The following is a 119,695-nucleotide window of genomic DNA, read 5'->3' on the forward strand; positions in this document are numbered from 1 at the left end:
AATATATATATATATATATATATATATATAACAATTCGTCTGACGCGTAGCTACAGTAACTTCCTGACGTTATGCTGACGTCAGATATTATGTCTTTTTCTACTTTTTTATTTTATTTTATTTTATTTTTTTTGTACTTTTAAAGTTTCTTATTTTTACCACTTAACTTTTAGGTTTTTTAACTTTAGCCTAACATTTTTATACAAACATAACTAACAAAGTTTTTAATTTTTACCAAGTGACTTTTGGTGTAACTCGGTACTGTAGCATCTCGGTACTGTAGCTTTTTTTTTTTTAATTTTCTTATTTTTACTAACTTAACTTTTAAATTTTTTAACTTTAGGCTAACATTTTTATACAAATTTAACTAACAAAATTTTTACTTTTTACCAAGTGACTTTTGGGTTTTAAATTTAATAATCAAATCTTTATTTTTTACTTTTGATCTCTTATTATAAGGTGTGTCCAAACTTTAGGTAATGCTAGATTTATGTTTGCATGATGCGGCGACGATATGTCTCTCGTGGCAACGAATTCTTGTTTTGCATATTGCATATGAAAATAACCGTCTACTATTCAGATTTGGATTGAGATAAAAAGCATGATATATTTAAAACTAGTGCTTAGACCCCGTGCGATGCACGGACAACCCTAAATAATTTTTCTACAACCCTAAATAATTTTTCTTAAACTTTATTTTAAGATTGTATCAATGAATAAATATAACTGAGTTGGACATAATAAAAATATTCTTATGAGTTGATTAATTTAAAAAAGAAAAAATGCTAGATATACCTTGGGATTTATTAATGATACACGAGGGCTTAAAACGCGTACATTACACGCCGGAGAGAATTATAAAATTGATTGCCCATAGTAGGCGCATATAAGAAAGATTATGTTGGTTACCTGGATGTGATAGGTATTATGAATTTTCTCCCACTTTGATATATAGACCTACGTGGATGTACTATAACCTTAAATAATTTCTTTAACACCAGTTCAAGCATGCATGTAGCGAAGTAAATGTACTCCTATTACAACTAATGACCATTTTAAAAAAAATTAATGACTTAAAATGCATAGAAAAGTCTTATTTAGCACTAAAATAAACCAAACATACCTCATAATTTTTATCACAAATTTGATAAGCTGTTCTTTGTATAAGATTTGAAATTTATTGATCATTCATTTTAACGCCAATAGCACTAGTGACATCTACAATCCTAACTTGCACATTAAACCTACAAAAAAAAAACAAAAAAACAGAGATACAATTTTACCACACAACTTAATGATTATAGAGTTTTAATATGAAATATAAACATATACCTAGGATTGATGAGAACTCCTTCCTTGTTACATGAACAACAAATCCACATTTTGTTGTCCCTTAAAGCATCAATAATGTCGACTGCATCCATGTAGAGATCAGTCAACTTAACTTCTTAAGAACAGTTCACACATTCCATTGAATACCATAACTGGTCGGTTGGAATAAAACCGATTGTTGCAACAACAACCACTTTATCAAACTGTCAAAATGAAAATGTTTATACATTAGAATGTTAAAAAGCTAGTTATAAATTCAAAAGAAAGTTATGTTAAAAAGTAATCTAATCAAAAAAGAAAAATTCACAAACAATGAATACTTACATGTTCGTCCATCAGGATCATCTCAATACTACCTATGTTATTAACATCTCCATATAGAGGTTGCTTCCATAGTCGCAAATTCTAACCGTTATCGTACATGGCTTATTATTTGGACGCAAGTTTCTAATTGAAACATGGTTTAGTGAAGCCATGCTAAAATTGATCTGTTATGTGTTTACGTTTTGAAATGCCTTAAAACTGAATGGAAGTGGCCTTATATAGACATAGACATGCAAGGAAGTAACCGCCACAAGCAATAATACACGAACGGTTACATATTCAAATTTTCGAAAATTTGAACTTCTTGAAAGCATAACTAATCCGTTTTCGAAAATTTGAACTTCTTATAAAAGTAACTAATCCGTAGACCTTCCAAGGAGCAATATTGTAATGATTTTTGGGCTTTCTTGTATTTTTAAGCATACCACATAGGCAATAACTAACAAATTTTGAAGTGAGATTTATATAATGTAGGGATAAGTACCACTCGCCGTTAAAAAAAAAAAATAGCATTGAGTGCCGAATTGAATATGCGTGCCAATAATTACAAACATGCATGTTTGAAAAATAACTCTAATTAAACCAATATAAACTATACATTCCACGCAAACGGGATAGAAATTATGTGTATGATCAATACAATCTACTTATATGATCTCAACATCCACATTCCAAATTTCAACATCCTGACCGCTCGTCCCACTTCTATATATTTTTTACAATTCTCACACATCTCTTCTTCTTCTTCATCTTCGGCTGCTTCTTCGCCTTCACAATATCTACAATGCTTAATAGAACGTGACGCAATTTTTGGCTTTTTAGAGTTGCTAGAATCCTCATAATCTGTTACAAGTTTTGCGATCTTCATAGAAGTTTCATGATCCAACACTAGAGATCCATCCAAGAATCTCGGAATAGCTAATAATGACCCTTGGTTATTATTATTTGGGTTGAATTCCATCCAAGTAGTTGTATAAGACGGCCCACCATCATCAAACAACACGGATATTATGTCTTCTTCTAGCCAATGGATCCTTGCTACTTGATCCGGTGACGCGCCAATGATTAGTTCTTTATGCGTAGGCTCACCTGGTACCGCGTTCACAAAGACAATGTCTCGGGTTTCTGGGAGTATAAACTTGTAGGACGACACTGGTTTAGATGTAAAGGAAGCCATATGGATTATAAACTTGTTGACGACGCTCTAGAGAATATATTTAGTTTGAAATTTTTGTATGAATCGATCTTATTATGTAATGAATTTATTATTATCTATAATTCTATATGTTTCCTTATGTAAATAGAACACGTTTGCATAAGTTTGAGTGCGCAAGATTTTAGGAAGGTCACAAAAATTATCATCTAAGTTGCTACTCCATATCGGTTGATTCTTTTTATTTTTTTTATATTTTTTTTCAATTCTCTTTAATATTCAACTTTTTTTTTTTAAAGGTGAATTTCGCTGAAAATTTCATGTCGCGATTCGACAGTGAGATGTCTAGCATACGTTGTATTAATTGGGTTCGCGTTAAAGAGCTCCCTCGAAGTAGAAATGCCTATTTCAAATACCCGATGGGAAGAAAACTCCCTACTAATTTGCCCGAAGGCACGGCGATATTAATAGGGGTAAATCTTGTTCCCTCGGACTTAAACCTAAGTATACTCAAGTCAGGGGCTTAATATTCAACTTTTTAAGGCTAAAAAAAACATATTAGACCTGTAGGTTGTAATTAATTAAACCTTGGGTCTTTCTAAATATAATCCTATGGGCTATAGTAAAGATATATAAATTAATTATACATTTATTATAAAATTTGATGGTAAATTTTTAATATAAAAAGTATAATTTTTTTATGTACTTTAACTATACCTTCTACAAATGTATTTCATATTTTTCTTAAAAAATTTTATACTTTATTTTAAATGTGATTTATCTCTAAAAAATAACATAAATAGTTAATATTCATATTATTATTGGATATATGACTTTCGTCAAAATGTATAACTTTCCAACAACGATGAGTGACGTGAAAAATTTGGAGGAAATGTATGTAAAAAGCTTGCTAAATCCTTTAAATTTGTTCCGTTGGACGATATTTAAAAAAGGAGAAAGGCTCTGTTTTTTTCACATATGAAAAATACTTTCCATAATGAGAAGATATTTTTCTTAAAAAGTTCAAAGAATCTTAGATACTTTTATTTAAGAAACTATATATCCAAATGGGGTTTGTTAAATACAGCCCTTAGGGCTGTGTTTAAGGTGCATAAATTGTTTGTACATTTACCATGAAAATCAGGGGACGGGTTTTTAATATGGAAGGTACAAGTTTTTTTATGCATGTTTTTAACATTTCCCTATCCAAACTATATATAATTTTTTTTTTATAATGAGAGGTTTAAATTGTCGTCAAAATCATGAAGTAGAAATGCTCTCAATCCTTTATAATCTAAGGGCCTGACCCATTTATTATTTTACTTAAAAATAAATAAGAACTTAATACATTTTGTCAAATTTTATGTTTTTTTCTTTTACTTTACAATTAAAAAATTTGTCAATAATCTATTTTTTATTTAATACATACAGACATACTTTAATTTATACATACAACAACTACATTTAACACTTAATGTCTAAAAAAACGAGTCATAAATTGATGTAAAATTGTATAGTACACTTAAGGCGCGTTTGGTTGACGGAATTTGTTGGAATTGGAATTAAATTCCATTTCATAGTTTGTTTGGTTGGTAAATATTGAAGGAATGTCATTACTATGGAATGCAAAGATTACCCCATTTGAAGGAATGTACAATCCTTGGGGATAAGTGATGGAATTTGATTCCATTATTTAGTTGAATGTCCAAAAGACAACAATACCCAAAAATAATACCCTTTTAACCTAAACATAATATAAGCCTCCATATCTTTTTTGTGACTTCATTCCAGATCTATCTTCTCCATCCTCTATCCATCTCATTTTCTATCTATCTCTTCATCAGGTATTCTTTAAATAAAAAAGAATTTTTATAAAGTATATATATAATACACACACATATATATAAATATATATATATATATATTATCTTAAATCAAATAACAATGATATTACATAAACCCATTTCATATCAACTTCATAAAGGAATTGTATTCCATTCAGTTTCCTGACAGCCAAACATGTCACATAATTAAATTTCATTCCATCAGATTCCATTTCATTCCATCAAATTCCATTCATTGCAAAAACATTCCGCAAACCAAACGCGCCCTAATTTTGGAGAGATAACTTTTATAAAATTTAAAAGAAAAAGATTTTTACACATTGGATAAAATTAGTTTCCTATTACAAATCAAATAAACTTACAAATCCCAAAATCGTAAATATGGAAAGAAAATAAAATTTGATAAAATTTGAATTTACCGCTAAGGGGAAGTATCTGTTTGATTGTTATTAGCAAAGAAAACTTGCCTTTTTAAAATTCTTGCACACAAGTAAGCAAATTAAATAAGTAAACTTTCTTCATATATATATATATATATATATATATATATACACGAGTTATTGTGAGAACTAAAAATTTGTCGAGAACTACGAGAATTATTTTTGGCCATTAACTAGATCAAAGGTTACCAAAATTAATGACATTTATATAATTATTGTAAATTAATGACTTTTAATATACTATTAATTGTGTAATTATTATACATATTTGCTACCTTTCAACATAATTTTGTGTTTAAATTATCTTTAGGTCATACCAAATATTGTTGGGAATGTGTTGCCAAAACAAGGTCATTTTATCATGAAATTGATTGATAATAGAGGGAAGAAACATAAAGTTAATGTTGCCCGTTTAAACAATGGTAGTTGTTTTCTATCTGGTGATTTGTGGATGAATTATGTGAAGTCTGATCCATATCAACAATTTGGTATTTTGTGCTTTAGTTAAAAAAAAAAGTATACCTTTGTTGTTCAAGTTTACCGTAGTGGTGGTTATGAGTATACTAGAATGATGCAAGCGGGTGATTCGGCGATTAAAAGTCAATTAATTTATGCTAGCATGGATATTTTTTGAGAAAGTGGTACGCAATTCTGGATAAATCACACACTTTTTATATATATTCACATATATTTTTTTAGAAATTCAGTTTTCGGAGTTTTACATTTTTTTTGGTTTTACAGCTACTTTCTGGATGCTTTTTATCCACTTTGAACAAAAATAGGGATCATGGCTGGCAACATACTGCAGTTGTGTTTGGTAGAAAGCATAATGCAAGAGTTATTGTTACCTATCACTACTATCAATTGGATGGTCGTCATGGAAAGAAGGCTTGTGGTTTTGAGGGTGTAGGATGGAAGAATTTCTGTTCCATCAATAACATTTGTCTAGGTCAAATTCTTAAGTTTAGCAAGAATTTGGATTTCACTTTCAAGGTTGAAGTTTTTGAAAATGATGGAAGTTTTAAAGGCGTTCATATTGAAGGTAACATTCCTTACATGCACTTATGTTATCCAATTTTCAGAAATTCATATTTTTTAACAATATTGCATATTCATTTGTGTATCATATAGTGATTAATCATAGCAAGGAGATCAACTTTTGTTCATCTTCTTCAGATGATGAGGAGATTCTTGAAACCAAATATCACAAATGTAGGTATACTCACGCTGCCCATTCAACTGATGCCTCACACTGCTTTCAGACTATTCGCCATCGTAATATTCAAATGAATCAAATGGTAAAAAAAAATTATGTTTTCTGCAATCATTATATAAATTTATTGTTTAATTCATTGTATTCATTAAATTTGAGTCATATTGAACAGCTTTTGTATGTACAAAGCTTATTAAGATTAGCTTTCATTTCGTGTAGACTTTGCCAAATACCTTTGTTCGTAAGCACAAGTTGTTCAACTACATTTCAGGAATCCTTCATTTCGATCAAATGATCTTCCCATTTCATTTTACTGGAGATGTTGCTAACTTGCATATGATCATGGATTGGAGCTATTTCATGCTGCAGACTGGAATCGAGGAAGATGATAGCTTGAGGTTTCAATACCACCCTGATGACAATGTGGAAATTCAAACACTCCATCTTGATGTTTGTTAATTATGTTAACATGGAAGTTATTGTGATTTTATGTTTGGACAATTAGTACTCTATGGGTTTAGTAATATGGCAATTTAGAAAAATGACAATTAGTAAGTATGAATGCTAGTTTTGAATTTTATTTTGCAGCAACATACTTTTATGTATGAACTATATTATGTATCAAGTATGAAGTATAATATTACTTTTATGTATGAACTATATTTTGTTTTGAATTACAACTTTATATATAAATCAAATCTGGGCTAAACCAATTCTGATAATTGGACTACATTAAAATTTAGATTTCTATTTGTGGGCCCAATATAATTCCTATAATTGGGCTAAAGCAATTATCATAATGGGCCACATAATAAATATGTATATTTTTTAATAATAAAAAAAACCTTTACAATCTTAAATTTTTATATAGTTTGATGATCAAATTCAACCATTATTTCAATTTCAAAGACGAATTATCACTTATTTTATTAATCCACCCGTGTTTTACACGGGATTAAATCTAGTTTGGAATATAGATGAAATACTCGTTCAACCGAAACTGACGTCCATGTATATCGTGGACATAATATTTGAAATTTGTCACCTTATTCTTATTATTAATTAATAATAATAGATTTATTTTATAATTGTTTAAATAATCTTTTATTGCAAAAATAATTATTTTACTTGGTAAACATACGAATGATTGTAAGTGTTTAAATAATTTTTTTATTATAAAAATATATCTTTTACTTGGTATCCATGTAAATGATCATGTTCACAAGTGTTTAAATAACTCTTTTTTTTTATTATAAATATATATCTTTTTTTACTAGGTACACATGAATGATCTTGTTCACAAGTATTTAAATAAATTTTTTATTATCAAAAAATATATTAAATATATTTTTTATATTGTATATATGTGTTTGTATATATGTGTAGCTGATACATATAACCCTATATAAGCATTTTTTTATTACAATATGACCAGCTATATTTTTTAGCCAATACACATGTGAGTAAGTGTATTAATAAATTATTATTATTATAACAAAGTAAAAATTAATGGCACACATGTAGGGGATATAGTAAAGTATCCCTTACACTCAGAATTAGGACATCTTTAATTCATTATGATTATAGAAATGAGTAGACATGTTTTTTTTAGTAAAACTATTCGGACACATGTTTATGTTTTGTGTTGGACACATGTGTTTGTAGCTATCATAATTGGTAACGGGATATAATCATATGTGTGTTTTGGTGTATATGTATATTTGTAAAAAAAATGTCATGTGTTTCAGTGACATACAAATGGTGTTACGACTTTACATATGGAGATCAGAAGTAATTGCGGATTTGGTATACTTGTATGGACACGTGTGTGTATTGGTGTATTATTATGGAACCTCTATGTCTAATTGATGTACACTATGAAGAATGGAAAACTATATAACTATAAATGAAACTAAGAATAAAGGGAATAAAGACTTGAGGTACTTATAAGTATTCATGTGTACTCTTTAAATGGATAGTAACATAAATAGTATTTAGTTTGATTAGAAATAGGCAAGTTCGTTTGATTCCATTTTCCGATAATGTGGAATGTGTGTAGCTCTTTCAGGGGCTTCATATAAAAATGTGTATGTTCTACATATATTGGGATTTTACATTTTTGTATTGTACTTGTAAATATCTGAAAAAATCAATAAGTCGGATCATCATAAACTAGTTAATTAATAGGTAGAACTATGGTATATTATTCTTTTTTATTCACTAAATATAAAACAATTAGTTTGCATGGTGATGTTTAATTTCATTCTGTTTAAATAAATATGTAGATTTAGAAATGTAAAGTCATTTTGTAAAGACTCTTAGATGAAATCTATTAATTAATTTTTATATACAAGTTTTAGCCTAACTATAAAAAAAAAAGTGTTAGAAGTAATATTTGTAAATGTAATTGTTAAATATAATATGATAATTTGAAAGTAAATCATGTTGATCTACCGTGGACTTCATCATCATGGAAATAAAAAAGAATACTTTTCATTAACAATTATTTTGTTGATAGTCGGAGTGGTTCGTGGGAAGCGATTTAAGGGGGGTTTTAGTATTCTTTTAATAATTTAGATAATTGCATTTATAAATTCACTATACTATCCTTATACCTTTTAACTAAAAATTAGTTTTCGCAGTTCTCGATATTTTGTGGGTTCTTATTTTATCTTTTTACTATATATATGGGAAATGCTAAATGCAGCCCTAAGGGCTATATTTAACGTGTATAAAAAAACTTATACTTGACATATTAAAAGCTCAACCCCGGAATTTTATGGTAAATGTACAAATAATTTATGTACCTTAAATACAACCCTAGCAAAAATGGTGCACATCACACGATTATACAATATATCAAAAACCAATTAAACTGTCTTTGCATCGATCAGAAATTTTTAACTGCATCTTACGTATGGGTATGTCGACTACCATTATGAATTCTTATGGAATTATCATCCCTGATAAACGACACTATGTCATCGTGAATGCACACCCTTATGATGATTGTGTTGATCATCTAATGTTTCTACACCCCACTCGAACGCAGATAGCAATGGCACAATGTTACGAATTAGTAGATGCCGCATCCATGATGTTGTGTGATAACGGGTCGGCTCCTTATCATACGATTTACTTGGATTATGGTTATGAAGAGTATGAAAAAAAGTCTATGATGGTAACGAGGAATCTAATGCAGTCTGTCCAAGAAGGAGTAGTAGAGAAAGACGTTATATGTTTATCTATATTTATACTATATTATAAAGCAATACTATCAATACTATATTATAAAGCAAATAGGGTTTCAACTTTCAATTCAACATTTACTTTCCCAAAATGCCCTTCTATCAATTATATATTACCAAACACCATTTCTCTCTCATTAAATCTCAACTAATCATTTTTTTCTCTCTCATCCATAAATCATTTATTCCTCCAATTCGTTCAAAATCTTTTATCTCACAAACCGTACATCGATAAATTATAAAAATTATATGGGTGTTTCGTGGTCTAATTCAAAGAAACGAGTGAGATATCGGCATTTTAAGTTTTCCGGCGAAAGTCAGCCGGAGAAGATGAAGATGATGAAAAAATTTTAGTTTTCGTCCCTGAACTTGTCATTTTTTGCAGTTTCAGTCCCTCACGTGTGTTGCACGTGTCTGACTTAACGGCTGAAACTTAACGACGTTCGGCGATGGACGATGATTGAAAAAATCTGCCAACTTTAAGGTCAAAACTGTAATTTTTTCACTTAAGGGATGAAAAGTGAAAAAACGTGTCAACTTCAGGGACGAAAAGTGTAATTTACTCTATATTCTTTTGATTAATCTTGTTATATTCAAACATTAATCGGTGAATTTAAAGAACGGACTTTTAATTTTTGGTTATATGTATCCAGTGAAAGTTTCTTTTATGTTTATCGCTAAATTTTATTATAAATATATAAGTATTTAATATACTTTAACAAAAGTCTTTAAATCTTCGTTTAGTAAATAAAAACGTTTATTTAAAAATACATACGGTTTCATATATCTCACAGCACAAAGTAAGTAATACATGGAGATGAAAGGTTCCAAATTTTCATTAAGCATCAAAGCTATAGGCGCAACGCGCATGCCTGGTATCCTATGTGTGAGAACGAGTAGAGGGATGCAAAGGGTAAGTTTTAATTACCGCGTTCTTTTTTCTTTTTTAATCGAATTACCGTATTCTTCTGTAATCCCTTATAAAACAAACTAGCTTTAAGTCATTAAGAACCTGATAAGTTTAAAATGCCCCTCATACATCTTTCTATACCCACCTCTACAATTGGACTAAACTACCCCGAATCTATCTCATTCTTAAAACAAAATTCCGCCGCAACGCACCGGTATTATGCTCGTTTTCATAATCCACCGACCTTCGAAACCAATATATATCCCTTCCCTCTCTAAAACATTCTATCATCTTCTTTCCTCCCTATTAATAATCATCAGTTTTTCTTGTCGAAAAATAATTTTTTATTTTTATTTTTCCTAATTTTGTTTTTCGAAAAACAAGTTATTTAGGTTTATTATTAAAATCATCAGATATTTCTTCATTCTTGTTATGTTACTGTATTTTTTAATTGATTTTACGTTCTTATGAGAACCAATAGCTTCATTATATACATAATATATACGCATATATATATTTTATATTTATATTCTTCTTAATGTGAAAAATTAGGGTTTTTTTTTTTTTTTATATTAGTGCATCTTGACAGATATCATTGAAGAAACAAAGTTTGATGATACCATAAAAGATTCCAAATTTGAGATTCTATTACTCGTATCTTAGTGGTTAGTAGTTAAGTTACTTGTTTTCTTTAATGAATTATGTTAAGATTAATTAGGGTTCACTTATGAAGTCAAGGTTTTATCTTTCTAGTAATGCACACGACAAGACTAATATTACTTAAAAAGTAGAGTAATTCATGCTAGTTATTAATTCTACACTCATAGTTATTGGTTTTACTGTTTTGGTTTCTGCAGTAGCTGTGGTCTAAGTTGGAGTTTGCAAGTCTTTGTTGCTTCACTTTCTTTTCTTATTTGGTCAATCTGTTGGCTTTAATGCGACGTTCCTATTTTGTATGTTAAGCTACTTTGTTTTCTGCAGTTTATTATCTGGGAAGGCTGCCCTGCAGCATGATCTGATATCATGGTCTGAATTACATAGTCCAGTCAAATATTTAGGGTTCATTATCATTATATCTGTTTTGAGCATTTTACTTGTTTCCTGGAAAACACTTGATGTCTCTAAGTTTTTATAGAGAGTGCAAGATGAAGTAATTGATGATGATCTGATGATATCATATGGCTAAGGACATACCAGATTATTTGCTTAAACAAAATTCTGCGAAATCCCATCATGATAGTAAATTGCAGCCACGTGGGTTGGTCTTTCCTAATCTAGTCCATGATTCCGAAAATGTCCACGCGCATATATTGTTTCATGTTAACAGTTTTCTACTTGTCACTGGGAGGTGACTTGGTCTTCCGGAGTTCTTAGAGGGAATGGGATCATGAAGTACTTGATGTTCTGATTATCATGGCAAGATATGGATAGTGTTTTTCCATATCTTTGGTTTTGTTATTCACATGACTTTCGGATAGCTAAATCTTCATTTTCAACTGCTCCATTAAGTGTTTGTGGTCTATACACTAACTTGGCAGAATAAATTTCTATTTATACGATTGCCATTCTTGTTAGGCCAGGCATGCTGGTATAATGGAATTTAGTTGATTTTCCTATTTATGTTCATATTTTTCTTTGCTTTTAGTATATATTTATTTGTAATTCAGAATCCCATGACTGTTGGTGGTTTTTAAGTGATTATTTTGTATAATTTAAGGGTCATCATATAATGTGTTTCTTAATTTCTACGTCATCATCACTGTTTTTTCATCAAGGCGTCCTTTTATTCTGATTATAGTTTCTTCGTCATTGGCACACATATACAAAACCCTGAAAAAGATTGTAAACCCTAATGATGAACATTATGGGGTAGTTTTCTTGGTCAACTGTCTTGTGCTCGATTGTTGCTAAGGTTACCTGCTCTTTTGAATGAAACATGATCCTATTCTTTGAAAATCTAAAGGTTTGTTATGGTTCTCCTAATTTTTTCAACTCATCTTTTTCTCTTCTCTGAATTTGTCCTGTTTTGATTTTTGTTAGGTTACTTGTTCTATTGATTGAGTCTTTGCTGTTATCTTTAGCAATCAAATATTGGTCATGTGGTTTTCCCTTTATTAGTTTTTCTTCATCAACTCTGCTTTTTATCAAGGAATCTGTCTTGCTCTTGTTTCGTATTCTATTGATAGCTTTTTGTCAAGAAATGACCAAGGAAGTACAACCTGACTCTGTATCTGTGTGTGCCGTCCAGGGACTGATTATTGTCTATATAATAATCTGATATGGATGGTCTGGTCACTACTTTCTTTTTCCCCTGATTTTTTTCATTCTGTATATGAGATGTGCACTGTGCAATCCCATTTATGCTTTTATAGACGCTAGAGGTGCCATGTTGTGCAGGTTTGGTAACGAATAATATGGAGCCGGGTCGAACTGATCATTCTTAGTATGGGTTGTGTTGATCCTCAAATAGATTATTGTCCACTTCTTGTTTAAAGATATAATTACAGTAATAATCTGAAATTCTGTATTTTGAATTCTTGAATAAAATGATTAAGGAGGTTATATGCATTTAAAAATAGACACTGGGTTTCTTTGAATCTGGTTGCTCCGTTCAAACCGTTTAAATAAGGTTACTGAATTAGCCCCTAAGATAGAACTGGACCCAAATCAACCAATTCATTAGTATGTGCCGATGTGGGCTGACTTTTCCAGGTCTGTATACTTGGCCTTCTATGTACGGTTTCCTAGATCAAATACATCTATCTAAATGGTTACCAGTTTGTTGATGTTGCAGCTAATACGAAAGCTGTGTGAACCATAGACAATGGATCTCATGATCTCCTCATCTTTGAGAATTTTACTCTCTGCATCAATTACAGGAAACCGTATGGCTGACTTAATGGTACCGATGCTCAAGTTTTCGTATCTCTTTGTGATCCATACAGTCTTTATAGGGTAGTGTTGATTATTGTCTTTTCTCTTCCTTTTGATCTTTGGGGAAGATTGTCTTGTAATGTGTTGATCGAGGTCCTTTAGAGTTATATTTATTCTATTTTGTGTCTGTCATTTAAAGTCTCTATTTTTTGGTTTTTTAAGCTTGTGGTGTAGAAACTTCAATATGTTCATTTTCTGAATTTGATTTGTAGGTAGTCATTTAGATTTGATGGTAAGGCTGGCTAAAGGTCAATTCTTAAATTAGGTTTTTATCTTGCTAGTTCTACATACCATGTGATTGCTATTCCTTGAAAGCAGAGTATTTTTTGTCCCAATTCTTAACTCATGTAGTTTTACTCTGGTTGTGGTTTCTGCGATAGCCATGGCTGCAAAATGCATGTATGATTACCAAAATGGAGTTATGTTTATAAACTTAATTTTACTTTGCCTTTTTTTTTTCTTATTCGGAATATATTGACTTTTATGTCATTTTTTTCATTTTACAGTCTTCACTTGTTTTTATTAATTAATCTTGTCTTCTGCAGTTCTCTTGGGAGTGCCTAATTACCTTCAGCCCTTCAGGATGATCCAATCTGCTTAATCTGGTTAGAATTTTGTTTTTCCTTTTTTTGAGTACTTCTTATATAGAAGTAGAAGTTGTTGTTCTCTTACTGTTCAGAAACTATACTTTCTTGGAACTCTTTTTCCAATTTTGTTTATCCATAATAACTAAGTAGTCCTGGCGTTGATGTTAAGTTAAATTTGTGGTGTTAGTTTTCATAATTAGAGTTGATCGTGTAGTTTTTTGTTTTTTTCTTAATTTGATCGTAGTGGAAATGGCATTTTTGACCCTATTATTTATCATAAGATTATGTTTATTATGAGTGAGCCATAGGAAATATTTTTGGTGTCTTAGTAATGCATTGTTTCTATTTTTTGGTATATTACTTATTTTGTGTTAAATGACTTTTCCTTATAGAGTTCTGTTCAGGGAATAAATTTTTGTGAAACCTAGATGTGATAGAAAATTGCCATGAAGTTGGGCTGTCCTTTTTGATTTCATTTTTTTGTGAAAGGCTTTTGCCCTGTAAATATCTTTTTAATTTGGCTCCCTTGTTCATATACATGTGCGTTCTTTATATTTATACTTTTTTTTATATGTTTTATGCGAAGTGACTTGGTCTTTTTGAGTTTTAAGAGGTAATGAGATGATGAAGTAATTGAGGCCAAACACTTACTGAATGGCTTGCTCAAATAAACTTTCTGCAAAGCCCATTCATGTTAGGTGCGGTGGTGGTTTCTTCTTTCGTGTCCATCGTATCTATATTATGGTTTTCTAGGAAGTGACTTGGTCTTACAGAGTTCTTAGAGGGAATGGGACGATCAAGTACCTGATAATCTCATTACCATAGACAGAGTTGGGTTAAATTTTTGTGTTTCAGTTGGCTTTGACTTTATGATAATCAGATTATCAAGGACTTTATGTGGCGGTGTTGTTTAGTTATCTTCTCATCATTTTGATCATTGATAGTAGATTGACTGTGATTTGTTGATCAAGGTCCTTTTATTGTTGACGTTTATGCTGTTTTCTGTCTGTTAGTATTTAGTAATGCATCTAGCTTTTGAAGCTTGTGGTGCAGAAAATTCTGTCCATTGCTTTTGTGAGTTTGACTATTGGTAAAGCAGGTGCCTTCATGTAGGTGGGTAGTTATATTTGATGATGTGATTGGTTCAGGTCGTATTTGTTTTTGAATTATTTTTGTAAAATGACCTTGTTTTGTACAATTTTGTTTTCGGGATTCCCTTCAACCTGCATAATGATCATATTTTATTACAGTCCGGTTAGAAATTTCCCTCTTTTTGTTTTGAATACCTGAGTTGTGTTGTAGTATATTCAGACTTCTGTACACTGGCTTCTTGTTTGGAGGTAGAAGTTGTTCCGTTTTCTTGCTGTCCACAAGCATTACTTTCTTGAAACTCTTTTTTCTCTTTTGGTTTATATATCGTAATTAACAGATCCATTACTGTTCATGATTTTTAAGTGGATTGATTTTGTATAAAATAAGGTTGATCATATAATTTGTTTCTTAATTTTAAACTTTTGAGATCTAATTTATCATCACTGTTTTTTCGTCAGGGCGTCTTTCTGTTTTGATCTTAGTTTCTTCATCAATGGTAAACACATCCAAAACCTGAAAAAAGAGTATAAAAAACCTAATGATGAATAGTTTGAGGTGGTTTTCATGGTAAACTATCTTGTGCTCGACTGTTGTTAACTCATTAGGTATCTCTTCTCTGAATTTGTCCTGTTTGGTTTCTTGTTAGGTTACTTGTTCTCTTGATTGAGTTTTTGCTGTTATTTTCTGCAATCAAAGATTGATCATATGGTCTTCCCTTTATTAGTTTTTTTTCATCAACTCTGTTTTTTTATCAACGAATCTGTCTTGTTCTTGTTATGTCTTCTATTTATTGCATTTTGTCAGGGAATGGGCCGAGGTATAATCTGACTTTTTTTTAAGTGTGCTGTCCAGGGACTGCTGACTGCTCTATATGATAATTTGATTTAGATGGTCTGGTCATTAGTTTCTTTTCCCCCTTTTTTTTTCCTTCCTGCATATTAGATGTGGATTCCCACTCATGCTTTTATAGTCACTAGAGGTGGCATATTGCCAGGATTCGGTAACATGTGAAAGGGAGCTAGGTCGAACTGATCATTGTTAGTATGGGTTGGGTTGATCCTCAAATAGTTTCTTGTCCATTTCTGATTTATATATAAATACTGTATGTATCAGTTATGATTACAAACAATATAGTTACAGTAATAATCTGAAATTCTGAATTCTTGAATAAAAGGATTAAGGAGGTCATATGCATTAAAAGGTAGAGTCTGGGTTTCGTTGAATTTGATTGCCGCTTTCAACCCTTTTAACTAAGTTTACTGAATTGTCCCTTAATAGAGAAGTGGACCCAAATTAACCAATTCATTAATATGTGCCTATGTGGCCTGAATTTTCCAGGTTTGTATACTTAGCCTTCTATATAGGATACATATACATATTTTACTTCTAGAATTATATTTTGTAGGACGATGGTGAGTATAGCCTAGGAAATTATTTTATCACTATTAAAACTTATAAGCATTGAGCTCGTCTTTTATGGGTCTTCTATTCTATCTCAAGTTTATCTTGTTTGTTCAAAGGGATGGAAGTGTAATAAACTTTACGCGTTTTGCTATAGTGTGTATTCCACCTCTATTGTATGTTCTCAGCTCTTATATTTTTCATGATTGAAGTACCAAGTCATACGGGTTAAAAAAGGTGACACGCAATAGCAAAAATCGGCAAACCTGGATACATACAATAGCAATATGGTCAAAGTTGAATACATACAATAGCAAAACGAACAATAGAATTAGTACACATAGTGGAGGTTGCAAGTTGGATACATCAATCAAGAAAATTTAAGAGTTTAATATACACAGTAGAGGTTTTTAGAGTGAATACACACAATAGCAAACTGAGCAAAGTTTAGTACACTTTCATGTGCTAATCTTTTGTTCAAAAACCAATATAAACCAGGCTAATGGCCGAAGTCGATTTGTTTGGACTTTGGAGCCCCATCTCCATTGACCCACCTGATTTTCACAACTTTACCTTTGATCTTTAATTCACACTGATGCAGAGTTTAAAACATACTAACCTGGGCAGCTAGGCATCTGTAGATTTACTCAGCTGTAATTATCTGCAGCAAGGACTTTTAATAAACAGTTTCCTTCATTCTCTTGCTCTTCCTGGATGTCTAAAGCAGAGACCTGTGCAGACTTCCTACATCCTTGCACATCAATTTCTTCGAGCGTATAAATCCTCCCTAGGTCGGAGGGGATACTTTTAAGATTTGAGCAATGAAGAACCACTAAACGCTGTAGACGTGGGAAGTCATCTCTAGAGCATATCCATTCTCCCAAGTTCAAGACATGCAGCTTCAATATCCTGAGTCGCTGAAACCCTCCATTGCTCGTCTCCCAAATTTCTCCAATGCAAGCATGGAATTTCAATTTAAGAACTTCAAGGTTAGGTAGCAAGGACAATGACTGCATATCTTCCCAATCCATGCCAGTGTTTGACAAGGTCAGATTCCTAAGCTTGTCAGGGAACATTGAAGCATTGAGCAACCTTGTTGGCTGAGAATTGTAAAGTGTATTGGATAACTTTAGCTTATGAAGGTGCTCCAAAGAGCGTATATTTGGAAAATGAATATCACCTTGGGTTGATATTAAGGGTCCGCAAAAACCAAGTTTTCTAAGATTCGGATTCCTTAAAGATAAATTCTGGCAAGATCGAGGACATATGTGGGATAAGGTCTGCAGGCTAGCCAAACCACTGTGACAATCTTTCTTGTCTGTTACTTGTACAAAATAAGGCTCCTGGATAAAATTTTCCCCTGCTTTTGATTTCATATACAGGTGCCTTACATTTACCATATTCCAGATGGTTGCTGGTAAAACAATACTCTTCTCTGACAAGATTATCAACGTTTGTAGGTTGACAAGTCTCGAGATTGACGCTTGGGGACTTCCATCATGAGTTTGAATGGCCAAGTATCTTAAATTAACAAGGCCGTGTACAGTAGGAAGTTCTGGAATATGGACAGATTCTGCATCTAGAATCCGAAGGAAATGGTAATTTATACTCGAAACATGTCCATCAAGACTAAGTTGGGGGTTGCGTTTGAATGGATGGCACAAGCTAGAGTTTGGGGAAAATGCAGCCCAATTGAATGACAGTCCGGGTTGTACATAAATTGTAATGTCTGGGTAGGATGATTCAGCATCAGGTTCGTGCCCTTTGGTTATCGTATCATTAATCTCTTCCTCACCTTTCTTTAAGCATAACTCCCGCAATAAATCATGGATGCGGCATGCTTTGATTAGGCCTTCAGCTCTCTTTTTAGAACTTTTCAGCAGACCTCTCTTGATTAATTCCATCAAGAAATCCTCTGCAACATCCTCTAAGATTTTGCTTCCTGTTTCACGTATGAATCCTTGAGCAACCCATAGCCAAATCAATTTTGTCACTGGGATGTCATAGTCTTCGGGAAATAGTCCAAGAAAGAGAAAACACCGTTGCAGTTCACGAGACAAATGATTGTAGCTTAAAGCCAATGAGTCGATGTATTGGCTTCGATCTCGAACCATATACGAACGTGTGTCCTGCGCTATTTTTTCCCACCAATTATCTGATGTTTTATTTTTCAAGAGACCTGCTGTTAATTCGATTGCAAGAGGCAACCCCTCACAGTTTCTTGTTATCACCCTTCCAAATTCCCACAACCGGTGAGGGCATATTCCGGTTCTAAATACCTTTGTCTGAAATATGACCCAACTTTCATCTTCGGTACGTGGACGCAAAACAAGAGCAGGTCTGGCTGACCCTACATTCAAACTCACATCAGTATCACGGCTAGTAAAAAGAACCCGGCTTCCGGTTTTGTCATCTGGAAAATAGATTCTGAGGTCATTCCAGGCTACAGAATCCCAGATGTCATCTAAGACCACCAAATACTGACGACCCTTTAAAAGCCTGTATAGCTTTTCCCCCAACTGTTCATCAGTCATTTTATAGCTCTCTTCTGTGTGATAATTGAGAAAGGACTTCAGAATACCGAGTAGCACATCTCTCTTCACATATGCTTGAGAAACACAAGTCCATGCTCGAATGTGAAAAACATACTCAATTAATGGATCTGTGTATAGTTTTCGAGCCAAAGTTGACTTGCCAATCCCAGGCATTCCTGTGATTGAGATAACCTGCAACTGCTTTGTAGAGTCGGTAAGTTGATCAAGAAGTGTTTGCACTTCATCATCAAGGCCCACAACAATATCTTCTCCCACTATGTTTAAGCCATATCGGATGTTACAGAGTTCTTCACAAGTCTCTAGTATTCTATCACATTGGTTGTTACAAAGTTCTTCACAAGTCTGTATTATTCCATCACTCAGTGATAGTCTAGCGAAATTCTGAGCATGTATCTGAGCCACCTCTTGTTCCAATATGGTAAATATTACCTGCACTTGCTCATTATCATATCCCAGCATCATCTTCTTGAGATGACCCATAAGAGCATCAAACTGTTTGGTTACTTCTCTCTCTTGATCTTGTAATTCGGCAGATGACAACAGACTTTCATGAGATGACTTGTAAAGTTCATGGATGTCGCTGAACAACTTCTTAAGAAAAGTGGCAACGGCATCAGCCATGATGTTCGGTTTGCTGACATATGACAAGTGTACCAAATTTTGTCAGATATAAGAACGGGTAAGTAACTCGTTTAGCAACAAATCTCTCTGTTTCTGATTTTATTATGGATTGCAAAACAATCATTCTAAGTTGATTGATCTAATTAATGACGATATAAACTACTTATAGATGCAAAACAGTTCCGTCCTTATTACTATAATAAAATCACTAGAAAACTAATGGTTATTTCTTTTTCTGTTTGCAACTAAAAGTAATAAAAGGTGATGTCACTCGAGCCAAATATAAAAGCATTTATGGTCTTTTACAGAAAGATTGAATATGTAGTAGAGTAGCCCTGCTGTGATCTAGTACAATATTAAAAGATTAGATTGAGGGCTAAAGTACTCACCCCAGATGATGATGATGATGATTTGGGGAAGGACTCACATTGATTCCGGCTTTCAAAGTCAACTGAGATGGAGGATCTATTTCTTATCTGAATTCAAACATCAAAGTCAACAAAAGTGACTTAAGTTACATTTCAAACTACATTTCATTTTCCAATTCCATTTGTGAGTCTTAGACCTGTTTCAAAAAAAATTTAAAATAAAAAATTTGTGACTCCTAAACTCTAGAGTGCCAATAACCTTGAATTCTATTATGATAAAGATACAATAATGTGTGTTATTTTTTACGACCCTTAGGCTGGACGGAGTGCCCCGGGGAGGGGATAGGTACAGGTCTGGTACCTAATTAAACACTACCCCGTGATATTGGTACCTAATAGACGAGAAGGAGGGTGGGGAGGGCGGTCACCGGGTCTGTCTTCACCCATACTTTTGTTTTTCTTTTTTCTTTTAATTTTTTGTTGTCTTTTGTCATTATTTGAGTGGGGAGGGGCAGGGAAGGGACGGGAGGTTTCCTTGCACTTAAGAAGCGGACGGGGAAGATGAGAAAAGGCGTGGAGGGGCGGGAGGTACTCCCCACCCTTATGTTACGCTGAAATAATGGTCAAACCAATTTTATGAGGCTCACAAACAATAAAAATCTGCATTACTTTATATGGATAACATCTTTTGACAAGATATATAGGATCTTTCAACAAGTATTGATGTCGCATTGACTGATTAGTAGTTGTCATGCCAAAATTTTTCATTCTAACAACCACACCGTTTAAGGTTTGCGTTTTGAGTTTGCTTTTGATAATTATGTTTAAAATTCTGAAATATTTAAGTATTAAAAAATCAACTTAATTTATATGTCTAAAAAATCATTAGTTAGTCGAATCAGGTTTCGGGTTGATTTTTAGGCATGAGTTATTTATTTGATCTAAAAATCATTAGTTATTTATTTCGAATAGATTGAATTGCATCCCCGTTTGTGATCTGATGTCGTTACTTGACTGGTCGCTAAAAAAACATAAACATTAAATATGATTAAATAAGGAGACAATGTAAATTTATAAGTTAAGCACTTTCATTTTATTTATATTAAAAAATTGTTACATATACCCTACTTGGAACGAGCCACCCGGACGAGTGAGGCGGACGAGTCCCACCCAACGGTGTGGACTCGTCCTTGTATGTCGAACGAGGCAATGGACGAACCATTGGCTACTCTCTTATCGCCCATCCTAGTTATGATCCATTTCCATCAAGATACAATCCCATCCCATCCAATCCAATATCTATATTATTACTAGTCCTAATACCCGTACGATGTATGGTAAATATATAGATTGTATTATAAATTTTTTTGAATATGTCTCGTACATGATTTGTGAGTATGAAATAAATTATGGTTAAAGTAAACCGTTGATCGAAGCTAAGTTATAATAAACAATAATGATAAATATAATATATGTTTAGTTAAAGTTTTGGATTTACCTTAAATTTTTAATTTCACATTAGAATTGAAACTTGAAAGCATATTTCAATCCTGTTTTAGTTTATTGGTATATATAAAGTAACAACCGTGCTCTTTTCTCAAATTACAATTTTGAATTATACAAAATACCTCAATTTATTTATTAGTTTAAACATCTCTATCTAATATACTTATAATACCTTAATGAAATAAGATTGAATTGGATCACAAGTTGAGTCAAATCACCTCATTACCACCTCATACTTGCATATTACACAAGTTATGAGTTTGACTCTTTGAATTGACATCGTATAAAGTTCTCTATTGATTTATGGACGCTCCCTGAGTTCATGCTTAGGAAAGATATTTCTAAAGTAACCAATCCCGATACATTTTTGACGAAATTAAGAAGTTTTTACATATCTTATATTAGAGTTCTCGATCCATTGATGAAATTTTAAATGAACAAACAAATATAACTTGAGAGTTACACCTCCCGAATACAAACAACATATACTTTTAGATCAATTATATATGTTATGGATAATATCATTTAAAAAAGTAAAACATAGTCCATGTCAGGATAGGCATTGGTCCATATTTTAATAATAGTTAATCAATTTGGCATATCTAGCCTAAATACTTTGAATGTAAAAATAACTAGTGTTGTCTTTTATCATGTGTATGTACATGAAATACCCTTATTTTATTTGTGAAAATCGCCTATACAAGATTTTCTAGTCTTCAAATTAAACTTATATTATTTGGTTTGATATGTTAACCCCAGAACATAAACTAAAGAAAAGGCTCTTTGTTTGAGCATGAGATGTTGAGCTCAATCACTAATGGGGTTTTAACCGTGTTATCCTTTTAATCTCCTCAATTATGAGATGTTGAGCTCAATCACTAAGTTTTTCACGAACCTAAGGTGATAAAATGATAACCTAGAGTGAGAAAGCTCTTGGTTTCTCTCTCTAGATGGATGTGTGTGTTTTTTGAATGATTGATTGATTGTGTGAATTGAATGAATGAATGTTGTATTATGAAAATTGTCATTGACAATCAATGATGATTGAGTATTTATAAGCCTCATGTTAGGGTAACATCGTGATTTAGGCCTTGACAGTTATGGGCCCTGTCCCCCAATCCAAAAAGTCGGTACGAGGAATTGAACATTCGAGAATAATGACAATATACTTTTATACTCGGTCTATATCCTTGTTGACTAATTCTTGCTCCCTTGCCAAGGGAATGAAAAGAAGTTATGTCAGAGGCTTATTCCCAAGGGTAAGGGATGGAAGCTTAAGGGCAAGGGAATGAAGCTTTCCCAAAGGCAAGGGAAGCAAGTCTTATTCCCCACTTGCAAAGGCTTTCCGAAGGGAAGGGAAGAAAGTCTTATTCCCCACCTAGCTTTTCCTAGAGGCAAGGGAAGGAAGTATTATTCCCCACCTTATATTACTTTTTCCATCCTTCACGATAGCACCATGGAAGAAAAGACTTGATAAACTTTGCCAAAGCATTTTCCTTTTCTTTGCTAGGCCTCGATTATTTGTATATTTTAATTATTTATTATATCCGAGACATAAAAGTTAAGTGTGGGTGTAAATCCGACCACACCTCATCACTCTTCAAGCATAAAACAAAGCCATTGCTTATAAAGGAAATGCATGTATCTGTGATAAGCTAAGATAGTCATTTTATATACAATTAGAAACTAGTCGTTCGATGTGATTTTTTTTTTGTCAGATTTGATGTACTTATATAGCTGGAACCCGTTTATTTAATTAGGTTTTATACATATTTTAATTTGAAAATTAAAAGTAACGTGCCATGTGGGTCAATTAGTATGCACTTAGTATGCTATAGCCATTATGGTCTTGGTCTAATGGTAAAGATATCTTTGTTTTAAAGGTTTATTTTGAAAGACGAGAGTTCAAATCTTACTAAATACATTTGGTGATGAGATATTTGTGACATTATATTTATTCAAGACATGGAAGAGTAGACCTTGTAAAACGTTACCTTGATTTGAACTCAGGTATTGTTCGGTTTCAAATTTTAAAGGTATTGTCAGTTTTCAATTTTAAAGGTATCACCAATTTTAAGTCATTAAAAAAATATATGTATTTAGTATGCAATTAAGGGGGTGTTTGGTATTGCGATTATATAACAAAATCTGCATTTTCAAAATAGATTATGCGTTTTCAAAATTGCGTTTTGAAAAAGCATGTAGATACATGCTTCCCAAAATCTGCGTTTTCATAGCCAATAATCACTTTTTTATACAAACACTTTTTCAGATTATTTGCGTTTTATAAACGCAATAATCAGATAATCACTTTATAACGCAATCCCAAATACACTCTAAGTGATATTTAAATTAAATTTTTAAACATGCCAGCAAAACAGGATTGAGCCAATTATATATAGATACTAATTTTGAAGGTCGGTTTGTGAGGGGGAGTACTGTAGCTAAAAATACCCCCCTTAATGCATAAAGTACAATTAGCTATTGCACATCCAAGTTAACCATCGGTCTTAACGGCTGTTAATAACTAACAGTAATTACAAAAAGGTATTTCACGGAGTTTGTTTTCAACTTTGAGTTTTTCAACTTTTGTCACCAAAGTTTTGCTTTATTTATTTTTTGGCCAAATAACTTTTGGTTTTTAAGTTTTTTCAATCAAAAATTTATTTCTTTCTTATTTTTACCACATAATTTTTACTTATTAAACTTTCGCCATAGAAACTTTCTTAACTTTTGTAATTTTTTTCCACATATCTTTTTTTTTAAGTGTCGCTCTGAAAATTTTCTTTTACTTGCTTTTACCACATAAGTTTTGGTTTCCAAATTTTGTCATCAAAATTTCATTTGCTTTACTTTTGACCACAACTTTTGTTTTTTGTTAATTTTTGTCACGCAAATTTCGTTTTTCGGTTTAATGTTTGTTAAATTTTGTTGCGAGAGTTTTGTTTTTCTCTCGGGGCAACGCCCGGTTAGAAATACTAGTTACAATATACATGACACATTCCTTAATTGACTAACAAATATATAACAAGTTTTTCTATTTTAATATTAAACACAACGTATCACATATATTTGTGTGAGAAAATACACTATACTTAATTAAGTTAATCTAAATGGTAAAAGGCAATTTTTTCGAATATTATAAGATGAACTTATTTTGGTATATACGTAGGACGAGTAATAATTGCACATCGCCAACAAACAATATTTTATTTCGTTGCAGGGTACGTATTATGGTAGTTCACTGCACATATATATGTAATCCTATCGATGAATACATCGTACGGATACCATATATAAATTTATCCTAGTCACATAAATTTATAGTTTCTTTTTTGAGAAAAATCCATAAAAAGGTAATATATTTACTCAAAATTCCTAATAAGGGGAACCTATTTAGTTTTCGTCTATTAAAAGGATTTCATTTATAAAAATTTCTCAATAAAGGGAATATCGTTAATTTTTAACATCAAACCTCCGTTAAATATAATGTCTGCTTGCCACATCATTAAAAAACCTGACTTGGACATTTGACTGGATATACCTCTTTATTTCTATTTCGCTACCTCAAAATACAAAGGTTGGAGGACCTTTTCTACCATTTAAGTAGAAACTGGAAGCAGCCTCTCTGCTTAGGTAGAGGTAAGGTCTGTCTACATCTTAACCTCCTCCATACACCGTCGAGATATTGAGGCTCAAAACCCGCAAAAGGCGGCACTGAGGAGTTACTTACTTACCACAAAATACAAACAAACAACACACATATCACAACTCTCTCTCTCTCTCTCTCTCCCTTTGAAGAATCTGGCCACCACCACCGGCCGCCGCCAGAGCATCGACGGAAATCTCCAGCAGCCACCACTTTATCACCATCTCCACCTTATTCCACTCTATTACCTTTGCTCTCTTTAGAAAGCAACAACTAATTATCATAGCCGCCACCTACCACCACCGTTGTCGGCGACCCACCACCACAGTCACAACCACCGTCCAGACACCATTAAACATTTAAACATCAAGATCTATAACCCTAGATAAGATTTTCGGACCTAAATGAACCAAGATATATAACCCGTGAAGGGGCTGGAGGTGGTGGCGGGGTTTCCCGACGGCGATGGCTTTTTTTGCCGGTGCGTTTTTTTAGTGAAGAAAGGATGAAGATATGTACATAAATACACTGAAAATGAGCATTCATATTGTCTCTGATGATAAATAGATAGATTTTACGACTTGGTTTCCGTTTACAATATTAGTTTTATTAGGGATTGATGTAGGGATCGGGACAGATAGATTACTTTTTAAAAATTAGATTTTATCTCATAGTTACTTTTGATGAAAAAATATTCAGATTTTCTATGAATGATGGCTGTAAAGCAAAATTAGGTTTGTAGTTGGAATTTTGTGATTTTTTCCCCATTTTAATTTGGTTTGTATCTAATTCTTTCCATTCTGATATATAAATATTATATATTTTTTCTAATATATCATCTAGTCAGATTTCCATGGAAGCATTTTTAATGACTGTGGCATGATAAACGGATGTTGGATGTTAAAATCTAACGATATTTCCTTTATTGAGAATTTTTTTGAAATGAAATCCTTTTAATAGACGAAAACTAAATAAGTTCTCATTATTAAGAATTTTGAGTAAATATATTATCTTTTTATGAATTTTTCCCTTCTTTTTTCTCTCAATAAGATATGTGGATCGTTTTTGGAGTCCAACAAGTTGCATTTTCCACACATTCCTTGAAAATTTATCCTTGTTTTCATCTCGACGTCGAAGGTGGCTTGAATCATATCCGAAAGATTGAATCAAGATCAATTCATTGTCATACGCTCTTCGTGAATTTGGATCCGAAAGAACTTGATAGGCTTCCTGTATCTCCACAAACTGCTTAGTGCATTCCTCTCTGATGGAGGGTGGACAAACATCAGGGTGGAGTTGCAATGCTTTAGCACGGTACGCCTTCTTGAGATCTTCGGAAGTAATGTCTTGGGATTCTAATGAAAGAAGTTGATAAAAATTCTTTCTTTGTATTATGGGCGACTCTTTGATCCTGCATGATATAATTTTGTTGTTCTTGATGTGGTAATTCATGTTTCCATCTTTATAATTAAACATACCCTTTTTATGTGACACAATGTTCATCTTTAAAGAGGCCATGCGTGTAATTTGCACTTGAGTTTGCGTTTATTGGCTTGAGAAAAAGAGAGTTATATATATATATATCTATGATGGTCAAGTGTGTGAAGAACAGAATGAATTATGGGATAGAAGAGGTCATGACTCTTCTGTATATATAATCAAATTTTGGATGACAGATGTGACTATGCGACAATATGACTAACGAGTTAGAATTTGTTTTTTACACCATTGCCTAAATTTGAACCTCTTAGGTGGATTCATGATTTTTGCTTGTAGGAATTGATAACCAGAGATAAAAGTACATCGGTGTATGTTCATGTTTTAAGATAATAACAAAATGGTGTATTCAGAAAATATATTTATTTACAAATAAACCTCTACGGTGATTTTTTGTTCAAACATCAAAGTAAATACAAAACCAAACATACCATAGATGAGATCATAAATAATGATTAGCATACAAGAATTTAAAGACTCTAGAATTTAAATATGGATCAAATCCCATAAATGTAATGCAATGTAGATATATATGATATGATGATAAACTTAGGCAACTTTTGATTTCAATGAGGTCTTCCATGACAAACGTTGCAAAATATTCCACATCCCACTTGCAGTCGTCTGCTGTGCCTGTATAGCAAAACAAAAAGAATGGCAAGTAGTGATTAATAGAATGATATTAATCAAGGAAACCAAAACCAATAACGTTGTAGAGCTTAAAAAATATTTACCTCAACTCCCTTGTTGGATTTTTCTCCACCTTTGGCTGTGATCTCGGAGACTTGTTCTCCTCCATCCATCAGACCACCGTATTGTATGGGTATATACTCAGGCTTTATGTACCTGAATAATCATGACCCCCAAGCAATCAATTAATGTTTAGGAATGTGTAGGAGATTTCAATAAAGGAAAATAATTAAGAATGTGTATATACTTACTTGCAGAGTGTTTCAAAAACTTGTCCTCGCTTGCCCAATTTCAACAAACTATCTCCTCCGAATAAAAAAAACACGTGAACAATATTCTCCGAATAAAGAAAAGCACGAGAATATACCAAGGTTCATTAATGGCTATCTACATATTGAAAGGTAATGTATACATAGTTAGAGGCTAAGTGTCGAAGATATACCTAGTAATTAGTAGTAGTAAAAAATATTGTAGGCATGTATGGTACAGTACCGTATAAGAAACCATTCCTGGGTAATAATTATTTATTAAAATTTTGTAGAGATCATAATCAGCATCCATAAGCTCCTCTGTCGGGATAGTTGAATAATCGTAAGCGGCTACAACAGAGTTAATCCGTCCAGGGTGCATCCTGATTCCCCTCTCAAGTACTTGCAATCTCCATTTATTAAACTTGTCAATCTTTTTATCAGTTTCAAGTAGTTTACGGCTCAAGTGTTGGTAAGTATTCAAGGGGGTATAATCGTTGTAGTAAACCGGGTGGCCTTGTCTGTCAAACCCGTGAATGTAAGTCGTGACATTTTCAAGTTGTTTGAACTCGGGAAATTGCTATTCAAGGATGTCAACATCTCCAAAGAAGTCTTTGCGCCAAGAAAGACAATCGATGAGCATGTCGTAAGAATCTTGGACCCTAAACTCTGTTGCTTCGAGGAACTTGAAGAGGATTACATCTGCTGCTTGTGATGGGTTGGCAATTAGCGGGATTCCCCCACAAAGACACCGGTTCTTCTTCGTCGTTCTTGAACCTGCAACCGAGCATGTCTTTGAGTTCTTCGACGGCTTTCTTTTCCGAGATATTCATCACCAAGTCTTTCGCGTCTTCCATTGATAACCTAAACTTATACAGAGAGGGTACGTACATATAAATTAATACAAAAAACAATAAAAACTATTTACGTATATATATATATATATATTTATATATGAATTTGACGTTCCTACGTACATACAAATCATTGTCAGTTTTATTAAGTCTAAGAGTAACCGTTTAAGATTAAAGACAGAATTTGTACCTGGAAAGCACAGCCCAAACTTCAAAAACCAAATTGATCGAACTTTTATTATATTATTGTAGGGTTAGTTTACCAGTATGGTTTACCTTTATAGGCAAACAAAGAAGCAATTTGAATTTGAATCAAATAAGGTTTCATTTTCATACGTATACATGGAATATATATGGAATGTTATGTTATACGAGTAGCTTCACTTGGTAGAAAGTTTTATAGTAATAATAATCGAGAAGTAATTCTAGTTTTAAATAGTTACAATATCTTTATCTACCAATTTTTATTAAAAACAGGATTGATATTTTTTCTACGTACCAATTTACTATTGTAAAACAAGATGGATGTTTTTGTGGGTGACACATTGACACATGAGGTAATCTCTAATCGACATGTCTTTTTGTCTCTGTTTAATACAACTATTTTTTATGAGAAAATCTTTGTAATATCACAATGTCCATATATAACATATTAAATTTATTAAATCTTTGTATATCGACATCTATGAAAATGGATAAGTTTTACTTTGATGGAGACAACGGCAAAATATGTTCTTGGTCTGTCCGTTATTTATAAAAGTTCTATTATATCAATAATTAATATTTACCAATGTATTTAATTATGACATTTAAATAAATTAACTTATATGTATAGATGGAAGGTATGACATACTATTATTCATAGAAACAATAACTCCCGTAACAAAATTATTACCGACCATTTATCTTCTTTGTATGGATAAATCTTAGATACAATAAGCAAAACAAGCTTCATATATTAATATTAATAATTTAAATTAAATAAGACAATTTGTGATACCGCTTTAAATCTTTAATAGTTAATCTACCGCTATAATATAACTTATCGATCAATCACAAAGTATTAACATTAATATAACGTTTCACATAATGTAAACATTAACATGGGCTTTTTATTTTTAGTACACAATATATATACATAGCATAATTCATCTAAACAAGTTAATTTAATTCAATAGATAATCACAGAAACAAGAAACAAGCAGAAACAGTGTAGTTTTCAAGAATTAATATATGGCTCTTTATTATATTATTCAGATATCTTATACTTTAAAGAATTAAATAGATGTAAATTTAATCATGAACACCATATTTGATTAGACAAAAAATATCGGTCACATTAACTTTTAATTGGATCTAGCTTCGAAACAATTTTGTTCTCTTGGATTCAATTCACAAAACAATACACGCAATCGTGACATGAACCCGAATTGTCTAATATCTAACACCTAATATATATAACCTTGTTATACAAATCAATGCATATACTAGCTAGATATCCCTAGACTACATTGTATCATACTATCATGAGCATACAAAAGGACATATACGATCATGCATGTGCAGACGAGTTTATTAATCAAATATTTGTTCGACTAATTTTCGTATGAAATCTACGAATAGATCATAAAAATTTTCCACAATTTTAATTTTATTTTCAACGACAAACTATAAAGGTTTTAAATAGTTGATATTAAATCTAAAAAATTATAATTATTTCGTTTTTATGAGAAAGTTGATGTTGATATATAATTAGGCTTTTCGGAGTAAGACGTTTTTTTTTACCTTTTTTCCTACAAGAAGCCCTATAAAGCCTCAAGAAGCCATGCACATTGCCCAAGGGGCTTTATTGATTAAAAAAAAAACCTCCAGACACGGATTCCAAGACGCTTTAAAAAAAAGAGACGTTGTGCGACAGTGCAGATTCCAAATGACTGTCTAAGTTTTTTAATTTTTTTTTTCTTTCACTTTAACCCCTCGTATTTCCTATATATATATATATATATATATATACACACATTTAATATTTCTCAACCATTTTTTCACAACTATTTATCTATCTATCTATCTTTCTTACAAATTTTTATACAATTTACACACAATTATTCACCTTACCTTTCATCAATGGCTATCCAATATGTTTTCTATGTAACTTGATATGGTCTTTTTACAACATTGTAGCCACTTATGAATATATTTTTCTTCTCCCAAAGTAGTCTTAAGTAGCTTTACAACTTTTCTTGTTAATTTATTTTGGCATTTCGGATATATGCTCTAAAGTTTTGCACTAAATTATATAACATCTCCAATCTAAAATTTTGATGATTCTTTTTTGCAAACATAAAAACTCAAGGGTAAAGAATTGTAAAAAACAAAATTTTATTAAACAACATATAAAAAAATACAAGTTTGGCCTACAAGAAGGGCTTTCTTTGTGAAGCCTTGTTCCAAAATAAAATGAGAGGAAGCCTTTTGATGAGTGGATTGTCACTTGTCAAAAGATGCCTCTTCATAAAGCCTTGCTCCTATTAGTGAGATCAACAAACAACTAAACTTATAGTTGAGAATTTTACCTCTGTCATCAACAAGTTGTACAAATCCAAAAATCTGCTTGTTCTTGTAATACCGTGATTGGCGATCTTCAATCTAAGCCTCATATGAGGTGTCAGACAACTCCATGTATTTGAAGAAAAATAAAATTACCAAATAAACTCGAATATGTCTTCCACGTATTCGTTCATAATATGAAAATTAGTCATCAAAATTAAATAAAAGTATATAAAACAAGTTTGAAGTTTCTAAAAAAATTTAATTTAGTCTTCTATCAAGAAAAGAAAATCAATAAACTTATCAAATATATTATATATTTTATTTAGATCTACAAAAATTTTCTTCCTTTAGTTTTGTTATACGACGGTGATGTAATCAATAAATAGATTTTTATGCCTTCAATTTTAAAAGAAAAATATAAAAAAAATTAAGCAATTCATGCCGGAAAAAAAAAACGATAAATATGTGTAACGATAAACAATAATTTATGATCACTTCTTAAATTTCGTTCAAAAAAAATTCATACTCTCTGCCTTTTGTATTTGCTAACCAAAACACCCATATTGAAGAAAACAAAGTCCGTGTTTACGAAGCAAAAGAAGAAAGCAAAAGAAGAAAGCAAAAAATTATCTTTGTTTTTATGGAAAAAAAAATTTATTTAGGGTTAGAGGTATTGTGAAACTGTAAAACAAAGAACAATAAAGGAGATAAGAATATAGAGTGAATAGAGTTCAATATCATTAATCTCGTCAATACATTTGTTTATATATATATAAGATGAAGGCTTTTCCAAGAAATAAATCTATCTAACATAATACAAATATATTGTTACCATATATGAACATTCATATAATATTTATTCATAATAGGTATATATATACCATACTTGATTGAATTGGATCACAACTCTCAAGTTGAGTCAAATCACCTCATACCCCCTCATACATGCATATTACACAGTTATGAGTTTGACTCTTTGAATTGACATCGTGTAAAGTTCTCTATTGATGTATAGTTCTAAGGTAACCAATCCCGATACATTTTTAAAAAATTTAAAAGTTTTTACATATCTGATATTAGAGTTCTCGGTCCTTGGATGAAATTTTAAATGAACAAACAAATATAGCTTGAGAGTTACACCTCCCGAATACAAACAACATATACTTTTAGATCAATTATATATGTTATGGATACAATCATTTAAAAAAGTAAAACATGATCCATGCCAGGATAGGAATTGGTCCATATTTTAATAATAATTAACCAATTTGGCATATCTAGCCTAAATACTTTGAATGTAAAAATAACAACTAGTGTTGTCTTTTATCATGTGTATGTTAACAGTATGTACATGAAAAACCCTTATTTTATTTGTGAAAATCGTCTATACAAGATTTTCTAGTCTTTACATAAACCTTATTTTATTTGGTTTGACATGTTGACCCCAAAACAGAGACTAAAGAAAAGACTCTTCAAGCATAAGACAAAGTCGTTGCTTATAAAGTAAATGCATGTATTTGTGATAAACTAAGATAGTCATTTTATATACATTTAGAAACTAGTCGTTCGATGTGATTTTTTTTGTCGGATTTGATGTACTTGTATAGCTGGAACCCGTTTATTTAATTAGGTTTTATACATGTTTTAATTTGAAAATTAAAAGTAACGTGCCATGTGGGTCAATTAATATGCACTTAGTATATGCTATAGCCATTTGGGGTCTTGGTCTAATAGTAAAGATATCTTTCTTTTGAAGGTTTATTTTAAAGGATGAGAGTTCAAATCTTACGAAATACATTTGAAGATGAGATATTTGTGACATTATATTTATTTAAAGATATGGAAGAGTAGACCTTATAGAACCTTACCTTGATTTGAACTCAAGTTTTCAATTTTAAAGGTATTGTCAGTTTTCAATTTTAAAGGTATTGTCAATTTTAAGTCATTAAAAAAATATGTATTTTGTATGCAATTAAGTGATATTTAAATTAAAATTTAAACAGGCCAGCAAAACAGGATTGAGCCAATTACAGTATAAATGACACATTCCTTAATTGACTAACAAATACTAACAAGTTTTTCTATTTTAATATTAAACACAACGTATCACATATATTGTGTGAGAAAATACACTATACTTAATTAAGTTAATCTAAATGATATAAGGCAATTTTTTCGAATATTAACTAAACAAGTTTCTTTGATCTCTCTCAATACGATATGTGGATCGTTTTTGGAGTCCGACAAGTTGCATTTTCCACACATTCCTTGAAAATTTATCCTTGTTTTCATCTCGACGTCGAAGGTGGCTTGAATCATATCCGAAAGATTGAATCAAGATCAATTCATTGTCATACGCTCTTCGTGAATCTGGATCCGAAAGAACTTGATAGGCTTCCTGTATCTCCACAAACTGCTTAGTGCATTCCTCTCTGATGGAGGGTGGACAAACATCAGGGTGGAGTTGCAATGCTTTAGCACGGTACGCCTTCTTGAGATCTTCGGAAGTAATGTCTTGGGATTCTAATGAAAGAAGTTGATAAAAATTCTTTCTTTGTATTATGGGCGACTCTTTGATCCTGCATGATATAATTTTGTTGTTCTTGATGTGGTAATTCATGTTTCCATCTTTATAATTAAACATACCCTTTTTATGTGACACAATGTTCATCTTTAAAGAGGCCATGCGTGTAATTTGCACTTGAGTTTGCGTTTATTGGATTGAGAAAAAGAGAGTTATATATATATATCTATGATGGTCAAGTGTGTGAAGAACAGAATGAATTATGGGATAGAAGAGGTCATGACTCTTCTGTATATATAATCAAATTTTGGATGACAGATGTGACTATGCGACAATATGACTAACGAGTTAGAATTTGTTTTTTACACCATTGCCTAAATTTGAACTTGGTCTTTTCACTACAACAACGTCTTCATATTTTAACAATTTTTAAAGCATATATAAACACTTTTAAATATGAAGAATCATAAAGTTCGCATTTGATTGATATGCGAGGAAAATAGGTGTTACAAAATTAGAAAAAAGAGTTCACAATTTAAAATGTGATTAACTTGAAATAATCCTCACACTTTTAAATGTGAAGATTTTAAAGTAATTCCTCACACTTTTAAGTGTGATAATTTTGTTTCATTCCTCACACCTTAAAATGTAGGATTTTGAAGTAATTCCTCACACTTCTAAGTGTGATAATTTGTGTGATTTCCTCACACCTTAAAATGTAGGATTTTGAAGTAATTCCTCACATTTTTAAGTGTGATATTTTTGTGTGATTCCTCACACCTCAAAGTGTTAAGATTTTGAATTAATTCTTCACACCTTCAAATGTGAGGATTTTTTTGATGATTTTTCACACTTGTAAATGTGAGGTTTTATAAATAATTATTCACATTTCTAAATGTTAAGATTATGTCTATATAAATACAAAATTATATATATACTACATAATGACAATTTGATAAAACATCTTATAAACAACCTGTACAAAATGAAAGTAATAACTGGAAAACTTTATGACCCCAAATTGCTTACTTATTGAAAACTAACAAGCCATTTTAGACAAACTATTTAGGAAATGAAAATCAGTAACCCATAAAAACTAATTAACAAGCCATTCAAGACATAAAAATCCGTAACCCATAAAAATATTAACAAGATGTGTAAGGTTCATAATTTGCAATTCTTGAAATCTAACAAGCCATCCAAGTCATATCCTCTAGCCTGGAATAAACAAGCCATCCAAGTCATATCCTCTAGCCTGAAATAAATTGAAATCAAACAAAGGAAACAATGGTCGTTATCCAAATAAATATAGCAAATAAAAAAAAACAATGATAAGATCAAACAAATGAAATTTAAGAGTACATATTAATATTATCCCAATTAAATAACATCCCAAATAAATATAGAGTAACATTCCTAACCAAGACAACTAGTTTTTGTATGTTAAAATACCCACACTTACATCCACCAATTATATGCAGCAAACGTGCTTTCTGCATCTACTACACAAATGCCCACATTAATAAAAACATATTCAGGTTAAATCTTCTAAGGCTGACATAGAGCTAAAGAGACGCAAACAGTAATGTAAAAACAGAAGAAACAGCTTCTTCAACAAGAATAGATCTTAGAGATTTAAAAAAAATAGATGCAGTGATGATCCTATGAAAACTAACTCAAATAGAACATGTATCCCATCCTACCACTGTACCACGCAACCAATCAAGAAAAACCCAGCACTTATAAGCATTGGCCGCTAAATATAGCATACTTGTCAACTAAAAAGAATGCAGAAGCGACTAAAGAAAAAAGTCAACAGCTTACTTATCTGACTTTGGTACAAAAAAGAAAGGATAATATGACCCAGTTTTTCTGAAATTCCAAACAGAGGTACATTCATCTGAATGCAAGATATAGTTACCTTATGTAGTACTCATTCTTAGTTGGGAACCCTTTCATATATCAATTGAGAATCTTCACGGTATCTTCTTGAAGGGGGCTGAAAAGAAATAATATAATACTTGCATTAATCAATACATAGATTATGCAACTAAAAATCAAGGCAGAACCAATACATAAGATACTTGTTATTCTAACCTGTATATCATACATGTCATTATGTGAGAAACCAGAACCTGCACATAAATTTCCCATAGGCATAGAAGCACTATATGAGTTTTGAACCACTTAGAAATTTCTAAGTGGCCAAATTTAACAACTAATTTTAATATTACCCTTTATCAACGGAAATGGGCATGAACAGTGAAGTTTTGTCCTTTTATGTGACTATCGGGTTATGTATATGTATATTTGTTACAGTATTGTCCTTTTTTTTTGCAACTATCGGGTTATGTATATATACGAGTATTTGTTACAGCAATTACAAAACAAAAGTTGTGGTGGAAGTATTGGTCAGCAGTCCACTGATGTAAATATGTGCTATGGGTTCGAATCCTAGACTCTATCAAATATTTTGGTATTAATTAAACAGTTTTGTACTATATATATATTAAGAGAAGTAATCTGTATACCACCTGATTTTAACCTGTACCAGGTGGTGATTATCTCCCATATATTAAACACCAAAACAAAGGCCCAATCAATAACTTTTGCATGTATACATCATACATGTCGTAGTTAAGGATTCACCGCATAGGAGAAAAATCTTTTTATCATCTTTAACAAATTAAAGCAAATGATTGATTTCTACAATATAATGAATTTGAAACAGAGTCTTAATCACTACAGATCTTTCTCAATCAAGTGTATGGATTTGTGGTTGTGTTTTTGAACCGACAAATCTTGACAAACTGTCTTTGATCGTTTCCGTTACTGGTGTGGTAGGTGAGTTACAGATGACACAAATAGTTGCGAAATTATGTAAAGGTTTAATTTATTGGCTTCGATCAACAATATAAGAGATATATTCAAGTATACGAGACCAACTACAAAAGAGTATCACACGAGTCAATATAACATAGGTAAAATATAAACACCTCTAATAAAAATTAAAAGATGATATATGCAGCTCTAAAGTCTGCTTTTTAACGTGTATAATTGTATTTTTCATATAAAAATTCATTATATAATTCAACTTTTAACTAAAATAATTATGAGAAGGTCTTCTGGTTAATTAGTAAAGCTATTAAAAAGCACAGTACGTAGAACTAAAAACAGATAAAGATTCTGATAATCTTATCAATGTTTATCGGCTTTAAATTAATGATATCAGGCGGCAATAATCGAGCAGCATTATCTTGCATTGATGTCAGTATTATGAGCCGCAAAGTAAGACAAAGACAAATGACATCCAATTGAGCCATGGGATTTATCTGTGAGAAATTATATGAGCTGAGTTTGATTATTTATAGTTTTTTTTTTTTTTTTCTTCCGAAATAACATTATATGATAAACCGAATTATATATAGTTGATAGAAAAGGTTTAAAAAGTAACATTCAATGTGACATTCCAAAAAGAAAAGTAAAGTCCACATATATATTCAACGTTTTGCTAGTGTAAAAATAAAACACATCAGCAATTAACATCCCTCATTAAGTCGAATTATATATGCCATTCGGAAAAAGAAAAGAAAAAGAAATTGGAATTAATTAATTAGTTAATATATACGGTCCAAATAAGTATATAACGTACTGCACTACTGTATCGAATTGAAACTAACTGGTGCCGAAAAAAACCATCAATAGCAAATTACCTGATCGAGCATGAACGTTGCATGCAAGGCTATTTACTTTATTAGTTCGAAGTTAGCTAGAAAACTAATATGCAGAGGCGGTACCAGGAAAAAATTTCAAAGGGGGCAAAATTAAAAATTTCATGAAAAGTAAATGTAAAAAGGGACAAAATATTAAAAACCTATAAAAAAATTTTAAAAACTCATTAAAAAATTAAAATACATGACAAAATTTAAATTTTGAGAAGGGGCATTTGCCCCCTTTACCACCCCTCTAGTACCGCCCTTGCTAATATGCATAATTAATTTTTTGGACGTTTGTATGATGTTTTGCCCATATATCCCCATCTATATGTCCTTTTGATTTTGGAGTTATTACGCCCGTGTGCACGTTCTTATTGATAGAGATCTAGAAAAAGAGTACGTCTTTAAAGGGCTACGAAAGTACGAAGAATGTCATTACTTTGACTTTTCAAGTATTTTGTCTCATGTATATAGAGGCTGGTTTTTTAAAATTGTTTTACATAATTAATTAATGCATATATATGTTACTTAAATAATCAGACATATATAATATCCGTTATAAAAGATAAAATAAAGCATATTTATCTATCTAACCTAAGTATATATAATAACACAGTATCCGCACAATGTGACAGTGGTCATGACGACGACGATGTGGTGGTGGAGGCAACTATTGATGGTAGAGGCGACCTCGAGTGATGTAGATAAATGATGTAAAAGTAATTAATTTAAAAGGTTAATTGAAATATTTTAAAGATAAAAGACTATAATGTAATTTAATCATTAGAAACATATATTTTAGACAATTATACTGTGTAACTTTTAACAAGGATGATATTTAGAAGAGAAAATAAATGAAGTTATAAAATTTGAAAATAAGTTGTATTCTTTAGATTTTTTTTCTTAAGAAAGTATATGATATAATATAAAAGAATTATCTAGTTATATTTTGTCATACTTCTTTCCGAAAACTGGGAAGAAATGATGGTTATTATTTTCATCTATTCTTTTTTTTTTAAACAAGTGATTGGAAGGGAAGCATCAATAATGTATACGAAGTTTATACTCTAGCAAGCTAATTGCATTAATCGTTAAACTTTTTTTAAAGTTAAAAAGGCTAATTTTTATAGTTTAAATCGGATAAAATTAATCATGTCATTTATATAGCTTAAATGAAATTTCCAATCGCACAACGAGGCGTATGAGGCTATGACAATCAAAGATTCTAGAGAAGACTTGAACAAAATATACAATAGTGGCTAAAGGTGATTATAATAATTAAAATTGTCTATAAACTTTATATTTTAATATATTTATTTTATCTATTTATTTATATAAAATCATATAATTAGTTAATTAAAAAACAAAAGTAAAACATAATAAAAAATTGATGGTTAATTTATAAAGTACGAAAAAGCAATAAGGGTTGGAAATAAACACAATGTTTGTAAAACTATAAATAGTAAAAGGTTGTAATTGTAAATGATCAAAGTTATAAATAGTAAAAAAGTTGGTTGGTATATTTTAGAGTGAAATGTTTATTTAAAAACTAAATTTTTTATGAAAATTAAAAAATTTATCAAAACACATTGTGATCCGAATACAACACAATGTGTTTTAATTATGTTTTTGTTTTATAATCTAAAAACACATTGTGTTAAGTATTAACTCAAAAAGTGTTTTTGATAGTGCGTGAAAATCAGAAAATTGTTAAAACATACTTTGATATGAACTTAACACAATGTATTTTACAAACAAAAAATCAAAAACAAATTGTGTTTGATTCAAATCATAATGTGTTTTTGCCAGTTTTCACAAAAATTTTAATTTTTAAATGATTACAACCCATATTATAAAAGCCAAAGCTTGGTAACAAATTATAACATAAGTTTAGAATTAAAATCTAAACCTTTGTGTCTAAAGTATAAAATGCTAAAAGAATAAAATTTGGAATTACAAAAAACCCAAATATTTGTGACTAAAATAAAAAATATTAGGCATGTTTAGTTATGAGATATATAATCTAGTTCTTCATTTTTAGTTTTCTAGAAATGAAAAGGTTTTTCTTCTCTTGGAAAACAAAATAAGAAATTTGAAAAAACGCGCTTAAGACCTAGAAATATTATTTTCATTCTTCATATTTGAAAATATGTTTTAATATACTTGACGAAGTGGGGGTACGTAGAGTGACGGCGGTGGCGAGGAATGACAAGGGCAGAGGTGGTGACGTAGGGAGTGAGTTAATATAATTTCAATTTTTTAAAATTTGAAAAATGAATAAAATATAGAGAACAATTATAAAAAAATAGTGTTTCTAATTTCTCATTGAAAATTTAACAAAAAAAACAAAATTTTATGTATTTTTAATTAGAAAACTATTATTTGATCGGGTTTTCTCATTTCTATGTTTTTTTATAAAAACAAAAAGGAAAAACGATATGTTTTTCTCAAACTAAATGCTTAACAAAAGTTTACTATTAACCAAAATATACAAGGAGAGATACAATTGGCATCTCCCATGACATGAACGAAAACAACTTTCGAGCTTTGCCTATACGTTCCAGTTAAGACTTTCCACTTTGGTGGATCTATCTATAACCCAATATATATCTTCAATAAGGTTGTAATATCGTACAATCATATTGGTTAATTATCACTTATCAGAAATACATTAGTGAAAGTTTGTAAAATAGTTGCTAAAATAAATTCAAAGAATTTTTAAAAGGAAATAACGAATCAAACAATGTTATGAGCATTATATACTCGTATACAAACAAACAATCCTACATGAACTGAATGGATCTCCTCTTAGGACGCTTGGCTGCTCGATTCTTTAAACCTTCGAGTTGTGCTTCCCACACCGTTGTTGAGAAATGCACGTTTTGTTCACGATGAGTATGGCCTCCAACTAAGCTCAAGTCGTACATTCGTCTAGTGTTTGGGTCAGAAAGAACTTCATACGCCTCTCTTAACTCCACAAATCGTTTGGTGCTTTCCTCCTTTTTGGAAGATGGGTAAACATCGGGATGGAGTTGAAGAGCTTTGGCTCGGTACGCCTTCTTGAGGTCATGAAAACTAACATTTTGCGACTCTAGCGAAAGAACTTGGTAAAAGTTCTTTTTATTATCAATATTGTGCAACTCTTTAGCTCTACAAGATATGTTTGTAGTCTTCTTAATACCATTAAACACTCTTTCATTCCTAATTAGCATCAAATCACTTTTTTGCAACACAAAGTTCATCTTTAAAGCCATTGTTGTTGTTTTGGTGTGTGGGGTATCTAATAGTGTATTTGTTTGAGAGAAAAAAAAAGGATAGTAAAGTGTGTATGAAGAAATGGAAAAATGTTGAGTGCATATAAAGAAAAGAATGTCGAGGTATAAGGTAATATTATATTGACACCTTCACACGCATTTGACTATAAAGTTGGAAACTAGCGACCGATTTCCATGTGGAAGTTTCCATACCTTTAAATGATTATTGTTTGCATCGAGTATGATTTTTGAAAGAGTCTTCCAATTGGGTACATATATCGTTAATTTATTACAGATATATTGTGTTTAACAACGGTAGTCTATTGTCTATAATATATGGTGAAAATTTTAAACACTTTCATCAGTTACTCCATAAACGTCGTTTTTTTGCCTTGTGAAATGTGAATTACTAGGCACGGGTAATGACTTTTTCTATTCAAATGTGATTATAGGTTTGCCGGTATATGTATGTCGTTTAGTATATTATCAATCAATGAGTGTTATTTAACAACGGTAGTCATGTGGTTCACACAACATATATGACACAACATATAATTCCCATTCAATTTTATTTTATACATAGTGCATTTTAAATAAATAATGTGTATAAGAAATTTACACTATGCGGACAGATAAAGATCATGTGGTTCGAGTCTACCTTGGACACCTTTGGATTCGCCCATAAATATGACACTTTTTTATTAATAATATTTATTTTTCTATCACAGTAACTTCTTTAATAAGAAAGATATCACATCACTTCTTTTCTAGACCACTATTCCATAAAAAACGTTAGTCGTCGATTGTGGCCAAATTCTATTTCTTTTTAAGAATATACAACAAAGTATATTTCTCCTAGTAACATATATTAGCACATCAGTGAATAACTAAATACCCATAGATACATGTAAAAGTGTAAAACCGTGTGCATCTATAATAATAGAGGTCATTGTTCGTTTTATTATACCTATAGTCTATAGACTGTATAAATCTACAATAATAGAGGTCGTTGTTCGTTTTAATATGTGAAATATGTTAGAATCTCGAATCATCTCACTTTACCTCATGTATTTTTACCAACCCATCTTTTTAGTTTTAATCATTTCTATTTTTAAATTCTATTTTTAAAGTGTGTAAAACCCCGTGCAACACGAACAAAATTTGATCGTAAAAAAATAAAATAAAAATCTCACAATTTTGTCACTCCAAAACTTAACATCTATGAGTAAATCCACACTACTAGACCTTAATAAAAAATATTGTACTTTTCATATTAAAAGTCTACTCCTTAAATTTTATGATAAGTGTAGAACTATTTAATACACTTAAATTGAAATCTTTAGAGCTACATTTATCAAATTAACAATTTACTCGTTTATTGTACATTTGTACTTGTATAACATGAATAACACTTTATGGGCCAAAACGTAGTCCATATATACAGCCCAAATATATGTACACATATATTCTTTCCTTTTTTTTTTCTCTCTCTCTTAATTCAATAGCGGTGCTTTTCGATTTTTGTTCCAAACCCAACTCGTGCACCAATCGTCTCAGGTCAAAAAACTCTAAAGTCTTTTTGGTCTTTCTTTAAAAAAATCTCCAACAAAATTGCGATTATACAATACCAAAAAGAAAAAAATCGATAAAATCGATTAAAAATCCCAAAAAAGAAAAATGGTGAAGCAATCGAAGGGCGGTTCGATCGCTCCGTTTTTATTAAAGTGTTATGAGATGGTGAATGATCCAACAACAGATGATTTAATATCATGGGGTCAAAATAATGATAGTTTTATTGTTTGGAATGAAGTTGATTTTACTAACAATTTGCTTCCTAAATATTTTAAACATAGTAATTATTCCAGCTTTCAACGCCAACTCAATATCTATGTAAGTTTTTCTTTTTGGTCAATTATTTTGAATTTTCGTTATATGTTTTAATTTGTTATTATAGATTTGAATAATGTTATAGTTTCGCTATCTTGTATTGGTTGGACTGTATTACTTGAATTAAACATTATATAACCTAAAATTGGAAGAATCTTGTCGACCAAGATATGATGTCACGTGCTAAACTCGTGATCCTTAGTTGCATAGAGTTTGGATTTTGGACAATATAAATAAAAGTCTAGGGCCCGTTTCTCAACCGGCTGAATGCATAAATAATGTCTGTATGAATTGAAGGTTATTTTCTTTATTAAGTTAAAAAAGAAACATGAAGTTTGACTGATAATGTCGTTTTTAGCTATGTCGACGGGCTTTTGTTGGATTTTCTGGATTTTGGGTTATAAGGTGGTTAGAAGCGGATAAGGTTTTAGAATGTCGTGGTTAGACGAAACATAAAATGGTAGTTTATGTCATAATGGAGAATGATAAGTAGGTTTTTAGTATATCAGGCTATTGTATCTGCTTATATAATGGTTGAAATTTTGATTTCAGGGATTTAGGAAAACGGATACTGATAGATGGGAGTTTGCGAATGAAGGGTTTATCAAAGGCCAAGAGCATTTATTGAGGTCCATTGTCAGAAAGAAGGTAACGCCTGCCAAGGCTCAACAAAATGTTACAGAGCCGGAAGCAGCAGAGCCTGAAGTTGTACACATTAACAGACTTGAAGAGAACCGACAAGCCAACCTATGGAAGGAAGTTGAGAGTCTTAAAACCGATAAGAACATGTTAATGCAGGAGCTTGTGAAACAGAGGCAACATCAAGATGCCTCACAAACTAAAATGTTGGTCCTTCGTGAACAGCTAAAAGGGATGGAAAAAAACCAGCATCAAATGTTGTCATTTATTGTCATGGCTATGCAGAGCCCCGGGTTTTTTGCTCAACTGTCTTCACCTGTAAAATCTAAAACCAGATTGAAACCAGTCAGAGAAGTTAGTGAAACAGTAGAGGGTGCAATTGTGAAATATCAGCCACTACCGGTTGAATCACCAGATATGTATTCTGAAGAGCCATTTAGATATGGTGTTACCTCGGAGGATAAAGACTATTTTATGGATATCTGCCCCGGGTCAACCTTTGACGAGAGCATTGACCCGAGAGAAAACATGGATCAAATTATTTTTTCTGATCTGCCTGATGGTGATGATATGCTAGATCAGCTTCTTTCTAGTACTATACCAGAGAAAAATGAAACAACCATAGATCTACTTGATGATGAATATGGGTCTGCAGATATGGGACTGGATGGCTTCAAATTTTTGCCCGAAGACTTTGAGAAGTCGGTAATTGTGTCACCCAGGAGGGAAGCTTTATTATATAGCGAGATGTAAAAGCTTGTAACGGCAATACGGGAATTCTGTTTTTTACTTTCTTATATCTATTATTATCCAATATTAGCTCTGCTATTGTGGTCTTGTAAGTTGTAACTGCCAAATCTCAGCTCTTACAATCAATATTTTGGGTTCAAGACCCAAATTTTGTATAATATTGATATATATGTTAAGACGTAGGAGTTTTCCTCGAGAAAATATGTCGCCTATATTTTTATCTCTATTTGTAATTGTTGCTTGTCACATGATGTTCATTGGAATATGCTTGTTCAGATGCACAAAAAGTGCAATGCCTGTGATATGCTTAAAATTCAAAGGACCTGATAATCATAACATACGTTATGTTTGTTTGCCATGAGTAGAATCAGTTATTTTAATCCCTGTAAAACTCAAGTTATACAAGGCTGCCTTTGTTTTCTTGCAGTCTTCAGTACCATGTTTATGGTTTAAGTCTTTTAAAGTAGTTTGCTTGGGTAAATCAGGGATTATTATTCATGTCTGTATGATTTATAAATCTGGCACTTGAAAATTGAGATGATTGTTAAGGTACCAATCCTTTTGCGTTTGCATCATTTGCTTTTCTTGTTTCGATAAGCCATTAAGCTGTTTCATCTTAGCATATATATGAATCCAGCAAAACCATCTTTATGATCAGATTGTTGTAAGAAACTAAAGAAATACACGGAATCAATCAAATTTTTAAAAAAGAAAAGAATATAGGGTTTCTTCATTATACTTGGTGCTTCTGATATATACATAACTGCACATTTTTATGTACCCTTGCAGGTACATAATGAAACTAGATAAAACAATGATGGCAAAACTCACAAACTCACTTCATATCCATCTTTGTACAAACTTCTCTATATTTTTCAATTCAACATATTCAATAATGAAAACTTGACAAGAAGGCGTATTTTTCCCTTATCCATATCAAGTTTTGCACCAGTGACTAACCAATGTCCAGGATTGTCCCTTGGTCCTTTACATATCTGTGTCATATCAACAATCTTCAAAAGCTTTGGCGTTGGTACCTCAACCGGTGGCCCCTTTGGATATATACCCGAATCTACCACCACATCCGATGACTTTAATTGATCTTTTTCTTGGTTTCCAGACAAACTTGTACTTATTGCTGAGATAAAGCTCGATTTGTGGGATTGGTTGACTGGGCCTATAGTCCATGATGATTGAACAACGCATGAGTTCGAGACTCTAGAATACAATAACCTAAGATGCAATATACTCTTGGAATCGTGCTTTTTAACATGAAGTTGAGCTCCCGTAACAATGTATGTGGCATCTTGTCCTGGTACAACCCATTCGGGATTATACTTGACTGGGGTTGTTGATACATGGGAGAACTTTTTCCATTGAATTGGTTCATAAAAGCGTGGATTAGTGTTTTCTTCTGATCCACGCCAATTTAGAGCTTCACTTATTCTATCTCGATATAAAACAGGTGTTTCCGATACATGTTGGAGGTGTATTGCTAGCCTGATAGTTAAAAAATAAAATAAAAAATCTAGTTACAACTAGTACAAAAACCAAAAAGATATGTACTTGTTTACAAGATCATTCATTTTACCTATTGCATTTCATGCCCTCAAGGTATAGTCTCATTCCTGTTACAGGTTTCTTTGATACTGATACCTGTGAATGAAAAATTAATATATTAATTAAATTAACCACTACAAAATCTAATCTATATACAATTTAAAGCTTAAACTTATTTGCAATGCTATATTACCTGAGTTGTGTTTACATAGAGCTTAGGTCCCAACAAGTTGAAAATCAAGGCTGGGTTTTTCATGGCCCTATTTGTTATTGGGCCTAATGAAAGGTCATTGTGAACTGGTGCCCACATTTTATGGGCTTGAAAGTCCAAGAAATATTGTAATTCTCCAATAGGTGGCTTATCTGCATATCACAAAAACCAATAACACAATTATTTTACTGCTTCATAGCAAATTCTGAAATCCAGTAAAAACTTTATAATAAGATGTCCTTAGAAACTTATATAGCATGAAAACGGAAAATGCAAAATTATTGTGAAAATCTAAAAGGAATGACAACAATACATACATCGAAGGTATAAGTTGATGGCGTGCGATAAGAAGCCCTTTCCCGGAACACCAGGAAGGAGGGATGTAATTGGGATGAAGTCGAAGCTTATGGCATCGGGCATCGATGGTACCGTTAATAACCATTCACAATGTGTAGTCGAAGTGAGATCACCTCCTCTTTTCGAACACATTACACTTAAACCCTGCATACGTACACATACATAATTGTTAAAATAACGATATAATAGCGTTTCATTGTTAATTATATACAACAAACCAAGTTACCAACCATATACAATCAATCAATCAATCATTAAGCTAATATGCTAATTTAGTATAAACAAAAACTTCATTATGGATACAGCTTATTGGGATATTTCTTTTTTCTACATTGACTTAACAATATAATATTAGTTGGTATGATAATATATTAATGTAGTAATCGAATAATAACAAATTAATTAATCAAACTATAAACTAAAAGCATACAAAACACGCGGTATATATGCAAACAAGTCATAAAATATGTTTACACCTCTTGAAGAAAATTTTTGCATAAAATAAAAAAATACAAATGTGAAACTGCTCTTTATTGTGACTTGAACAATTCAACACGTTGTTTTTGTCTTCATAAAGACATAGCATGCCATAAGTTAAAAAAGTAAAATGAATACAAAAGTATAAGGTGTGGGGTAGAAATGTAGAATTGTACACTCAACTCAAATTGGTTAAATCTTTCTAAACTTTTATCATTTTTTTATTTTATTTTTGTCATTACTTTCCCCGTGTGACGGTACTTTTTTTTAACCATAAATATCTTGTAATGTAACAAACTTTGAACGAATATGTATAGTAGGAAATAACTAAAGTTGTGTGTATTGTATGTAAACAACTCAAAAATAATGTTTATTGTATGTAAGAAAATGTATTCAACCAATTAAAATCAGACAAGTGACACCTCTATATGGTTGTCATATATGTTTTCTTACATACAATAAACAATTTTTAAAGTTGTTTACATACAACACACAAAATTTTAATTATTTCCTACTATAGATATTTATACAAAGTTTGTTACATTCTAAAATAGTTAACTCTTAATGTTGAAGATCAACTTCTTTTTGATATTGTGTATTGATTCCACTTCATTATTAAAAGCTCCTAAAAACTTTTAAAAAAAGCTCTTTGTCATACATTGGTCAAGGTCAACTAGTTTAATTATGGACCAGTCCTCGAGCAGTCGAGCTAGTTTGGTTTGAAGTATATCATTAGACCGTGTGAACATTTGTGAAACCGCTCTTTTTAACTTCTTATGAGTGGGAAACTTGGAGATGGTTTATATCTCACAAAATCCAAGATTAGCAGGAAAAACAAGCCTAGGATGCTAGGACTACATATATAGACCCGACAAAATTCATAATCTCATGCATCTATGTACATATTTAAAATTTTGCATCCTTACATATAATTTAGCTATAATAAAAGTAAGGGAATGTAAAATTTGCTTAATATATATGTTGATCAAACCTACATCCTTCGGAGTGGTAGAAGAGAAGCCATTGAAGGTCATTGGTTCTAGATCAAACATCGTACTGAACGCTGAAGGGGTCTGTAATTTCATAATAAAAATTTAGCGCAAAAAGTTAGAAAAAAAAAGAAAGAAAAAAAATCTCACAAGCTAACACTTACATTCTACATTCTATGAACAAAATGTCTAGCTAGCTTGTATAAAGACAGAGATGTTAATATGTTAGCGATTCATTATGTTTGCACATTCTTATAGTGTACCTTGGTTTTGAGTTTATGAGGTGAAAAAGTACATGATCCATTGAACAATTGATCTCCAAGGTCTTCCAAGTGGTTTTTGAGTTGTGAAGGCTCCAAATGAGATGATTTACTTTGCTTCATCAATATTACATCTTGTCCCCCTATGCTTATTCCTACTATTATGTGAGTGCCATATTTTTCTATAAACCTGCCCATAAATTTTAAAATCTTAAGTAAAACTTACATAACAGTAATAGTAATAAAAGATGGAATATCAATGGCAAAAACATCTTAGTTGAATTTAGCCTAAATTAAGATTATGAATATGACATAACAATTAACAATCATAGGGTGACGTGTTTGTTATAAACACAAATATCTATAATTAACAGCTATATGATCATTTGATCGAATACTATACAAAGATATATTAACAGTAATTCGGAAATCGGAATCACTAGATTAAAACAATAGTTTCCGGCTAATGATCATTACGTATAAGTCTAAATTGGTGGACAAAATAAGTAAATTCTTGATTTCTTTCACATCCTAGTATTTATTCATTGTACTTGTAATTTCAAGTCAATTGTGTACCATAACTGATCAATTCAAAATGTTACTCAAGAGACCTTCAAAATAAAATAATCAACTATGTCAAACATTACCATATATTAAAGAAACTCACTAATATGTCATCATGATTTGATCAACTTCGATTCATATGTATTACAATTTACAAATATCTATTGTTTTCCCTGTGGCCTTTGATGTCTACACCTAACCAACTACCACATGCCACCTTATTTTCAGTAATGATTGTTTTGTTTAATTACGATAAATAAAATAACAATATAATACTTATATCATTTCTTAATTGACTTTTAAAGATTGGATAATTTGATAAATATGTTTATAGAAAGTAAGTTTAACAAAGTATCTATAAGAAGGTAGAAACGCACTTGTTTCAGTTGCATGGAGGTCCTATAATCATAACCAACTTACATGGTATTTTACCATTAAAGATTTCTCACCCCCCCCCCCCCCCCCCCCCCCCCCTTTTGAAAGGGTGAAATAAAAGTAAATTTAAGTAATTAAATGCACAACTCATATGTGTAAAAATCAGATAATGAACTCGTGACTACAAGGTCTCAAAAGTGACTAATACTATAGAAAAGCTAATAAAAGCCATCAAATTGCTTTCCTTATGATTTTCTTATTCAAAATATAAATTCAATGTGATGACGAGAAATCAGGGGTTTAGATTGTTGACATTTTTAGAGGAATCACATGACCAGTCAAAACCCAAGAAAATTGCTAATACGACGTTTAGTAATTAAAGTTTTGACATTTTTCATTATTTTGAAAAGGTCTACCGTATATTATCCTTGAATAAAAAATATTCCGTATTATTTCCGTTTAAATAATACGAGTCGTAACTAAAATTCACAACCAAATATATATATATTTTCATTAATTAACTAAACTACAAATTATTTTCTTCGTCTAATAGTTAATGTGGATATATATAAAACTTGACTTGGTCATTTCTAACTCGTTTTCGTCACCTGTCGTGGGCCAAAATCAGCCATGTTTGTACCACATAATATATCAATCAATAGATATTACATACACACCAACTGGATCATTCCATGTTACACTCATTTGACTTTATATATTTTCATATGCAAACTAATTTCTACTTGTTTTTTTTTATTTTAAAAAAACATTAATAAAATAAATAAATGAATTTTGGGACGACGTACGTACGTACGTACCTTGCAAGAGCAGGTGGATCCCAAGTCGATGGTACGGAGTTGCGGACTTCATCCGAAAGAATTAATGGATATCGATCGAGATGAACATTAAACAACACAATGAAATAACCATCCAATCCTAAATATTTCGTGTTAGCCACATCACTAGCCCATGAACCACTTTGTAACCCAAACATGGCATTAAAAAAACCATTAGGGATTTTCCCGGGCACTGAACACTTGTTGTTGAAAAATTCAGACATCTAAGAATATCACAGACCTGTTATTAACATGCACACAAAAAGGAAAAGAAAAAACAACAAAAAAAACTATTTTTTGCCAAAATTATAACTTACTTGATTAAAATCTAGAATATCGGATTGGAACCTAACACGATCACCTTTATCACATTTGATATCAGGGGATACACCTTTAAACGATCCAAAACCTGGCACGAGAAGCTCGCTTTCATAATCATTAAGCACGACTAAACGTTCATTTCCTTTGCAATACTTTAACCGAAAATCCGATGTTAAATCAAAGCCTTTTCCTAGACTGTCGATGGCTTTTTGGACTAATTTGTCGCTCATTTTGTTTATGAACTTTTTATATATGGAGGATATATGAGAAGAGGCCGGGGGTTGGTCGTGGGAGGGGTTTTGGAAATGGAATTTGTATGCAATATGGAATTATGGGGTTTTAATATGTGCGTGTGAAGGATGAAGACAAGAATAGAGAATTTTGGGGGTGTCTTGGAAGTTTCATATTAATATTTGTGTAGCTTAAAACAAATCCTTTCTTGACTGGTAACTAATTTATATGCATTGAGGAGCCGACCTAAATTGGTATTTTTTGGTATATATACGAGTAGCATACACATATATTCTGCTTGCCTTGGGTAAGTTTTTATCAAATATCCATTATCAATTTCGATATGTTTAAATTAAAACCTAAAATGAAAGTCAATTATACAATTTCCTTATATACCTTTTTATATATACTAGAAAGGTATCAACGTGTCCTTTAGCTTTAGTTCAATAGTTGTAAGAAAATCCCCTTTTGCATTAGGTGTTGTGTTCAAGCCTTGAGGAGGACATAGGAATTAAGCCCCTTTATGAGGGCTTGGCTTGGGTATACTCAGGTTCAAGTCTGAGGGGGCAGAGTTTACCCTTATTAATCGTCGTGCCTTCAGACGGATTATTAGGGAATTTTTCCCCATCGGGTATTTGAAATACGAGTCTGTAATTTAATTCCTATGTCCTCCCGTGCCTTCGTGCTTCTAGCGCGGACCCGGTTCAGACAACGTATGCTAGACCTCCCGCTGTTGAATCGTGACACGCAGTTTTCAGCGAAATTCATATTTCAAAATAAAAAAAATATAAGAGAAAGGTACCAACGTAATGTTAGCGGTACAATTATCAATGAAAGTAATAAATGTAAAAAAAGATATTGTAGTTATTTTTTTAAGGGTTGCAACTTGCGACATGTAGATTGTAAATAATTTTAGTATGGGTATTATAAGTACATCAGATGAAAATATATAAATTGGTGAATAAAAAAGATGGTAGCTTGATAGTTTAGGTAGATGTAGTGTTTTGGTTGAAAAAATGCTAAGTTAAGGGTTATTGGAGTTTTTTAGATTAAAAGTTTAAAAGGGGAAATTTAATTTGTTTTATAAATGAATAAAATTAAAGATATTTTATATGAGGAAGCGGAAGTGGTGCTATTAAAAAAAAAAAAGAAAAAGTAAAAGATTAAACTTGAATCATTGTATATATATTTTATGGGGAAAAAAAAAGTTATATGTCAAAAAGTTGCAAATACGAGTCTGTAATTTAATAAATATCTTGATCAATAATTTTTTAATTCAATATCATTTAAAAAAAAAAAAAAAAGATTGATTGATTATAAGTTTCTCAAATGCTCCGTAAAACTCATCCGATACGAGCCATATTACTCTATAGATATACATATTATAATGTTGGGTCATTAGACCCTCTAGATTTAGTTATGGATCATTTCTGATGGTCAATATGATAAAAGCAGGTGAAAGGTATTTCGCGTCGAACCCGGCCTGCCATGAACACCATTACATGGTTGGCATGAACTGCAAGGAGAAGGAGCAAGGTAAAGTCCTTTGCATTGGACATTATTGGTGAGTTGGTCATGTTAGATTTATCTTTTTCACTATTATTATTATTAAAGTTGGTGAGCCTCTTTTATTTTTTAATCATTAAATGTTGAATGTATTAAATAGTTAAATATAGGCAATTGACAGTTATTTTTGTTTATTTAGTTAAAAAAAACATGAAATTTAACTGAATGATTAAGTTCTTAATTATTAAGTTTATTAAGTAAAAAATAAATAGGTCAGAGATAAAACGTTAATGTAAAACGTTAGTATATATGAAAACTGACTTGACAACTTTAAATTGATTTCAATGTAAACGGTTGAAGATTTCTTGATTATCTATCAAGTCTACTCCATCCAAATATATTTACCTTAACCCAAGAAAGACAAAGTTATAAATTCCAATTCATTTTGTTCTTTATATTTCTTTACCCGTTAACATCAAGCGAATTTTAGCAAAGTAATGGAATTAAAAGGCCCCAAGAAGTCACGACCCTTATGTGAGGACTTTGACAAGTCCTTTAATAGACTTAATCATGTTTCAAATGATTCATTGTATAATAAGTAGGCTTAGAATTTAGTAGGAAAATTGGTTGTATAATATTCTATAATAGACATAGATGAACATTAAATTGTTAGTCGATGAGTCGCTTCACTCGACCCTTTCTTAGACTAGTCAATCCCTCTAACAACGAATACAAATCAAATGCCATCAGCTTTATAAAAAAATCTAAAATCACTCAAATTTGGTTTTTATACGTGTGACGTTAACATAAATTGCTTACTTAAGTCGATATAAAAGGGTTAATTTATTACATGTAAATAAGTCCTTGATCATCTTTGGATATCTGAAGACTTTAAAAGTAGTTAGGTTACCAACACTTGCTAACATGCTATAATCATCACTTCCTAAAATATACTTCAAGTTTATGATAGCTAAAAATTCTTAAATTAAGGTTATATAAAACTTTATAATCATCGTTATAAAATTCAAAACGTACGTGTACCCGTTTTCTTTTTATAGAATTCATATAAATGTATACACTATTTATAACTTTTTACGAATTAGTTCTACCAAATTCTAAATTATTTCTTATAAATTATGTATCATTAAGGTTAGGGATTAGTTTCCTGGAATGTAACTATCTTTGACCGAATGTCTATAGTAGGAAAAAACTAAAGTTATGTGTATTGTATGTAAGCAACTTGAAAAAATGTTTATTGTATGTAAGAAAACATACGTGGCAACCATATACAGGTGCCACTTGTCATATTTTAATTGGTTGAAACGAAATTCTTACATACAATAAACATTATTTCAAAGTTGTTTACTTACAATACACACAACTTTAGTTATTTCCTACTATAGACATTCATTCAAAGTTTCTTACATTCAAGGAAACTAATCCCTTAAGGTTACTTAATCTCATATACAGTGGTAAAAAAAATTTATTATATAAAAAGTTAATGGTTACCAAGTCTTCGTTCCATAGTATCTTTTATCTTTGTACTAAATAAAAGAACATTGTTGTGACATCATCATTTAATAAAACTTATTTATTTGTTACTTTCAAAAATTTTCTTAAAGCTTAGTTCTTTTTTATTTAATTTATTTATGATGTCACAAATATTTTCCTTCTTAAATTTATTTCATTTTTATTTTTGTTATTTTATGATGTTATTTTTTTAAACAAAATGTTTTTATTTTCTTTCCAAAACTCTAATAATTTATACATAGTCTTTTAATTTTTATCATCTAAATAACTTTCTCATAATATATTTATAAATTATCCGTATATTAAACAGGTTAGTAAACCAATTATAGAGACTATTATTTTGAGGTTATGAGTACCATTAGACTGTCACAACTTAAGTAACGAAAATAGGTTTTTATAACACTTTTATTAATATGCCTGGATTGAATCCGGATTAATTAGCTAGTAATTTACTATTACAGATTTATAAAAGTGCATACCAAATAAAATACGAGTATGTAATTTTGGGATGACAAAGTTGGTTCAAATATATACTCATTTAAATGACCCTCAAATATTGACTTGGGTATAGTGGCACTGGCTATTATATCATTCCTTCCTAGCCGGGGCATTTTGACCTATCTTATTTTTCAGTCATTAATATCATAATATATAATCACCATGAGGTTTATTTTATAAGTTTTCTTAACGAACATCTTAGAAAAAAAGAAGGAAAAAAACACGAGCAATTGTTTATTTTAGGACTTATCCTATATGTATACATAAGTGTTTAAGAAGTACAATCCCATATGTATACATAAGTCTTAAGGTCTTTCCATTTATTCCGAATTAACAACTTTTAAGCAAATGAGAGGGAATTGTTGGGTCCAAAGATATTAAACCTTTTTTATAAAACCAAATAATTAATAAATGTATACGAGAATATAGTTACAACTAAATTTTACATTAAATTTCTTCACACTGTAAAATTAACAAGAAACACAATTGAGAATTTGAGATTGAGAATATCCATCATAACACAAGAGCATGGGTATCTATCCATAAATGGTTGCATTCACATTATGGAGCACTGTACTTATAGTGTGAATGAATTGAAAACTAAACAAAATAATTGAATAAGTATATAACGTATTGGCATGGTTCAACTAATTGACCCAATGATATTGACCTACTTGTTTTAACCTAAACATCTGATATAAATCATTCAGGGACTTTGAACTTTTCCTACGTCTAGGCCTATTTGGTCTTGTCTAAAGACCCTTTTACATCGACAACTCGAATATGCTCGATTAAGATGGATTTTGTCGCAATAATCATGTTCCAAAAGTTAATTTAGACTTGTTGACAAAAGTCATCTTGGAAACTAGATTCTGTTCCAACGAGAACGGGTTCTTAATCGAATGCATGAAGTACTTCTGAATTCTGATACAACGATCAATGATAGTTTCTTCTGTATCAAAATAAATGTTTAGATTAACCGTTACATAACAAGTGCATCTACCTTTTAAATATGCACTCATAGCGACATAGCGTCCAAATCTAGCATTAATATCCATTAGGAATTAGGATGAAGTTTTATCAGATCATGAACACCTTAACTACCAAAACATTTCAAGCAATGATCAACAAAGACAATTTTCACATTAAAACCAAACTCCAGAAACACAATTCAACAATAAACAATATATACATGGTAAACCTAGTCCAAAAGTACTGTGGTAACTCCAAGAACATGTATTCATAGCACATTCAGTGCTTTGCTGAACTTCCTTTGAAACCAGTCAGAATCAACATTCCTTCGAACCGCTTTGCGTTTCTTGATTTCAATTAACTTGTCGTAAACGCACCATGGGAAACTTAGAAAGTGCTGACGTTTCATGTCCTGATTGTACTGACCCCAATAACTCGGATGATACGTGACATGATACCATGCCGATGCTTTGGCATGAACATCATCATCTGCAACATCATTATCTTCTCTGCCCTTTTTGAACCAGTTCCTGGCTTCCTTCCTTAACGACTTCACAGCTAACCCAACCGCTTCAGCATCATTTCTTCTATCAAAGGATCTAGACATTTTCATAATGCTGCCACTTAAAAGTTCAGCCTCTGTTTTGATACCATAATATTCCATTAAATTACCAAGTTTGTCATCGTATTCTTCTTTGAAGTCAAACGCTTCATCAACATAATCCATAAAGCCCTCCACTTCCATGTCAACATCATACGTCGCCCTTGCCACCTCAAGTGTAAAGGGGTTGACTGGGCTGTTGTTAGGTGCAATGTGTTTCACCTCTCGAAAGAGCTTCCCGATTACATTTCGTGATTCATATGTTGTTTTGTCGGGTTTTTCCATGAAATCTGGATACTCCTTAACACGAAGGTGAGCAGGAATTTCAGCCGGAACTCCAGTTTTTGGAAAGTCAACAGCAGTTGAGAAGAGCACTGCAAGCTCTACACAACGGTCAGCCATTGCTTTTTGGGGTTCACGGTCTGCAAAGACTGTGTGGGCATTTGCTATGATTCCTAAACTGTCGTTTACAATATAGTTTGTGAAATACTCCTCAACTTCCTGAAGTAGACAAGACAGAAATTCCAACATTTTTACTCCGAGAAAGCCAAGCACTTGTTCCAAATTTTCTGATATAAAACTAAGTGAAAAGGTACAGCTGGTAAATGGGCGACTTGGGAACTGACTGGAAATGGTCCGGGACAAAATGGGCCATTATAACTCATATAGGCCAATTTATGAGCCAATTAAATGGGCCATTTTAACAACAATTCTAATGGGTCATTTTAATAACTAATTCAAATGGGCTCCAGTCTTGGTTGAGTTGGCTAACCAATTCCTTTCACTTCCTTAATCATATTGTAATTAGCGTTACATCAAATGTAACTTTCAAATCGCTAATTGTTGCCTAAAAATAATAATTGTAGCATAAAAAGTAGCAGCCTAACAACGCAAGCAATCTTGTAGGTCAAAAGTCAAAACCATTAGGGTTTCCATCAAATAGCAATCCACTTACACATTTGTCCAATGTAGGTAATATAGTTGGTAAATACTCGTAATATCATAGGTGGTAAAATTTCAAAAGCTATCTAGATATATGTAAGGAATTAGTATCTTAGAGTGTAATCAACTATGCACGAGCGGTGATAGTGTTTGGCGTAATTTTGTTCATTACGTGTAAGTAACTTGTTACTATTTCCAATTTGTGTAACGGATTACCGGCTGAATAGTTAGCCGGTTACCAATCAAATTTTTGTTAAATCAAACCCTTGGGATCAGGGTCCCAAAATGTGAGAAACTATGTACCAAAAAAAAGTACAACGTATGTAACAAACTATCCACAATGTTTATTGTATGTGCATAGTTATTACCTAATATCTTTAGCATTAAGTAGAGGTGAAAAAGTTAACATATTATGTCTTGATATGGGTAGGATTTCAATAATCAGCTTAATGGAAATGGGTCAAAAAGGTCTACAAGACACCAATGTGCATTATGATTTGTATAAAAACTCATAAGTGGTTTCAATTTAAAAAGTAGATTACGATTGTGGAACTATAGATGTTTAAATATATTAACAAAATCCAAAACAAAAGAAAACATGAAAAAGTGTTGTGAGTCACCCAGGGGTTGTGCCATTGAAGCTTCTCACATATGGGAGTCTAGATATCAAGATTTAGAACTATGTCCCTAATTTTAAATCTCCCAATTGATTAGAGCAAGATAAAACAGCAATGATACCCAATTTCTTTGTGGACGGGGCATGAGGGTAAAGCCGAGTAAACGAACGTGGCCTATGTCTATTTCTTAACTGTGGTTCAAGCCCAAAACTCATGTAGGTTTGTGTCCATCAACAGTACTTATGAACGTCCATGTTATTTATATTAGCTTTAAAGAAAAAAATAAGTAAGATCTAACCATGTAAGGTATCTTAGACAGCTTGCTAAAAAAACATGTTGGGCTGCCCTTGCTTACAAACTCTCCTAAATCGCCGGAAAATATTTTTCAAAAAATGTTAGCAGCCACACATCTGGGATTCCCCTCTGCAATTTGACCGGAGATTTACTGAGCACCTCTTGACCTTTTGGATGTGTTTTTTTTTACCATACAAACCCAAAAGATCAACAAAAGGCTGAAATTGACCCAACTTGTTTATTTAAAAACAGTAGGCTTTGACAAGTTAACAGCTATTATCAACCAGAGTAAATAGAAACAAGGGCAAGAAACAGAGCAAGACCAGTATCATAGAAAGTGGAAACAAGCATGGAGATTAGAGAGCCACGGGAGATATAGTAAAGAATCTGTACCTCGATAGTCACATTATGATCGAGTTGTGTACTTGGTGCTGGGGTATAGTCCATTGGCTCAATTTGCTTAGGTGGAATTAGATCAGGATCCCAGCAAACAAAGTAAATATCGCCATCCAAATCACTACCTGAGCATTCGTTTGGATGAGGCCTATAGTTATCACAAATAGTTCAAGTAAAAATTTGTAAGCCCAAATAAAGCTGATAATAATTACAGAATATCACCAGAATGAGTTCCAAAAAGCAGTTAATTAAAAAAAAAATAACAGTTCACTGAAAGATAATACAATATAAAATAACAAATCAGCAGTTTACCTTGGTCCTTTTTGAGGAAAAACAACACAATCTACCATATGATGTAATGCTGGAACATCAACAGCCTTCAAGACACGTACATCACCAGGATGCAAACACGGATTTTTTGCAACCACCACTTTCCCTACGACAATTTTGCTATTTTTCAAGCCAGTTCCGCTGTGATCATCACACAATGGCCTTCTTGCTGCACCAGAATATTTTACAAAAACCTCACCATAATTGAGTGTCCGGGTTTCATCCAGGCACCCCATCATTGCTCTTCCCTTGGGAACAAAAATTCTTGTTTTAGTGCGCAATTCAAGTAATTTGGTTGCACGAAATACTTGCAGCATCATAGAAAGAAATGGTTCAGCATTAGGTTTATAGCCACACAAAAGCATTTCCTTCATAATATTGGTATTCTCTCCGGGTGACATTAAATCTAATGCCTCTTCTGCCTTCACTGGCTCCGTTAATATGGCATCTAGAAGGTCTACTGCTTCTTTTTGCTTCTTCTCAAAGACATGATCTTGAACCCCGAGGGTAGAAAGAAGCGTGATGAGCTGGCGATTCATATAGCAAGGCTGATACTTGCTAATTGCAAGAATATCTAGCTTTGTGTTATCCGATTCAAACTTACACATGCTCGTTCTCAATGACAACTTCATTGACGAGGTTGGATCTACTGCCACAACACCTTTGTACCCACCGTATCGAATTTGAAAGGCAGATGGAATAAAATCATAGCCACATTTATTGGCAACTCTCCTAGCAAAATCAGCAGATATTTTCCCGATTCCATCAGAAAAAACATATTTAGTACCAGATATTACAGTTTCTATATCCGGAATCCGTTCAACTTCATAGCGCGCAACACTCAAACTTTCCTTTGACGAGCCAAAAGACTGACCTAGTCTAGCAGCATATTTAGCAACGTTTTTAATGCTACTGAAGTCACCCATCCATTCCCTGATAGTAGAAGCATTGACTCTACCAGTTGAAGAAAACATCCAAGCGGAATTATCTCGTAATTGACTTGACGAGAAAGCAAGAAATTCGAACTTTTTATTTCCAATAACTATGCCATCTCTGAGAACTGACAAAATCCTACTATAAATGGCAGTTTTTCTTTCCCCAATTACACGTGGGGATAAATCTGTCGAATAAAGTTTCTCCAGTTCCTCGTCGAGAAATGATACACGAAGAAAATTATCAATATCCTCAGCATAATGGCGTAATACCCTATTGGAAACATTGATCTCTGGCCCACAGAAATACACTTTTGACGGTGTAATTTGAGCCCGTCTCACATAGACAAGACCGCCGTCTAATGAGATTGCAGGGGATCTTAGCCTGTTCTGTTTTCTGTATTCCTCAGTTATCCACCTGACTGGATCATAACAACATTCTTTTAAATAATACAGTTTCTCCAGAACATATTCAATAGATGCAATGTTTCTTCTTTGAGGATCCAGTAACTCAAAGAAGCTATCATTAAGTACGGGTCCCGGTAAGCAACCATGCTGAACCAAGGCACAAATCTTGAATACTATATTATATGGAAGATAATAACCTCGGGTGGGACCTACTATCGGAACTAAATCCAGATTCTGCGAATAACTATGACCAGTCACCAATCTGAATGGACGTTTACTTTCTTCAAAATACGGAAAGTAGCGAGCAAAGTTCAAATCGTCAACATCATGCGAAAGTTCCAAGCATAAGTGAGAAGATTGCCCAATCGAGAAAGTTGGGGTAAAGTCAGTAGTCCTAACCCACTGATCATCAGGAATTTCCTCATAGAAGATGAATACGTTGTTTTCAACTTTCTTATAGATTCGAGGCGCGCCAAATAACTGCAAAATAAAATGCAGTCTGATTTAGTAATTGAATGTATAAATACAGAATTTACATCCAGATGTGATGTGCATCAAAATTGTCACAACGGAACTTGAAATCTGTATAATGTTGTTAGGTGCACCTTCTCATTCTGCAAAACGCTTTTTACTGGAAAATCTAATCATATCTCATCCTTAAAATCCTTAATTCTGTCCCACTTTATTTCATCAGTCCATAAATCCCACCTAACATTTTGAATTGTTATTAGATGTTTAAGATTAGTAGATTGCCATCAGTCATGCTTTCAACACCACCAACCCATAAACAAACCTTTTCTCATGTAATCCTATCTCTGCTACACGTAAACCTTTCTAAGGTTTCTACACATGTTCACCATAAATTTTAGAGGCTAAAATAAATTTGTTAATACAAAATTATAAAACCCAAACCTACGGCTAACAAAAAGATGAACCGCTCATTTATCTTAACTCCTTCTAATACCTAGAATGCTTTAACAGATAGATACATTACGACTAAGATAGATAAGATAATTGGAAAAAGTGACTTAAAACTGAATCACTTCTTAAGGTCTATTTAAACACCGATTCTATTGCATTGTATAGAATAATACACTAAGAAACTCATTGTACCAAAGGGCATTTGGCCCAGCAGTATTGGGGTGACTCATCAACCTAAAGGTTGTGGGTACAAGTCATGTTGGAGACAATTATTGTAAATATTAGGTTGTTGTGTAGGTGTAAATCTTTGCCATTCAGATTTTAAAAAAAAAAAGCTTGACTCTTTGTCTAAGAGTGTAGAAATTACATAAGAAAGTGTTAAAGTGCTTACATGATTTATACCGATCCATGGTAAATTAAGAAGAAAAAAAATTGGTCCTAACCCAAATGATAAAAGTAATACAACAGTTGTTTACCAACTTGTAGCTGAATGTGAACCATCTAAGATTATCTGTGTATGTATTAGATATTTACAAACACTAAGTATTCTTCAAGATATCTTCCAATCTACAGTGCAGGTGTTGTAAGTGGGAACTAAGGTCTTCCAGGCAGTAAAAAATGCGGATACAGTGTCATATACTTCATAGTATAACATAATAAGGGCCGCATAAGGCAAGTTATGAATATTCTAACTACGGCGGTTTGCGAACTATGATATTATTCTTTCACCCAAAACAATTAAACAATACGAGCTAAGTCAAACTAACCTGGATCACAAGAAAGCTTGTGGAAACACCTCGTGAACGATTAAGCTGAACTTGCCAGATATTCTCATATGAGAGTTGCAGCTTGTAACTAGTATCAAGTTCCGAAACATAAAAGTATATTTTCCTTAACCCAAACCCAAACTTCACTGATGCATTTCTCATTGTACAGAGCACTGACAAAACTTCCTTCGACACCTGGCAACCAAAATGAAGAGTTACGTCCTCCAACTCAAGTGCAGACTGTCTAGGCTTCTGTACAAGGTCCATATCCTTTGGAAAAACCTTCAAATAAGACGAACCATACCATAATCGCTTAATACTAGCCAGGTATACTATGTGATCAGCTTTGGCACTGCTTTTAAATTGGACTCTTGCATACGCTCTTGAGCCTCCGTTTTTTTGTTTAACATCTATAGCCTCAATACTCGCTACACCAGTATATCTCTCCAGCCATGTTTTGACCATATCCGCAGATACTAAAGTCGGGAATCCTGACACGTCAACTGTCTTTCCCATACTAACGGATTTCTTTAACAACTGCAATTTCACATTATACAACATATAATCAGAAGAAAAAAGTACACACCAAAAATCACATCTTAAATGATATAACAAAAAAACACAAATTCAATGCAATTTAAGCAAGTAACCTTGTATCTGTTTGTTTTTATAAATTTCTGGTTGAGTTAATTGCAAGATTGGTCCCTGTGGTTTGTACAATTTAGCAAGGAGGGTCCCTTTTCGAGAATCGTTGCAATGGGGGTCCCTATTTTGAGAATTTTTTGCAAATTTGGTCCCTTTTTGACGGATCCGTTAAAGGTGGCCGTTAAGTGTGCACGTGTGCCGCATGTGTGGGGGTATTTACGTACTTTCTACCCCACAAGGACCCCAATTGCTAAAATGGAAAAACCACAGGGACCAATCTTGCAACTTTTTTAAAAATCCATCACTAAATAATACTACCTTTTAACTTTCCCAAATTTTTTTTTATTAAGTTATTAACTTAAATATAATTTATAACACTTTTTAACTTTTCATGATTATTTGTTGTTAAAAAACTAAAAACATATAACCACTAAAAATTAAAAGGTATTACTTAGTGATGGATTTTCAAAAATTGTAAGTTTATAAAACTTTTTAAAAAGGTAAAAGGTATTAGTTAGTGATGGATTTTTAAAAATTGTAAGTTTATAAGACTTTTTAAAAAGTTAAAAGTTATTATTTTTTTTTCGAACATTCAGTTGGTATGCGACATCACGGCCCATGGTCAACATCTCGTATTTAGTGATGGATTTTTAAAAATTGTAAGTTTATAAAACTTTTTAAAAAGTTAAAAGGTATTAGTTAGTGATAAATTTTTAAAAATTGTAAGTTTATAAAACTTTTTAAAAAGGTAAAAGGTATTAGTTAGTGATGAAATTTTAAAAATTGTAAGTTTATAAGACTTTTTAAAAAGTTAAAAGTTATTTTTTTTTCGAACATTCAGTCGGTATGCAACATCACGGAAACCTCACCGTATAATGGTGAAGCCTTGCACGTACCCTAGACAACGAGATGTTGACCATGAGCCGTTACAAGTATTCGAATAGGAAAAAACCCCAAGATTTGACATCCCTAGGGATCGAACTCAAGACATTGAGTAAAACCTGGGATGCCTCTGACCAGTTGAACTAATCATCATTGGCTAAAAGTTATTATTTTAGTGATGGATTTTTAAAAATTGTAAGTTTATACAAATTTTTAAATATTTAGTGGTGCGTTTTTAAAATTGTAAGTTTAAAAAGTAAGTTTTATAAACTTAGAGTTTTTAAAAATTCATCACTAACTAATACCTTTTAACTTTTTAAAAAGTTTTGTAAACGTACAATTTTTAAAAATCCATCACTAAATAATACCTTTTAATTTTTAAAAAGTTTTATAAACTTACAAATTTTAAAAATTCATCACTAACTAATACCTTTTAACTTTTTAAAAAGTTTTATAAACTTACAATTTTTTAAAAATCCATCACTAAATGATACCTTTTAATTTTTAGTGGTTATATGTTTTTAGTTCTTTAACAACAAATAATCATGAAAAGATAAAAAGTGTTAAAAATTATATTTAAGTTAATAATTTAATAAAATTATTTTTTTTTTTTGGAAAAGTTAAAAGGTATTATTTAGTGATGGATTTTTAAAAAAGTTGCAAGATTGGTCCCTGTGGTTTTTTCATTTTAGCAATGGGGTCCCTGTGGGGTAGAAAGTACGTAAATACCCCCACACGTGCGGCACACGTGCACACTTGACGGCCACCTTTAACGGATCCGTCAAAAAGGGACCAATTTTGCAAAAAATTCTCAAAATAGGGACCCCCATTGCAACGATTCTCGAAAAGGGACCCTCCTTGCTAAATTGTACAAACCACAGGGACCAATCTTGCAATTAACTCTTTCAGGTTTTTCATTTTACTATTTTGGAAAATCAATGTTACCCAAAAAGTTGAAACTAAGATTATGTAACAAAAATTTGTCCAAATTAGGAAAAATTTCTAATCAGGTAACAAAATTGATCCAAATAAGGATAAATTTCATTGCTTTCAAGCAATATTCAATTTCATGGTCATGTGTAGAAGCATGATTATTTCAAGCCATAATTGAAATTATACATTCCTTATATCAAGATACCACATCACAGCCGGAAAAAAAAACATGTTTTCTAGCAGCCCAACCCCAAAAAAAACATATATGTCGCCTGTTTCTAGTCTTTCTACCATTTTGGTACATGATTTATACTAAGTAATAAAAGCCCAACTAATAATTAAGTAACACTAATATCATCACCATTTTGACAATGCAATAAAAAACAATAATAAGATGTGATAATTGTAATTGATTAACTAGAACTCACAGTGATCAGTAAATAATCTTGACACCACAATAAAAATAAATAAAAAAAAAATACGACGAATTACCCGCATTAACATTAATAAATTAAAAAGATAATAACACTACAAGACTAAGTAAAAATCTGGCATATTAAAGTTACCACAATTTTTTTACTAAATGATCAATCGGTAACAAAATGCAGTAAAAAAAACATATAATAAGAAAATAAAAAGTGAATGATAGATAGATAGATAGATAGATAGATAGATAGAAAGATTCACCGGATAAATAAATGATCGATGTAACGCTTCCTGAAGAATTTTTTTATATGTATGTATACATATACATATAATTGTATTGTAAAGTGTATATATATTGAGTGAGTGAGTGAGTCAGACTTTGATCGTCAATGGGAAGTCAAACTGTGTAAGGTAGTGTCTTATCTTATTCTAGAAGAGTCTTCATCTTATTGGTGTGTAATGTTTTTTTTGGTGGGGGGATTCATAGGTCATGAGGGTGACGTCCTCAAATTTCGTTGGATAAAAGGGGGTGATTGATTGAAACAGTGAATGATAAAATAATGGATCCAATCCAATGGATAACGATAAACGAGGTTATTTTGTTAGCTTTTGAAGGAATGTGATAAGAAGGTTGGTTTGGAATAAATTTTTTGCTTTTTAAAAATGTGATTTTCTGTACGATTTCATTTATTTATTGTTGGAAAAAGATAAAGTATATGACATGTTTGTTTTAAAGGTTTTGGTATAAGGAGCCATATTTGTATCATAAATCTTTATTTATCTACCAGACTGTACAATTGACATACAAGTATATAATGCGTAATGATAGTAGATTTATTGGAAAAAAAAATTATGGTACAATAATCAATTCTAATATATGAAAATGATTAATATCTAAATAAATATTTGTAAATTTTTGAATCACAATGATAATATCATGTTCACTGTCAGTTGTTACTGAAAAATGTTAACATATAACTTTTCAGCCATAAACTAAAAAATATTCATGGAACACGTATATTTTAATAATATGTAAAAAAAAAATGGTGAATGCCCAGAAACCCCTTAGTCTCGTAAAGGAAACTTTTCCTCTTAAGCTAGCGACCTCCAACCCTATCTGACGGAGTGGCGGTGAGATCCCAACTTTACCATTATATTAGTTATGATATATTAAATACATATCAACATATCATTATTAACTTTAAGTTATAACGGTATATCTTTACACATATTAGGAGTACCAAAGGTTTTATTTTAATTTATGCAATCACATCAAAAAAAAAATCATGTAATATTCGTAATTTCGTATCAAGCCATTCTAAGTAAAAAAAATTTCGAACATTCGTATCATTTACACAACATTAAAAATACAAATATATAAAACTTTTTATACATGAAAATATAATATACTATATGAATGATTTTATTTATTTATAAGTTATATACATTAAAGACTATGAAGTACTATTATTATACTAAAATAAATAAATATAAAAGACTTTATAAGACACATTTATTTATATAAAACTATGAGGATCAAGAGTGTTAATGACTCATTCTTTAGTTAATGATGATGTCATCAAAATGATCTAATGGTGGAGAATAAGAGATGAAGTTCAATCAATGATCCTTACTTTTCCGATTTAGAATTAAGGGTTTTGTTTTAGTATATATTAAAGATGAGTTATTAACAGTATACTTTCGAGTTGTTTTCAAAATGAAAAAAATATATATATAAAAAGTCTTTTTTATATGTTTGGTTTGTATCCTTAAAGGTATAGTTAGCACAGTACCCCGCATAAAGCGGTATGGTGACTGTGGCCCTGGTCTGGTGAAAGAGGCGGTACCTAGTAAAAAATTCCGAACAAGGCAAAATTTAAAAATTCAAAAAAATAAATATAAAAAGGGGCAAAATATTAAACATCTATAACAAATTTTAAAAATCCAAGAAAAATTTAAAAATATATAGCAGAATTTAAATTTTGAGGAGGTCATTGCCCCCCCCCCCTTCCCCTTTAGGCACACCCCTATCTGGTGTAAGCGGTTGGTGGTGATGGCAGCGGCGAAGAATGACTGTGTAATTGATGTAAAAGTAATTCATTTAAAAAAATGGTAAATATACTTTAGAAGATAAGAGACTAATGTAAATTAATTCAATAAAAATAAAATAGTCATCTTGCATATTTTTTTCCTTTTACTTTCAATAAGGGTGTATAATCTTTATATAGTAGTTAGATTAAGATGGTACCCCACAATGCGGCAGTGGTGGCCGCGACAACAGTCTGGTGGTGTAGACTGTGGGTGGTGACAGCTGCGACTATTGGTGTTAGCGAATGATGTAGGTTGATGTAAATGTAACTTGTAAAGCTGGTTGTGGAATTTATAAAAGATGGAAAGACATCTATGCATTGCGACGGTGCTGTGATGGTGGTGACGACCGGTGGTGGTAATTGATGTAAATATAATTGATCTAAAGCGTAAAATTAAACTACAAAATTAGATTACACGAGTATAGATTTGCTAATTACCTTTAAAACTAAATAAATTACAGGAAAATAATACTATATTTATAGGGTTTTATAAAATTACATATGGATTGTCATGGTCACATTTGATGACCATACAAGTCCGCCAATCTTTACCCCCTTATAAAAGAAATCGTCTCTTTTTATTTTCGGTAATTCTACCTTTGAATCACTAGAATTACCCTTAACTTTTTATGTTTTGGCCTTAATGAATTATAATTTACACTATAAACCTTTATTTTAGTAATTAACACTTTATTAAGCATTTATTTTCTAAAAATTTCTACTATCACAATTACACCAACTTACACCACTTGACACCGCCACCATGACCAATAGTACCATCACTGACACCAATAGACCGCCTTCCCCACCACCACCACCGCATTGCGCGAGTATCATGCTCTTGTATATTGATGTATATCGCTTTAAACTGAAAGATACAAAATCGATCTTTGGTTGTGTTTGTTGGTCTGTTTTCCCTAAAACACGTTTTGAAAAGCTTTTACTTTTGTTCTTTTGCTATAATCCAACTTGTGCGTCTGGCCCATGAGGTTCAGTAAAGCCCATACTATCCATCGAAGATCCATTAAAAAGCCTAATTCTGGGCTACTGGGCTTCTGGATCTAAGGATATTTTCCCAGAAGATATGTTTACGTGAAACGTGATCATAATCCATATACAAATTACTAGTTACTATTTACTAGTAAGAATAAATGAGATGATTTGTTAGCTTTTGAAGGAATGTCACAACAAGGTTGGTGTGGGGTCTAATTTTTCCTTTAAAGTTTTAACAATGTGATCTTTTTTTTGTATAATTTCAATTATTAATAGAAAAAAACTAAAGTATAGGTTAATAATAAGGTTAGGAGGACATGTTTGTGTTAAAGGTTTTGGTTTAATGTGCTTAGCAACTCAGCCGGGACAAAACTCCCAACGCATGTTCACCTTTCATTGTGTGGCATTCAGTTTAGAGATTATATCTAAACCTCAATGTCTAGGTGGCTATAAGACTATCCGGAGCAAAGTCTTTTTTTTTTTTTTTACTTTTTTTGCTCTGGAACGCTCGAAATATTTCCCCGAGGGGCGTTTCATATCAAAAAATAGGTTGGGGCGTGAGAAATGGACGACGTGCTATGTGAAGAAAAAGCTGACATGACCCACATGGAATAGTTACCTCCAAAGTAAAAAAAATACAAACTGGGCCCACAAAAGGGGTATTATTTTTTAAAACTTTGCTCCATGTTAAATGGGAGAAAGCCCCTTGATAATTGGACTGCCATGTATTGCGAGATGCCCCTAGGAGGGACTTTAAAGGGAGGCCTTGCTCCAGATAGTCTAAGTAAAGATTCCAAATGAATCACTATTGGAGGTATGGGATTAGATAGAAGATCTCGACATTCTCTCACAGGCATTGTAAAGCAAATTGAAATGTTTGCTGGTGATATTATTCTGTTAGAACCGAAGTCCTTAGTAGTCATTGGAAAAGAAAGCAAAAGCGATTCTCGTAGTAGTGGTGAGCGAAATGGGAGCAGCCTAAACCGTGAAACGGGGTTGTGGGAGAGCAATACAAGTGTCGTGCTGTTAGGCGAAGAAGTGGAATGTTACACCCTAGATGGCGAAAGTCCAGTAGCCGAAAGTATCACTAGCTTACGCTCTCACAGTCTGACCCAAGTAGCATGGTATACGTGGAATCCTGTGTGAATCAGCAAGAACCACCTTGCAAGGCTAAATACTTTTGAGTGACCGATTAAAAGTGAAGTCTTTCGTGCAACTGTTTCTCTATCATTTTTATGAATTTATATACATAGCTAGGAAGATACATATATCTTTGTTGCTTTTGCTTCGTTTGTTCTAACTTTTTGATGTAACTTTTTATTCATTAATGCCTTATCGGAATTATCTTATAAGTAATATAATTTCATCTATATAAACTTGTTGAAAAAGAAAATTTCATTAGTTGATTAAATATATTCAAGATAAAAAATCTAAATTGGTTTAGTCAGGTTCATATATATATATTGGTCGTTTAAAATCATCTATATTATAAGATATCAAGAATAAAACAAGATAAACTCATAAAAGTGACACTAACAATAAATAATGACACTTTTCAAATAAAAAATTAGATAAGTTCCGAATGATTAATATTTAACGATTATAGTTTATCTATATTTATGGCCAAATAACTAAGCAACGTACGAGTAGTATAACTTTTTTTTTTTTTTAAAGTTAGTTTCGATTCAGATGTGTTGGAGACAATTTTAACCAATAAATTGTTGGACTTCCAACTCCCTGCTCACAATTTATTGTGCAAGTAGTATAACTAGTTATAAAGAACGTCATACATGTAAATGTGTAATTGAAAACTTTCATAAACGATAAATTAATAACATTTATCAATATATACTATATTATAAAAAGAATAGTCCTTTTTATTTTTGGTAATGTTGACTTGGCCCCTCTTAAAATACTTTCACATACGCTACCTCCTTAACATTAATAATTAAATTACACTATCAAACCTTTATGTTTTAAAATACGTCCATTAACCCTTTACATTAATTATATACACAACTCAACGTTGCTCCATCACCAACTGTCGCCCAACCATCACACCGTTGCGACCACAAATAGGATTGATGGAAACTATTAAGTGACATATGACGTAACTTTTTATCGACATGTGTCTTCTTCTTCTTCTTTTTTTTTTTAATAATTAAATCATTTTTTTATAGTTTTTTTACATGTAATAAATCTTTACTTACTATAATTATAATACAATATTTTTAAAAATATATTTATATAATTCCTAATCAAATTATGTTTCTAGTTATGATTATTATTACATTTTTATTATTATTTTTTTATATGAAATTAAACTCCAACAAAATATCCTACTTAAATATTAAGATAATGTAATCATATGTATAGATATTACGAAGATTTTTTTCCCCCAGTATATATATAGCACTATACAATAAGTCAATTTGTACATTGTATGAATATTAATAGTAGTGAATATATATGAACACAAATTATAATACGGATATTCATACGAATGTGAATACGGATGATGATCGATATGAATATGAATTCAAGAAAGTCTAATAGAGTAATGGCTACAAAAATTCTAACCGATGGCTACGTACGTGCTTTTTAAATAATAAACCACAAGCCTAATTAATATAATTGAAATCACTATTCCAATCCAAACAAGTAGTAATCAAGATTATGCATGCACTTGATGATTAAATGAATGATCCACATGCCTACGAAATCTTATAATATAACTCAGAACTTTATCAAAAGATATCGAAATTTCGACGGTGTGGGACGGTGGTCTACAGAAAGGGCATTTTAGAGCTAGGTTTTTTCACACGTACATTACCATAAAAAGGAAGCACATTTCATTCAGGACTAGTTAGTAGTTATATTAACATTATTATTAAACTTAAGGGGAAAAAAAAGGTAACTAAACAAATTAAAATTAAAAAATAAAAAGCTATTCCAGGCGTTAGATCGATAAGACAATACAAAAAGAAGAAATAAGTTGAGAATTAGGGTTGGTTTGTTTTTTTTTTTAACTATATATTAAGTGACTGAAATGATAAAATGACTGAATAAATAAATAATGTTTATATAGATTAAGTTAATGTAGTTGTTTTTTGTTTATTGAGTAAAAAAAATAGATACTTATAATAACTTAATAAATTAAGAGTTTTAGATTAAGTCACAATTTTTTTATTAAGAGACTAAACAAACAATACCTTGATCTTAAAAAATTACTAAAATTCAGTTAAAAAACACATTTACTTATATTGTAGTATTGATTAATCATTCATGTATTACGGTTGACGATACTTAATTACTTCATATTAAGTAGACTAGACACTTAGTAGCGCAATGCGGATACGGTGACAGTCTCAGGTGGTGGTGACAATGACAATGGCGGTGGTGGCAGTAGGAGTGTGGTTATTAATGTTAAGGTAATTTATGTAAAATAGTAGTGTAGTTTTTAAGAGTTAAGAATGTATATTATAAATAATTTCATTACGGGTATTATAGGTATATTATATGAAAATATTTAAACTAATGAATAAAAAATAAAGATATTTAGGTACATTAGAGTTTATACTGCTTTATAAAACTAATTCATCCCCTTCCGTTTTCAACTCTCTATATTTAAATTACCCAAAATGTCCATTTTTTTTAAAAAAAGTTTTCTTTTTATAATAAACACGTATAACTAAAATAACCTTGATGAAATAATATATTGTATTTATTTCTTAATTTTTAAAATAATTACACCGTCTTATTTTACATCAATTATTTTTGTAATTATATCGCCGCCGTTGTTACTACCATCATTATTGTATGGCGTAGACATCCATTTAATCCATTTATACACAATGTTGTTGAAGGAATTAAAATTATGAAATTTTAACATCCATTTAATATTTAGTTTGTAGGATTCAATATAATATAGATTGTAGTCCATGACATTATCATGTTTGGTTTGTAACTTCATCGAAAAAAATAAAACTAGAATGTACGCCATGTCAAATGAAGAAGTTATTAAATTCTACAAACATATAGACTACATGTCCTAAACAAACTATGTACAATTACAACTTATCAGTCTTTTTAGTGAGCTTTCCCCGAAATAATCAAATTTAATGGTTGATAATTAATGGATCGGTCAAATTAGACTAATCGTGCAACGAAACTAGCAAGGAAGGAACCATAAATTTTACTCTAAAGTCTAAACGCACTAAACCCACTTAATCTGATGGATCATTTTTACAATGTAAACACATTGACCGTGCTGGAAATGCACTAAACCTAATGGATCATTTTTACGATTAACGTTATCTTTACTACGTTATAAAGTATTTGTTCTTTTCAACTTTTTTAATTAAGTAATTGATAAATTCAAAATATCTCTTTTTTTTTTTCGTCCTCTAATTTAAATATATTCAACTAAGATACCTATAATACTCTTAATGAAATTATATACAACATACGTCCTTCGACTTTTAAAATAACTATACGACTCTCTTTTACACTAATCACCTTTGCATTAATTCTCACACCGCTACCACCATCGCAACCACCCCACCACCCGTTGCCGCCGTCGCCACATCGTTGCATCGCACAAACATTTGTCTAGTATAAAACTAATTATCTTCCTCTATTTTCAACTTTCAATTTTCAGTATTTAAAATACCTAAATTACCCTTCTTTTTTATTTTTAATTAAATATCTCAATCTAATATACTTATAATAAAAAGAGTAAATGGGTGGGAATCCTCTGGTCCCATGTACCATTTTGGTACCCAGAGCGCACACCGCATAGAACTCATGTCCGGTAAGTCACCATCCTCACACATGAGATTACAAGATATAGTTTCTCCACTTGCTTTTGGTAAGTTTCGAACCTATGACCTCTAACCTTCATCTGTGGACCCATGTGATCACTTAAACTTATTTACGACATACATACCCCAACCTTTAAAATAACAACATTACCCAAATTACATCAATTACTTTTACATCAATAACACGTCGTCACTGTCCCTACTGCCGCCACCCATCACCTCCATCGCTACCCACCATTATCATTGTTGCATTGCGCGGGTACCCGTCAAGAAGTTATATAAATGTATCATGCATACCGACCCTCATACTAAACTCTAAAGACACACTCATAACGAAATGGTTATTAAAAGTGAAGATTTCTCCGTTAAGTTAATAAGGAGTGAAGTCGTGACACCAAAACAACCATGGCATAATGATCACTGGCTACCATTTACCAACCTAGACTTGCTGGTGCCACCAATAGATGTGGGTTCTTTCTTTTGTTACAAAAAATCAAATGATCAGCCAACGGACTATGCCACCGCCATGGTTGATGCCATCAAGATTTCATTATCTCAAGCACTATCCGTGTTCTATCCGCTTGCCGGAGAGATTGTTTACAACACCGCTGGTGAGCCCGAGATTCATTGCAACAACAAAGGTATCGAGTTTATCGAAGCTGTAGCTAGCGCTGAGCTCCGAGAACTTAACTTTTACAATCCTGATGAGAGCATTGAGGGGAAGCTAATGCCCAAGAGGCACCATGGGGTGCTTGCTATTCAGGTTTAACAATTTAAATTTATTTGTTACTTTTATATGCACGCAGTGCCGTCCCTGAGAATTTACAGACCTCAGACGAGCCAGAAAAAAGACCCCTAAGTTAGACTTTATATTACTAATTTTATTGAAGTTATTAAGTTGTCGAGTATGAATTTATAAAGGTTCTACCTACATAAACTATTTTTATAAAATGATGAAAAAGTTATAGTATATTAATAAACATAACAAAAGTTATTCTCAATGACATGCGAAAAAATTTAAAAATAATATTAAAAAAGAGATTTAGTAGAATCCATATTTCATCACTTTGTAGTTTTATGAGGATTATTAAGATAATCTTTAAAAATATATATCATTTTACAAGTTATATTTAATGGAACAAAAAAATATTACAGTTCAATACATTCATTATATAAGTTGGATATACTTATACACTCTATACATTAAATCAAAAGATGTAATAGCATTTTATATTGTTACTTTATTAAAGAGTAGTCTAAGTCTACAAGGATATTAGAATAACTTGTGACTACATTCCAAGAATGAAATATATAACTTTTTTCATCCGTAAAAAGGTGTGTAAGTGGGTTTTTTTATGTAAGTTAAATTATATGGTTTAGTTTTTGGTTAAGTGTTATAATTTGTAATGAGCTAAGTTAATTACATATATATTATTATATATACAAAAAAAAAATCGAGCCCCCTAAAAAATCGAGCCTCGGCCCGTCGTCCACTTTGTCCACCTCTATAACCCGCCTTATATGCACGCACGATAGTGAACTACGTAATACTCCGTAAGTATTTTTATTTACTTTCACCTTGTTTACTATGTTTCAACTAAAAAGGTCCTGTTTTAACTACTATTCAACTCATCTTTAGCCTTGAATAGTTCTATTTGTGTCGTATAATATAATATTTTCTATAAAATACAAGAATCCAAATATAAATTTAATCAATCAAAAATTTTAAATTTATTTAATTACATGGATATAATTTCATCGTATCATATAACATTCATATAACATGACAAAGATGATATATACAGTATAGAGTTTATTACACACGTCCTTATAAATTAAAGGTTTCATTCATATTTTTTATAATTTACGGTTTTAATCTCGAAATCCATCAATAATTTTGGTCCCAATACGTACTTTTTGACCAAAAATGTTGGTTTTTTATCAAAATTGTTAGCCTTTTGTAACAAAGTGTGAACAAAAAGTCAAATCAGGAGTTAAAAATGTAACTTATGAAAAATAAGGGTGAAACTTACAAGTGTTAACAAATAAAGACGATTTTTGTTATAATTAACTCTCAAATTTAAAGAGAAATATTTTTCAAATGCAATTTAATGATATCTTTATCTCTAGCTATATTTAATAAAGTACGATTGTTATGACATCATTTTTCTTTATTAATAAAAATAGTTTATTTGCCTTTATCTTCTTTCTTAAAGTTTAGTTATTTCTTATTTAACTTATCTGTGATGTCACTAACACTTTTTTCTTCATAAAGTTTATTTCATTTTTGATTTTGTTATTTATAATGTCATTTGTTTTTAAAAATGTTATAATTTTCTTTTGAAAACGTTAATAATTTATATATGGTTTTTTAAATTTCCACCATCAAAATAATTGTAATAACAAATTTTAAATTATCTTCATGTTATGCGGGTTAATAAGTTAATTATATTTATTTGAAACATAAAGTATACTATTTCGCGGTTATGAGTATTATAGTTACGTTTGTTTATGCACGTACACTAAGTATGTTTGATTAAAAAAAACTTGAAGGTAATGCATTTTGTTTATTAAAACTAGAAAATGTTTTAGTAATTATCATATAGATATTTGAGAATACACTCAATCTCGTCACAACTTCAGTGACCAAGATTTGTTTTTATGAAACTTTTATTAATATGTCCGAGTTGAACCCGAGTTAATTAGCTAGTTATATATATGTATTGGTTTGGTTATTAACTAGTTAGTTTACGGATACTTTCTCCTTTCTAATAAGTTATTAAGTCTTGTCTAAAATTTTCTTATATGCAACAAATACATCAATATTATGTTGTTACACCTTTTGCAAAAGTTTGGTTTATTTTTCATTTATGTAATTATGCTTTCGAGCATAAAATATATTTCAGGTTACTATGTTAAAATGCGGTGGGGTGGTGATAGCAAGCATGTTTGATCACCGAGTAGCAGATGGTTATTCAGCCAACATGTTCATCTCGTCGTGGGCTGATATGACTCGATCTCAACAACCAACTCTGTTGCCCTCCTTTCGACGTTCCATACTCAATGCTAGGCGCCCGACCACCTACTCAGCTTCAGTCACCAATGTGTTTCTTCCCATATCTGATATCCCATCACTCACTACAATTGATCCTCAAAATGAACTTGTTGTAGACCAAACCGCATTTACTAGTAGAACATACTACATAGAGGGTGACCAACTTAAGAGACTCCAAACATTGGCTAGCGAAAATGGATGCCGAAGATCTAAACTTGAGTCGTTTACCTCCTTTTTATGGAAGATTAGTGCTTCGTTTATAGAGGATTCGGGCTATCTTGAACATTTGTGCTACGTTGCGGTTGCAGTGGATGGAAGGAGAAGGTTAAGTGATGGAGAAGGAGTTGAGAAAGAAAATCTAATGAATGCACATTTTGGTAATGTTTTATCCATCCCGTTTGGAGGGATCCAGTCAAAGGTAAACTCTGGGCCTGTTTCTTTTTTTTTTTCCATTAAGTGTTGAGTATATTAAATAAATGAATACATTAAGTATATCGGTATGTATTAAGTAAAAGATAAGTACTTGATGGTTATTTCCGTTTATTAAATCAGAAAAAAACATTAAATTTGATTGAATGACTAAGTTCTAAAGAAGAAATTAGGATAAAACAATAATATAGGAAAAAAAATATTACAAAGTAGTTAATATATCTGAAGTATTTTTAAAGTGCTGACATGACTCTGAATGAAAATCTTTGTATAGGATCTAATTGACATGACATTGAGTTCAGCCGCGAACAAGGTTCATGAGTTTTTGAAGTGTGCAGCTACCAAGGAACACTTCATGGATTTGATAGATTGGGTTGAGGATCAAAGGCCAAAACCATTGATATCTAGATCATTTGCCGGAATTGAGAAGGCATTCTCTATGATGGTGTCATCAGGACAAAGGTTTTCAATTATGGACAAGATGGATTTCGGGTGGGGGAAACTGGTTTTCGGATCATGTCATGTGCCAATGGCCAGAACAGATTGTTATGTCATGACCATGGCGAGTCCGGTCAACGAAAATGATTGGGTTGTGTATATGCATTTGCCCAGGAAGCATTTGAACTACATAGAGGCTCATGCAAGTCATTTGTTTAAACCTTTGACTGCTGATTACCTTAAAATTTAAGACTTATATATTCTCACTTCTCAGTACAAATAATGAAAAAGAATTCAGTATCTATATATGTCTGTTGAATTATTGTTTTGTAAAATTGGTACGGTTTCATAGTTATTTTGGACCCGGTAAGTTTATGCTATTGAGAAAAGAAATTACTATACTATATTTTAATTTTACATAGTAAAGCGTTTTAGTTTAATTTTACTGCAATAGTTGCAATTGTACGGGACATGAATAGTGAACATGATCATATTATATAAAAAATGTCTTCTATTAAAAATTTTATAACTTAAAATAAACTATAATATTATATAACTTACTCGTAATATTTTGGCAACGAGCAAATAGCTCAATGGCACAAGGTATCTCACATAAGTCTCTCAGTTATACAAGACCTATGTTCGAGTCTTGTTGAGGGAACAAAGTTTTATCCCAATTAAATGTTGTGCCCTTAGGCAGTTCAATTGAGAGATTTTACTCCTACAAGGTATAGAGGGTGAGGGCTCTCTAATGCTGACCCGTTTAATACAATATAAGCTAAATAATACACACCTTTAAAAAAAAAAAAAAAAACCTTAACTTGTTAAAAAACTTCTTGGTCCAAATTTAATGTAACATCATTTGACTCCTAAAACAATCTGTTAATAATTACTATGGGTTATAAGATTGTAAACTAATTAATAAAAGGGTTAGTGGTCCGTACAATCAAGTGGTTACTCCCAAGTCCCAATCTTTAGAATTAAGTAGTTACCGTAGAATTAAGAAGATTGGGCAACATATATTCATCCATAATGTATGTCAATACACTGAATTTGTAGCACATTATACGTACACCAACTATATATATATATATACAGTAACTAGGCATTTGGGTCCACCCATACACGTTTCATATATAATTGGATCGGAGGGGTTAATTAACATAAGAGAAATTTAAGACGATTGATCGATGCCGTCATAAGGATAACTTAGATGCTTGCAGACTGTTTGAACTGCAGATTATTCCATATATATCTCCAACAGCAAGATGCCTATAGCATCCCTAACCGACTTGGCAACCGGTCATGTTAATCAATTATTAGTTCAATGCAAATCCTTTTTGGGCCGGATCGAGACACCTATTTATACATTTGTTATAAACTTACATGAATATATGATCGTCAAGAAAAAGTGTCATTCAGTGACAAAATTATGGGCAACATGTGTGCGTGGAGGTAAAATTCATATTATGACTATTTGTTATAATTATGATCGATATAACATTAATTCCACAAGCAAATACAGTAGTTGCCATCACGTACGCACTGACATCATCACAGACGTGATTTTCAATATAGTGGCAACACATATAGCTTTGGATGAATATATTGAATAAAATAGAAGGTTCCTTCTTTGGCAAATTTGATTTTTGGCATTTTTTACTTGTCTTAGCTGCTTAACCCTTGTTGTTACCCTGTTTTATTGATGATATGTACCTCTTGTTCTGTTTTTTGACCTTTTTTCCTTGTCCTTGCTGCTTGCCCTCTTCGTTGTTTCACTGTTTATTGATGATATAACTCGAATTTGTTCTTATGTGAATTTTGTTTAACTTAAAGATATAGTTACGTTATAAACATGTACTCATATTATTTTGTATTGTTATATCACCAACTATATAACATATGTTCTTAAGCATTTCCATGCACACACTCTGTCTTATACTAGTACATATATACAAACACACACATATTTAGTTGTATCTCTACATCTCTTTAATGGATGTTAAAGTAAAGGTGATAAAAACGGAAGTTGTGACACCAAATCCACCATGTCATGAGCACTGGCTGCCTTTTACAAACTTGGATTTGTTGGTGCCACCAATTGATACGGGTTCGTTTTTATACTACAAGAAACCATTCAAGCATGTACATGTTGCAAAAATGATAAGTGACCTCAAGACTTCTTTATCTCGAGCACTAGGCTTGTACTACCCGCTTGCCGGGCAAATTAAGGCCAACATGGGCAGTGAACTTGGGATTTACTGCAACAACAGAGGCGTCGTCTTTATAGAAGCCATTGCTGACATTGAGCTACGAGAACTCAACTTCTATGAGCCCGATAAGAACGCCGGAGGTAAACTAATGCCTGAAAGGCGTCGTGGGGTGCTTGCCGTTCAGGTTAACAATTTGAATCATGTACTCTGTTTATTTTGACTTACCAAATTTAATTTCATTGCATAGTTTCTTTTAAAGACAAATTTGAGCTCAGCTACATGCCTATTTATATATCAAACTCTAATTTCAAAGGAAATACATTTGGGAAAAACCCATGTGTCCATACCGGAGAGCATTATTTGCTCACACCCAGTTGAATTAGAAGAAACCCATTTAAATGGGAAAACCTCTTTGTGACCAAATGATCCTTAGGTCTTATCAAGACCACCAATGTCCAACTGTGTTATAGCTTAAGGACTCATTGCACAGTTAAACTCTTATTTACCTATATAAGCTTCAAGTATTGAAAATAATACGACTAATTAAGTACTCTGTATTACCTAGGCAATTGCATACTTGAAGCCACCTTTTGAGTATGGCTAAATTACATAAAATTGCTACTATAATATGAATTTCCTATTCTGTAATAATTTCTGTAATAATTTCAATTACGATCCTTTTTTTGAAGGTCACCATGTTGAAATGCGGGGGAATGGTGTTAGCATGCTTGTATGATCACCGAGTAGTAGATGGCTATTCGGTCAACTTGTTCACCCATTCATGGGCAAATATGACTACTCTATCCCGGCCACCAACTCTAATCCCAAATTTTCGTCGTTCAGACCTCAATGCCAGGCGTCCGCGGACCTACACACCTTATGTGGCCAACATGTATATTCCTTTGTCGAATCTCAGATTACCTCAAACCAATTCTAGAAGTCCATATCAAGACGCGCTTAAAAATCAAATATACTATATAAAAGGTGACCAAATCAAGAGTCTTCAGGGTTTGGCTAGTGAGAATGGATGTCCAAGGTCTCAAATGGAGTCGGTTGTGTCTTTCTTATGGAAGATTACTGCTTCGTTCTTGGAGGATTCGGGCCATCTTGGTTATATGTGCAACCTCATAATTCCAATGGATGGAAGAAGGTGGTTAAGTGACGGTGAAGGAATTGAGAAGGAGAAACAAATCGGTGCCCGTTGCGGTAATGTTTTTTCTATGCCTTTCATTGGGATCCAATCAAAGGTATGTACTTCAAACTATTCCATCAATTTTATTGCTAAACATTTCATAACATTAGGACAAGATTTTATACTTGAGTGGTTAAACAGCTTAAAAAAGGTGGAGTAAGTATAACAATGTAAAAACTGGTTACTAATTAGCTTGTTTAAACTTAAATATCGATAGTTCATACACTCTTAAACATGGTTATAAGTGTTCCTTACAATGAGTATGGAAACTTATCACGCAGGATCTCAAGGACATGCCATTGAGTAAATTGGCAAACGAGGTACACGAGTTGCTAGAGAGTGTATCCACCAAAGAACACTTCAAAGGATTGATAGATTGGGTTGAGGATCAAAGACCGAAAACTTTAATATCACGACCACTAGCTGAAAACGAGAAGGGAGCCTCAATCATGGTGACATCGGGAGTAAAGTTTTTGCTTAAGGGTAACAAGGATTTTGGAATGGGAAAACCAGCGTTTGTGTCATGCTATGTCCCGTCGGCCAGATGGGACTGGCATGTCATGTTATTACCCAGTCCTGTCAATGAGAACGACTGGATTGTCTACATGCATTTGCCGAAGAAGCATTTGAACTACATTGAAGCACATGCTAGTCATCTGTTTAAGCCCTTGACTGCTCCCTACCTTAACTTGGTTTTAAACCATTGTGTTGCAAGGATGTGATGATATGTAAACATCTTAATTAGCATGTAACATTAATTACTTATAAGAGTAATCTATATTGTTAACGAAGAATCAATCAATTTTCTCAAGACTAAAAAGTGTTTTAACTTTAATAATTAAAATAACTAGTATCATTGAGGAAATTGTTTTTCAAGACATCACACTCTCCTCAATAATTTTTACTTTGACCGTTGAGGTCTCGAACATTTTTATGATTCATCTTGTGCAACTAAATATTACTCATTAAAGGCATCAAAGTTGGTAGCGATAAATATGTCCATTTCCCATCTTTAATTAGATCGCCGATGATGCACTCGTCATGAAAGAAGGGTGATAATTTGTACATCTTATTTTTTTTATCCGTGAACTGCTAAACATACCTTTAAGTAATATAATAGTATATAGGTTTTAGGTAAAATAAAACAAGAATTAAAATAAAATAAATAAAACAAACGGTTTTTCTTCACTGAAGATCACCGTGCATCGTGAATCAACTGTTTCGTGAATCTTCGTGCATCAATTTAATCATGATTTAAAGGTCAAAATCTTGTCTTATTTATTTTACTATAGTATTTGTTTTACAATATCTAATTGTATGTATTGTATATGAAGCATATTTATATATATTTTTTTTCTTTCTAAATTGATATTGACAATAAGACTAAGAGGAGTAGCCCGTTCTCCCTCTCTTTTTTCATGTGGAACGCCCGGGAACGCCCCCGGAATGCCCGCTCTCGGTCCCGGGGGGCGTTCCACCTTCTTAATTAACGTGCCCATTCAGATTTGGAACGTGAGGCTCCGGCGGTTCATTGTTTGTCTTCTTGCCTGCGCATGGGTATGTTTGGTGTGCCACTTGCCATATAAGTCCCTTAAATTGCGTGCCAAGCCTTTTTATATATTACGAGTATGTATCAATTTGATTAAAAAACTATCCACAATAATTTTTATACCCAAACCACATACATAAACAAGTCTTTTATTATGCACGTTGGATCATCAGACAACCCTGATTCCGAAGAAACACAACCTGAACATAGCTATACTTCACCGTCACAAAATCCCACAAGACGCAAGCATCGGAAGAAACAAACCGATGCGCCAAAAAAAAAAACCAAAATCAAATCCCTTGGAGAAAGAACGAAGAATTGGCTTTGTGTCAAGCTTGGGTAGCTATATCCGAAGACCCCAATTATGGTATATTTTTGTATGTTTAAATTTACATACATATTTATAAAAATTTATTGTTTGTCTAACTTTTTTTTTTTGTAGCCTTGTATCATAGACGAAAATTCTTTTGGCCCGGAGTTTTAGAAAAATATCACAGTATTTTAAATACTGTGTCCTATCGAAGTGTCGATTCGTTGACAGGGAAATGGTTCAAAATTCGAAATGCTGCTCAAGAATTTGATCGAATTTACAAAGAAGTGAGTGGTTCGAATTATCAAACTGATTCGTATGACGATAGAATAGTTGGTCTTGCTATCGAGAAATACGAGACAACGAATTTAAAAAATTTTGTATTTTTTGAAGAATGGCAGTTCTTGAGGACATCTTCCGTCTGAGAAGTAGTGAAAATTGGGGTTTGAATGGTAGTGATGGTGAGTGGAGTTCTAGTTCAACGGGTCAACAAGGCGAAGGGTCATCACGTGCGGAGCCGTCACGTAAGGGAAAATCTAAGGATGAAATAGCCGAAGAGATGCTTGAAATTAAAAGAGCGGAACTAGAAACAAATGAATTGAATTTCTTGGCTACAGACTTATCGCATCTCCCACCTGACCAAAGACATGTTTTGGAGGAAAGGAAACGAAAGATTCTTGCCAAATACGCCAACTAGTTGTTTTAATGTGATGTGTTTTTTATTTAATAAAGAGTAGTATCTTTTTTTTATTTAATAAAAAGTATAATGTTTTATATAATTTATTTATAAAACCAAAAAAAAATAAATAAATAAAATATGAAGTGGAATGCCCCTCATGATTGGGCTTGAACACATGTCAAGTATGAAATGGAGGAGAGGCATTCCCTTAATGCTCCACTCCTCCTAGTCTAATGAAAAATAAAAGAAATATTGGCACATACGTACTTAGAAAACTCGAAGGACTCAAAGTGTATAACCCTCTATTTCAAGTCCTAAACCATTTAACCCTACTGGACTGACACCTTTTAGCCGCCACTTTCTCAAAAACCCCCTCCCCGACCCATTTCCCGGCCAAAATGCAATCTCCAACCATCCCACTCCGCCGTTTCCTCACCGGACCCACCACCCTAAACCACCATAAAAAACAAACCCCACAACCCAAGAAACCTTTCTCCGTCAGCATGGCTCTTCGTGAAGACGCCCCATCACTCGCCGTCGTGGGTGTCACCGGCGCCGTGGGGCAAGAATTCTTATCCGTACTTTCCGACCGTTCATTTCCATATAAGTCAATAAAAATGCTCGCAAGTAAAAGATCAGCTGGCAAGAAATACACATTTGAAGGCAATGAATATGTGGTTGAAGAGTTGAATAAAGATAGTTTTAAAGATGTTGATATTGCTCTGTTTAGTGCTGGTGGGTCAATTAGTAAAGAATTTGGGCCGATTGCGGTTGCGAATGGGTCGGTTGTTGTCGATAATAGTTCTGCTTTTAGAATGGATGATGGGGTGCCTTTGGTTATCCCTGAAGTTAACCCGGATGCAATGAAACATATTCGGGTTGGAAACGGTAAAGGCGGGTTGATTGCGAACCCGAATTGTAGTACTATTATTTGTTTGATGGCTGCTACTCCTCTTCATAAGAGGGCTAAAGTGAGAATCTTTTTATTCATTTGTTTTAGTTTGTGATTTTGAGATAAATGTTGCAATGTGATTGACTTGTTCTGTTTAACCAAGTTCCTGTTTTTTTTATTACTGAATCTGTTGGGCTAAAGTTACATTCTTTTTTTTACACATTTGTTTTACTTTGTGATATTGAGATAAATTTCGCAATGTGATTGACTTGTTTGTTTAACCAAGTTTCTGTTTTTTAATCATTGAATGTGTTGGGTTGAATTGTTACTCGTAAAGTCGTATTTGCAACCGTGTTATAACTAGATATCGATATGTGTTATAATTTGTTTTCAACGGGTTGATATAAAGTTGAAATAAGAATGCATAAGCAGATAACAGATTGACTAGATTGGTAAAGATATGGGACATTTGGCTGTATAAATTAGGCATTTTTCTTTTATTTAAGGATTAGACAAGATTAGTTTGTAAGTTTTTTGATGTGTGAATATTGTAGGTGTTGAGAATGGTGGTTAGCACATATCAGGCAGCTAGTGGTGCTGGTGCTGCAGCTATGGAAGAGCTTGAACTGCAGACTCGTGAGGTTTTGAATTTTTGATTTTACTCATGTTATGCTATAATTAAGACGTGTAAGAAGTTTGTTGAGTTTGATAGTTTTGTTTTCTTTAATGAAATGAAGGTTCTTGAAGGGAAACGGCCGACTTGTCAAATCTTTAAACAACAGGTTCTGTCTTTGGCTTATTGTAAAGTTACCAATGAATTATGTTGGGAATGTTGAACTAATTTTGTGCTTAAAATGCAGTATGCTTTTAATTTGTTTTCACACAATGCACCAGTGCTTCCAAATGGATATAATGAGGAAGAAATGAAGTTAGTCAAAGAAACTAGGAAGATATGGGTAAGTCTTGTTATGTATATTGTTTTTTATTTTATATTTTGCTTACAAGAGGCTAACTGTGTTATTTGAATTCTCTTTACACTTTAGAATGATAAGGATGTCAAAGTGACTGCAACATGCATACGAGTTCCTGTAATGCGTGCACATGCTGAGAGTGTGAACTTACAGTTTGAAAGCCCTCTTGATGAGGTATCCTTATCACAACATAGAAAGTATTTGTTGTCTTTAAGGTCATAATTGAAAATGCTGAGTTACTTGTGTTTTTTTTTATAAATATTCAGAATGAAGCCAGGGAGATTTTGAGAAAAGCACCTGGTGTTGTTGTAATTGATGATCGAGCTAACAATCACTTCCCGACTCCTTTGGAAGTTTCAAACAAAGATGATGTGGCAGTTGGCAGAATCCGTCAGGATGAGTCTCAAGATGGAAACCATGGGTATCTAACTCTTGAATAATCATCAGGATGATATTTTAGTATTTATGTTTGACACATTATTGATTTTTTTTTCTTTTATTCAGACTGGATATCTTTGTTTGCGGAGACCAAATACGCAAGGGAGCTGCTCTGAATGCTGTCCAGATTGCAGAGATGTTGCTGTAACTCAAGATGTTACATTTAGCCAGGTTTGATTTTTGGTATAAGAGTACATTGTGAATCAAAATGCCATTGAGATGGTTTAATTTAAGCAAATGACAAGAGATCATAAGTATTGAGCCATTGAGCTCAAAGTGGTTAGCATCTTCATCTAGGACCAAGACTGTCTCATGGAGTCCATTTTTCATCCCCTTACTAAGTACTAAGTAATGAGGTCAAAGTGGTCATCATATTCATATAGAACAATGACTCTCTCATGGAGTCTTATTGACTTATCTATATCTCCCTTAATCTTATCTCCAGATATTACGAGTAATCTGGTAATCAGGTTTATGCCTGGATGAATTGCTAGTCCATGACTCCTAAGTAAATATATATTTTAGTAACTGTGTTTCGATAGTTGACTGGTGAATTGTTTTTTTACGTACTTCATATATTTTACATATATACTCTCTAATAATCATGACTATTACGAGTCAAGTCATGAGTCAAAATTTAGGAAAATGAGTCATACCACGAGTAACTATGTCCTTGGACACTCCATCTAAATATGTCATTATGTGGCAGAATAATGCATAAAATGCCGGAAATGGTGCATCCCACACATATCATTGATTTTTTCATGCTAAAGAAAGTACTTTTTGGCTGACTTTTGCCAGGTCCAGAACGTAACATGACCTTAACACGCATAATCTTCTATTTTCTATTTTCTTTGTTTTCAAGGTTATCATAATATGGTCATTGTGATCCCTGAATCCATTGAACTATAATACTATATTTTACACTTTTTCTATCCACAGTCACACATCAGTGTTCATATTCTGGTCTCCTTTAGGTTGTAATATTGTATCTCTTGATATTCAAGCATACCACCAATAGTTTTTGGATTAACTTGGAATATTTACTTTTGGAGAAATATTCCTTGCACTTAGAAATCATAAATTATGATTGGTTTTTGACCATTGGTTGAGAATTTGTCTACATGGGTCTCAAAACTTAAGGTGGTGTTTGCACCAAATGGCTTTTCACCTAGCAATATATGTCGAGCATCAGCCTTTGGGCCATCTACCAAAAGTTTGTGTATTCAAGTCTCACTTGAGACAATTGGTGTAAATAATTTGGATGGTTGCAAGTTTGTGATATTTGGGCTAATTTCTATCATAGTTATGACTAATTATCATAGTTATGACTAATTATCTTAGAGGTGAAATATATAGCGATTGTTGGTAACCGATGTATAACACTAGGGGTTAAGTAATCATTTTGTTGCTTATACACAGCCTGCTGATATTTCATTTAACTTTGTTGCTTTGTGCCGGCGCTTGTTGAATGTAGTCAATAATGTTTTATTTCTTTCAAATTTCAGGTAACTCAAGATGAAAGAACAAATGGTTTGAAGGAGAAACAAACTCAATTTTGATTTGACGACATATACATTCTTTTGAAAGCTTAGCGATTGTATATGTTGTGATTGCTTGCGTTTGTACAATCTTCTTGATCCCAATAGCGAACATGCTGCGTTTACTTTTATCACAGTTTTGATGGTAGATTTGGGTTAGTCATGTAGTTAGGTTGAGAGCTCTATTGTGGATTCGTGTTAAATAAAGGGTGTCAAAACGATATTGTTTGTAAACCTGTTATGTTTCAGAATTCTGCATTTCTTGTATGAAAAGGATGATGGCTTTGTATCTTATGTTCTGGTATTTCATTTCAGTTGCACTTGAACGTTAATTTGCATGACAGGAGGGCTTGTGTAGCTTAGTATGCATTGAGGAGACTGATAATGTCATAACTAGCCAATTTCTTGGCTTATGACTGGAGTTTTACTCTACTAGGAAAAAAGACTGGTTTGTTGATTAGTTTCCTACAACGCATTTTCCTTTTCGAGATCTGTGGTAACTAAACTTGATAAATAAATTGCCATCACCACTTTGGTGGGGTGGTGGAGGTTTTGTCTTCTTAGAGAAAAGACCAAAGTTTAAATCTTGGCAATGGTGTTTTTTTGTGTTTTTAAATAAAGTAGTAGTAGCAGTAGTATAAAATTTGCTGTTTGAATAAATTCAGCTTTCTATTAATTAGGAGTGGTAAAAGCAATTGGTTTATTACAAACCATGATGATATAAGTTATAATTTCATGGTCAAATACTCAAATCTAACAACCTTAGAATTGAAATTGATCAAATCTAATTTTTCATATTTTGCTTTTTATTAGAGGTTTGTGAGTTTGTCCCATCTTTAACATAGGTGCAATGACAAAAGTCTTTTTTTAGATTTTCAACTCGTCATCTGTTAAAATGTTATCTATTCTAATGAAAAACTTTTTCTAATGGATTTTTTTTCCCATTAACTTAATGATGTAAATCTTTTTTAAAGACTTTTTCTTCCTAAAAATTTCATTTACCTCTCATTTTTTTTTATTAAAATAATTAATGTTTTTAACTATATGTCTAAAGATAGACATGAAAGAAAGATCAAGCCATGTGTGACACGGTAGATATAATGAAAGTGAATTAGCTGAAAACATGTGTTATATAATATTGTAATGTATATGGTAGGCCTATTTTTAGGCATATGAATTATGTATATATGTCATTATCTTTACGTATGAAATATGATTAATGTGTCTAATTTGTATGCCTAAAGATAAGCATAAAAGAGAGATCAAACTTATTTCAAATTATCCCTATCTTTAACTCTACTACATTATAAAGCATTTGTTACCGTCAAATTTTTTAAACTTTCAACTTTTCAATCACTCATTTTCTTCTATCTCCTCAAATCTCAACCACTGATTTTTTTTCTCTCCTCCAAATCATTTTATTCATCCAATTCATTCAAAATCTTTTATATCAAAAAACCGTACATTGATAAATTATACAAATCATATGAATGTTCTTAAATTTTCATGCTCTTTCATTAGAAAGATCATTCGATATATTTTCGCCGAATTTTTAAATCTTAGGGCGGAGCCCGTACGGCTAAGACATTTGACTATCACATTCTATAACCTATCAGACTGTTATCTCCTATGACTTATCACACTCGACCAATCACCACCACCATTTCACCGTCGCAACGCGCGAGTCTCGTCTATAAAAAATTATACTCACAAATTAAAGCTTATCTTTAAAATTTTATTTTTTTTTTTTTCCTCAAACCTTTTGTTTAATACTTCAAATATCTACAAATTGATAAAATTATGTACAACATACATCCATCAATCCTTACAATAATTACACCATCCATTTTTACATCAATTACTTTTATACCAATAACACATTTTCATCATCTCCGCCATCCATTACTCCCACCACCATCCGTCGCCTCCACCTTGAGTAGCATACAACAACAACAACTGTACCAAATCCCTGAGCGGGGTATGGGGGAGGTGAGCTGTAGACAGTCTTACCTCTACCTAAAGGTAGAGAAACTGCTTCTATAAGGACCTTCGGCCAGGACAATGTAAAAACCGTAAAAAGGTAAAGTGTTTAATCCTGTCTGTCGAGACCATGATAAGGCGATATACCTTATCAAATAACAAGAAGACACTCAAAAGTCAATCAAATCGAACGGCCCAGATAGCAAGTCGGTTCGCAAACCATATAGAGAGAGAAAATTGGTTCCCGCTCTAAATACAATCCAGTTCGGTCAAATCTAGTCTCCGCCGGCGCCACCACCGCACTGACGGCGCCACCGTCGACCCCAAACACTTGAGGTTCTCATTTCTCTTTCTTCCAAACAAAAAAAAAGAACATTTTTTTCTTTATTATTACTACTTTCGTTCTGATATGCACAACTTCAAGTTTTTTATTCTTTAAAATCAATACATAAAAACTAATTTATTGTTTTATTTTGGATTAAAATCATGATTAATTAAGAAGCTTAACTTTTAAAGCTTTTTTTTTTTCTCTTTCTTTTGCTATTGTTAGATTAAATGTTTGTTTGTGTTTTCTTATTAGGGTTTTGTAAAATGTTACTCACATTCATTGTTAAATGTAATTTTTTGTAAGTATATTTGTTAATTTACTCTATGTTATGTTAAGTAATTTTTGTTTTTGTTATATCAATGACCAGTAGATGTTACATTATCAAAGCACCAGCAGATTTTATATATATATATATATATATATATATATATATATACACACACTTGTATATGTGATATCGATTTTGTATACCCGAGGCCTTGGTCTAGTGCATAAAAAAGATCATGCTTCCTCAAAACCGATTTAGGACTGGAAAAAGATGATTCAATTCCCCTCTCTTTTTAGGCGTAACTGTAAAGTCTTGATTTAGAGCTCCTGGGGCTTTCCCCTATTAAGTTTCGAGTATTCAATGTTTGATGATAAAAAGTTAAAAAGCTATTAGTGTTTTCAAAGTATGGACGGAAGTTAACTTTTTGATTACCCTCTTTTTTGATCTATCAGCTTAACGATACGCTCCTGCAAGGAAAACCGTCGTATCTGACATTATTGAAGCAAATGGCCACTTCTTTACATTTGGATCAACATGGAGCTAAAAAATTCAAAGCAAATGGTTATGTTTTTAATAGTCAACCGAATCATCGTATTAGTAATAAAGTTTGTCAAGATACAATCGGTGATGGAAGTAGAGAAGTTGAAGATGAGGACTTTATGAAGCAGAGTAGTGAATCATCATCATCTAGTGACGATGAATGGTGTCATGAAGAGCTGAGTGATATTCTTGCCAAAAGAGAAGCGTTTTTCAGCTCAAAATGTAAGTATAGAGAAGGGGTTACTCGTCCAAAAGATGCAAGTCAATGTATGAAGTGTAACAAAGGTGGGCGGTTATTAGTTTGCAGTTTTGATACTTGCTCGTTTGTGTTTCACAAGAAGTGTTTGGCCTCTAAAGCACCCTTCCTCTGTGATTCTTCCGGAAAATTCTGTTGCCCTTTTTGTATACATTCTCAATCAATATCAGACTATTGGGTAGCCAAGAAAAAGGTGTCTTTAGAACGGAATTACTTGGCCTCCTTCACGAAAAGAAATACCAATAAAGCTGAATCTCAAATACAAAACAAAGTTGTACCTTTTGGTTTAGTTAATGAAAGCTCTGAAAGTATTGTTAGTGAGAGATGCTATGCAAGGAATAATTTGGGCTCTTTTAACAAAAGAAACAGCAATAATAATGCTGATACTCAAATACCAAATGAAGCTGCAAATTTTGGTTTGGCTGATAGAAGCTCGGAAAGTGAAGGTAGAGAGCCATCCAATGAAGGAAGTTCAGAAGAAACAAGTTCCATGGATAGTGCAGTAAGATTGAGAAAGCAAAAGAAGCCATGGTATGTTCCTCGAAGCAGACGAATTTCAGTACCGTGGACAAGGGTAGAGGAAGAAACACTAAAGGTAATAAAGCCGTATGCCTAGAAATATGGTAATATGTGCAAGTTCTGTCACATACAGTTCTTATATTCATCATTCTTTTATTATTATGATAGATCTTGTATCTTTACCATCTTTTTGTTTTATGATTCTTGGGCTAGATGTATTTCTAAAAGATGTCAACCTTTTTATTTTTAATCATCTTATAGTTTACAAGTCATTCTGTTGGCTTGCAGAAATGGGTGTATAAGTTTACCTATAATGGCATTCCTGAAAGACGTTTTCCCTGGAGAAAAATCTTGGATCTTGCAGCTTCTAAATTTCAAAAAGGTCGTACACCCATTGACCTCAAAGATAAGTGGAGGAACATGATGAATGCAAGTAACAAGTCGAAATGAAGTTTAAATCTGGTATTTAATTGAGCTCCATGTTTATTTATATGTTTATATTATGCCGACTCTATATATTATGTAAGTTTTTTATTTTCCCAAATATTTTGTAAGTTATGGTTTAAAGAGCGATTTTTAGGCCTACTGTAACCCATGGACTAGTTTGTCTACTCGTGTAGTCGTGTGTATTGAAGGACAAACAACCGTGAAAGAGCTTGTGCAGCCAACATCCTGCAAATATCATTTATCTTTGTACTCTGAACCAGGACCATTGAATTATATTATTGGAACTGACCTAGGAGCAGCACAGACAGGTACCTAGGACCGCAGTCCTGAATCATGCCTAATTTTGGTAAACTGGAACCACTTAGTCATGGGTTGGGCCAAACCTTGGAAATTGACTTAAATCTATCCCCATACTGCAATCTGTTAGGGGGAGAGGTGTAGTGCCATTAAATTGGCTAATTGGCAAGTTTGGCAAGCTATCGGCAAATCATATATCGCCATGTGTCGTTGCCAAAAACTAGCCAAAACATGCGGTATAGTATACGAAAAGTAACCAATTTGCCAATTTCAAAACTAAATAAATGTAACCGGAAATAGTTGCCGGAAAACTAAAAAAAGTGACCGTTTTTTGTAAAAAATAAAACTTGGGCTCAGAATTTAGGGTCGGGAATTTTGGAAGTCGGAGACGCCATGGCTGCTAACCCGAAGGGTTTACCCCGCCAAGATACGCCCCGGATCATCCGAGTCCCATTTTTACGAACATTTGTATCATCATCGCCCATTTTTTCCGGCAACCTAAAAAACTGTTCAACGATATAATCATCGGCTACGAGCTACTTTTTCCGGCTACCTATTGCTTTAATGGAACGAAATCCGGCAACGCCGCCAAGGAAAAATCCGGCATCGCTACCGTAACACTACCAAGGAAAAATCCGGCAATGTAAATATATAAATATACATATATAAGCAGGAAGTCTAACCGGAAACCCAAAAAGGGGTCGCCGGAAAACATCCCACAGTAGCATAGCAGCAACAGTTAACCAAGAACCCAGAAAGGGATTGCCGGAAAACCACAAGCCGCCGTAGCAACAGCAGCAGCAGCAAAGGGCTCACCATAAAACCCAAGAAAGGGCTCGCTGGAGAACCGATGCAACATGCAAGACCACAGGAAGAAGCAACAGGAAGCACATCGGAAAACCAGAAACCCCAAAAAGGGATTGCCGGAAAACCGAAGGAACAAGTAGTAACATAGCCAACTACACCCCTGTCAAAGCCAAACAAAGCTCCCAACGTTCACAAGGATCGGCCAAAACTAGCCGATATAAATAGCCAATACTAACCGATTAAACTTGCCGATACAAGCCGATGGAGATGCTATAGTGTAGCCGATTAGCCGATGCTTGCCGATGGTTTTTGCCGATAAAACTAGTCGACTACGTCCTAGATAAAAAGAAAATGCCCATTGCCGTCTTAAACGGGTTTTGGGTCCCAATACATCGACGGTGTATGGCCACGGACGGAGATAGTTTGGGGGCGCCCCCACCCCTTTTTTGGTATAATGTAATTTTTTTCTAAGTTTAGAGCTAAATTTGATATTTTGTCCGTAAAAAAGAAAAAAGAGAAAAAAGTAAATATAGTGTAAACATATAGAAACCATTAAGACTAGCTTTCTAAATTTGCCCCATCGAGATAAATATTTTGGCTCTGTCTCTGTGTATGGGGGAGGTTAAGATGTAGACAGATCTTACTTCTATCAAGTTAGTGAGACTACTTCCAGTATTCACCTAAATGATAGAATAGTAACCCTTACCTTTGCATAGGATGAGGATGAATCTCCAACCTCGGTCTATAAAGGTCATAGTGTTTAAATAGTTCCACTTGACAATGTATTTGGGTATGGTTGTATTTTGTGAAATTGGTAACAACTGTAATGAAGTATGAATTAGCATTGGAATATAAGTTTGTTGTATTAACAAAAAAGCAGAATATATGTTTGAGTTATTAACAAAATAACAGAATATATGTTTGAGTTATTAACAAAATAGCAGAACATATGTTTGAGTTATTAAATAGCAGAATATATGTTTGAGTTATTAACAAAATAGCAGAACATATGTTTGAGTTATTAACAAAATAGCAGAATATATGTTTGAGTTATTAACAAAAGTAGCAGATTAACCAAAAGAGCAGATTAAGCAGCATAAGTTCAAAGTTACATTGCATTACACGCCATAATTCGAAGTCTTAACAAATTCAGGTTACATCAAAAGAGGATACAAAAACCAACATTAAAATAAAGTCTTAAGTAGATTAAAGTTTCAAGACACACAATACTACTCAATTACTAAAGCATCATTTTGGTGCAATCCTGGTCCAGGCACAACTGCAGCAAGCTTTTGTCTTGCAATTCTAGCACTCTTGCCTCAACTCTTGCCTTTCACCTTCTTAACAAGCCTCTTCCCACCAGATTGACTGCCACCTGTCTGACTACCACCTGCTTGACTTTTTGTTGCTTGACTGCCACTTGCTTGACTTTTTCTTGCTTGACTGCCATCTGGTTGACTTCGAACACCTTGACTCCTAAATGCTTGACTACCCATAGTTTGACTTGCACCTGCTTGAGTTCCCACATGATGACTTGCACCTGCTTGACTTCCAACACCTTGATTGGCACCTACTTGGCTTCCAACACCTTGACTTGCACCTGCTTGACTTCCAACACCTTGAGTGGCACCTGCTTGGCTTCCAACACCTTGACTGGCACTTGCTTGAGTTCCCACATGATGACTTGCACCTGCTTGACTTCCCATAGGTTCATTGGCACCTGCTTCATTTACAACATTATATGCATTTTTACTTAAATTAACATAAAATTATAATGAAATTGATATTATACTTAAATTAGCTTAAAATTATATTTAATAACACAAATTGACACCTGCTTCACTCCTAGCTTGTTGATTGTTGTTGTTCACACCTGCATTGGTTACCCCTGGTTGACCTTTACATGTTCTAGCATTGTGACCTTTGTTGCCACATTGGGTGCATCTGCCAAAATGAATCTTCCTTGACAACTTACCCTCTTTTGATAATGGCTCATCCTCATATAAACCTCTCTTCCTCTTCTTTTTTGGCCTGCCTACTGGAGTGTGGTGTATTGGAGGAGTCAATCCTATTGGGCAAGTTGATTTTGGCCAAGTGGTTGTACCAGTCACTGGGTTGACTTTGAAACTGTATGCTTCCCTCCATAGTCAACCGCAACCAATATATAAAGACACTTATTCGATGGTGGGAATGGACCCATGAAGTCGATTCCCCACACATCAAAGACTTCACAAACTTGAATCGATTGTTGTGGCATTTCGTCTCTCTTGGTGATTGTTCCTTGCCTTTGACAAGCATCACAGGTTTCCACTAGTGTTTGAGCTTCTTTGAAAATGGTGGGCCAATAGAAACCCGCATCAAACACCTTCTTTCCCGTTACCGATGCTCCATAATGTCCACCGGTAGGACCATAGTGACACTCATCCAAAATCTTTCTAGTTTCACCACCCCAAGCACATCTCCTTATCATGCCATCCGCACACACCCTAAACAAATACGGTTCCTCCCAAAAGTAATGCTTGATTCCCGAAAAGAACTTCTTTCTTTGTTGAGAACTCCATCCCTTGGGCAAAATTCCTGCACATAAGTAATTAGCAATATCGGCATACCAAGGTGCCTCTTTGTCCTCAACCTGCATCAAAAACTCATCGGGAAAAGAATCGTTAATCTCATGCTCCTTCAACTCCTCAAGGTGAGGGTTTTCGAGCCTACTCAAGTGGTCGGCGGCAACATTTTCAGCCCCACTTTTGTCTTTGATTTCTATATCAAATTCTTGCAAAAGCAAGACCCAACGAAGCAAACGGGGTTTAGCATCTTGCTTGTTGAACAAATACTTCAAGGCTGAATGATCGGTGAACACAATAGTTTTATTCAATACCAAGTAAGGTCTAAACTTATCAAAGGCATAAACCACCGCCAACAATTCCTTCTCGGTTACGGTGTAGTTTTGTTGGGCGGAGTTTAGGGTTTTGCTAGCAAAGTAGATTGGTCGAAAGTGTTTCTCATCCCTTTGGCCAAGAACGGCCCCCAAAGCATAATCACTAGCATCGCACATAAGTTCAAAGGGTAAAGACCAATTCGGTGAAGTCATTATTGGAGCATTTGTCAATTTGTCTTTCAAAAGGGAAAAAGCGTTTAAACATTCATCGTTAAACTCAAAATCAACATCTTTTTCCAACAATCTAGTCATAGGCCTTGTAATTTTCGAAAAATCTTTGATAAATCGCCGGTAAAACCCGGCATGACCTAGAAAACTTCTTACCGACTTCACATTGGTGGGTGGAGGTAATTTAGTCATGACATCAATTTTGGCTTTGTCAACCTTAAGACCCGCCCTTGACACCTTGTGACCCAAAACTATACCCTCTTTGACCATAAAATGACATTTTTCCCAATTAAGCACCAAATGTGCTTTTTCACACCTATCAAGCATTTTATCCAAATTACTCAAACAACTATCAAAAGACTCACCAAAAACCGAAAAATCATCCATGAAGACCTCCATGGAAGTTTCTATCATATCTTGGAAAATGGCCAACATGCATCTTTGAAAAGTACCCGGTGCATTGCATAAGCCAAAAGGCATGCGACTATAGGCATAGGTTCCAAAAGGACAAGTAAAAGTGGTTTTCTCTTGATCATTAGGATCAATTGGGATTTGAAAATAACCGGAAAAACCATCTAGAAAACAAAAGTACTCATTACCCGCCAACCTTTCAAGCATTTGGTCCATAAAGGGTAAAGGAAAATGGTCCTTTTTGGTTGCCTCATTCAATCTACGATAGTCAATGCAAACTCTCCAACCGGTGACCGTTCTAGTTGGAACCAACTCATTTTTCTCATTAGTCACCACGGTCATACCTCCTTTCTTTGGTACACAATGTACCGGACTAACCCATGGACTATCCGATATAGGAAAATGATACCCGCATCAAGAAGTTTAACAATTTCCTTTTTTACGACATCTTTCATGTTTGGGTTAAGCCTTCTTTGCCTTTGAATCACCGGTTTTACATTTTCAAACAAATTTATCTTGTGTTTGCAAAAATCGGGACTAATTCCGGGTATATCGGAAGTCTTCCAAGCAAAGGCCTTTTTATGGGCCTTTAGAATGGTCATGAGTTTGGTCTTTTCCTCATCCGAAAGTGACGAGGAAATAACAACAGGGAGTAGAGATGTACCTTCCAAGTAAGCATATTCTAGATGATCGGGCAATGGCTTGAGTTCCAGATCCGTTGGAGGATTATCAAGCGAAGTAGGTAGCTTACTACTCGGGATTGCCTCAATTTCTTCAAACTCCTCCTCATCCAATGGGGTTTCATCCATGCTAATAGCCAAGATCTCCGCAATCTCTTCCACTTGGTCACTAGCAACATCCGCTTTACCAATGCTAGCCCATCGTTCATCTCTTGTGCCATCTTCAATACCTACGAGCTCCAACATCTCAACTTCGACCGCATCATCTATCACATCAATCTTAAAACAAGTATCATCAGAGGAATAAGAATGTTTCAAAGCTTTTTCAATTTTAAACACTATTCTATCATCCCCGACACCCAAGGAAATTTCCTTGTCCTTCACCCGAATGATAGCATCCGCGGTGTACAAGAATGGTCGGCCCAAAATGAGGGGCACCTTGGTGTCCTCTTCCATCTCTAAAATTACAAAATCCACAAGAAAAACAAATTGGCCCACTTGCACTTGCAAGTTTTCAGCCACCCCCATCGGGTATTGGAACGAATGATCCGCAAGGCGGATGCTCATTTTAGTGGGCCTTAATCGCCCTAACGAAAGCTTTGTAAAAACTGAATATGGCATCAAGTTGATGCTAGCCCCAAGGTCGGCTAAAGCTTTGCAAGATAATTTAGTACCAAAAGAACAAGCAATGAGAAAACTCCCTGGATCGGCAAGCTTTGGTGGAAGCTTGTTTTTAATCACCGCCGAGCATTCTTCATTCATGAAGGTTGCTTTTGCTTCATCTAGCTTCTTCTTGTCCGTTACTAGCTCCTTGATGAATTTGGCATAGTTAGGCATGCCCGAAATGAGGTCAACTAGTGGGACATTGATTGTCACCTTCTTGATCATGTCAAAGAATTTGTTGTATTGGTCTTGAAGCTTTTCCTTCCTCAAGCGTTGAGGAAATGGAACCTTGGGCTTGTATGGCTTGACTTCGGGTTCCTTGATTGATGTAGCTTTAGGAACCGAAGTTGTCACACCCGGTGGTGACTCCATCTCCACTTCATCATCAAATTCTTCATCGAAATTTTCTGCACTAGGAGAAGCATTAGAGACAAAAGAATTACCTTTAGGAGGAGCGGTTACTTTACCGGACCGTGTTGTTATTGCATTTACGGTCTCATTTCGGTGTTGGGGTCCTTTGTACTTGTCATCCCCACTTCTCCACGACCCTCCTTGGCTTTGATTTGGGTTTTGTTGGGTGTCACTTGGGAGTGTACCCGGCTGCCTTTTAGAGTTCCCCATCCTATCCAACCTCTTTTCTAAATTAGATATCAAGGCATGGTTGTTCCGGTTGCTCTCATCGATCTTTACATGCAAACCCCCAATCTTATCATTCAAAAGTTTCGAATAGTTCTCCATTGAAGCATTTCGCTTCTCTTGGGCCTCCTCCCTTTTTTCTTGCTTATCCAAGAACTTGGCCATCATGGCCGCAAGAGATGGGGTGTCCTCCCCATTGTCATCAATCTTTGGAGGTGATGGTGGTTGTTGTTGTTGTTGAGGCGGTCCTTGGTTGTCATCTTTTTGCCACCTATTTTGAAAATTGCCACCACGATTGTTATAAAAAGAATTAGAAGAGTTTGAAGAGTTACCTTGGTGACGGCCCTGGTAGTTGCCACCACGTTGGAAAAGCGGTTGATATTGACCGGATCTGTGGTTGTGCACATAATTTACGTCTTCCCTAACCATTTGATCACATTCATCGGCGTCATGTGGTCCACCACAATGAACACACCCCCCGGCCATGATCTTAACATCACGCTCTAATCCTCCAAAATTGTTTTCCACCATCGAAAACCTCTCATCCATGTGCCTTGAGAGCGCTCTGATCTCGCTAACTACCTCGGACGTCTCTCCCCCATCAACCCGGGCTACCACTCGACGTGTCCTTTTATCCCTACGATCCCTACTAGGATACCTCGAAACTTGAGCCTTAGCCATATCCTCAAACATCTTCCAAATCTCATTAGAAGTCTTGTAAGTAGTACTACCCCCACAAGTCATGACCATCTTCTCATAACTTTCCATATTCATTCCATCCAAGAATATGCCAACAATCTCGGTATCACTTACCCCATGCCCGGGGCATTCCCACAGAAGATCTTTCATTCTTAACCAAGCTTCAACAATGGACTCATTCTCATCTTGCCTAAAAGAACGGATTATAAGCCTAAGCTCTCTTTCCCGATTTGCCGGAAAGAATCTTTCAATCAAAGCTTCTCTAACCGCCTCCCATGTGGTCAAGCTATTTGGTGCTAACCCTTTTAACCATTTATGAGCTTCCCCCGCTAGAGACATAGGAAAAAGCTTCATCTTGACATTGTTAGCTTGGTTCTCTCCGTAGTTGAACAAGTTGCAAATCATCTCAAACTTGTCGAGATGCTCATGAGGATCCCTTTTGTTTCTCCCGTCAAAACACAAATCCTTGACCATTTGCAAGTGGTTGCCTTTCACGGTGAAAGTGTCAATGGCGGGGCTAATAATGGCGGATTGGCGAGAGGTTGGTATGGTTCGAGGTAAGTCCTCGATTTTGGTGTTAAAAAGGTCGGGTGGATTATTTTGTTGTCCGGCCATGTTGATGTTTGGTTTTGGTGATTCGGGTGGAGTAGGTGTTCTATCGGAAGTCGGTTCTTCTTTTTCAGAATAGTAACCCCACTCGGTACTTCCCGACTCGTAATAAGTCTCGTACGGTATGCGGTCGGGTCTAGGTCTAGGAGTGGTGTCTATGTAAGTGGGTGCGGATGATGACGGGTGTGATGTTTGTGGTTTGGTGTGCTTTTTGAGTTTGTCGGGGTTAGATGTGGCCTTCACTAACGGTTTCCCCGAAGCTCTAGTGCTCATCCACTTCCTGAGAATAACCTGCGATCACAACACAACAAATGGAAACCTTAATAGCACCTGAGGTACAATGAAGCAAACTAAAATTAAAATAAAGCAAGTAACTTTTCCGTGCAAAGCACGAAAAAGGATCGATTCACAAAATTTCAACCACAAGTACGAAAAATTAGTCCTCGGCAGCGGCGCCAAAAACTTGATGTGTGAAATCGAGTTTAATAATTTATAACAAGATCTACCGTTTACTGTCTACCACACACTTACGGGCAGTGTACCCGTTCGTATGTAATATAGTTAATGGGTAAGACCAGGATCGAACACAAGGACTAAATGTTGTACTTAGGTTGTAAAAATGTAAATCAAGGGAAAGTTTGGTTTGTGACCGAGTTGTCACTTTGCGTTTCAGAAGGCTAATTAATCGACAAGTAAAATAAATTAAATACTCGACCGGTGTCAATCGAGAGTATGCGAAAATAGTTTGAGTTGTAACAAATAATTAAAAAGCCATCTATGTCGAATCCGCTACACAAGAAGTTTAGGTTGCATATGGTTTAAGCTCAAAATTCAATATTGTTGGTGACAATAATCGTGACAAGACTAAAACACACCCGGCGTGCACTCCGGTTGTAAAATCGACTCAATCACCTAATCAATTTAACTCCTTGCAACAAGTGGTACCACCAACCTTATTACGCTTCCTTGAACTAACTAGTTTGTTTGACTACTTAAATAACAATTTTATCTTTGTGAAAGAAACGTGGTACCACCAACCGTTAAATTCACTTAACAAAGTTATTTCTATTAAACTTATATTCTTTACTATCATACCATGACCTAGCAAAAATTGTTCCTAGACAAACAACTAAAATAATACTTGCATTCAACTAGTACCACTATTGAAAAACACAAATATCACCAAGAACACAAATCTAAGTGGAAGAAATCACTTCATTAAGATCTTGACAAAATGTTAAGTAAAACCAACTTGAATTCAAAATACTATGCAACCATAACTAATTGTTTCACTTCATCTTCATAGATATATAAGGATTTAGCTTCTCATAATGTTAAAAGCTAAAGATTGAAGTAGAAAGGAAAACATGATGTACCCAATATAGAGAACAAATACAAACCGAAGTTACAATCGAGCTACAATGAGTAACAATAGCTAAAATTAATCTTCAAGTCTTCAAAATGATGTTGGAGTAGTGAAAAACTCTTTTTCCAACCCTTTAAATTTGGCTGGAGTATAAGTATGTGAGCTAAAGTGTCCAGGGTAGGGTTTGGGTGGAGTGGTGGATGGTATTTATACCCAAGGAGAGAGAAAATGGTGATGTCAGTCAGAACTCGCGCCGCTAGGGTCTTGGGTCGCGCCGCTAGCTCCTTCAGGCCAAAGTTCTGACTTCGAAAGTGCCCAACTCGCGCCGCTAGTCTTGACACTCGCGCCGCTACTGGATTGAAAACCCTGTCTCGCGTCGCTAGATACCCTCCTCGCGTCGCTATCTCCTACAGGTTAAAGTTCTGTCTTAATTTTTCTCAGGTCGCGCCGCTAGGGACCCTCCTCGCGGCGCGAGGTCTTGCAGAATTTTGCCGTTTCAGCTTCGTTCTTCTTCGGTTAGTGCATATGGACCATTTCTGAGCTGTTTTCTACCATATGGGGCAATATACCCGCTGTAGGCCTGAAACAACTAGCAAATACCATAACGTACCACAAAACAAGTATAAATGGCTATAAAACTAGTACAAAACGTCTAATTCGGTATGGGGAAACATGTACAATTTGAGGCTTATCAATATCCTTGTAAAGCTTACCTCTCCAATGGTGTTTCATGTTTTCATGTATATGCTTGACAAAATACCTGTGTTCAGCAGAAGGGAACACATTGCCAATAGCTTGGATAAGACCCTGCATTTACAACATTATATGCATTTTTACTTAAATTAGCATAAAATTATACTTAATAACACAAATTGACTCAAACAATGGAATCTATACTTAAATTGAAATTATACTTAATAACAGTGTTATACTTAAATGTATTTAACAGATTGTGAAATTATATGAATTATACATACATAAATGTACCTTTTGTCTGTCTGATATGAAAGTGAAGCTGTAATGGGACTTTAACTCCAAATCTGGGCCAAGACATTCAAGAAACCATGTCCAAGAGTCTCTGGTTTCAGCTTCAACCACTGCAAATGCCACTGGATAGATGCCATTGTTTGAGTCAACCCCTACAGCAGTCAAAACTTGACCAGGGTAAGGCCCTCTCATGAATGCACCATCTAATCCAATCAAATCCCTCATGCATGCCTTCCATCCCTCCTTCAGTTTACCAATACAAACATATATCCTCTTGAATTGTCTAGTTGTGGCTTCTGGATTACGTGATCTTTCAACCTCTATTTTAATAGTTGTACCTGGGTTTTGAAGCTTCAACTCCTCACAGTAATCCCTAAGTAATGAAAACTGTGTATGGAAGTCCCCTTTGTTATTAGTGCTTGCTTGTGTTTTTGCTCTAAATGCTTTCATCCAAGAAACTGAAATCTGCAACTTTTGTTCTAATTCTTCTTGCAACGCCTTGGTTGGGATCCCTGGATTTCTACTGATTTGCTCTCTAATCTGTCTTGCCATATAAGTTGAAATACATGCCTTTATCTCCCTGGATTGTAAACATGTGTGTATCTTCTTGAAAGTCTTGACCATCCATGTTTTTTGGTCTAGTAATTTACTGCAATGCAACACCCAAGGACATGCTTGTTTATTGCAAGTGGATGCCTTAGGGTTTTCCTGGTCACATGGATCAACATGCCTTTTCCCTTTATCAGTAGGCCCAACTTCAGTAAGCCCAATAACCCTTTTCCCTTTATCAGTAGGCCCAACTTCATTAGGCCCAAAAGTTACAGATGGTACAACTCCTTCACATATTGCCCTTACCCTCCTTTGATCATTGAATATCAACTTAATTTTCCTTCTACTTTCAACTGCATAATTCCTTAATAATTGTTTAACTTCTGAAGAATCCCCAAATGTTTGAGTTAAATAGAAAGGAGCATTATCTACAGCACTTGTCTGTTGCTGCTTTCTAAACTTCCTCAACCTCCTAGCCTCCATTCTCTCTTTCTCATCACCACCAGAATCACTTCCACTATAAAAGTAGTCATTGTCAATCACTTCTAACTCATCATCCTCACCATTATTGATCTGATTATTCAACATGTTTAAAGCATTGTTCATCTGGTTATCAAAATTTAGTGAATAATCACCCATGTCAACTTGAACATCATTCACAACATTATCCTTGTCTACCAATTCCACCCCATCTTCTAGTTTATCTTGCTCTTCATTAACCTCAACATAATCAGTGGTTTCATTATTATCATCAAAATCATTCACAACATTATCAGTGGTTTCCATATTATCTTGAACATCATTCACAACATTATCAGTGGTTTCCCCATTACCTTCAGTGGTTTCCACATTACCCTCAGTGAATAATTTCCTAGCTAAATCCTTGTTAATGGCCCTTACAGATTTCCTGGCAGTATGCTTAGTCATTTTGGGTGACCTAAGTGCATCAAGGTTATGCTCAACATATACATTCAGGAATTTAGAAGCACCATTAGTGTACATAAACAACTTGTCTACATCTTCATCAGTAGAAACCGAAATGGCTCCTAACTGATAAGAACACTAAGGCCTCCCAAATTCAAAAGACTTAATACTAGCTTCAGTGTAACCTAATTGTGTCATAATGGGTTGCAGTTCAAGCAATGAAAAAGTTTTGCAGTCCACGTGATCAACATAAGTTTTCTCACCAGCATAAAAGGTTCGACCATCTTCAACTTTCATTTGACCCCATGATAAAACTTCAACGACAGCATTGTAGGTTTCCCCTCTAAAAAAATAGATAAAAGTATTAATAATTATTTTTATTAATTAGGGTTCAGAGAAAAAAAAAACAAAATTAAATCTGGGTTTCTTACCATATAATGTAGCAAGATCATAATCATCGGCATCATTTGGCCGGATTACCCAATCGGAGCCCGGCATGGAGATGGAAAAGAGAGGGAGCAATTTTAGGAATATATTTTAGGTTTATTGAGTATAAAAAGGGGAAAAAAAACAAAGGACGATGGTACCTGGGTGGTCAATTACGTTTATACCCTCGCACATGATCGGCACGTGTCTAAAATTAACGATCCGTTTGAGTCCGTTAGCCGGAGGTATGGTGGGTGTGCATTTTTGCCAACTCTGGGTATGTCTCGCGTAATTAAATTCTTTGAGGTATGAAAAATACAATTTCGAACACAACTCAGGTACCATCCGTGTAATTAACCCTATAGTTATATAGTAATTACAAAGATACCATGGCACGTAAGGAAGAAAGAAAAACAAAACAAAACGGGCACGCAAAACGATTTATGGTTTTTAGGATATATATAATGAGGGAATTCTTTTTGTAATGTGAATTTTAAAAATGGGCAAAAAGAAAAGGTAAATACTTTGGAATTAGATTATAAATAAATAAATAAAAAAGAGATAAAAAGAAAAACGTTTATAAAAAGCCAAATATCGTTAGCTTAAGTATTTAAATTGTTGATGGCTGTCAGTTATCATAGGGTCAAAAATATCAATGAAGGGATGGGGTGTTGTTTCATCACAAATTCACAATCATCGAAATCGAAATGTGGGTTATATTCCATCATTTTCCTCATCCTCATAATCAAATAAAGGGATTCGAATGATGTGCTCTCTTATCTATCTAATAAGGTGAGGTGACAACGTAAGCTTGATCTGTAATAAAACGGTGATACATAAGATTGTGTTTTACATTAAAAGTTTGAGTGAATTTCAAATATACCCTTGTTAAACCCTATAAATATCAAATATACCCATTCTCCGCTAGAAATATCAAATATATCCAACCTAGATATTGAAATATCTAATTTCTTCAAATCACTAATTTAATTACATTTAAATATAAAAAACAAATAATATATAATCTTTAATTATAAAATGACTACAATGTCCTTTTAAAAGCCAAAAGATTACCGCTTATTTAGAAAGAAAGGAAACACTCAACAATAATGAATCTGCAACTTCTTTGTATATACCAAAATTTCTTTTTTCAACTGAAGAATTCTAAAATCCATAATTATTGAAACGCCAAATATGAAAACATACTTGGCCCGATTGAAAAAAAAAAAACTTTTTGTTGGAATAATCATGAAATGTACATGGCTGCACCCAAAGTTTTATAAATTAACTACTAAATTAACTATCTTTTACTTGTTTAACAAATATGTTTTTGACAACATACAATAGATCACTGGTGGACCATGTGATTGATAAATTCAGCACTTAACAATTATCTTAATGAAAAAGTAATTTTTTTTTAAAATAAGAAACAATTAACAAAACAATAAAAAAGAGTATTACCATAATTGTGAATATAATTGGTGATTTGATTAGGTAAACTACTAGAATGAAAATGAACATGAATGTTTAACGTTTTTGAGAGGGTATTGTAGTAATTATATGATTGAGAGATAATTATTATTGATTTTTTAGTTTTAATTGTAATTAAATTTATGATTTGAGGATATTTGATATTTTTGTAATTAGGTTGGATAAATTTGATATTTTTAAAGTGAGTTGGATATATTTGATATTTGTAAGGCTTAATAAGGGGAAATATGAAATTTACTCTAAAAGTTTCTATTGTGATGAAACACCACCCATCCCACTCTTAACACAGTAATTTTTTAATTTTTTTTTTCTGAATTTGTGATGAAACACATACAACTTCTTTGATTTTTTTTTTCTCCGCCTTTAAACCATGAAAAATGTTTAATATGTTTAAAGGTAGGCCTAAATACGTGTCTCTTTGTAGTATGTATTTTTCACTTTTTCAGGAGTGTAACCTTGTTGAATGCCACTCTTTTCTTGTCTGGCATTGAACACTTTCACATTTGTCTTCATAAACTTTTTACTGACGTAATTTGGCGGAGACAGGACTCGAACCTGCAATCTTCAGGTCATGAGCCTGACGAGTTAACCAATTCCTCCACCCTTATCCATGTTTGTATTACGTTAAATTAAATTTATTAATCGAAAACATAAGGTAATAGAAAATACTCAAAGTAGCTTGCATTAATAATGTCTATTACGGAACCGATTAATTGTTTAAGTTCATGATATTATAAAATTAATTATTAACAAGAAACAGAATAATGTAGATATAATATCGCTTCTCTTATTAAGTGCCAAATTTGTCTTGATTTTCACGAGTCTTATCACCGAAGTCTATTTTGCCACTGGCTTAAGTTAAAATCCAATGATTAAGGACATAATCAACCTAAATTCATCATCTATTTTGATTTTGTATCTAAATCTGGGCAATAGTATTTAAGAATTCTATCAATCAAATCCTATACCATTTTGGGTTAAAGTCCAAAATATTCGTGTGCTCAAAGTTTTGGTTGGCCCAAATAAAAACTGATAATAAAGAATATATATTTTAAACAAGACGCTTGACGCTTCTTTATCCCCCAACTTGTGCTTTTTTCATTTATCAGAATTAACATTATTGTTTTACTGTTTTAGTTCCTATCACTCGAGCCAAAATAACAATTTAAGTCCTCCTTACCCATTTTCACTTTTAGTGTTTTGTTTTTTTCGTTTTGTTTTCTTATGCACTTAAATCTAACAATAGTTTCCATCAACCCGTTTGGAATAAAGATTTACTCTCAGATCCACTTAAATTTTGGTCTTTGGTTGAACTAGGATAGACATGCTTGTGTGAATTTAACAGGAGTTTCTCATCTTGTGGGCTTAGGGTACAACTTCATTGCCGGTATGCTGTTTTAAAAGTTGTTTTATACAAAGTGGCCAAACATGAAAAGTCGTGTTTTGACAACCAACATGTGTTTATAACTGAGGTCGTTAAGATACTTAGAAAGATCATACGGGTCATGCGTGGAAATGTTATGACACCACGATTTATTAATGTAGTTTTAAACGTCTTAGTTTCGTTATACAAAAAGGAGTGACGACGCAGCTTGTTGTCCGTTCGTTCACTTCTATTTCTATGGATATTATTAAGTCTTAATGGAAAGTGATTGTATGTAATCAAATTCCCAGTTGGGAAATTATGAAGAACAAATTACAACAAATATATCTATCGTCGGATCATATACCACAATGAAGTTCCCATGTTGATAAATTAGCGAGCATATACACAAAAGAAAAAACTACGGTTAACATATATTACAACTAAGGCTGACAAATCGTGTCTTAACAGGTTTGGTGCGCACAAAATTCTAAGCTTTAAAACATGAAAACGACTCATATAACACTTGTCTTTGATGATTTGAGCATAACAGTTATTCGATTTATGTATTAAAAAGGTTAAATGTTGAATTTTAAAAATATTAAAACAGTTACTTTTAAAAATAGAAAAAGTTGCATAGTACTGTACATTTTTTACTTAACAGTTACTTTAACAAGTCTTAACGGGTACCCAAAACCAACCTTAATTCCAACTTATAAAAATGACATGACAAAAGACAAAACGACTATTCCACATTGTTACTACATAAAATACTGTAATAAAAAGGTTTAAAATATGAGTATTGATATTAATACCATCTCTTTTGATTAATGTACCACAATATATATATATATATATATATATATTTATTATAGTTGACTAGTCAATAATACATGAATGTGGTACACTAATTGATAGTGGTGGTACAAATATCACTCCCCTTAAAATATAGACTTTATTATTTTGTAAGGCTAAGAGGAGTGAGGTTACTCATGGAGGAGGGGACTTGTGTCATGTGGCGTCATGTCACAACCTCTCCAAAATGGGAGAGTGAGGCTACTTGCAAATGGAGGGACTCTTGCCAAGTGTCACCCTTTTTTTTATTACACAATCACTTCTATTAAATTATATAAAACAACTTATATTACTAAATTATATAAAACAAATCACATAACTAAATTAAACAACATACTTCATAAGACAACATAACATGTTCATAGAAATATAAAAAGACAACAGTTTTTTGCCGTTCAAAAAAAAAGGACAACAATCATTTCTTCCTCTGTTGGCCATGGAATCGACGGTGTTTTCAACCTTGGTTCGGCGGGTACTTTCTTTTTGTGTGGACGCTTCTTTTTGGTCCTTGAACCGCCGGCTTCATCAGGTTGGGTTTCTTGTACAACTTCAACATCGGGGGAAAGAGGCCTTGGTGATGGTGGTCTTGGTGATGGAGTGTCGACAACTCGTTGTCGATCTATAGAAAACAAAGACATTATATTATTAAACTACATATATAAACAAAAAATATAGATATATATACTATACTTATATTAAAACAAAGACATTATATTATTAAACTATATATATATATATATATATATATATATATACAGGGACCCTTATTTTGAGAACCTATTTTTTTGTAAGAACCGTGATAACTCCTAAACTTTATATTGGATCGCATGTTTTTTTTGCTCCTTCACATGTGAAACGTTATAAAAATATATGTTGCAGAGGAATTGTTTTTTCAAAACCTTATATATAGTCGTCTATCATATGTGAACAGAAAATGTGAACAAATTTATTCACAAGTTCATAAAAGACTATTTTGAAGGTTTCTTCAAAAAGTTTATTCTACAACATACATTTTTATACTATTTAACATGTGAATGAACAAAAAAACATGTGAACAAATATATAATTTAAGAGTTCTCATGGTTTTTACAAAAAAAAATGGTTCTCAAAATAAGGAAACTCTCTCTCTCTCTCTCTCTCTATATATATATATATATGGGGATGAGAATATAAGGCTGTTAGGTATCTAAGCTTAGGTGTGAAACAGTCACATTTTCTTTTAATCCATAAAATTCATGGGGGCCATGTGATTTATTTAAGAGTTAATAACATGAGTACCCAATTTTTTAAAAAAATATACCAAATTAGCCAACTTTTTTTGGATTTTCACAAATTACCCAACAAAATTGCAATAAAATGTGAACATCGCAATGAGATTTTGAAAATCGCATAGAGATTTTGGAAAATCGCATAAAGATTTTGTAAAATCGTATAAAGATTTGAAAATCTCATAGAAATTTTGAAAATCGTATAAAGATTTTGAAAATCTCTATGAGATTTTGAAAATCTCTATGAGATTTTGACTTGTTTTTAATTTTGACTTGTTTTTTTAGATTTTGATTTTTGCATTGTGTGTTTTGAATCTCAAAAAAAAAAATCAAAATCTAAAAAAAAAAGTCAAAAAACGTAATGTGGAAGTCAAAATTTTTATAAGAAAAAATCAAAATTAGAAAAAGTCAAAATCTTATAAAGATTTTGAAAATCTCTATAAGATTTTAAAATCTCATAACGATTTTACAAAATCACTATGCGATTTTGTAAAATCTCATTGTGATTTTCATTTTTCATTGCGATTTTGTTGGGTATTTTGTGAAAGTCTGAAAAAAGTTGGTTAAATTAATTCATTTTTATAATAAATTGGGTATTCACGCTAAAATTCAACAAATATTAAAAAAATTGTATGTGAGGGGTTCTACACCTAAGCTTAGGTGTCGGACAGTCTTATATTCACTTTTCCATATATATACAAAAAAAGTATACAACATATGTAAATTACTACAACATATATAAAAAGTATATAAACAACATATATATATATATTATACAAGGTTTTTTACCCGCACGATGTGCGGTTGTTAATTTAAATTTTATTAAAGTTTTAATATTATCAATTAAGTTTTGTATAGTTAGCATACTATTATATGGAGTAATATTTATGTTTATTTTTCTAAAAGTACATGAATAAAAAGTAAAATACTTATTGCATAATTAACATATAATGATACGAAATTTTAGTGAGATATGTTAGGTTACAAAATTCTTAAAATTCAGTTAAACAACCCAATTTATAAAGATCAACTATTAGTTCACGATAAACATATAAATTGACATGGTAGTTTCGATCAATATTTGTTTGGCACGGTCAAAAACCAAAATAAACGTATATACCAACATGGTTGTTTTTTATCGCTTTGCCTTTTGATTGACACGGTGAAAAGCCAAAGACATGTCGAGCTAAAATGAAGAGATGACAATGAAGCATTATTTAGTCTTTGATTTTAGATGACAATGATTAAATAGTTAGTTAATTATATTCGAGATTTGATTTAAATTTTATTTTATTTTATTTATGAATATCATACTTAAGTTTTTTTATCTAATTATATATCCAATAGATTAAACCTTTCAAATAACAAATGCTATGAAAGATTTAGATATTATATCTTATGCATTATTGATAGATATAAAATTAGTTAATGTGTAATGAAAATTAAGACTATAACATCCTATTGTTTTTGTAAATCAATATGTATCACCGCACTCATTCAAATAAAATATAGATTAGTAAAAAATACATCATTTGACAACAAAATTTGTAAAGTAACATTTAAGAAGTAAGCAAAATCACTTTTCAAAAACTTTTAAAAGCAACAATCATCTACGAAGGCACTTATATAACTATGGTAACACTATTAGAAGATAATAATATATTGAAAACAATAGCATATAAAATATTATTATTGTTATTTTATAATTATTTATAAACATATTATGGGAAACAAATATGGGGATGCGAAAAATCCTATTATTATTATTATTATTATTATTATTATTATTTTATTATTATTTATAAACATATTGTGGGAAACAAATATGAGGATGCCATGTAAGAAAAATCCTACGAGTCAATGTTTAAAAATAGGTTTAAGTTGAGATGGATGCCTTTAAAATGTCAGGATAACTATTGTTTTATAATGTTTATATATATAAACAAAAAAGTATATAAACAAGTAAAATATAATATGTAAAAAGTTACCAAAAAATAAACCCGACGTGTTTTGTTGTGGCGCATAAAATGGCATAAAACCCGATATTTGTGGTAGAACACACATTTGTTGGATCATTTGGAACAACGCCGCCGCGTTTGGTAGCATATTAGGATTGTCACATCTTGTTGATTTTGATTGTTATGACCTATAAAACGGTTATTATTATTATTAAAAGAGTTGTTAAAGTTATTATTATTATTATTATTATTTGGAAACATGGTAAAAAAGAAAGAAAGAAATAGAAGTGGTATGTGAAAAGTAAAAGAGGAGTAAGGTTTATATAAAGATGGTAATTTTGTTTTAAATAATAGAGCCGTTCTACGGCTATATACGTTGGAAGAAGCAAAAAAGTGGGCGACGTATTTCTATGGCTTGGATTTTTTTTTGGCTGTCTATTGGGGGCAGTGTGCCTGGCGATAGGAGCGGTGACCGGGGGAGGGAGAGATATCGCCCCATTCCGCTCAGTGTAAGCTTCAAGCTTTGTAAAATGTCCGAAAGACTAAAAAAAAAAATTCCAAAATTGTGATAATTAATCTATCAAAGTTCTATGTACATAATGTACCACTTCTCAAGTCACTTTCAGTACAGTTTATATACATATATATGCCAATAAAGACATAACTCCAATTGATTTTTCCAACCATCATATATCATAATACATATATATGTTTTTATTGAAGACATCGTATATCTCTTTATCAAAAATTCTATCCATATTAATTTTGAGATGTTGTTTTAATTGTTTTTAATGATTAAATTATAACACCAATTCTTTATTTTTTAAAATATTTCCATTAACTCTTTTAACGACCATATTACGTAGTTATTCTACTAGCTGTTATCTCATATATTCATTATTGCATCTATCTAAAACCTAGTGATAAAACATAAATTACAGTCATAATATTTTTTTACCTTTAATCATAGTATTTGATCAACTTGTATAAAGAAAAAAACTGTTTAGTGCTGTTTTTTACCGGTTTTAAACTTCAATACCTTGCGATGTATGGATGAAGTGAAGATGTAGGCAGACCTTATTTCTACTAAGTTGAGAGACTGATTCCATTTTTCTACCTAAATCGCAGAAAAGACCTTTCAACCTTTACATGTGATGAAGATCAAAGCCATGACCTCTATCTCCAAAATCTAGCGTGAATCACTAATCATATTTATTATTGATTTTCAATTATCCTTCTTGATTCATTTCATTTTATGTGTTTGTTACTATATCCATATTCTTACGTTTTATTCTCCTGTGTACTCTCAGCTACACAAACACACACATAACACAAACATTCAATTCTCCCCAAATAATAATAATCACAGCAAGCTCAATTTCCCATAATAAATACCACCAAATTCCTCAATCATTACTTTCATTTCTATAACTTATAAACACACACTCACACACACACACAAACACACACACACCAAGTTCACCTTAAATTACTCTACTAGATCTGCTCCCCATAAAGTGTTTTACTTAAATTTGTTGTTTTTATTATGACTCACTTCAGAAAATGAACTATAAGGGCTGCTGAAATATGACAACAGTGAACAGTTTCGGATCCGGGTCCGGGTCGGTTAGTTGTAAACCCGAAAAGGGTGTTTCGGATCAGTTTCCAATTGGGCTAAGAGTTCTTGTTGTTGATGATGATGTTATTTGTTTAAAGATTTTGGAACAGATGCTTAGAAGATGCTCATATCATGGTTAGTACTTGTTTTAACTTGTTTTTTTTCCTTCTAATTTTAGGATAGTTATTTGCATGTACACTTTTATGAGTTAAGGGTATAGTTACCAAAATATATTATTTATTTTTATTACTGTATTTTTTTTGGTATAAGTTAGTGTTTTTTTTACTTTGTGTGTGTGAATAGTTGGTGTGGAATTTTTTAGGAATTTGCCAAGATTAATGATTGATAATGACAAAGTAAGTAACTTTTTTTGGGGCCAGTACAAATGCACATCAGTTAATATGAAAAGTTAAATCTTGGAATTTGTTTTAATGAAATTACTGCTTATAAATGGGCTTTACATGGAAAAGGTTGTATCTTTTTTAGCTATGTTGTGATTATGATAATGATTGCATATATGCTAAATAGTAGTGAGTAATGAGCTCAGAAATGAAACCATTAAATGCTTAAAGATAAGATTTTTAGGTTGTTTTCTAAACCTTTTCTATTGTTCCAATTTCATTTTTCAAGAGACTGAAAAGGTTTTTTTTTTTTTTTTTTTTTTTCGATCTCTAGAAAACGTCTGAAACATGATTAGTTGTAAGTTTGGAAATTATCTATTTATGAAGAGGAAAACGTTGCTACCTCCAGAATTTACTGATAGCAATTGTTATCTCCTCTTTAGCAATGTCACAATATAAGCGCCCACTTCCATGATTTAAGATTCCTAGGTATTATTCCATACATTTTTCTTATTACTGTGTTTGTTGACTATATGCATATACCTATTACTATATGCATATACCTATTATGCAGTTACGACATGCTCTAAATCCTAGCGTTGCTAATGCACTTGAGTTTTGCAGTTACGACATGCTCCCAGGCTACTATTGCTTTGAATTTACTGAGGGAAAGGAAAGGCTGCTTTGATGTGGTGCTGAGCGATGTACATATGCCTGATATGGATGGCTTTAAACTTCTTGAGCTTGTTGGCTTGGAAATGGACCTTCCTGTTATTAGTGTGTTTTCCCCCTTATTATTTCATCTATTCATACATATTTAATTTAGATGATTTTTTAATGAATGTTTTCTGCTCACTAAATATGATTTTATTGTCTGCAGTGATATCAGCGGATGGAAGAACTAACCTTGTCTTAAGGGGAATTAGACATGGGGCATGTGATTACTTGATCAAGCCTATACGTCAAGAACAGTTGAAGAATATATGGCAGCATGTTATAAGGAAAAAGTGGAACGAAAATAAAGACCATGAACATTCTGGAAGTGTGGATGACAAGGACCACCACAAACTAGGTGGTGATGACAATGATTATGCCTCTTCTGTAAATGAAGGAGGGGGAGGGATTTTGACATCTCATAAAAAACGGAGAAGTATTAAAGAAGAAGATGATGGAGAACTAGAAACCGAGGACCCTGGTTCATCAAAAAAGCCACGTGTCGTGTGGTCTGTGGAGTTGCATCAGCAATTTGTTAATGCCGTGAATCAACTTGGAATTGATAGTATGATCTCACAAATTAATACTTTAGCATTATTATAAACAGAATTAACAATTTTGACCCATTTATAGGTACTTGATTCATTTGAGGTAAATTAAGTTTAAGTGGTTAAAATAAATAATATGGTTACAATGAAAACGGGTTAAGCATCTCGAGTGGTTCAGAAGTCACCCAAAGTAAACCTTGTAAATACTTTCAGTTTTAAATATTAGATTATCGGTGTAATCATAGTATTTTTTTTTAAAGTGTTTGGGGTCTTCTCACTGGGTTCTGACCCATTCTGTTACTTGTTTAACTTGTGTCTATATCGTTATCTGATCTACTTGACCTGTCTATTGTGTCACATACTCATTTGGTTTATTCAGTGTTGATTTTACATATTATATGAAATTGGAATGTATCTATGTTATGAATGAAACAAATTATATCACAGCTTTTTTTGTGCTTTATTCCCTTATATTTGTCGTCATTCAAACATATGATTTACTGGTTTGACTCGGAAAAGGGTTTTGGTTGAATGGTGGGTGTTGGTTGCTGGTCAGAATGGTTTCTGATTTCTAGTTGATGGGTTTTGGTTGAATTATGAGAGAAATTGCTTTCGGTTTTATTAAGTAGCGGTTTTAGTTGCAGGTGGATCCCCCTGGGGGTGGGAGAGTATATAGATTCGTAATTTGATTAATTATGTGAGAAAATGGTTTCTAAGCATTATCCGTTTATGTTATCATGTCTTCTTTTTTTTTTGTGTGTGTGTGCTCATTTCTGTTAATTTCTTTGTCAGAGGCGGTACCGAAGAGAATTCTTGAATTGATGAATGTTCCTGGTTTGACCCGAGAAAATGTTGCAAGTCATCTGCAGGTGTGTTTGCTTCGCGTCCAATCCATAGTTCCGTACAACTTCATTTGTTAGCTTCTTTCTGGTTTGTGTATCATATACCTTTTGTTAAAAGCATTGCTGAACTATAATAAAGACTGCCACATTCTATTGTAACTAATTGTATCAGGTAGTTATCAACACAGTAACACCATATATTTGAAATATAGGCAAAAGTTTGATCCAAATAGTAGCCTCTTAATTCTGAGAAACCTTTAACCTAACCCCAGTGGTGGTTTTACCAAAAATTAAACTCGATATAACCTTATTTTGTGGTTATCCTTGTTTCGGTGAAACTCAATTGCATTTTAACTTGTGATTAGGTTAGTTTGTACTTTTAGGTAAAATATAGACTCTGCACACATATTGATTGATTCCACGGCAGTATTATTAATCTGCATTGATCATCCCGCTTAGGCGCTTATCTTTAACTATTGATCACATGTTGGTGTACCAAGAAAGTAATTAAAAAAAAAAAGACTACGGGGAGTTTCAGGACTTCAAATACTTGAAGTCTGAACTCCAGCCATGGGGAAGGGCTGGGGTTAGTTATTGTTACTTGTGAGCTGAATATTTTTATCTTTATCTTAAATAATTCCTTTTTTTTTTTTTGCAGAAATTTAGATTATATTTGAAGAGATTAAGTGGTATGTCCCAGCAAGGAGGTAGCCCTAATTCGTTTTGCGGGTCAATAGAACAAAATCCAAAAATAGGTTTGTATGGAAGATTTGAGATCCAAGCATTGGCGGCCTCTGGTCAAATCCCTCCTCAAACACTGGCAGCACTCCATGCAGAGCTCTTAGGGCGGCCAACTGGTAATATAGGGTTGCCGTTAATTGACCATCAACCGCTCTTGCAGCCCTCTAAATGCATTCCTGTGGATCATATCGTGTCATGTAGTCAACCACCTTCATCAAGTGTTGTAAAAAAAATCCCGCAGCCAGTCATAGAAGATGTGCATTCTGGGTTAGGCTCATGGCATTCTAACAACATGGTCAGTAATCACAGTGGAGTGGGTGGTCAAAATGGAAATAACATGTTAATCGGTATGATGCAAAGTCAAAGTCAACAGCTTCAGAAACAATCAATTACTGTTCAGCCTTCTCGTCTTGTGGTCCCAGCTCAATCTTCCACTAGTTTTCAGGCAGGAATTAGTGGTACTTCGGTAAATCAGATCACTAACTTTAATAAAGGTTCCCAAATCAACTACAGTCTTGTATTACCTCGATCTGATGGTTCGTTAAATGGTGTTGGTCAAAGGCCCGAAAGGGATACAAATACGAAAATAACTGGTTGTCCAGTAGATACTGAGGACAGAACTCATGGTCAAAGTGGTCAAACTTTAGGCGAGAAACAAATTTCGTTTGGTAAATCCTCTCAAAAGCTTGATCAGGGACCTCTGAGAAATCTCGGGTTCGTGGGTAAAGGGACTTCAATTCCAAGCCGGTTTGCTGTGTATGAAGCTGAATCTCTATCAAGCAGCAACCTGTATCATGGGGATAATAATGGTGGTGGTGGAAAGAGAGTCAAACAGGAGCCAAATAATGAGTTTATAGAGAATTCTAAAGTGGGAGGAATGCCGATCACGCATCGTATCTCTCAAAATGATCTCATGAGTGTCTTCTCTGACTAGGTAAATCTTTTATCGACATCAACGATAATACATACATATAGTTTGTTTCAATGTGTCTTATATATCACCAAACATCATTAATGGGTGTGATTAGTTTGATAAGTTAGGCTAGTTTGGTGCTTTAGTTACTGGCTAAACTTTGAGGGTTGTGACACTTCTTGTGCTTTTGGGGCATGTCCCAAAGCCTTGTAGATTCATATTATTTCAGTTATTGAGTGGACTTAGTACTACTCTTACTGTCAATTGTCATTGTTTATAGAAGTTTACCTGGGTAATACCCTTTTACCCCCCCTAAAAAGTGTCGTAAGCTCCTTTATTTTAAGATGACAATTATTTAATGCTACGGATGTCTTTTGTTGACATAATACAGGTTAGAAGCTTGTGAAGAATCATGTACATTAGAAGGAAGGAAACCTTGAAATGTGTTTACCATGATTTCTCAGAGGTCGCAAAGTCTATTGTTAGGTAGCATTATTACTGAATAAGCTCTATTAACACTCGAGATTTGTTGTATGTGATGTAATATTAATATTTAGCTCATTCATCATCAGTTACGGAAAGATTTAGTAATTGTAATTATACTCTCTTGTATGATCGATGTTCGTTATTACTTGTTCATAATTTTCCAAGGTACCCATGAAATCGTTATTACTTGTTCATAATTTTCCCAGGTATCAATGAAATTTTTATTACTTGATTGTCAAGTTTGATATATCTAAGTCCTCTATGGGACATATACATGTGAGAAGTATTATGCGGTGTGTTGACATTTGCGTTTTTGAAAATATAAGTAATCCACAATTCATAATAAAATGGGATTCAGTCGAACATTAATATCTTTGGCATTTGATTGTCTTTCCCTCATTGTACTACTATTGGATAAGGTGGCCAGGAATGTTTACGCACAGATAACTGCACTACTGAAGGCAAGTAAGTCAAATTCTTCAGACGATTACATGCATGTGATTGACCCAAACAAGATACATGTGGCCAGGAGCTCTCAAAGAGACTTGGCAATTTATGACTTACAGTTGATTTTTGTAGACTCGGGTCTTCTAAATGACGATTATATATCTGCCCCTGTTGGCTTAATATAGGCAAGTTGTGTTTTCTAAGTCAAAGTCTCTGGACAATTACTTGCATGCTTATATGTGATAGATACAAACAAGATGTCACCACCAAGTCAGTAAATTGTACTCTTGTAAATGAAACTTATATATCTGTACCTGTTAGCTACTGTGACATGAACCTGCAGGCAAGTAGTTTTTCTAGTCAAAGTCTCCGGATAATTGATTACATGCATATATATAATGGATACAAACAAGATGTCGCCACCAGCTCTTGAAAGACTTAGAGCGACTTATGACTGTAAGTCAGTTAACTTTTATATGCCTGCTAGCTATTGTGACATAATTTAAACACTGTACTCTCGTATCTTAATTACTCCAAATGGACCCTACTTTTCTTGTTTTTTTAACTTTAATGTTCTTACAACAGTTTGGCACCAGCAGCAACACTATGATGATGATGACCTCTTCAAACGTTACATGTATCGAAAGAGAGCGGGAGTCCTTGCTAACATTCAAACGAACCCTCTCGGATGGATTAAACCGTCTATCAACATGGACGGGAGTGGAATGTTGTGAGTGGCAGGGAGTTGGGTGTGACAAGAGAAACGGTCATGTTGTGAAACTTGATCTTCGAACTCCGGTGTCTTCCACGGGCGACTACGACTTTGTAAACACAGACAACTGGATCAGTGGTGAGGTAAGTTCTTCGTTACTGAATTTGAACCATTTACGTTACTTGGACATGAGTTTGAATAATTTCACTGGACAGATTCCTGAGTTCTTAGGGTCTTTTAAGTATTTAGAATACCTTAACCTCTCATTCTCAGGTTTTAGTGGTATAGTCCCTCATCATTTGGGAAATCTCTCGAGGTTACAATATCTTGATCTTTCCATGGATCGTTATTACTATCTCTCCTATATTCCCGGTCCCTATTATTATGATTCTCCCCTTTTAGTGGATGATATATGGTGGGTGTCTTCGATTTCATCGCTAAAGCACTTGGATTTATCAGGTATATCTATCGGTGAACATACTGATTGGTTCCATTCACTTAACATGCTACCATCTTTGCTTAAACTGAAATTGGCCTTCTGTGATATCAATTATATCCCTTCCATAAAGTTCATCAATTTTACATCTCTTAATTCACTCGATCTCTCTAAAAATGGTATGGACTCCACCATTCCTGTTTGGTTATCAAACCTTACCGAACTCATTCATCTAAACCTATATTATAACAACTTCCATGGTCGAATTCCTGATCATATTGGAACGTTGAGCTCTCTAGCATTTATTGACCTCTCGTCAAATTCCTTTGATTCTTCATTACCAGTTCAGTTTTCAAATTTGAGTAGCCTTGTTTTTTTGGATCTTAGCTACAATATGTTCCATGGCTTGTTTCCATCAGATGTGACGTTTTGTAATCTGTCTATTATTGTTTTGTCCGAGAATAACTTTGCGGAAGACCTTCCGAGTTTTATCAGAAACATGTTGCCTGATTGCTTGCGTAATAGTCTGAAGGATCTTGATCTTAGAGGGAACCAGTTCAGCGGGAGTATACCGGATAAGTTTGGAGAATATAGAAAACTTGAACACCTCATCCTTTCAGAAAATACACTGTCTGGTCCTATGCCTTCCTCGCTTGGTGGCCTATCATCTCTAAGAGTGCTGGATTTTTTCAATAATTCATTGAGTGGGAACATACCCACAACCTTTGGACTACTATCGAGCCTAGAAGAGTTAATTCTTAATAGTAATCAATTGAGTGGGATCATCCCCGGAAGCCTTGGGTTACTCTCCAGACTAGAAAAGCTAAATCTTGCTGGTAATCATTTTTTGAGTGGGAACGTTCCCACGAGCCTTGGGCAACTTTCAAACCTTGAATATCTAGATGTCTCCTGGAATTCATTGGTTGGGGAACTTTCAGAAAATCATTTTACCAGGATGAAGAATCTAACCTTCTTGCATTTGACTTCAAATTCATTAAGATTGAATGTCAGCTTTGGATGGATTCCTCCCTTCCAATTGCAGCATTTTGACGCAAGCTTCTGCAATATTGGACCCCAATTCCCAAATTGGCTTCAAACACAGGAAAATCTTGAGCAGTTATATCTGTCTAACTCAAGTATTAGAGATATGATACCAGAGTGGTTTGAGAATGTCTCGTCTCATATTTGGTACTTGGATCTGTCCCACAATCAGATCTATGGCAAACTGCCAAAGTTTCATAACACAAAATACCTGTTTTTGAACTCGAACAAATTTGAGGGATCATTCGATTTGTTCCCTTCATATGTGATAAATTTGGAACTCTCAGATAACTTACTATCGGGGCATGTTCCTTATACAAATGCAACAACGAACCCAGATCTGAATTTTGTTAAACTCTCAAACAACCGTTTAACCGGAAGTTTTCCAGTACACTTGTGCAAGGTGCTTAGTATTTTAGTTCTAGATTTATCAAATAATAAGTTTTCTGGTGTCTTTCCTCCATGTTTAGGGAACTTGAGTGGGTTGGAATCATTGGATCTTTCAGAGAACAACATTACAGGTGCTCTGCCAAGTTCATTGGGTTATTTGCCACAACTCATGTCATTGCACTTATACAGCAACAGATTAGAGGGGAATCTTCCCACATCGTTACAGAATTCAACGAAGTTGGTCACCATGGATTTAGGGAATAATTTGTTCACAGGTAATATCCCTCTATGGATTGGAGAAAAGCTGTTGAATCTTCGAACCTTAACTCTGCAGTTAAACAAGTTTATGGGAAAGATTCCACAACAACTTTGTCAACTCATTTTTCTTCAATATTTAAACTTGGCACACAATAACATAACCGGGAGGATCCCTCTTTGCTTTGGCAATTTAAGTGGCATGATCACGAATAAGCATGAAGAGTATTACAGTGGATCAGCATTCTATCAAGAAAACATTTGGGCTTCCACAAAGGGAACCCAGTTACAGTACACCAAGAATATACAGTTTCTTACATCCTTAGACCTCTCAAGCAACATGATTATTGGAGAAATTCCATATCTTTTGATGAATCTTGCCGGATTGCAGAACTTGAATCTTTCTGGTAACTTGCTACAAGGAAAGATTCCAGTTACAATTGGGAACTTAAAGGAAGTGGAATCTTTAGATCTGTCTATGAACAAGTTGACGGGTCCGGTTCCTCAAAGTTTGACTGGCTTGAACTTTCTAAGCCACTTGAACCTGTCGTTCAATAACTTATCTGGCCCAATTCCGACAGGAAGTCAATTGCAGACATTAAATGATTCGTCTATCTATAAAGGGAATATTGGGCTTTGTGGGCCGCCATTATCAAGGAGTTGCAAAGGGAACGACTCATCATACAATGATGTTGAGGAGATTAAAGGTCAAGATGACACAGAAGGCTTATGGTTTTATGTTGGCATGGGCCCAGGTTTCGCTGTTGGATTCATCGGACTACTTGGTAGTTTGCACTTTATAAAGAGTTGGAGGATCGCATATTTTGAGACTCTTGAGGATGTTTATGGTTGGTTAATCCTATCCATTCAATTGAATCTTGCTCGGCTAAGGAGGAAGCTTTTCTAGTGAGGTACATTCTTGGATTCACTAACCATATTTACATAATTGTAAATAAAAGAGAGAGCAATAAAAACTCTCGATATAAGTCTTTAGCTCCTCATTTCTATGTTTACTCATCCAGAGTAATGTACAACATGGTTACTGCATGAGCTAAAAGTCATTGAAACAATATTTATCTTGATTTAGGTTTCTTGTTATATGGTGACTTGGTTGTTGACATTGTAAAATATCTGTAGGTACCCTTCTGCAGTGGATAGAGGTATTCAGACCGGCCAACAATGGTGAAGTTGCAGCAAGACAAAACACAATGTTTGGCACTTTGTAACAAGTGGTGTTGTGTGATATCTATATCTTTTTATTCTGTAATTTTAAGAGAAATTATCCCAATCTTGTCTGTATTAGTTTTGTGTTCTATAGCAGAAAGTACGTGTTTTATGGTCTGTCATTGTTTTCTTCAGTGATATCGAGACATATTAATATCACTCTTGTTCATACTTATATTGTGAGCCTTTTAGAAGAGTGATTTGGTGTTATTTTTATCATTCCAAGGTTATTTATAAATGAAAATCACGGTAACCCGATCATAGAAAAACTGCTTTTTGAACGACTCCTTTCGGCATCTAATAACAAGAACCAAAGGACCTGGATAATTTTAGGAAGCGTACTGGGGTAGTTGCATATAACATAATATGGAACT

The 119,695-nt window shown here is 33.1% G+C and overlaps 13 protein-coding genes, 2 long non-coding RNA genes and 1 other non-coding gene across 16 annotated transcripts; 9 read left to right on the forward strand and 7 right to left on the reverse strand.

Moving 5' to 3' along the window:
• Nucleotides 1-12,096: 12,096 nt before the first annotated feature.
• LOC122585481 lies at nt 12,097-14,153 on the forward strand. Its single transcript, XR_006321715.1, has 3 exons — nt 12,097-13,176; nt 13,259-13,366; nt 13,944-14,153. It is a non-coding gene; the product is annotated as an uncharacterized LOC122585481 (long non-coding RNA).
• A 2,656-nt stretch (nt 14,154-16,809) lies between these two features.
• LOC122608372 (putative late blight resistance protein homolog R1A-10) lies at nt 16,810-19,752 on the reverse strand. The gene has a single exon (XM_043781470.1). The coding sequence runs from the start codon at nt 19,652-19,654 to the stop codon at nt 17,126-17,128; it is 2,529 nt and encodes an 842-aa protein (XP_043637405.1). The 5' UTR covers nt 19,655-19,752; the 3' UTR covers nt 16,810-17,125.
• A 7,471-nt stretch (nt 19,753-27,223) lies between these two features.
• LOC122591965 (patellin-6-like) lies at nt 27,224-28,469 on the reverse strand. The gene is made up of 5 exons (XM_043764186.1): nt 28,299-28,469; nt 27,857-28,192; nt 27,732-27,751; nt 27,409-27,520; nt 27,224-27,307 (listed from the first exon to the last, which is right to left on the reverse strand). The coding sequence occupies exons 1-5, from the start codon at nt 28,467-28,469 to the stop codon at nt 27,224-27,226; spliced, it is 723 nt and encodes a 240-aa protein (XP_043620121.1).
• A 4,729-nt stretch (nt 28,470-33,198) lies between these two features.
• Nucleotides 33,199-33,702, reverse strand: LOC122591975 (chaperone protein dnaJ 20, chloroplastic-like). Its single transcript, XM_043764196.1, has one exon. The coding sequence runs from the start codon at nt 33,700-33,702 to the stop codon at nt 33,199-33,201; it is 504 nt and encodes a 167-aa protein (XP_043620131.1).
• Nucleotides 33,703-34,535: 833 nt separating this feature from the next.
• LOC122578655 lies at nt 34,536-35,768 on the reverse strand. Its single transcript, XR_006320569.1, has 3 exons — nt 35,638-35,768; nt 35,462-35,539; nt 34,536-34,795 (listed from the first exon to the last, which is right to left on the reverse strand). It is a non-coding gene; the product is annotated as an uncharacterized LOC122578655 (long non-coding RNA).
• A 3,969-nt stretch (nt 35,769-39,737) lies between these two features.
• LOC122586237 lies at nt 39,738-39,860 on the forward strand. The gene has a single exon (XR_006321940.1). It is a non-coding gene; the product is annotated as a U6atac minor spliceosomal RNA (small nuclear RNA).
• A 77-nt stretch (nt 39,861-39,937) lies between these two features.
• Nucleotides 39,938-40,566, reverse strand: LOC122585719 (chaperone protein dnaJ 20, chloroplastic-like). The gene has a single exon (XM_043757842.1). It carries the CDS (start codon nt 40,508-40,510, stop codon nt 40,040-40,042), a length of 471 nt encoding a protein of 156 aa, XP_043613777.1. The 5' UTR covers nt 40,511-40,566; the 3' UTR covers nt 39,938-40,039.
• Nucleotides 40,567-42,047: 1,481 nt separating this feature from the next.
• LOC122580467 (heat stress transcription factor A-1-like) lies at nt 42,048-43,987 on the forward strand. The gene is made up of 2 exons (XM_043752741.1): nt 42,048-42,400; nt 42,950-43,987. The coding sequence occupies exons 1-2, from the start codon at nt 42,188-42,190 to the stop codon at nt 43,787-43,789; spliced, it is 1,053 nt and encodes a 350-aa protein (XP_043608676.1). The 5' UTR covers nt 42,048-42,187; the 3' UTR covers nt 43,790-43,987.
• A 498-nt stretch (nt 43,988-44,485) lies between these two features.
• LOC122584704 (MACPF domain-containing protein At1g14780) lies at nt 44,486-50,111 on the reverse strand. Its single transcript, XM_043756752.1, has 8 exons — nt 49,733-50,111; nt 49,398-49,639; nt 47,644-47,830; nt 47,387-47,464; nt 45,875-46,058; nt 45,540-45,709; nt 45,378-45,442; nt 44,486-45,286 (listed from the first exon to the last, which is right to left on the reverse strand). The coding sequence occupies exons 1-8, from the start codon at nt 49,964-49,966 to the stop codon at nt 44,662-44,664; spliced, it is 1,785 nt and encodes a 594-aa protein (XP_043612687.1). The 5' UTR covers nt 49,967-50,111; the 3' UTR covers nt 44,486-44,661.
• A 4,511-nt stretch (nt 50,112-54,622) lies between these two features.
• Nucleotides 54,623-63,912, reverse strand: LOC122604033 (probable RNA-dependent RNA polymerase 1). Its single transcript, XM_043776926.1, has 5 exons — nt 63,829-63,912; nt 60,682-61,218; nt 57,636-59,473; nt 57,321-57,471; nt 54,623-55,575 (listed from the first exon to the last, which is right to left on the reverse strand). Exons 2-5 carry the CDS (start codon nt 61,195-61,197, stop codon nt 54,742-54,744), a joined length of 3,339 nt encoding a protein of 1,112 aa, XP_043632861.1. The 5' UTR covers nt 61,198-61,218; nt 63,829-63,912; the 3' UTR covers nt 54,623-54,741.
• A 7,893-nt stretch (nt 63,913-71,805) lies between these two features.
• LOC122598012 (coniferyl alcohol acyltransferase-like) lies at nt 71,806-75,645 on the forward strand. Its single transcript, XM_043770941.1, has 3 exons — nt 71,806-72,236; nt 74,380-74,946; nt 75,232-75,645. Exons 1-3 carry the CDS (start codon nt 71,811-71,813, stop codon nt 75,643-75,645), a joined length of 1,407 nt encoding a protein of 468 aa, XP_043626876.1. The 5' UTR covers nt 71,806-71,810.
• Nucleotides 75,646-77,390: 1,745 nt separating this feature from the next.
• Nucleotides 77,391-79,571, forward strand: LOC122596988 (coniferyl alcohol acyltransferase-like). The gene is made up of 3 exons (XM_043769630.1): nt 77,391-77,792; nt 78,298-78,855; nt 79,082-79,571. The coding sequence occupies exons 1-3, from the start codon at nt 77,391-77,393 to the stop codon at nt 79,520-79,522; spliced, it is 1,401 nt and encodes a 466-aa protein (XP_043625565.1). The 3' UTR covers nt 79,523-79,571.
• A 2,082-nt stretch (nt 79,572-81,653) lies between these two features.
• Nucleotides 81,654-85,474, forward strand: LOC122603081 (aspartate-semialdehyde dehydrogenase). Its single transcript, XM_043775694.1, has 8 exons — nt 81,654-82,309; nt 82,785-82,871; nt 82,968-83,012; nt 83,091-83,186; nt 83,274-83,375; nt 83,468-83,622; nt 83,706-83,810; nt 85,148-85,474. The coding sequence occupies exons 1-7, from the start codon at nt 81,737-81,739 to the stop codon at nt 83,785-83,787; spliced, it is 1,140 nt and encodes a 379-aa protein (XP_043631629.1). The 5' UTR covers nt 81,654-81,736; the 3' UTR covers nt 83,788-83,810; nt 85,148-85,474.
• A 2,788-nt stretch (nt 85,475-88,262) lies between these two features.
• LOC122591986 lies at nt 88,263-89,668 on the forward strand. The gene is made up of 2 exons (XM_043764206.1): nt 88,263-89,147; nt 89,360-89,668. The coding sequence occupies exons 1-2, from the start codon at nt 88,263-88,265 to the stop codon at nt 89,519-89,521; spliced, it is 1,047 nt and encodes a 348-aa protein (XP_043620141.1). The 3' UTR covers nt 89,522-89,668.
• A 20,208-nt stretch (nt 89,669-109,876) lies between these two features.
• On the forward strand, nt 109,877-115,015 carry LOC122609728 (two-component response regulator ORR21-like). Its single transcript, XM_043782678.1, has 6 exons — nt 109,877-110,366; nt 111,197-111,349; nt 111,453-111,851; nt 112,627-112,703; nt 113,335-114,351; nt 114,722-115,015. Exons 1-5 carry the CDS (start codon nt 110,201-110,203, stop codon nt 114,349-114,351), a joined length of 1,812 nt encoding a protein of 603 aa, XP_043638613.1. The 5' UTR covers nt 109,877-110,200; the 3' UTR covers nt 114,722-115,015.
• A 148-nt stretch (nt 115,016-115,163) lies between these two features.
• Nucleotides 115,164-119,480, forward strand: LOC122592004 (receptor-like protein EIX2). Its single transcript, XM_043764223.1, has 3 exons — nt 115,164-115,433; nt 115,849-119,008; nt 119,235-119,480. The coding sequence occupies exons 1-2, from the start codon at nt 115,164-115,166 to the stop codon at nt 119,002-119,004; spliced, it is 3,426 nt and encodes a 1,141-aa protein (XP_043620158.1). The 3' UTR covers nt 119,005-119,008; nt 119,235-119,480.
• The last annotated feature ends 215 nt before the right edge of the window (nt 119,481-119,695 follow it).

This window comes from Erigeron canadensis, chromosome 1 (assembly GCF_010389155.1).
Source record: "Erigeron canadensis isolate Cc75 chromosome 1, C_canadensis_v1, whole genome shotgun sequence".
NCBI lineage: Eukaryota > Viridiplantae > Streptophyta > Magnoliopsida > Asterales > Asteraceae > Erigeron > Erigeron canadensis.

Excerpts from the sequence above, each read along its gene's own strand:
- LOC122598012 (XM_043770941.1), top strand. The coding sequence starts at position 71,811 with ATGGTTATTAAAAGTGAAGATTTCTCCGTTAAGTTAATAAGGAGTGAA. Across the intron at positions 72,237-74,379 it reads ATGGGGTGCTTGCTATTCAG|GTTACTATGTTAAAATGCGG; the intron begins GTTTAACAATTT and ends AATATATTTCAG. Across the intron at positions 74,947-75,231 it reads TTGGAGGGATCCAGTCAAAG|GATCTAATTGACATGACATT; the intron begins GTAAACTCTGGG and ends ATCTTTGTATAG.
- LOC122591965 (XM_043764186.1), bottom strand. The coding sequence starts at position 28,469 with ATGGAAGACGCGAAAGACTTGGTGATGAATATCTCGGAAAAGAAAGCC. Across the intron at positions 27,752-27,856 it reads CAGGAATGGTTTCTTATACG|ATAGCCATTAATGAACCTTG; the intron begins GTACTGTACCAT and ends TTCAATATGTAG. Across the intron at positions 27,308-27,408 it reads AATCCAACAAGGGAGTTGAG|GCACAGCAGACGACTGCAAG; the intron begins GTAAATATTTTT and ends TTTGCTATACAG.
- LOC122603081 (XM_043775694.1), top strand. The coding sequence starts at position 81,737 with ATGCAATCTCCAACCATCCCACTCCGCCGTTTCCTCACCGGACCCACC. Across the intron at positions 82,872-82,967 it reads TTGAACTGCAGACTCGTGAG|GTTCTTGAAGGGAAACGGCC; the intron begins GTTTTGAATTTT and ends AATGAAATGAAG. Across the intron at positions 83,376-83,467 it reads TTGAAAGCCCTCTTGATGAG|AATGAAGCCAGGGAGATTTT; the intron begins GTATCCTTATCA and ends ATAAATATTCAG.
- LOC122580467 (XM_043752741.1), top strand. The coding sequence starts at position 42,188 with ATGGTGAAGCAATCGAAGGGCGGTTCGATCGCTCCGTTTTTATTAAAG. Across the intron at positions 42,401-42,949 it reads AACGCCAACTCAATATCTAT|GGATTTAGGAAAACGGATAC; the intron begins GTAAGTTTTTCT and ends TTTTGATTTCAG.
- LOC122584704 (XM_043756752.1), bottom strand. The coding sequence starts at position 49,966 with ATGAGCGACAAATTAGTCCAAAAAGCCATCGACAGTCTAGGAAAAGGC. Across the intron at positions 47,465-47,643 it reads CTCATAAACTCAAAACCAAG|ACCCCTTCAGCGTTCAGTAC; the intron begins GTACACTATAAG and ends ATGAAATTACAG. Across the intron at positions 46,059-47,386 it reads CTTCTACCACTCCGAAGGAT|GGTTTAAGTGTAATGTGTTC; the intron begins GTAGGTTTGATC and ends GTACGTATGCAG.
- LOC122609728 (XM_043782678.1), top strand. The coding sequence starts at position 110,201 with ATGACAACAGTGAACAGTTTCGGATCCGGGTCCGGGTCGGTTAGTTGT. Across the intron at positions 110,367-111,196 it reads TAGAAGATGCTCATATCATG|TTACGACATGCTCCCAGGCT; the intron begins GTTAGTACTTGT and ends TGAGTTTTGCAG. Across the intron at positions 111,852-112,626 it reads GAATCAACTTGGAATTGATA|AGGCGGTACCGAAGAGAATT; the intron begins GTATGATCTCAC and ends TTTCTTTGTCAG.
- LOC122585719 (XM_043757842.1), bottom strand. The coding sequence starts at position 40,510 with ATGGCTTTAAAGATGAACTTTGTGTTGCAAAAAAGTGATTTGATGCTA.
- LOC122591975 (XM_043764196.1), bottom strand. The coding sequence starts at position 33,702 with ATGGCCTCTTTAAAGATGAACATTGTGTCACATAAAAAGGGTATGTTT.
- LOC122608372 (XM_043781470.1), bottom strand. The coding sequence starts at position 19,654 with ATGGCTGATGCCGTTGCCACTTTTCTTAAGAAGTTGTTCAGCGACATC.
- LOC122604033 (XM_043776926.1), bottom strand. The coding sequence starts at position 61,197 with ATGGGAAAGACAGTTGACGTGTCAGGATTCCCGACTTTAGTATCTGCG. Across the intron at positions 59,474-60,681 it reads CAAGCTTTCTTGTGATCCAG|TTATTTGGCGCGCCTCGAAT; the intron begins GTTAGTTTGACT and ends TTTATTTTGCAG. Across the intron at positions 57,472-57,635 it reads TTTCCTCAAAAAGGACCAAG|GCCTCATCCAAACGAATGCT; the intron begins GTAAACTGCTGA and ends TGATAACTATAG.
- LOC122592004 (XM_043764223.1), top strand. The coding sequence starts at position 115,164 with ATGGGATTCAGTCGAACATTAATATCTTTGGCATTTGATTGTCTTTCC. Across the intron at positions 115,434-115,848 it reads ACGATTATATATCTGCCCCT|TTTGGCACCAGCAGCAACAC; the intron begins GTTGGCTTAATA and ends TTCTTACAACAG.
- LOC122596988 (XM_043769630.1), top strand. The coding sequence starts at position 77,391 with ATGGATGTTAAAGTAAAGGTGATAAAAACGGAAGTTGTGACACCAAAT. Across the intron at positions 77,793-78,297 it reads GTGGGGTGCTTGCCGTTCAG|GTCACCATGTTGAAATGCGG; the intron begins GTTAACAATTTG and ends CTTTTTTTGAAG. Across the intron at positions 78,856-79,081 it reads TCATTGGGATCCAATCAAAG|GATCTCAAGGACATGCCATT; the intron begins GTATGTACTTCA and ends CTTATCACGCAG.
- LOC122591986 (XM_043764206.1), top strand. The coding sequence starts at position 88,263 with ATGGCCACTTCTTTACATTTGGATCAACATGGAGCTAAAAAATTCAAA. Across the intron at positions 89,148-89,359 it reads TAGAGGAAGAAACACTAAAG|AAATGGGTGTATAAGTTTAC; the intron begins GTAATAAAGCCG and ends GTTGGCTTGCAG.